This window comes from Apodemus sylvaticus, chromosome 11 (assembly GCF_947179515.1).
Source record: "Apodemus sylvaticus chromosome 11, mApoSyl1.1, whole genome shotgun sequence".
Taxonomy (NCBI): domain Eukaryota; kingdom Metazoa; phylum Chordata; class Mammalia; order Rodentia; family Muridae; genus Apodemus; species Apodemus sylvaticus.
In genome coordinates this window covers 53,724,491-53,868,669 of record NC_067482.1, presented here as the reverse complement: position 1 = coordinate 53,868,669, position 144,179 = coordinate 53,724,491, and the positions used below count along the sequence as shown (strand labels likewise).

General features: G+C 36.1%; 1 non-coding gene across 1 annotated transcript; it reads left to right on the top strand.

Annotated features, from left to right (window-relative positions):
* Positions 1–48,914: 48,914 nt before the first annotated feature.
* On the top strand, positions 48,915–49,042 carry LOC127696913 (small nucleolar RNA SNORA17). The gene has a single exon (XR_007980359.1). It is a non-coding gene; the product is annotated as a small nucleolar RNA SNORA17 (small nucleolar RNA).
* Positions 49,043–144,179: the final 95,137 nt, after the last annotated feature.

Sequence of the window (144,179 nt, the reverse complement as noted above, 5' to 3'; positions counted from 1 at the left end):
CTTTGAAAGGTAGCCTTGTAATATATACTGATGGCTCAAAGACAGGAGTGGGAGCTTATGTTCTTTCTGGCTCGCCGCCAGTAGTTATTTCATTCCCACCTGCATCGCCACAGGTAATTGAGCTGCAAATAGTAATGTGTGTCTTTGAACGGTTTCTTGGTTCCTTCAGTTTGATTTCTGATTCTTTATATGTTGTCAATATTTTAAAACATTTGGAGATTACTGGACAAATAAATTTGAAAAGTACTATTGGGGATTTATTAGGTCAATTACAAGCCATGATTTGGCAAAGAGATCATCCATTTTATGTACAACATATTAGAGCACATACTGGATTGCCAGGACCACTGGCTGAAGGTAATGATTTGGCAGATAGAGCCTCTCGCTCTATTTTTGCGTTTTTTAATTCCACCCCTTTTGATTGTGCTCAAAAGTTTCATTCCAATTTTCATGTAAATTCAAAGACGTTAATGGCTAAATTTAAGATCACTAGGCCAGAAGCCAGGGATATAGTAAAAAGTTGTACCTCCTGTGCCCCTTTACTTCCTCAAGCCTCTTTAGGTGTTAATCCACAAGGCTTGCACCCTTTGCATGTTTGGCAAATGGATGTGACTCATATACCAGAATTCGGAAGATTAAGATTTGTGCATGTTTCTATAGATACTGCCTCTGGTGTAATTTTTGCCTCCCTCTATAGTGGAGAGGCTACTAAACATGTTATTGCTCACTGCCTGGAGGCTTGGAGTGCATGGGATGTGCCCAGTTCTCTGAAAACCAATAACGGTCCAGCATATAGTTCTTCATCCTTTGTTGCCTTCTGCCAAGTTATGGGAATTTCCTTAGTACATGGCTTACCCTATAATCCTCAGAGTCAGGGTATCATCGAACATGCCCATCGCACATTCAAAGAATGTCTTCTTAAACAAAAAGGGGGAATTGGCCAAGGCAGAACCCCTAAAGAACATGTCTTTCTTGTTCTTCTGACTTTGAATTTTTTTCAATTGGATATACAACGGGGCTCTGCTGCTGAGCGTTATGCTTATCCTGATACCACTGAAAAGGGATAAGTGATGTGGAAGGATATTTTGATGGGCAAATGGCATGGCCCTGACCCTGTGTTAATCTGGGTGAGAGGGTCTGTTTGTGTCTTTCCACAGGATCAAAACAAACCACTGTGGATCCCAGAATATATATCCCAGACACTGCTTAAGTTACCAAGAAACAGATAGTAGATTGCCTAGAATTTAGGGTAAAACCAAGGAACTAATTATCTAAAAAACAAATATAGCACAGAATGACTCCTAATGAAATTGCTCTATACTCATAACACAGTGCCTTGAGCAGTCACTACCAGAGAACATTCTTCCTAAAGCAATGGGAACAAATATAGAGCCCCAGAGCCAGACATTATGCAGAAAGTAGGAGATATGGAAGCATTCAGTCCCAAACAAGACTCAGTGTTCACAGAACACTGTAGGAAAAAAGGAATAAAGAGTGTAAGGACCATAGGGGATGAAGGACAGTGTCTTAGTCGGGGTTTCTATTCCTGCACAAACATCATGAACAAGAAGCAAGATGGTGAAGAAAGGGTTAATTCAGCTTAAACCTTCCACATTCCTGTTCATCACCAAAGGATGTCTGGACTGGAACTCAAGCAGGTTAGGAAGCAGGAGCTGATGCAGAGGCCGTGGAGGGATGTTTCTTACTGCCTTGCTTCCCCTAGCTTGCTCAGTCTGCACTCTTATAGAACACAAGACTACCAGACCAGGGATGGCACCACCCACAAGGGGCCCTCCCCCCTTGATCTCTAATTGAGAAAATGCCCCACACATGGATCTCATGGAGACACTTCCCCAACTGAAGCTGCTTTCTTTGTGATAACTCTAGCCTGTGTCAAATTGACACACAAAACCAGCCAGAACAGACAGCAAGGAAAGAAGAACATCTAAATCAATAGGATTGAGGTACAAATTAATTCACAGAGATTGGCCCAGCATGCACTGGGCCTACAAAATCGTCCTCCCCAGATAGGGTCCTAGTTCAGAAAGAGAGGTGGACACCTACAACTATCTATCACCAAGAAGCTACTGCCAATTGATTACCACTTGAAAATAAAAATCTAGTTTTTTTCAATAGATTTTCATTGTTTAAGAGAAACAAACTTCTCTTAAAGGTAGGCTACATGGCCAGCAGTTTATTTTTAATCTTCTAACTTTAATTTATGTATACATATACACATGTTTTGTATACATGTATATATATACACACACACAAACACAAACATTACCATACACACACACACACACACACACACACACACACACACACACACATTATAGCTTTTACCCTATAGGTCCTTTGTGTGCATGTGTATGTGTTTCTGTGTAAGGAAAATTTGTAATTCAAAACGAATTCTTTACTACAAACAAATATTGAATCATTTTATTTACAATTAAAGTGGGCAACAATATGTAGCTATCAAATTAGTGATCATTAAGAACAGAATGTACTACTCTGAAAGTTCTCAAGATGCAAAAATTGGTATGTTTTCAGCGAGAGGGCTAATGTAATAGTACAGGGAGGGGCAACAATGTGAGGGAGAGCAAAGAGCAGGTAGGGACCAGATTTCCATGAATATCAAAGAAAGCATCGGCATGTGGTAATTTTGACCTAGAATCAGTAGACCGAGAAAAAAAAGAGCTATGTTCACAGAGGCACCAAAAACAAATAAAATAATATGTTTTCAATCAAGCAGTTTCCTAGTAATTTTTGATAATTAGTAATGGATCAGACTTCTAGAGTGTTTTCAAAGTTATAACTAGCAGGATCTTGAGAAATTGCTACATATTGTTCATTTTTATTTTAATAGAATATATTAGAAAGGAGTTAATAATTGTCAGAAACATGGAGTATAGTCTTCTTGCAAAAAAAATTATATATAAATATACTTATATATAATATGTGTGTATGATAATTATTTACAGAAAAAAAGCTAATACTAAGAGCATAAATACTGTGGGCCTTTACCACATTTCAATACAGCTTTGGTAATTACTAGTCATATAGATTTATTTCTGTAACTCCTCCCACATATTGAAAACAGCTAATGTCTTTGTCCTACACTTTTTTCGGTAGGTGAAGACCTTAAGTAGATTACATATTGGACTATGAATTGAAATCAGTCACACCCTGGGAGAATGATTTAATTAGGTTTATAGTCCCACTACTATGGATTTCTATTGCATGAATGCTCAAGGACTCTAGTGGAGTTGATGGACCCTTTGTAGCTCAGTCACATTCTGAAATTCAGGAAAGATCCTGTTCTTCCCAAGACTAAAACAATTCTTAGGTATTAAAATCAGAGAGGTTTTTGATATAGCAAATATCTCTTCACAGAGTATTTTGATTTTGCAGTTGTATGATTATGGCCAGGGAGATATGAACAAACTTGTATTCACCCAAAATCGGAGACTGATGACAGATCGAAGATGTATATCATCATATAATGTCCAACTTATGACCTAATGACTTTTATTTGAGGGTCCTTGCAGGATCAAAAATGATGACAATGGCTGCTTCACTAAAACCCATCCCAGCATGAATGACAGCTTGCAAACTGCAGGTAGCTCAACACATTGCAGAGTATTCTTTGTAGATAACTCAGTTTGTCTTATCTCTCTCAGGAAGTTTGTCTTGTCTGTTACTTCAACTTGCCCTGACTAGTCTGGTTGTCTTTTAGGCAGTTGATAAATTCTGAGAATATGTGTACCAGTTCTCAAAACTTGTATATGCTTGGGAAAGAGAAGACCTTGTGACTGCTGTCACGTTCAGTGACTTCCTGAACCTATTTTGAGTTAGGTCTTGATCTTAGGGAACTTCCCTCCATGCCAAAATGTTTCCTTTCTCCTTAGAAAAGCATCCTGAGTTTTTAACCTCGCTTTTTGCATCACATGCCTTAAGGATTTTCCCACTAATATGGAGGAAATTTAATAATAAATAATAAATAAATAATAATAAATTTAAATTATTTTTATTATATATCTTTTAAATATATCACATTTTAAATTATTTTAAATTATTTTAAATCATTTTTTATTAGATATATTCTTTATTTGCTTTTCAAATGTCATTTTCCTAGTTTTCCCACCCCGAATATCTCCTAACCCATCCTCCATCCCCCTGCCCAACAATCTACCCACTCCCACTTCCATGTCATGGCATTCCCCTATACTGGAGCATCTAGCATTCTCAGGACCAAGGGCCTCTCCTTCCTTTGATGTCCAACAATGTGGTCATCCTCTGCTACATATGCATCTGGAGCCATGGGTCCCTCCATGTGTACTCTTTGGTTGGTGGTTTAGTCCCTGGAACTCTTGAGGTACTGGGTGGTTCAAATTATTGTTCCTTCTATGGTGCTGCAAAACCCTTCAGCTCCTAGGGTCCTTTCTCTAGCTCCTCCAGTGGGGATCCTGTGCTTAGTTCAATGGCTGTCTGGGAGTGTGTTAATCACAGAGGGTACTGCTATACAACAATGCATTCTCATATAAGATCTCAAATCAATTTTTTTTGCTATTCCACTAAATCTAAATTTCATCTCAAAGCTACTCTACTGAAGTGTTACCACCACAACTGTGCTTTGTAATCTAATGTTACACGATTCTGAAAATATTTTATTATAAAATTTAGCCTTTGGCAAAATTATATATTCACCACAACATCTAGATGAAATTAATTCAACTGGCCTTGTCTATTTAATTACTGCACATCTTTCCTTAGAATTTTGTAATGTATCAGCTTTGCAATGAAAGCTATTTCTTCCTGTCTTTTAGTCATCCTGTAGAGACTATAATGACTATTACAAATGTGGTAATTTAATTTCTTGTATTCTCTGATAATGAAAAGGGCCAATTTGTATTGAAATTCCCTGCTATCAAAAATAGTCTATTAGGCATTATCAGTATTATTTAATATTTGTCATGTTATAGAGTATTTTTCCTCTTGGTCACATATTTGACTTGATTTTAAATTAATATTATTTGTTAAAAATTTTAACTATTCTATTATAATTCAATAAAAAGAATATCACTTCTACCTTCCCTTTTCTTCCACTAACCCATCCTCCTATGGACCAGTCACTCATTCTATTTTAAACTTATGGCTTCTTTTACATTGATTATTGTGGTTTTACAAACACACTCACACACATACACACACATGCACGCATGCACACTTGCAAACACACACACACAGACACACACACACACACACACACACACACACACACACAGAGAGAGAGAGAGAGAGAGAGAGAGAGAGAGAGAGAGAGAGAGAGAGAGAGAGAGAGAGGGAGATGACAATGTCAATAGTCACATTAATAATACAATGAGGTAAATCTACCTGCATTCAACCCCTAGACAAGATCTATGGGCAGCTACCTATCAAGAGAGGGAAAATTAAAAATAAATTGACTCCAGAGTTGGGATTTCTAATTGGTTATTCAATGAAGAATTGGGTAAATTTGAAGTCATATCCACACAAGCTACAGTAAAAAGGTTTTACCAGTATATTCATATATTTAATATTTTATTGATATATCATTTGAGTATGAGATTACAGTGCTCATCGAATCCAGAAAAGTGGTTTAGATCCCTTGGCTCTGGATTTATAGGCTATTATGAGGTATCTGATATATGTACTGCAAACTCAACTCTTGTCCTCTGAACAAGCATCAACGACTTTTTTTCCTTTTTTTAAAAAATTTTCTATATTCTTTGTTTACATTCCAATGATTTCCCCTTTCCCAGTTCCCCCCTCCCCATATGTCCCATAAGCCTTCTTCTTTCCACCCATTCTCCAATCACCTCACTGCTTTTTCTCTGTCCTGGTACTCCCCTACAATGCTAGATCATATCATCCTAAGCGAGGTAACACAATCACAAAAGAATACACATGGAATACAATCTCTGATAAGTGGATATTAATTAGCAATGACTTTTAATTGCTGAGTCTTCTCTCCTGCTTCAGATCTTAACACCTTCTTTATACAGTTTATGAAACCAGTATATGTCAAAGCACATTCAGTGCCTCTGTATAATTAACTGTTTTCAAATTACTGCACATAATTTATTATATAGTATTTCTTGTATTGTAACACCTTTCTTCATCCAGAATTTAGTGGTGGTCTTCATGCATTTGTGACTTACTAAGTGAAGTAGAATTATATTATTTTAATTTAATAGAATCCTTACAATAACACAGTCCCAGACTTTTGTACTATATTTATTCTATATTTATGTCTTTATTTTATCATTAATCTTTTTTTTTTTTTAGTCAGTCATTATCCCCCTCCAGGTCTGCCCTCTGAGTGTTCCTTACACCACCCCTTCTCCCTGGTCTCCCAGACGATATTCCCACCTTCCCACATCCCCCACACCTAAAATGGTTGATTTCATAACTTTTTGTAATCTATGTCGAAGACTGGCTTATACATCTTTATTTATGTGTTTTCTATGTGGAACATGCTTTGACGTTTCCTTCTTCCATAAAAAAGACTATGTGATGTTTACAATAATTGTAATAAACCTTTTAATGACATTTTATTTGTCCAATCAAATTACACATTTTGGTGAAACAAATTTTTTTTTTTAAAATAAATGTCTTTAAAGCAAACACAATGCCACTGTTGTTTTAATGTGTGTAAATTATTTTATTTCTTTTTCATAAATATACTTATTCTCATAATGTTAGTGATTAGTATCAATCAATTTGTTTGATAGCATTAAAATAGTAAAGTTTTGATAAGTTATTCCATGTACGTGATTTGATAAGAACAAATGTAAATCATTATTCTAGAAACAACCAAAGACAGAGTAGCTATACTAACATTCATAAACAATTTCAGAACTGGATAAAATCTATTTCTCTGAAAGTTTTCCCCTTCAAAGGATTCTTTTCTTTGTATGATAGAGACTTAATACTAATTAGCATTTGACAGTTCTGCACTGAGACTTGGAGTATCAAATATTCACTGAAGTAATTTATAAGGCATTTGATAAGGTGTACTGATGATTAGATGTAGGTTAAGTCCCAGCATAAACTTTCTCAAATTGTTCTAATAAATTCAAATCACTGATTGAAGGGGGATTAAGTATATCTCAAGAAGTATTTTATAATCTTCTGCATAATACAATGGGTAATTTATTCCCTAATCTTACTTTTAAAAGTTATTTTCAACAAAGAAATAACTAAAATATCTATTTCACTTTTATTATTAATTTTCTACTGTGTTATGCTTTATATATAGTTATTTAGAAAACATTAGAACTTATTTATTTTCAATTAAATAAGTAATTTTCAGAGATACTCTTAAAAACTGCTTATGGTCTTAAATGTATTTAACTATATTGGAATTACTTTTTTGGTTGATCTCAGAATATACTTTTAAATTTTATTTATTTATTTATTGTTTATTTATAACAATGGGATTCTACAAGGTAATTTAATTATAAAAAAAAAAAAAACTGGAGTTTAACATCATGAGATTATGTCCTAACTTACTTTTAAATTAGACATGATAGACTCTTTCAAGGTCCACCATTACTAAATTTCCCCATGATAATTTTAATGGAGCTTCTGAATTATTTGATTTCTTTGTGCCACAGTATATTTTCCCCATTATTTTCAATATTTCTGTGTCCATACCTTCTACTAGATCTAACAAAATAGCTGTTGTTTCTGTTTTTGGGAGATTTATTACAAATTGTTACCATCACTATGAGAGGGTTATCCGTAGGCTCAGATTTTCCAAAATGTACTTTAATTATGGTTCTTTAATACTTCAACCTCACATCTAGATCACCAACCATCAGAGTTGTGGGAAAAGGACACAGGGGTTGTGAACATTTTTAGATAGCGTTCTTTGGAGCGATTCTAATCTTTATTTTCAGCAGCTCAGTTCACTGGGCAAACATCAAACAATAATCAGTAACAAGAACTCAATCCAGAATTGAGCCTTGAGCCTCCTCCAATCCACACTAGTCTGAGGGAGGGGCAGCAAGCCACTAAAATACTACCTGAAAATTTTATTAAGCTGATTTAATGGATGAGGGATACTTTTGTTTTGTATATTGGAGGGTAAACTCCTGTCATCCTGACACACTGAAGAAGCAAGGGGCCACACAATAAAATGAAAACACAAACAGAAAATATAATTTTGTAATACTTAGGATAAGATAAGATAAATTTTCCAATATCTGATAATTGATTATGTATATATATATATATATATATATGCATATATATGATATTTTCTTTATTTACATTTCAAATGTTATCCCCTTTCCTGATTTTTGCTCCTCTGAGAAACTCCCTATCCCATCTTCCTCTCCTGATTCTATGAGGGTGTCCCTCTACCCACCCACCCACCCACTTCTGCCTTCCTGCCCTCGATTCCCCTCACAGGCTACATCTATATCAGGGTCCTTTCAGCAAGCATTACTTCGTATCCTCAATAGTGTTGGCATTTTGTGACTGTATATGAGATGAAGCCCCAGGTAGAACAGTCTCTGGATGGCCTTTGCTTCAGTCTCTGCTCTACACTTTGTCTTTGCAATTGCTCCTGTGAGTATTTTGTTCCACTTTATAAGAAGGAGGTAAGCACCCATACTTTGATCTTCCTTCTTCTTGAGTTTCCTATGGTCTGTAAATTGTATCTTGGGTATTCCAAGCTTTTTTGGCTAATATCAACTTATCAGTGAGTGTGTACAATGCGTGTTCTTTTGTGGGTAAGTTCCTGATAAGGAGGAGCCTGACTGCACCTTCTGCTCTCTACAGCATTTTCTTTTTTCTTCTTTCCCTCTGCATTCTGCACATTGCTCTCGTAGTTTTGTTGTTGTTGTTGTTTTGTTTTGTTTTTGGTTTTTGTTTTTGTTTTTGTTTTTTTATGTTACCTATAGTTTCTAAGTTATTCCACTCTGTATTCCCTTCTAATCTTGTTCTCTTCTGACTAAAAACTCCTCAGTTCAGTTCCTCTCTCTCAGCTCAGATCTTCTCACCTCTGTTCCTTTCACCTTAGTTCCTAAGCTCTGGCTCTTCACTTTGTCCTCAGCCCTTAACCATCTATCAGAATACGTGATCATATGTTCCGAAGTTCATCACAAGTTCACACAAAAATTCAAATCATAAATTGAAATAGTAGTTTACAACAGAGAATGTTAAAATGCATATCCATTAGGAGTAATTATCTAAATATCCATCACCTGTCTCAGCTTCCACAGGTTCACTTAAGTTTTAAATCCATAACTAAGTTATAGCGAAGTTTCATACAGATAAATCCAGTCAATATTTTTTTTCCATAGCATTATTTCTTTTTTTTTTAATTTTTTTATTCGATATAATTTATTTACATTTCAAATGACTTCCCCTTTTCTAGCCCCCCCACTCCCCGAAAGTCCCCTAAGCCCCCTTCTCTTCTCCTGTCCTCCCATCCACCCCTTCCCACTTCCCCGTTCTGGTTTTGCTGAATACTGTTTCACTGAGTCTTTCCAGAACCAGGGGCCACTCCTCCTTTCTTCTTGTACCTCATTTGATGTGTGGATTATGTTTTGGGTATTCCAGTTTTCTAGGTTAATATCCACTTATTAGTGAGTGCATATCATGATTCACCTTTTGAGTCTGGGTTACCTCACTGAGTATGATATTCTCTAGCTCCATCCATTTGCCTAAGAATTTCATGAATTCGTTGTTTCTAATGGCTGAATAGTACTCCATTGTGTAGATATACCACATTGTTTGCATCCACTCTTCTGTTGAGGGATACCTGGGTTCTTTCCAGCATCTGGCAATTATAAATAGGGCTGCTATGAACATAGTAGAACATGTATCCTTATTACATGGTGGGGAGTCTTCTGGGTATATGCCCAGGAGTGGTATAGCAGGATCTTCTGGAAGTGAGGTGCCCAGTTTTCGGAGGAACCGCCAGACTGATTTCCAGAGTGGTTGTACCAATTTGCAACCCCACCAGCAGTGGAGAAGTGTTCCTCTTTCTCCACACCCTCTCCAACACCTGCTGTCTCCTGAATTTTTAATCTTAGCCATTCTGACTAGTGTAAGATGAAATCTTAGGGTTGTTTTGATTTGCATTTCCCTAATGACTAATGAAGTTGAGCATTTTTTAAGATGCTTCTCCGCCATCCGAGGTTCTTCAGGTGAGAATTCTTTGTTTAACTCTGTACCCCATTTTTTAATAGGGTTGTTTGGTTTTCTGGAGTCTAACTTCTTGAGTTCTTTATATATATTGGATATTAGCCCTCTATCTGATGTAGGATTGGTGAAGATCTTTTCCCAATTTGTTGGTTGCCGATTTGTCCTCTTGATGGTGTCCTTTGCCTTACAGAAACTTTGTAATTTTATGAGGTCCCATTTGTCAATTCTTGCTCTTAGAGCATACGCTATTGGTGTTCTGTTCAGAAACTTTCTCCCTGTACCGATGTCCTCAAGGGTCTTCCCCAGTTTCTTTTCTATTAACTTCAGAGTGTCTGGCTTTATGTGGAGGTCCTTGATCCATTTGGATTTGAGCTTAGTACAAGGAGACAAGGATGGATCAATTCGCATTCTTCTGCATGCTGACCGCCAGTTGAACCAGCACCATTAGTTGAAAAAGCTATCTTTTTTCCATTGGATGTTTTCAGCCCCTTTGTCGAGGATCAAGTGGCCATAGGTGTGCGGGTTCATTTCTGGATCTTCAATCCTGTTCCATTGATCCTCCTGCCTGTCACTGTACCAATACCATGCAGTTTTTAACACTATTTCTCTGTAGTATTGCTTGAGGTCAGGGATACTGATTCCCCCAGATTTTCTTTTGTTGCTGAGAATAGTTTTAGCTATCCTGGGTTTTTTGTTGTTCCAGATGAATTTGATAATTGCTCTTTCTAACTCTGTGAAGAATTGAGTTGGGATTTTGATGGGTATTGCATTGAATCTGTATAGTGCTTTAGGCAAAATGGCCATTTTAACTATATTGATTCTACCGATCCATGAGCATGGGAGATTTTCCCATTTTTTGAGGTCTTCTTCCATTTCCTTCTTCAGAGTCTTAAAGTTCTTGTCATACAGATCTTTCACATGTTTGGTAAGAGTCACCCCAAGATACTTTATACTGTCTGAGGCTATTGTGAAGGGGGTCATTTCCCTAATTTCTTTCTCATCCTGCTTATCCTTTGAGTATAGGAAGGCCACTGATTTGCTTGAGTTGATTTTATAACCTGCCACTTTGCTGAAGTTGTTTATCAGCTGTAGGAGCTCTCTAGTGGAGTTCTTTGGGTCACTTAGGTAGACGATCATGTCGTCTGCAAATAATGATAGTTTGACTTCTTCCTTTCCAATTTGTATCCCTTTGACCTCCTTATGTTGTCGAGTTGTCCGAGCTAGTACCTCAAGTACAATATTGAAAAGATAAGGAGAAAGGGGGCAGCCTTGTCTGGTCCCTGATTTCAGTGGGATTGCTTCAAGTTTCTCTCCATTTAGTTTGATGCTGGCTACCGGTTTGCTCTATATTGCTTTTACTATGTTTAGGTATGGGCCTTGAATTCCTGTTCTCTCCAAGACTTTAAGCATGAAGGGATGCTGAATTTTGTCAAATGCTTTTTCAGCATCCAATGAAATGACCATGTGGTTTTGTTCTTTGAGTTTGTTTATGTAGTGGATTGTATTGATGGATTTCCGTATATTGAACCCACCCTGCATTCCCCGGGATAAAGCCTACTTGATCATGGTGGATGATCTTTTTGATGTGTTCTTGGATTCGTTTGGCAAGAATTTTATTGAGTATTTTTGCATCGATGTTCATAAGGGAAATTGGTCTGAAGTTCTCTTTCTTTGTTGGATCTTTGTGTGGCTTTGGTATCAGCGTAATTGTGGCTTCGTAGAAGGAATTGGGTAGTGTTCCTTCTGTTTCTATTTTGTGGAATAGTTTGAAGAGTATTGGTGTTAACTCTTCTTTGAAGGTCTGGTAGAATTCTGCACTGAAGCCATCTGGTCCTGTGCTTTTTTTGGTTGGAAGACTTTCTATGACTCCTTCTATTTCTTTAGGCATTATGGGACTGTTTAGATGGTCTAGTTGGTCCTGATTTAATTTTGGTATTTGGTATCTGTAAAGGAAATTGTCCATTTCCTCCAGATTCTCCAGTTGTGTTGAGTACAGGCTCTTGTAGTAGGATCTGATGATTTTTTGGATTTCCTCAGTTTCCGTTGTTGTATCTCCCTTTTCATTTCTAAGTTTGTTAATTTGGATACTTTCTCTGTGCCCTTTGGTCAGTCTGGCTAAGGGTTTATCTATCTTGTTGATTTTCTCAAAGAACCAGCTCCTGGTTTTGTTGATTTTTTGTATGGTTCTCTTTGTTTCTACTTGATTGATTTCGGCCCTGAGTTTGATGATTTCCTGCCTTCTACTCCTCCTGGGCGAAATAGCTTCTTTTTGTTCTAGGGCTTTCAGGTGTGTCATTAAGCTGGTAATGTATGCTCTCTCCATTTTCTTTTTGGAGGCACTCAGGGCTATGAGTTTTCCTCTTAGCACTGCTTTCATTGTGTCCCATAGATTTGGGTATGTTGTGTTTTCATTTTCATTGTGTTCTAAAAAGTCTTTAATTTCTTTCTTTATTTCTTCCTTGACCAAGGTATCATTGAGTAGAGTATTGTTCAGTTTCCACGTGTATGTGGGTTTTCTGTTGTTTCTGTTGCTATTGAAGACCACTTTTACTCCATAGTGATCAGATAGGAGGCATGGGATTAGTTCTATCTTCTTATATTTGTTGAGGTCTGTCTTGTGACCAATTATATGTTCGATTTTGGAGAAGGTACCATGAGGTGCTGAGAAAAAGGTATATTCTTTTGTTTTAGGATAGAATGTTCAATATATATCTGTTAAATCTAATTGGTCCAAAGCTTCAATTAGTTTCATTGTGTCCCTGTTTAGTTTCTGTTTTCCTGATCGGTCCATTGAGGAAAGTGTAGTGTTGAAGTCACCCACAATTATTGTGTTAGGTGCAATGTGTGCTTTGAGTTTTAATAAAGTCTCTTTTACGAAAGAGGGTGCCCTTGCATTTGGGGCATAGATGTTCAGGATTGACAGTTCTTCTTTTTGTATTTTTCCTTTGACCAGCAAGAAGTGTCCCTCAGGGTCTCTTTTGATGACTTTGGGTTGAAAGTCAATTTTGTCTGATATTAAAATGTCTACTCCAGATTGTTTCCTGAGACCATTTGCTTGTAAAATTGTCTTCCAGCCTTTTACTCTAAGGTAGTGTTTGTCTTTGACCCTGAGGTGTGTTTCCTGTAAGCAGCAAAATGTAGGGTCCTGTTTATGTATCCATTCAGTTAGTCTGTGTCTTTTTGGGGGGCATTAAGTCCATTGATGTTAAGAGATTTTAAGGAATAGTGATTGTTACTTCCTATCATTTTTGACGTTATTTTTAAAATTTGAATGCTTAACTTCTTTTGGGTTTGATGAAAGGTTACTATCTTGCTTTTTCCAGGGTGAAGTTTCCCTCCTTGTATTGGTGTTGTCCTCCTATTATCCTTTTTAGCGCCGGGTTTGTGGATAGATATTGGGTAAACTTGGTTTTGTCATGAAATATCTTAGTTTCTCCATCTATGGTGATTGAGAGTTTTGCTGGATATAGTAGTTTTGGTTGGCATTTGTGTTCTCTTAGAGTCTGCATGAGATCTGCCCAGGACCTTCTAGCCTTCATAGTCTCAGGTGAAAAGTCTGCTGTGATTCTGATAGGTCTTCCTTTATATGTTACTTGGCCTTTTTCTCTTACTGCCTTTAGTATTCTTTCTTTGTTTAGAACATTTGGTGTTTTGATTATTATGTGACGGGAAGTATTTCTGTTCTGGTCCAGTCTGTTTGGAGTTCTGTAGGCTTCTTGTATATTCATGGGCATCTCTCTCTTTAGGTTAGGGAAGTTTTCTTCCATAATTTTATTGAAGATATTTGCTGGCCCTTTAAGTTGTAAATCTTTACTCTCATCTATGCCTATAATCCTTAGGTTTGGTCTTCTCATTGTGTCCTGGATTTCCTGGATATTTTAGGTTACAAGCTTTTTGCATTTTGCATTTTCTTTAACTGTTGAGTCCATGGTTTCTATGGAATCTTCAGCATCTGAGATTCTTTCTTCTATCTCTTGTATTCTGTTGTTGATATTTGCATCTCTGTCCTCTGATTTCTTCCCAAGGCTTTCTATCTCCAAAGTTGTCTCCCTTTGAGTTTTCTTAGTTGTTTCTACTTCTGATTTTAGATCCTGGATGGTTTTGCTTAGCTCCTTCACTTGCATGTTTGTGTTTTCCTGTAATTCTTTAAGAGATTTTTGTGTTTCCTCTTTCATGAGGTCAGCCTGTTGACCAAAGTTCTCCTGTATTTCTTTAAGAGATTTTTGTGTTTCGTCTTTCATGACCTCAGCCTGTTGACCAAAGTTCTCCTGTATTTCTTTAAGTGTTTTTTGCATTTCCTCCTTGTTGGATTTTGTATTCTCCTGGATTTCTTTCAATGATTTTTGTGTTTCCCTTGCAAGGGCTTCTAACTTTTGATCCATTTTCTCCTGAATTTCTTTAAGTATGTCCTTCATGTGTTCCGGTACCAGCATCATGACCAGTGATTTTAAATCCAAATTTTGTTTTACTGGTGTGATGGGGTATCCAGGACATGTTGGTAGAGGAGAATTGGGTTCAGATGTTGCCATATTGCCTCCAGTCAATATTTTATCTTCTGTCTTAGCACCTATAATAAATTGTTAGTTCCCTTTTTATGACATTTGGTTAATTGTTTTATAACTTCTTGGAATGTGGTCTGAGTAGGAGAATGTCTGGTTGCCATTTAAGAGCAATTAACCGGTGACACTTGGGAGACTGGCAGAGTTCTCACTGCGGTTTTGACTATCAGAAAAGGATCTAATAGCTGTCCCATTCTAAAAGAGCTTAATAAATAAATTAGATATAATTTTTGGAATTCTTATGGGATCATCATTAAAACTTACGTCATCTATTTGTCTATGTTGCATCACTATTAGACAGTACATCTTTGTGGATTTACAGAGATATGCTCCAAAGGGTTATGCTATTACTTATTGATTATTACATATGTTTAATAACAGGAAAAGCATATTAATAGCAGGAATCTTTCCTAAAATGAGTCCCTTACAGCCTTGGTTAATATGGGCTCATCTGTCACATATTATATAATAGTCTGAAGCAGGCCATTTCAGGAAGATCACCTGCTAGTATATTAGCTTGTCCCATTATGGCTCCTGATACATGAGATATAGCCAGTATCTGATATCATATTTAAGACCAAGGACATGTTGTTAGATAGACCATAGACTTTAGAGAAGAAAGTAAAAGTATATTTGTGCCAAATTTATATGTATTAAATAGATTCTTATTGAATTATTTCTGAATACATAAATTAGTTCAATATTGTTCAGAGAAGTTTGTTTTTGCACTAGATGGAAATTAATTCAGAGAACCATGACTTAGAAAATAAGAGAGAAAATAACCATCCTTAGAAAATAAGAGAGAGTGAAATCCTCAACCTTTCATGGAGCATTTCTTTTATACTCCTCCAACCATTACACAGGACACAGAAACTGAAAGTTTCTAAGGCAGAGTATGTACATGACTACAATACAAAAATATTATTTTCCAAGATAATACCCCATGATCTATCAGTGACTCTGACAGCCTGAATATCTAGATAAGATCAAACATGCTGAAATCCCAGAATAGACCTGATACTATTGGCATGAAGTTTCACTTGTAGCTAAGGAACTCTAGAAAAACACAAAAATATGTTTTTGGTAAATTAATGAAAATATACTTACAATGTTAAATACAATTACAAACAGTAATAAATAAAGGTGATTATAAAATAGCTTCATCACTGTAAATTATTGAGATAAGTTAACATCTTAGATAAAATTTCCAAAGAAAGGCATTCTGCATCTCTTGGAAATATCTGGTCTGGTACAGAAACCGCTTGAAGTGTTTGGCTAGATCTTCTACATTTAATCAACTACACGGACCATATAGATACAATTTTGTTGAATCAGAGATCATTTTATATCCTGTAAGCAAAAGTACTGTGAGCAGTACTTCTGTTAAAAATAATTGCACTGGTACAATTACAGTTACATGGTCATTTTCTGTTTAGGACAAACTAATGTTGCCCATTATTGAAATAGGCTACTCGGAATTTTAAATTGGGATAACACATGTGTCCTGTGATTATTTCTTTTCTGCCTTTAGCCATCCAAGCACAAGTTACATTACATTTTGTTCTTTCAATGTACCTACTAATCCCGTGCTCAAATTTATGGTAAAGTACTCATCAATCAAATAGGCAATGCTTTTAGTCACATTTAAGGTGAAAAACCTGGTTGAGTTTAATCAATATGTGCACATTTTACTCTTGTGTATTTAGCTGTAATCCCTATTCCAGTTCTAATGGCTTACTTCAGAGAGTTTCAGAAGCCTATCACCATTTACACAAACACATCTGAATACTGCTTCCTGTTAACACTCAAAATGCAAAGAAGAATTTGCAAGGACCATCCTGAAGTTTAGCATGCCAATACTGCTGTGGATGCTACTTAGAACTGTCTTCATATAGCAGAACACACAAATGCCTCTGTCAATTGGATTTGCTTAACTATTATTTGCCTTTAGCCAAGGGTATAATGTAAGGAAAATCTTTATCTGAAGGCTCTGGCAAGAGCTTAGGTGTTTATCATTAGAGTGAGGATCAAGCAGACCAGGTGTACTCTTTATTTTAATGAAGCCAAGATTGGGATGGGAGTTCAGAATACAAAATAAAACATTATTTGCTAATGTTGTCCCTTTTCTGAAGTGTAAGCATACAACAGTCTCTAAGCACAAAAATATCTGACCAGAAATAAACTTATTTTGTGTTACGTATTTCCAACAAAATAAACTACTTTATTCTGTAAGTGGTGGAGGAGAGTTGGATGTGCACACAAATGCAGGCATGCATATTTAATGTAAATGGAGGGCTTTACTTAAGATAAAGTAATTGCACTTTTTTTTGAAACATATTGTGCCCCAAACCACAAAGCTAATAGAAAAGTGTCTTACATTTTGCTATAAAAAGATTACAGACATCTAGAAGCAATCTAAGAAAATTGTGTCTTTGCATGCACAATCAGTAGATAGTGGGGTTCTGGAAAGTTACTCTAAAGTTGTTTATCTTCTTCCAGGTACACAATATTTGCCATATGTCAGGATCTCCAAGTACTGGCACACTCCAGTGTTGAGGGTGCAGTGGAAGGTAAGATTAGGTTTTTCAGTGACAGAAAATAATTGCAATTTTGATAAAATAAACTTCTGTGGCATTGACACACACTGTGAAAGAATGATGGAAACCGAAATAGACAAATCCAAAACAAAACAACCCCAAAACAAAAACTAGCAGACAAACCATTTTTAAGTCTGATTTGTGTTGGCCAACTGCTCTTGGCATGGGGTTTGCCCTGGAGTCTGGTTCGTATACATAGACGTACTCCATTGGAGAAAAGTCTTTTATTCTTCCCAGACAATGTCACTTGCAAATAACTTGTCTTAGGAGTGGGACTTTGTGTCTATCTTCCCTTGTCAATGCTAGAATTTTGTCAGCTTTCAATCTGTCAAGTTTTCTACATGCTTTCACTGCCTCTGTGAGTTCATATGCAGATCTGTCCCAAGGTGTGGGGAAAACATTGTTTCTTTGCATTCATCTAACACCTTTGCTTGTTTCACCATTTCTATGTCCTCTTCTTGGACTTGAAGAGTCCAAGAGTTCTACTTGAACTCACCAGACTTGTGGGAGAGGTTTAATAAAGACATCTCTTGTGGGTATGAATCTTCTAAAGCCTCTTAATGTCTCTACATTTTCAAGTTTTAGTTCTCTTTTAATTGTTGCCTACTGGAAAAAGAAGATTTTTTTTTTCATGAGGTGATGTTCCCATTGGAATGCCAGCCTAATATCCTGCATAAATGTATGCCAGAGCTGGGGGGATGGGGCTGGTAGAGTGAGAAAGTTTGACAATTTTCAAAGACAGATAGCATTTACTCAGAGCCTTCCAGGTTCCTAACTTTCAACATTTGGGGCATTTCAATGATTTGTTACTCCTTTCTCATGGATTTGTACTATATAATAAATAAATAAGCACTTCATTATTTTATTATTCTAAGAAATATGAGACTATAGTAGAGGTTTCCCTAGACTTCTCAGGATGAAGGGCCTCTCCTCCCTTTGATGACCAACAAGGCCATCCTTTGCTTGAGCTTCCTTTGGTCTGAGAATTGTATCTTGGGTATTCCAAGCTTCTGGGCTAATATCGCCTTATCAGTGAATATATTCCTTGTGTGTTTTTTTGTGATTAGGTTACCTCTCTCAGGATATTTTCCAGTTCCATCCATTTGTCTAAGAATTTCATGAATTCATTGTTTTTAATAGCTTGTTTTTAATAGTTTTAGTAGTACTCCATTTTGTAAATGTACCACATTTTCTGTATGCATTTCTCTGTTAAAGGACATTTGGGTTCTTTTCAACTTCTGGCTATTATAAATAAGGTTGCTATAAATATAGTGGATTCCTTTGGGATACCTTCTAGAAATGTCCTCACAAATTAGCAGGTTTTTTAAATGTCTTTTATAATATAACTTAAATCCTGCCATCTCACAGATTATAATTTATTATATCTGTATACAAACAATTAGAGGTGCACGTCTTGAAATGTAGCTTAAACCTCATCCATCTGAGCAAAAGATGTTGGATAAATTTGCATACCATTTCCCTGTTTATGGTAACAAAACTATAACTGCCATGGTCTCAGCTACCTCCATGAACTGTTATACAATTATACAGGAACAGGCATGCATGCACACACACATACATATGTACACACACATGTATGTTCACAAGCACACATTGTAACTAACCATTAATACAATATTAATAAACATAGTGGAGCATGTGTCTTAATTACATGTTATAGAACTTCTGTGTATATGTCCAGGAGTGGCATGGTAGTCCTCTGATAGTACAATGTCAAATTATCTGAGGAACCACCAAACTGATTTCCAGAGTGGTTTACCAGCTTCCAATCCCAGCAGCAGTGGAGGAATGTTCCACTTTCTTCACATTGAAGCAAATTGTTATTACCAGAGAATTTTTTGTCTTAGCCATTCTGACTGGTGTGAGGTGGTGTGATTTGCATTTCCCTGATGACTAAGGATGAATGCGAGGACAGGGTAGAGGGAGTGAGTGGGTTGGTGAGTAAGGGGAGAGGAGGATGGGATAGGGTGTTTTTGTAGGGGAAACCAGGAAAGGAGATAGCATTTGAAATGTAAATAAAGAAATTATCTAATAAAAAAATAAAAAATACAAAGGTTTCCCTAACCTTCAAATATAGCTATTAGAGCATTTTCTTCTTCAGCTGAGAATTAAGGATCAATAACTCTAAAAGATGTGTTTTTAATTAGGAAAATATAATTTCTTTAACTATCCATTTAGGTTTAATTTAATTCCCAATTATCAAGATGGGGTTGTAGGCACTATGGAAGCTATTGCTTTCATAAAGTTATAAAGTAATTTTTGGAAGGATAACATATGGAATGATGTGACTTCTTTTGTTACATACTTTGTGGATACTGGTCATAGTGAGGTCCCATAGTAAAAATGTCCCACTGAGGACTTAGTTCATGGGTAGAATAGATACTTTACTGATAGATATATAACCCCACAAACATGATTAAAACTGTTAACCGAACATGAAACTCATCTTCCTGACTTAGACTTTATATTGCCTTTTCACTCCTATAAGAACACTTTTCTCAAAATGCTGACTGGTTACATACTTGATGTGATTTGAGTCTGTTCAGACTCCATCTTATCAAAAAGTGCTTTGAATAAAATAACAGAATTGTACCCGTGATTCACCTTGCTTTATTTTTCATCCCAGTGCTCTTACACTATACTAATAGGCATGTCCTTGCTTATGCAGCTTGTACTCAGCACTTTTCCCTCTTTCTACTAGAATAAAACAATACCCAGATGTTTCCTTCCATTTTTTTTTTTTTTTTTTTTTTTTTTTTTTTTACTATTTGGTCATTTTTTGAATTTCTTTTTAGTTTCTATATTTTTTGTTTACATTCCGAATGCTTTCCTCCAACTTTTATTCTTTGTCTCCACTATCTAGTATTTCTCAGTTAACCCTACACTCAGGTATGATCCAATATCAATTTATAATTAGATATAATTGGTTAATTTGAATAATATGAATTAGAACTATTTTATTGACATGTTTATCTTGTGATATAATTATTCTAAAGATGTGAACTTCACTATAAAATACTATGAATATGCACTTATTACAAATTTCTGTAAACATTTTTTAATTCCTTTACTAAGAAGTACTGACAGATATTTGCTGTGATGAACATTTGGTTTACGCATCTATATGAACATAGATATACAACATGATATTAAATAGTTCTGCCAATATTTTTTAGTGGATATCACAATCCATATAGAATTATTCCATTTTCCACAGTATTTCTTTGTAGTGTGTAATCCTTAAAATAGCTCTAAAGTATACAATTGGATTAATATATTTTACACAAGGCATTATTATAACCCCAGAGAGTTTGCAGACACTTATATAGCTGTGACACAACATATTCAAAAGAACAAACATATCCATCACCCTTAATCTCTCTTTCTTTGATTGTCAACATTCTCATCATTCTATCCTTATCTTCCTCACAGGATTACCAAGTAAGGTACTGTGTACAATATTTTAGTGCTTTCAAGAACACCATGATATTCATATTTTTCTTTTACAGTATTTTTATTGTTTTAATATCTTAGAATGTCATATATACATTTAGTAAAATATGAGCATATCCATCAACACATTCCCTTCTCCAATTATTCTTTATATAGCTCCAAGCCTCTGCCCTCCTAATATCCCTTACGGAGTAGCTATTGGCAGTTGATGACAACTACAGGTGGAAGAATCTTTCTTTTGTTGGGTGTGGCCAATGGTAGGTTTCCAATTCCAGTGGACTATTCCATATGTATCTATCTATCTATCTATCTATCTATCTATCTATCTATCTATCTATCTATACCACTAATTGGATTCAATGGGTTATCAAGTATAGCTTCTATTTATTGTATTTCAGCCATATGATTAGCTTTAATTTATTAATTACTTTGGAGATGATAAGAAGCTTAAACTGTATAATGGCTGATTAATAAAATTCTAGTAACAGATTGTATCCAATTTCTGGTTGAGGTCATTTGAAGTTAAAACTTATGTCCATTGAATCTGAAGCTGCAACAAATAGTTTACTACAGGCTTTAGGATTTCAATCACTTGGGTAAATATAATAAAACAACTATCCTCTCTGCCTCTTACTGGCTCCTGATTATCACTAATCTTCTCCTGGAAACCATAGTATGATGGAACATAATCCAAATGATTTAGCTTGTCCAGAACTTTATCTCAGTCATTGTCTCAGTCTCTGTCTCTGTGTTTCTTTCTTTCATATATGCATAGACACACATTCCTAAAATTATAAAATATGTCTTTAAAATATAAAAGACCATACCAAAATTTCAAAAGTGATATCTTGAGGACATAAGATATTCTTATTCACTCTCTCAGAAAAGTGGTAGCATGTAGATTTTGTTTTCTTAGTTTAATCAGTTCAGAAGTAAGAAAGCAAACAAACTAAAAATGATAGGAGTAGTAGGAATCTGGAAATTTATCATAACATTTATTTAATAAGCAGTCAAATATACTTTTTCTATTTTGTTTTTATTCTTCTTTCATACACTACATGCTAACTGTGGTTTCCCCTCTCTCTTCTCATTCCAGTCCCTCCCACTTCTCTCCTCTCCTGCAAGACATCTACTTTCCTAATTTTTTTTCTCCAGAAAAGGGAAGGCTACACATGGATATCAACCAAACATGGTATATCAACTTTCACTTAGACTGGGCACCTCCCAAAAGCAGGAAAAGGGTCTGAAAATCAGGCAAAAGAGTTGGAGACAGCTCCCATACCACTTTTTAAAGTCCCACAGAATATCAACATAGACAACTGTAACATTTGAACAACATAACAAAACACATGGGACACAATGAAAGTGATGCTAAGAGGAAAGTTCACAACAGTAAGTATTTCATAAGAAACAGAAATACTAGAGAGATCTCATACTAACAACTTAATAGCACACTTGAAACCTATAGAGCAAAAAGAAACAAACATGTCCAAAAGAATGAAATGGCAGGAAATAATAGAAATGAGTGTGGAAATCAATAAAATAGATTGAGAACAATAAACAGAATCAAACAAAGAGTTGGTTCTTTGAGAAAAATCAATAAAATAGGGGCTAAACATTTGAAATGTAAATAAATAAAATATCTAATAAAATAAAGATAGACCAAGGCCTTCTCAAACTAACTAAAAAACAAAGAGAATATACAGATTAACAAACTCATAAAAGAAATGGAGGTATAGCAACAGACACCAAGGATACTAAAGAATCATTATATCATACTTAAAATACCTCTACTCCACAAAACTGAAGAATCTAAAAGAAATGGACAATTTTTCTTGAAATATAATACTTAAGATATTAAATTAGGGTAAGATAAACAATTTAAAAAAGACCTATGTTCCTAAGAAAATAGAATCAGTCATTAAATTTCTCCCAACCAAAGAAAAGAAAAGAAAAGAAAAGAGAAGAGAAGAAAAGAAAAAATAAAAAAGAAATAAAAGCCAAGGGCAGTGGTATTAGTGCAGAATTCTACCAATGTTTCAAAGAAGAGATAATAACAAAAGAGCTCAATTTATTCCACAAAACAGAACAGAAGGAACATAGCCAAATTAGTTTAATAAGGTCACAGTCACCTTAATACACACACCACACAAAGATGCAATAAAGAGAATTTCAGAGCAATATTTCTCATGAAAATAGATGAAAAATATTTAATATGATACTTGTAAACAGAATCCAAGAACACATAAAAAAAAGCATCCGCTATGATCAAGTAGGCTTCATCACAAGAGATGAAAGGGTAGTATAAAATATGAAAATCTGTCTACATAATCCCCATATTAAAATTGAAAGAAAAGAAAATCCCTCATGATCACCTCGTTAGACTCCAATGAATCTTTGACAAAAATCTGACACCCATTCATGATGAATGTCATAGAGAGATCAGGGATACAAGGCACAAAACTAAACACACTAAAGGCAATATACATAAAGCAAATAGACAACATCCCATTAAATGGAGATAAATTCAAAGCAATTCCACTAATACTAGGAATTGAAAAGGCTGTCCACTCTCTTTGTACTTATTCACTATAGTACTTGAGTTTTAGCCAGAACAATAGGACAACTAAAGGAGATCAAGTGGAAAGGAAAAGTCAAGCCATTGCTATTTGCAGAAGATATGATAGCATGTTAAGAAACCCCAAATTCTGCCAGAGAACTCTACAGCTGCCAATCACCTTCAGGGTAAAGGCCACATACAAAAGTCAGTAGCCCCCCTGTATACAAATGAAAAATAGATTTTGAGAAAGAAATCAACACACTTCAAAATAGCTGCAAATGATATAAAATATATTGGTGTGACTCTGATCAAGCAAGTGAAAGACCTGTATGATAAAATCTCAAAATCTTTGAAGAAATAAAATGGAGATTATCAGAAGAAAAAATGTCTCCCATGCCCATAGATCAGTAGGATTAACATGGTAGGAAAGACCATCCTAACAAAAGCAATCTACATGATTCTACTCAGTCACCTTTAAAAGTCTAACACAGTTACAGTTCTTAGCAGATGTTGACTAGATAATACTCCCCTTCACAAGGTAAAATAAAAACTAAGGAAGCTAAAACAATCCTGTACAGTAGAAGAGCTTCCAGAGGTAAGACCATCCCTGATCTCAAGTGCTAATACAGAGGTATAGTTAGAAAGCAAACAAACAAACAAAAACATGGTTTTGGCATAAAAACAGACAGGGTGATTAATGAAATTAAATTAAAGGTCCTTTACATTATAAATGTTTTCAGCTTAAAAAAAAAACAATGGGGTTTTGTTGCCTGTGCCCTGGACTGCTTGCCACCTGACCCTACCTGCCCTTGCAGGTTGGAGTGAGTTGGCACAGAATCAATGACACAGATTCCAAAACAGAATCTGGGAGCAGGTGAGAAACTCCTCAGCAAGCTCTCTGAACACAACTGCAAGCTCCTTTAATACCCTCCATCCATTCCCAGCATTGGTCCCAGGAAAGCAAATCTTCTAAACAGTAATTCCTGATTGGCCAGCTTGGTCTCTCAAGCAGTCTTCAAATAGATCCTTCTACAGAAGATGCCTTTGTAGCTGCAAGGCCCCCAGCATTTATATAGAGGAGGCCCCACTGTCCCTGCTACAGGGTTTAAATACACTTTCATTTGTAACTTATAAAGATAAATTTAAAGACAAATACATGCAATACATTATGACTAAGTTCAACAAGATTACAAGAAAATGTCAAAGTAGATTCATATTTTAAGAACTTATTTCATTATTTATCAGCTGTACAAATAAATGCTGTGCTCCAGTGGAGTTGATACACATTAAATATCACAATCATTTTCATGGGTGTGTGCCCCATTTTCCAGTAAAGTCTTTCAGTAAAGTGTTGAATACCTTGAGAAATATTCAAAAATATATTGGTCTCTTAAGTGCTAAGAACCAAAGGAGGGAAGCAAACATGTTATACAGTGTTCTTTACACCTGAGCTAATTTGCTAGTTCATCCTGATTAAACTTTCCCCAATACTAAATCTCATCTCTGTCACCCTGACATGAAATAGATGATTTTACTCTGTATGTTTACTCATGGAACTCTTGATTGATAAGCCAAAAGATTGATTTAATGAAAAGAATTTAAGGAATCTAAATAAGAGTTTGTGACACTTTTGTTTGCATTTTTATTTGGAGAGTTTTATCTTTGCATATTTGTTTTGTTTGTTTTGAAGAAGAAATTGAATTTAAAGCTTTGTACATGCTTGGCAAGTGTACTGAGATCTATAACTCAAATAATTTAGATTCAAGTGTAACAGAGCTGGATATTAGGTTATCTAGCCTCAAGGCAAATTTCTGAGTCTTTTATTTACTATTAAAGTATCACTGTAATGAGTATTTTGAAAGTAATCAGCCAGGAACTGTTTATTATTTTTGTGCATTCTCATTAAAAGTTAATTACGAAGTGAAAAGATTAAGTTCATAAATTCAATTGTTAGTACATATTTTTCATTATATTATTCTGTAATTTTAAAATATAGTTATTTTACGTTATAATAGTGAAAACATCTCAGTTCATATAATATTTAGATAATTATGTAAATATTAAAGCCTGGTTTCTGATTGGATTGTCATTCTCTTTACACAACACCAAGTTGCAAATATGTAGTTTTAAAATTATAATTATAAAAGAAACAATGTATCTCTGTTGGAAAAGCTAAAACTATGTGCAACCCCTTTTTGAGAAAAAAATTGAATAAATAGTGTTTCCTCTAAACAAAATAAATATTTGGCCTCAGTTATAGAGGCCAAATAAATACAATATACCTTTCTTATTAAAATTTCCATACACATCTCCTTTGAGATTTTCAACTATGTTATCACTTACATATTCAAAGTGTATTTCACAATATTCAAATTTGTATTGTAAAGGAGTTAAAAATTTTACAATGAATTTTGTTGTTGTTTAACTAGACTTTATATCAAAAATTTTCTTTCTTTTTACTTGTGTGGTTTTTCCATCCATTGGAAATGTACTCTATGTATGTGTGTACAGCTACGATGTTTTTCTTTTTTGTGCAGGTGTATTTGGTACGAGGCAAGAGATAACAGTGAGATATCTTCCTCTGTTGTTTCTCCACTTTACTTAAGATTTTATATTAATAGCTTAAAGCATTGGGGCCCAACTTTCAGATTACACCGTTTGGCCGTGGATGCCCAGAAATCCACCTCTCTCATCCTTAACACTGGAGTTATAGTTTCATTTTAAAATTCACTTTACACCCCATTTGCAGCTGCCCTTTTGCTCTCCTCCAAGTCCCACCCTTCCAAGCCCTTTCCCCATCCCTCTCATTTTCATTTCATCCCCTCTCATTTTTATTTCATCCCCTCTCATTTGGGAAAAGGGAACAAAGTAAAGCAGCAAAGTCCAAGTCAAGGACAGCCCTGCTTCAACTGTTAGCGGAACCACATTGAAAACAAACTGCACATCTGCTCCACACATGTAGAAGGCCTAGGTTTAGTGTCTGCATGCAAGATTCTGGCAGGTGAGAGATGAGATGAGAAAAAAATTATAATATGACATAGATTTGATATCACCATGATTTTTTGTGTATTTTATCTAAATACTCTATCAAAAAGTATATATTAATAATAATATATAATAGTAATATATAATATATAATATATCTCTATCTCTATCTCTATCTCTATCTCTATATAAATAATCATATTGTTAACGGTATGGACCAATAATTTATTTGGCCAATGAGTCTACTCCAAATAGATAGATCATGAATTGATGTGTGAGTTTTGCACATTTTTCTCATTTTTATTTGTGATTACATGTGCTATGAGAACTTCACATGTGACTACTGTATTTACATTATTTTAGCCACACTCTGTCCTGCTTATGATTCCTACTGTTTTCTATGACCTCTTACTTTCAGATTCAGGAAATGTTTTTTAGTTTTTGTTATTACTATTACATATATATGAATGTGTATATAAATTCAACCTGTTGATGCTGTTCTTATGTACATGTGATTAGAGATGACCACTTGAGATTGGATAACCTTTCAGAAGATGTCCCTGAAGAAGATTGATTCTACCTCTTTTATCAGCCTTTGCTTCTTGTACCTTTTGTCAAGAAGTCAGAAACTTCTTCTTGTGCCTTTTGTCATGAAATCAGAGATTTCACCTATCCATTGATACCATCTGTTTGTATCAGGATTGGCTCTGAACCCAGTGACGACACATCTAGGCAACAGTGAGCCACGTTTCTAATACAACACCATCAATACTTTATATTGTTTGTGGCTATTGTGAAGGGTGTCATTTCCCTAATTTCTTTCTCAGCCTGCTTATCCTTTGAGTATAGGAAGACTACTGATTTGCTTGAGTTGATTTTATGACCAGCCACTTTACTGAAGTTGTTTATCAATTGTAGGAGTTCTCTGGTGGAGTTTTTTGGGTCACTAAATTATACTACCATTGCATCTACAAATAGTGATAGTTTGACTTCTTCCTTTCCGTTTTTTATCCCTTTGATGTCTTTATGTTATCTAATTGTTCTAGCCAGCACGTCAAGCACTATATTGAAAAAATATGGAGAGAGGGGACAGTCTTGTCTAATCCCTGATTTTAGTGGGCCTTGTGGTCTGGTGTGTCAAATCTGTGATCACAGCTACTCTGGTGCCTGAGACACACAGAATTGTAAATTTAGGACTTGTGCATAATATGCAATGATACAAAATATTCTCATGAAGAATATTCTCAGGAGAGGCTAACATAAAACAATTTTTTTAAGATGCTTTTCCGCCATCCGAAGTTCTTCAGGTGAGAATTCTTTAACTCTGTACCCCATTTTTTAATAGGGTTGTTTGGTTTTATGGAGTCTAACTTCTTGAGTTCTTTATATATATTGGATATTAGCCCTCTATCTGATGTAGGATTGGTGAAGATCTTTTCCCAATTTGTTGGTTGCTGATTTGTCCTCTTGATGGTGTCCTTTGCCTTACAGAAACTTTGTAATTTTATGAGGTCCCATTTGTCAATTCTTGCTCTTAGAGCATACGCTATTGGTGTTCTGTTCAGAAACTTTCTCCCTGTACCGATGTCCTCAAGGGTCTTCCCCAGTTTCTATTCTATTAGCTTCAGAGTGTCTGGCTTTATTTGGAGGTCCTTGATCCATTTGGATTTGAGCTTCGTACAAGGAGACAAGGATGGATCAATTCGCATTCTTCTGCATGCTGACCTCCAGTTGAACCAGCACCATTTGTTGAAAAGGCTATCTTTTTTCCATTGGATGTTTTCAGCCTCTTTGTCGAGGATCAAGTGGCCAAAGGTGTGTGGGTTCATTTCTAGATCTTCAATCCTGCTCCATTGATCCTCCTGCCTGTCACTGTACCAATACCATGCAGTTTTTAACACTATTGCTCTGTAGTATTGGTTGAGGTCAGGGATACTGATTCCCCCAGACTTTCTTTTGTTGCTGAGAATAGTTTTAGCTATCCTGGGTTTTTTGTTATTCCAGATTAATTTGATAATTGCTCTTTCTAACTCTGTGAAGAATTGAGTTGGGATTTTGTTGGGTATTGCATTGAATCTGTATTTTGCTTTTGGCAAAATGGCCATTTTAACTATATTGATTCTACTGATCCATGAGCATGGGAGGTTTTCCCATTTTTTGAGGTCTTATTCCATTTCCTTCTTTAGGGTCTTGAAGTTCTTGTCATACAGATCTTTCACATGTTTGGTAAGAGTCACCCCAAGATACTTTATACTGTTTGTGGCTATTGTGAAGGGGTCATTTCCCTAATTTCTTTCTCAGCCTGCTTATCCTTTGAGTATAGGAAGGCCACTGATTTGCTTGTGTTGATTTTATAACCTGCCACTTTGCTGAAGTTGTTTATCAGCTATAGGAGTTCTCTAGTGGAGTTTTTTGGGTCACTTAGGTAGACTATCATGTCATCTGCAAATAATGATAGTTTGACTTCTACAACCCTGAGATTTCACCTTACACCAGTCAGAATGGCTAAGATTAAAAATTCAGGAGACAACAGGTGTTAGAGAGGGTGTGGAGAAAGAGGAACACTCCTCCACTGCTGGTGGGGTTGCAAATTGGTACAACCACTCTGGAAATCAGTCTGGCGGTTCCTCTGAAAACTGGGCATCTCACTTCCAGAAGATCCTGCTATACCACTCCTGGGCATATACCCAGAGGATTCCCCACCATGTAATAAGGATACATGCTTTACTATGTTCATAGCAGCCCTATTCATAATTGCCAGATGCTGGAAAGAACCCAGGTATCCTTCAACAGAAGAGTGGATGCAAAAAATATGGTATATCTACACAATGGAGTACTATTCAGGCATTAGAAGCAATGAATTCATGAAATTCTTAGGCAAATGGATGGAGCTAGAGAACATCATACTAAGTGAGGTAACCCAGACTCAAAAGGTGAATCATGGTATGCACTCACTAATAAGTGGATATTAACCTAGAAAATTGGAATACCCAAAGCATAATCTACACATCAAATGAAGTACAAGAAGAAAGGAAGAGTGGCCCCTTGTTCTGGAAAGACTTCAGTGAAGCAGTATTCGGCAAAACCAGAATGGGGAAGTGGGAAGGGGTGGGTGGGAGGACAGGGGGAGAGATGGGGGCTTACAGGACTTTCGGGTAGAGGGGCCCTATAAAAGGGGAAATCATTTGAAATGTAAATAAAAAATATTTCGAATAAAAAAAAAAAGCTTCCCCACCACACAGAAACCATCCTGTGTGATGGTGGTGCATTCAGGGGGAGGGGGCGGGGCGAGCTAGCTCCAATAGAATAAAGACCCTGATGTGAGTTACATCAGAAAAAAAAAAACAAAAGAATTTTTTTTGAAATTCTCATGATATAGCCCAGTTATAAGACACTTGCATGACTTGTGTAAGAGAATCTGGGTTCAAACACTTGTTACATAAAACATGAAATAAGACACCATGTGATTAAAATGCATTGAGTCCTTAATTTAAGTGTTAGTGACAAAAAAAATCAGAGATAAAAGGAACACAGAGATCAATAAATTCTCCTTTATTACTTGATATCATGTTTAATAATGCTGAGTTGAATTCTCCTACCTCAATGTCTTCTTACTGGGCATCTCTTTACCTCTTTATTTTTAAAGTCATACTGGAAGACTATTGGGTGACCACTCTTAGAAAAGGATGGCAAATAGCTGTAACAACCTAATACTTCCTGTTAGTCAGGTTAACTGCTTAAGTTCTTCTTCATGTATCTGAAAAAACTGAAAAACAATACATTGAAAAGGGTAACAGATAACACAGATTGAAAATTGCATTTACTTGAGATATTTTAAGTCTCTTTTTCAAAGCAAGAGATATACGGTTACTTCTATGTTATCATGACAAGAATATCGAAACTATAATTTTTCAATCATTTTAAAATTTTTTCTTCTCTTAAAGTGCAAAAAAATGAATATACAGCAAGTAGCTTAGCATGATCAGAAAATACAGGAAAAAAATGTTTGCCTGAATCTTGTGTCATTAACAAAACTCTTTTTAATGTGTCTAACAATGTTGAACCTTATAGAAAATAGTGAATATATAAGGTCTTTCTTGCCTAATTTATTTATTTTACATGAGTATTTATTTTATGTGAGTACTTTTTATATAGTTATATTTATATCTTAAACTTCTTAAAATGAAGCATTATATACAAATTATAGATGAAGCTCATTATTCAGCTAAATGCAAAATCACATCTGACAATATAACCCAGCTCAAAGACTTAAATATATTGACTGTTAATGTGAATCCTGTTGAATCCTTGGTAGATGACATTATGGCATCAACATTATTTTGTCACCACTGAACTTGTTGAGATAAACTTATTTAATATCTCAGAAAACATTGAACATGAAAGAGATGATAGAAGCATCTCATTGGAATAAAATATATAGAAAGGAATAAATGCACCTCAAAGTAAATTTTACTAACATTTATTATTGAGAGAAAATGTGTGCCAGGACCACATTAGTTAAAGTACTGTATGGGCAATCATGACTATGAAGGTGTGGATGTTGTAAAAACAAACTAAAAAAAATACAAAGAAAAAGCTTGACAACATACTGTAAATTAAACCTGCATCAATGAATACAAAAATGTTAGGAAAACAGAAATCACACTCATCTATGAGTAAAAGTGTGGTAAACCTAATTATGTTTCTTATCTTGTAACTCTTAATTTATATTTTTGAAGATCCACAAATCTGAGTATATTGTGACACCATGTTTTTATACTCAGAACTTCACAGAATCTTATACAAAGACATTTTTTAGTGGATAGTGTATTATAACAATCTGGGTGGGCAAGCATGCCTTCATTATTGCTTTGCTAATACATACTTAAAAGCATAAACTGAGTCGTTTATTCTGGATTTATAACAATAGGCAAGTTGAACAGCCAGTATCTAAATATTTTCATTTTATTTTACTTGAAGTTAGATGTTTGTCACAGACAGCCTTTGACATAAATAATAATGAAGAAGATTTTAAGCCATAACCACAATTTAATCTGAGTTACAGTATATACAATTTCAATTAACTTCTGGCATAACACTGCTCTTCCAGTTTTATCTACTTTTTTCACAGTATCTATTAAAGTGTTGTATCAGTGAACATTAAATATTGACACATGCATTTTTCAGCTTAATTCATACAGAAACTGAAAATTCCATTATTAATAATAGCATATTTTGACCTATAAAAATTCACAGTAACAAGTTTATAGTGAATTCTGTTGCCACTGTTGCAAGATATGAAAAGACAAAACATTTACACATGACATTGTGGAGAATATTTTTTACCAAGTCGGAAATATGGAAACACAACAGAGAACATAATGATCTTCTAACCTCAATTTTCTTTCTCAGAAACTCACAGATCTGAGATAATACATGCTACCTCCACAAAGAAACAAACATTTTTTATTACTTTATCCTTTCAAATGTTTGTTTAGATTACAGTGTGATTCAGAAATTCAGGGAAACCTGAATAATTACGAATAATATATCAAACCAGCAATTCTGAACATATTTTATGCATATTTATCATGTAATTTATGTGTCTGAACTGACTGAATTTTAACATGGGAATGAAATGATGCAATTCATTAACATGGACAAATTTCTAGTAATAAAGTTAATAAACAACAATTACTATTCTAAAATACTGCTATGTGTGTTTCTCGATTTGATACTGAATATTATTTTTCAGAATTGTGTAGACAAAATTCTTTGTTTCTAACCCTAATACTTAGAGACAAACATTGAGAACACTGACAAACTATGTCAATGAGATTCTAAAAGTAAATCTTTTGTGAAAACATGAATTTCCTAAACTAAGTCACTAATCATATTTTCATTTAAAAGCCTACGATTTGCCTCTTCAAGTATCAACATATTAGATCATGTGTTATTATTCTTCCTATACTACATTATTAATCACACATTGGTAGAGATCCTAACCTCCTTATAATTATATCTGATCATTTTATTGAACTAAGCGGAGTATTTCTCATACTCGGTTTCTTGACATGATTAGTAAAATATCTTTTAAAATATTTTGCATTATTTGATAATAACTCATTAGCTCCAAATAGTGTTATTTGTATACTTCTCTGTTGGGAGTCAATCTGCCACAGCGTTAATAGCCTACCTGGACCCACAATATTTATCTATCCAGAATTAATTATTTAAGGAGGGGGGTCTCATGATCCCCTTCCTATTCCATCTAGAGTGGCGACTGTATTTGTCTTATGCATGTTTATACAAACAACCCCCAAAATTGTGAGTTCCTGAGTGTGAGGGTACTGTCATACAGAGAAGACATTGGCTTATACTGGGATTCCTGACTTTTGGCTAATGCTGTCCTTTCTGCCCCTCTCCCATAATGTTCTCTGAACCTGGAGAGGGGTGTGGATAGAGATGTCTATTTGTAGTTGGGCTCTCCATATTCTCTAGTTCTCTGAGCTTTGACAATTTGTGAATTTCCTGTTAACCATTAACCACTTCTCTGAGATACATCTATTATTCTGTCTTTTCAGAAAGCTATAAGAATTAACAGGTTTAGAGCTATGAATTTAGAGGACACACCTATTATTTATCAAAGCGATAGTAGTGTGTTTGATTCTGGGGCCTATGAGTTCCTCAATCATGAAATCTTGACCGGAATTGCAGTACTAAATATTTTCTGCTACTTATAGAATGGTAATTATTACCATTCTTTGGGTCCATATGTCATAATTGTTGATGACCTTTCTCATTCATTACTATAAAAGCTACCCAATAACGCTGAAGCTTCCTAGGCAATACTGACTTGTGTACAAGCACAAGAATTCAGAAATAAGCTGGATGTATCATGGAATGCATCTAAACCCAAAATTTGGTAGAATTTTTACTTGATGACAACCCAGGGTATTTGGAAAATGAAAACTTTCGGTGACTGGCCCAGGACACTAAACGAAAAACCAAATAAAAGTAAGATAGACATAAAGATGACTAACACAAATGAATCTCTTAATTTTTTAATGCTCCATTGCAATCAATCATGAATACTAACTTATAAAAGAAAAACCAATGCAATCCAAAAACCACTAGATCCACTTTATTCATTAAAGGCAGAGGAACTTGCTGTCGCCATTCAACATTGGCTAGAAGGACCACGGAAGGATGATTGTTTAATAGCCTGAAACATGGACGAGAATACAATGGAAAGAGTCAAGCATTTTGTGGTTATTCTACTACTCTTTTCTTGTTTGATTGCTTGTTTGGCTGATTTTGTTTGTTTGTTTGTTTGTTTTTGTATTTGAGACAGGCATTCTCTGTGTATATCTGGCTACTCTGAAACTCTCTCTGTAGACACAGCTGGCCTCAAATTCAGAGATTCATCTGCCTTTGCCTCCCAAGTACTGGTAAAAGTGTATGCCATCACTGCATGGCTTATTCTGATATTATGTATTGGTTGGGCATCATTTTTTAAGGTCAATCTCCTAGTTCAGAAAGTTGATCAACTTGATATAGCAAACACTTTAATAATTTGAATAAATATTAAGGTTTCAAATTAATAAACGACTACAGAATTTTAATAGCAAAAAAAAAAAAACAGGAACTTGAATACAGTCAACAAAGTACCACCTGAATGATACAAATGTTTCATTTCAAATATTTCCCTCTGAATTTGCAACTAAGTTATTTATACTTTTGCAAGTTCTCTCAGAGTCCTCAATCCAAATTGTTTCATCAACCCTACAGGTATAATCCACTTGATACTACTGAACTGTTTGAAGGTCACCTAGTTTGCAGCTCCACATTCTTGTTTTCCTTGAACACTATTTGTTCTTTACTGTTAACTATTACATTTCAAATATGATTCCAACTATTTTAAGTAGCTTTTGAATGCATATATTTCTTTGTTTTGTGGACCCACTAAGTTCAAATGAAGTTGTTTGCCTGTGATGGAGTTGATTTTTTTTTTTTTTACTGGAGCTTAGACAACTTATTAGTAGCTACAGGATTGTGAAAAAGGTCAAACTGCTCCCTGGAACCCAACGATAGCTCATAGATCTTCTATGTTCAGTGAAGCCACATGAATCCTCCCACTGCATTCCTGTTGGGCAAGTAAATTCTGCCACTAGACAGAAGAACTGGTAAGGCTGGGCAGGCTCAAAACCCAGGGAATCTCAGAACTGAGCCTGAATGGCAGGAGTGGAGCCAGCTCCCTGCCAAACAACTTGATCTGGTACATGTAACCATGACACTCCACTGAGAGGACCAGGATAATCTGTCACATAGCATCCACTGTGCTCATAGTAGCCCTATTTATAATAGCCAGAAGCTGGAAAGAACCCAGATGCCCCTCAGCGGAGGAATGGATACAGAAAATGTGGTATATATACACAATGGAGTACTATTCAGCCATTAGAAACAATGAATTCATGAAATTCTTAGACAAATGGATGGAACTGAAGAACATCATCCTAAGTGAGGGAACTCAGTCTCAAAAGAACACTCAAGGTATGCACTCACTGATAAGTGGATATTAGCCTAGAAGCTTGGAATACCCAAGACACAATGCACATATCAAATGATGCCCAAGAAGAAGGAAGGAGTGACCTATGGTCCTGGAAAAACTCAGTGCAGCAGTGTCTGGGAATACCAGGACAGGGAAGTGGGAAGGGGTGGGTTAGGGAACAGGGAGAGGGAAGAGGGCTTATGGGACTTCCAGGGAGTGGGGATCCAGGAAAGGGAAAATCACTTGAAATGTAAATAAAGAATATATCGAATTAAAAAAAAAAGAACCTGGAGTTCTCCATGCTAATGTGTTATCTAGATAGGCCCTAAGTGTTCATCCAATCAGTTTCCTTCTTGTACATTCTTTCACAGAAAAGGTATTTAATCCCTGCTTCACCCAGAGTACGATGTATGCATTTACATCTCCCATCAAGTAAAACAATTAGAACAAGCAAGAACCATCTCTTTCATCAAGGACAGAAGGGGGAGGCTTTGCCAAAAGCCATGTCTCTTCCTGCTCACCTTTCAACCAGAAACATACTGGGTCCTGCTCCCTTCCCAGACTCAGTCATCCTCACCACTACTGGCTTGAATTCCCTGAGGGGAACTTCAGACCCTATCCCAACTCCCAGTGATACCCAGTAGCAGCTGAGTACACAGGAAACTGGGAACCACACATTCATCTCAGATTTCAGGTCCCAAGTGGGGAAACACAACCTGGGACCCCTATTATGGACTGTGTTCTGCTCCCCCTGAGGGACTTGCAGGGTGCTTACTCAAGCATCACAGAGGCAGTGCAGACACACAGCCCAATAGTCTCTGAGGGACTTTTGGAAGTAAACCCAGCTGCTTTGAGTTTGAGTGCAATGCCCCTGTCATGTATAAACAACATTGTTCCAGAATAGTCTTTTGCAGCCTCTGGCTTTTACTGTCTTCCTGGTCCCTTTTCAGCTTTGGGTTTTGAGCCTTTGAAAGGAGGTCTGATATTGGGAAATATCATACTATTGCCCATATCTTCATGACAGCCCTTCCCACAATGTGATCAATTACCTAGCAGTGATCTCAAGTTTAAGAAGAGTCACTGCATACTGTGTGTAAGCAAAATATAAGAGAAGTCACAACATATGCAAGAATTTCAATGATCGAAGCCATTTAAGTATTAGACAGTAATATAAAAAGTGAGTAGTGAGAGGTTAAGAGAGAAATATCCACTTTGGAATCTGCATTACTTGACAAATAATAACTAAGGACATTCATTTCAAAGACTTGTCCATTGACATATTTGTTTTCCACCATAAAAACAATTTTAGAAAAGGAACTTGACTTTCGTTTGCTAACTTATGTGCAATCAATCAGCTTAACCTAATGGCACTCCACTCATTCATTCCTGTGGGTGGATCCAGTGAATTGACCCTGCTATAATCCACTTCTTGGGTCATACAATCATCAACTATGTTCACTTGCCTGGAGTAAATGGATGTAGGACTGACAACAAAGTCAATAAGTTTCACTGACCCATTAAACTTGATCTGTTTAGATTCCCTGTAGCATCCAATACTGAGCCCTGTACATCAGTCATTGACAGAGTTACAAACTCTAGCAATTACACAATTATTCGGTGTTAGCATTTGTGATTGCAAAATTCAATCAATAGTTAAGGATATCTTAACTTCCTCCTTCATTGGTATTTCTTATTCATTTGCAGTGCCAATATCTTTCCATGAAAACTTGTAAATATTTTTCTAGAAACCTAATAAATCTTTTTTTTTAATTTAGTAATTTGTAATAAAAATCTAAACTACTGTAAGATCCAGTGTTGATCCAATATTATAAATTTTGAAAAATATTTTGAAATGTGATTTTTCCCTCAGTTTTAAGAATAAGATGTTTGAAATACCTTTATTACTATGTGTTTTTCAATTACAATAAAGTTAACTTAAATATATTTCTCCATGACTTTAAAAAAAAAGAATAAGACCTTTGAAGATCTAGAAAAAAATGCAGTGTTATTTCTGCGTCTTTTCAAAATAACTTTTTATAAAGCATTTAGACTCTTCAAAGCTTATGTTTAATTATATTATTTAGTAATATAATTAATTGTATATATTTATATATGTGTGTTGCATGTATTTGCACGTATGCATATTCCACAGGCTATATGTGGAGGGCAAAACACAACTTTCAGGAACTGATAACTGTCCTCAGCACATGAGTCTGACTGAACTCAGTGTTTCCGGCTTAGCCACATGCACCTTTACCTCTGGAGCCACCACGACAATCAAGGACAGACATAATTCCATATAACTTTTCAGACCATATGAACATCTCTGTATTTCTCTTGACATTATCAATGGTAAATTACTAATTCACTTTTCAACTTTATCTCGTATGAAAGTTCCTTTGAATTTCAAAAAAGCAATACAGTTTATGTAATATTATACAGAATAATTGTATGCATTTGAGAATATCCTCTTTCTGTACCTCTTCCTTAAAAAAGTCATTTTTAAATATTTGAGCTGAAGAATATTTTCCCAGTTGAATACATTTATATTTATTAGTGTTACACAGTAAATACATAATTGCAGATAAATTTGTATCCTGGTGATTAAAAATATTCCAGATCACTCCAAAAGGCAAGAGGTTCTGCACTTTAGTTACATGGACATTTTTCTGCTCTCTTTAACATCAAGTATACTACAAGCCAATTCCTCTCAATTGAGTTTATACTAATATTAATTCCTCTCAAATATAAGAAAATAATGTCAGTATTCCCCGTTATTTTCTCCATGCTTTACTCTTCTGAATAAAATTAATTAAAAATGATATAGAAGTATATAATGACATGTGTAATATAGAAATGTATATAGTACATGTATTGTTTTTTTTAAAAATATGGCATAAATAGCAATCATTAAAGTCCACCAGTGACACTATTATATCTACTTATTTATTTGTTTAGAAATATTGAATATTAACATTATTTCTAGATCGTATTATCTTTATTTTTACCCCCAGAGACAGATGAGATATGAATCAACAATGAATTTCTTGCCCTCTGCTATTAGAATTCAATCCTAGAAGAGAAAAATAAATGGACAGAAGGAAGTATAACATTGAGAAATAGAAACAAGAAAATACATAATGCTAACATACAGATTATATTTATTTTCTAGTGTAGGAGACCACTGGAGTCAGACATGTTGTTCTCTGGCCTGAGCGAGGTCAAGGTGGGGGCAATAGTTACGGAAGTGTTCTGGTCAGTCTGGAACTGTTGCTGCTGACTGTACCCTGAGCTCTAGATGAGACACACTGTGCTGACGTATACTATAGATTAGCACCTCTGCAAGGTCATGTTGTTTTTCTTTACTGGTTGCTTACCACATCCTGTTTTACTTTTTGCTGCCAAATGTTTTACCATATAACGGCTAATGTGAAGCTGCATTATATGAGACTTGATCAGAATTCTGTCTTGTCTCAATTTCTTGTGTCTATTGCCCCCTAGGTCCTCACTCCACCCCTCAGGAATCTCTTCGAGAATCCACAGGTGGTTTCATTCTGGGGCATTTATAGTGTAAAGGCAATGTTAGATATTTAAATTATTATGGCACATTTACCTGCATTACTATACTCTTCAAACACACTTGTTCTTCTTAACTTTTGGAAAGATAATCCCCTCAGGATTATCTTCTATATACCTGTATTATCCACAGAGCTAAGGTGACAAAGCAGCACCCCTCTTACAGGTGTTTATCCATGGAATAAGTGATTGCCAAACTTTCAAGATAATATTTTGATAACAAATATTTTATTCCTTGTTGACTCTGTAGTCGTAATAGATTTTGGTAGAAAAAAAGATGCATATATAATTACGTTTCATCTGTTTTTTTTCATGTTACACATACAACAAAATAAAACACAATAAACGTTCCTGTGTCAATATATTGGCAACAGAATTTATGGTTGTATTATGCACAATGTACTAAACAAGTAGAGGAAAAATATTTTCTTTTGTAAATGTAACGGAAGATGGTTAGCATATTTCTTATGTTTGGTTCTCATGTAACCCTGAAATGTATACAGATGTAATTTGCTTCCCTTTCAAAATGTATAACTGAAACATTGGACTGTATTGTTAACAATATTGTAAAATTCAGGATAGATTATTTTCTTTAGATGTGTGTATGTTTTAAGCTTTTTTATGTTTTTTTCCTTCATTCACACACGTTTATCATTTTATCCCATCCTTGTTGGCCTCAGACTGTAGAAATACTGCCCTATTTGCATGGCAAGTACAAGGTAGAAAGCAAGTAAATTTGAAGAAGGAAATGTGAATCATCTTGTCAGCCTATACCCCGTTCATCAACTGTGTTCTTTTAAAGGTTGTCAACTCATTAATTATTGTAGCCAAATAATGGGTTTCACAGTGACTTTCCTTTGCTAGAATTAGTTCATGTGATTTTAATAGATTACAAGTATGAAAATGTATCCACATACATTAGCATTTTTTAAATATTAGATATTAGTGATTAATTAATATACATATTTAATCAATGTTGTGGTTATTATCACTTCATTGTCTAATATTTATATAGTATCAATTTTAAAAGTCAAGGAAAATGAAGGCTTCTTAGTGCTTCAAAAGGATTATTCAGAGTTTAGCACTGAAATACGTTGTAGACATTTGAATACATGCAAAAAAGTTGGAGTATAGGAATTGAAAATATCTTGTTAAGGATTCTGTTATGTAACTTGTGCCATGAGCTTACTTATTATTCATTCAATCTCCCTTAAGACATTGAATAAATGAGATACTTAAAACAATACAATGTAAAAAGTTCTGCAGTTTATGGAAAACTGAATTGTAGACTTAAATGTGACCTTATCAAAGATTCAGATTTTAAAATGGTGTCAAAATAATTTCCAGACCATAAGTTCTTTGTGAAGAATGGTAGAGAACTCAGGTCAGATTTAGTTGTATTTTTGGAATGAGTATGCTTATTTCAGTTATAAAAGCAGAACGTTAGGGCACAATTATAGCTTCTACTAGGTTTGAGATGGATGTCTGTCATTAAACTTGCTGTGTGTAAGTATGGGTTTTAAAAACAATTCATATCACACCATATCATTAACAGAAGCATGTTGGGTTTATGTCATCATTACATAAAAATCGGACCAAACTTGATCCTTGGCTTTGTTTAGAGCTTACATTTATTTTTATTATCTACTGAAGCATATTTTTCTGTAAGTTTTATATATTCATTGAATGTTTAACCTATAAACAAATTTAGTAGGAGAATAGATTTTATGTGAAAAAGTCAAATTGTATGTAGATTTATTAATTTTAATTTCATTTTTTCAATAGAAAACAGGACTTTGTAGTAATTTAGTGAAATATCATTTTTGGGACCAAATCTAGGCACTCTTATGCTACATAAATTCATACCAAGTAAAGTTAATTAATAATTGCCTTGCAAATTTGTTCTGAAAATTAGATGAGCTCTTTATAAAGCTCCTCATGATAGCAACACATGTGGCAAGGGCTAAGTGAAGTTCGACCTGGAGACTGTGAGGAAGGAGTGCTTTAGACTGATGATGGTGGTTTTTACAAGTAGTGTTGGTGTTTCATGGCTTTTAGAAACACCACTGCAACATATATTCCCAACTTCACAAGACCGTGTCTATTCTTCCTGCCCAAAGTTCCAAAAAGGCTGTGGTCATTAACTTAGAAAACTTCTCTCCTTTTAAACCATTATCCACTATGATCATTCTTGGCTAGGTAGTGTATATATATATATATATATCAGGCAGGCATAACATATATGATTATGTTGATTGATTATTTTGTATTTTGTTATTGTTTTTTATTTGATATATTTTTATTTACATTTCAAATGATTTACCCTTTTCTGGCCCCCCACTCCCCGAAAGTCACATAAGCCCCCTTCCCTCCCCCTGTTCTCCCACCCACCCCTTCCCACTTCCCTGTTCTGGTTTTGCCTTATACTGCTACACTGAGTCTTTCCAGAACCAGGAGCCACTCCTCTGTTCTTCTTGTACCTCATTTGATGTGTGGATTATGTTTTGGGTGTTCCAGTTTTCCAGGCTAATATCCACTTATTAGTGAGTGTATACCGTGATTGATCTTTTGAGACTGGGTTACCTCACTTAGTATGATGTTCTCCAGCTCCATCCATTTGCCTAAGAATTTCATGAATTCATTGTTTCTAATGGCTGAATAGTACTCCATTGTGTATATATACCACATTTTTTGCATGCATTCTTCTGTTGAGGGATACCTGTGTTCTTTCCAGCTTCTGGCTATTATAAATAGGGCTGCTATTAATTAATTAATTAATTAATTAATTAATAATTTTGGTTTTCTAGTTTGTAATATGGGCCTTCTACTCTTTAACTTCCTCACAAACAGAATTTATATGAATTTTAGTTATGATTCTCTAATTAGCTAATCAGTTGTAACTGTAACTTTATAATTTTCATATATGTTTTGGCATAATAAAGCATTTTATGGTATGATATTTTTGGAGCTAATACTTTTTTGTGAAAAATTATTTCTAGCATATAGCTCTCATTCTCCACTCTTTAAACAGGTAACATCCAATAAGTTTTGGTTTTCATAGAAATTGAAAGAAGGAGAAACAGGAGTAAATATCATAGTTTTTAAACCATGCATTTATGTACACAATATTGTCTACTTTTATGATGTCACTACTTCATTACTACCAATATTTTGCCTCTATTCACTCTGTGAACTTTTTTACACATTGATTTATTAATTATGAATATAAGTGAATCAATTGTAATTAGAAATTTCATGTATAAATGCAAAGGATTTTTGTACTTAAACATTAAATATTTCAAAGTTAAAGAAAATATTTTAGAATATGATCTCTAATAAATACTATAGAATATAATTGATCTTTTCTAAAAATTAATGTTCAGTATTTTATATTCCAAAAGATAGCACAATTGGACATTATGTAAGTGATACATTGACTGTGAGAGGAATTTAATTTTTAGCCTGTTTTATATTGTCTCTTACAGATAGGACAATGTATTGAACAAAATGCCACTTATTTTTAATTAACAGTATGGTTTTGAGCAAACCTGTTATAGAAAAAGATTCCCGTTCAAGCTGTGCATGAAGTAGTATTCTCAGAGGGGAATAATAGTGGAGACTCTTAGGCCAGAATTTTTTGTTTTCGTTCATCGTTATAAAAACATGCTTCAGTGACAAATACTCTCATACGACAATAAAAACATAGGATGTCTGAAGTTATCCAGAAGTATATAAGTAAAGTTTCATTTGGAATAAAATTTGTAATATGGACAACTCCCATAGCCCATAGCTTCTGTTCTTTCATCAAAATATGTTTTCAGTACTCTAGAGGTTTTTAATCTCTTTTACAAAGATCCCATAGAGGCTTCCTAGTGCTGATAGCTAGAAATATAATTGGCAAAATGTCTGCAATGCATGGTGCCATCTGGTACTAGTCCCCTGATTATCACACTAAATCCCCATTCTGACAAAATACTGAGGTTGTCCTTGCTCTGCAGTTGTGAAAATATCTACTGACCTGCTGAGATGACTGCACACCTGGGGATAATGGGTGATCTCAACTTGTGCACCGCAATGTGAATGTACTATCGGTATTTATGCTTGGGAAACCAGCAGTCTAAAGGAATGCATATTTCGCACTGAGATTATTCCTTCGTGTGTAGAGTAGCAACTTCCTTTAAGTGTTAACATATGATGGTTGGGAAGGGAGAAACAGGAGAATGATACCAGAAATTTTTTGGAACCTTTGTTTATTAATCACTGTATAAAGTATTTGGCTGTAACGGAAAAGATAACTAGCAGTAAGGCACTCACCTGGCATGCATGAGGACAATTACTTTGATAGCCAGAACCCTCATAAAATGACAGGCATGGTGGCCATGGTTGGGAAATAAGAGGTAGAAGAAGCTCTTGGATTTCTTGGTCAGCAATTCTAGAGTTACTGATGAGGTATGGGTAAATGTAGGATGCTGTGTCAAAAGAAATTGTTAGTGGGGCAGGAAAAATGGCTCCATGGTTAAGAGCATTGGCTGCTTTTCAAAAGTACCCTAGTTCAAAACCTAATCCAGTATGGCAGCTCACAACTGTCTACAATTTCAGATACAGGGGATCCAACACACTCACTTAGGTATACATACAGACAAACCACCAGTCTACATAAAATAAAATGGAATGAAATAAAATAAAATAAGATAAAATAAAAGGGTTAGACGGGGTCCTGAGAATGACACCGGTGGTTGTTTTCAAGATTATACTCACATGTTCACTTTATTACATGTGCATGCAAATTTATACATACACTCACACATGTACATATCCACATTAGAAAAATGGGCATTTTGAATTAGTTTGTGTGACTTTTTGCACAATTGATCTGTTGGCCATAAAAACACATTACAATTGAGTGTCAGTTTCTAAACAAATAATGATATGAGATTTGAATAGCTCTATAGAGACCATATAATTATATATCTATTATTATATATAAACCTTTATATGTTTAAAACAAAAATATTTCAAGTGCTATCAAGCTCCTGCTTCTGTCTCATACCCCAGAGACAGCCTGTCTCCCAGGAGGATTCCCATAACCAGGGACAGAGGTGAGAGCCACACCCTAATACCTGCCCAGCTGGGACTCCCATGGAGACCACTGGAGGCAGAATCTATCCACCCTGCTGGAGACACAACTTCCTTCCAGTATGTAACTCCACAGGCAGTAGACCTGGTGCTCCTGCCCCTCTCCCATGCCACATAGCCTGACTGTAATTCAGGAGGTCTACTTTAGCCAGGGACACAGAAGGCTCCCTATAGGACAGTGAAATGTAACCTCATTCCTGATTGAGCTAAGGCTCAAAACCCTGATGATCCTGAAGAGACAGTTCCTTCACATCCCAGGCACGAGGCCGCAGCCCTCCTTAGATTTGTGGCCATCAGTCCCTAGCCCCTCTATGTGTAAAAGATGTGACCAGAGTTCATGTATACTCAAGACAGATCTCCATTGCAATAAGGTACCTAAAAGCCTGAAGGACGTAGTCAATAAACTCCCCTTCCCAAACAATCCTCCCTACAAAAGGTGTTTAACCTCAGGTACACCCTGAGAAATAGGGTACAGTTTTACTCAACCACTTTCTGCCATGACAATAAATGCCTTAAAACCATGGACTGCCCCTTTTCACTGGGATCCACTGTGGGGAGCCATGGAGAAGTCCTTTGCCTATGAGCCACCATCCAGTCTCCTGTAGAAGGCCTCTGTGTGCTCCCAGTCATGGCCCCCACCAAGCTAAGTCCAATCCAGCTGCTGTCAAGCCAAGGACAATCCTCACTAGACCAGTTGGAACACAGACCACACACTCAGTTCTCAATTCTTCCTAGGTATCCAGAAGTGTCTAGGTATCTGAGACCCTTAGAACCAGCTGACCCTGGACTCCTTGCAGGCCTGGGAATCTTTCAGACAGATCAAACTGTCCTGTGCCTTAGAGAGTGCTTCCCCACCCCTTTAGTGGTGTCCCGGGGGCTCCCTGCAGACCAGCACCTACCCAGCAACATTGCAGAGTAAGCATGGTCAAACTCCCTGTGTCCTGCCTCCCTGAGCAGCTGAGCCCTGTGGCGAAGAGGACGCAGGACACCCACACCCCCACCCCCAACCCTATAGTGCCATATTCTGAGACAGCACTGTCTTGCCTCTTAGGAAGCCTGCTCTAATTCATGTCACAGAGCTCTACATGCCTACAAGGAAAGACAGGCTCCATTTAGAAGCAACCAGGCCAGTTAACACCAGAGATAACCAGACCATGAGAGGCAAGCACAAGAACTTAAGCAACAAAAATCAGTGAAACCTGCCACCATCAGAACCCAAATCTCCCACCATAGTAAGCTCTAGATACATACACACCTGAAAGGCAAGATTCTGACCTAAAATCTCATCACATGAAGATGATAGAGGCCTTTAAAGAGGACATAAATAACTCTCTTAAAGAAATAAATGAGAACACTATGGGCAAATAGGAAGAAGAGACAATAAATCATCTCATTAAATGTTGAAAAAGTTTTTGACAAAATACAACACTGCTTTATGTTAAAAGTCTTTTAAAAGTCAGGAATTAGGGCACATATCTGAACATAATAAAAGTAATATATAGAAACCAGCAGCAATATAAAATTAAATGGAGAGAATGTTGAAGTAATACCACGAAATCAGCAACAAGATAAGGATGCCAACTCTCTCCCTATTTATTCAATATACTACTTTGAGCTATAGCAAGAGCAATTAGACAACAAAAGAAGGTCAAATGGATTCAAACTGGAAGGGAAAAGTCAAGGTATCACTATTTGTGAATAATATGATAGTATACATAAGCATGCCCCAAAATTCTACCATAGAACTGCTACAGCTAACATAAACTTCAGCGAAGTGGATTGATATAAAATTAAATCAAATCAGTAGCCTTCCTCTTTGTAAAGGATAAACAGGCTGAGAAAGAAATTAGAGACCTTTTAAAATATTCACAAATAATATAAAATATCTTGGTGTGATCCAAACAAGTATCACAAGAACTGTATCACAAGAACTTCAAATCCCTGCAGAAATCAAAGAATACCTTAGAAGATGGAGAGATCTCCCATGTTCATGGATGTGTAGGATTAGCGTAGTCAAAATGGCAAATTTACCAAAAGCATCCTACAGATTCACTGAAATCCCCAACAAAATCCGAGCTCAATTCTTCATGGAGATAGAAAGAGCATTTCTCAACTTCATCTGGATTAACAAAAAGCCCAGGATACCTAAAACAATTCTCAACAATAAAACACTTCTGGGGAAATCACTATCTCTGACCTCAAGCTGTACTTCAGAGCAATAGTGATTAAAGTCACATGGTATTGGTGCTCAGACAGACTGGTCTATCAATGGAATGGAATTGAGGACCCAGAAACACACACACACACACACACACACACACACACACACCTATGGACACTTGATCTTTGACAAAGAAGCCAAAATCATACAGCAGGAAAAAAAAAGAAAGCATCTTCAACAAATGGTATATTACAACTACAGTTGGCAAACTAAGGCTGGATTGTAGCATAATTTTGCTTAATATTGTACTCACCATGGATCAAAAAATCATATTATGCTGTGGTTTGCATCTATAACTAATTATTAAAACATAGTTATAAGGTTGAGGGAATTATGTTATTAAACGTTATTGGTATTTATGGTAAAAAATATTAACATAGAATTTTCCAACTACAACTCCTTTTTAAAAAAAGTCCTAAAGCTGGACAATATTTTTTCATTAAATAGATGAATTAAACCATAATTCTTTCTATATTATGCTATCTCCTACTTCAAAGTGCAAAATTGAAGTAAATTTATAGTTGAACTAATAAATAAGAAAGTAATCTGTGCATAAACACACAATGTTCTTTCTTTTGTAAACTCAAGGATGTAATTTATCTGCTAAGTACCAAGATTGATGCTTTCTTACTGTTATCCTTTCTGTGTTAATAAATCGGGACTCAGCAAGCACCTCCAAGTGTTCAATCCTGACCCTACAATTAGCTTTCCACTGACTCTCTTTCCTGATTATCAGCACAAACCCTTACTTTGAGCTATCCCATAATTAGCTAGACAAAAGGTTTCATGTGCTAAAATATCCTGACTGGTTGAACATTTGCTAACCACTCATCTGTCACGTCCCCTGGATGGATCGCATGCCCTTGTTTAGTTAAGAGGACTGTCAGTCCTGCTTCTCATTAAGCTGACATTAATGTGGCCTCCAAAATTTGAGTGTAGCAATTAAAAGTTTTGAGCTCTCTTTAAATGGCATCGAGCTAAATCCTACATGCAGGAATTTGTACAGATCTTCCTTAAAATAAAATTTTAAATGAAAAATAAAGGACAGAGATGATAGAAGCACGGAGAAAAAAATATTCAAAAGTATTTAGTTACAGAAAATAGCAACTGAAAATAAACTTTTTAGGCCTGTCAGTTTAATATCATTTTGTTTCATTTTCCTATATATTCAAAAGATTATCATTTTAATTTAATAGTTATATCCAGTCCTCTTCATTTTTGCTCTCTTGATGTGAATGTAAGAATGATTTTCTGTATTTGTCTTAGTAAATTACACAATCAAACTGTACATTATATAATGACTAAATCTAAGGGTCAATTGAACTTCCATTTTCTGCTAATTTTTTCTTAACTTGGGGATATGGTTTTAAAGCTATCTACATTTACATGTGTTTTGTTTCATACATACAAATAGTATGTTTTTATGAAGTAAATAAAAAGTAAGTTTGTGCTCTGCTAACTCTCCTCGTTATGGGAATTCTTGGCATGATCATTCTTCCAAAAGTGTACATGTACATGCCACTTTTTTCATCAGTTCTTCTCATAAACTATTCACGTTGACCACATGCCTGATAAGCAGTTGAAGAGGTGAGATGTTTATTCTGCCCATAGCCTTGAGGTCAGAGAGGACAGCACAGCTACAAAGTACCAGGAGCAATCTGTAGCTGTGCTCATGGGAACAGGATGGATTAAGAAGCACACAAGGAAATGCAAGTATTTTGTGTGCTTTTACCGTTTGGTTTATATGGGACCAGAACCCATGCTAGATGATACACCTTAAATTATCAGATTTTTTTCTTTCAGTAAGTGGTCCATGGAAAATCACTGAAGCATATATCCATAGGCATAAGCCAAATTTAATCTATTTAAAAATAATGTTCAGTATTTATTTTTTGTTTTCACAGATTTAAAATTTACATGTGATTCCTGTTGTCATTTTCTGTTTTAGTTTGTCTATTGTAAGAAATAATTTATCTATCTACATTTTCTAATCTTTATTTTTTAATATCTCTATAGTAGAGAGGGTGGGTTAGTGAGCAGGAGAAGGGGGATGGTATAGGGGGTTTTGGATGGGAAAAGAGAAAAGGGGATACAATTTAAAATGTAAATGAAGAAAATATCTAATAAAAATAACTTTATCAATATATAATGTCAGAAAAAGGTTTGTAGATAAGTAGAATGTTAATGATTAATTAAGAAAAGAAATAATGAATAATAGCTTCATATAGATGTTAAAATTTTAACAATAATCATTTATAGTCTAGAAGCAATGCACCGAGTTTCAGACCACTGTATGAAACAGACACTTGACATATTTTAATTAAACAGGTTGCCTAATGGATGTTTTTAACCTATTTATTTTGTTAGTAGAGTCCCTTGAATTATGTATTGTAGTTTTCACTTGGTGATCACAGTCTTTAGCTGATATTCATTTGAAAAGCTTTTCCTTTTTCTTTTGATTATTAATGATAGCTTTGATGACCTAGAAATATATATAGTGATCTTATTAAACTGTGGTGTTAGCTTTCACCTTTAAGAGCTTAAAATACTTCATTCAATGACCTCTTGGGCTCTGAAGAGTTTCTATTGAGAAATCTGTTATACAGATGGGCTTAAGATTTTATGTGCCTCAGTACTCTAAAAAGTTTTAGGTGTTCTGTTCTTTCCTTAGTTCTCTGAATATTGTAATTAAATTAGCTAGTCTTTATGACCTAATACTCTGCCTTTTAGTTGAACTATTCAATTATAATAGCTTTCCATTGAGGTATTTCTTTCATTTTCTTGTCCATTTATTTAAAAATTACAATTTTTTTCAGAATTTCTTATTCTTTTTTCTGGAATCCCCTTTTGTATCTTGTTTAGACTGATTTATTTCATTTACTTATTTTTTATTTGTATTAATTCAATTTGACTTTATATCATTGAATGTGCTTATCATTAACACTTTGATTGTCCAGTGGCTTATCTTCATGTAACTCCAGGTTTTGTCAAGTAGCCATCACAGGCCTGTGATTAAAAAAAGAAAAATAGTTAATTAAAAATAGTTCTTCCTAATGTCCCTAGAAGCCACTCAGTGTGGCTGCTGAGTCACATGGCCATCAGTAGGTGACAGAGAGCAGAGAGGTTATGTCTCTACTCAGTTGTATCTATGAACATCTGAATGATTAGTAAGCTAACTTTTCCCTGCAAAACTAAATCAAGTGCTGTGTTGGTCTAGATGAGTGCTCAGGGTAGAGAGGAGTTGTAGGTGAGACAAGCACCTCCTGGGGCCTCATGACCTATGAGGAGTAAACCTAAGACAGAGAACTCCTACATAGGGTCACAAAGCCAGGCCATGAATGAAGGAAACCCAAGACAACGACCAGTCCAGTGCCCTAGGGCCAGAACAGGGAGCTAGCCCGAGATCAACAGCAGTCCCATGCCATTCAGACGTGGGGTCAGTGGGGAAAGACCATGACTGAGGTCACTCCTACCTGGTGCCATAATGCATGGGTGAGGCATAGCACTCCTGACACCAAATCTGATAAAGCCCCAAACATTCAGAGAAGACTCCAGGTGCCATTAAGAGGAACAAATAAGTAGTGGAGAAATGGAAGAGAAAGAGAAACAGAAACACGTAGAAGCAATGAACAAAGGAAGAATTGGATACACAAGTGGAGCCAGGAACAGCCTGATATGAGTAGCTAGTGAAGCCTCTTTGGACCATTTTGGGGTCTGGGCCTGTGCTATCACAGGGAGCCATAGCTTGCTCTGTGGCCCTCAGCAGCAGGGGTTTGTTACCACAAAAGGTCAGGGCTGCTGCCCAGGGACATGTTGATGTCTGAGGGCTGTGAAGAAGAAGCCCCACCTCTAGGGCCATGAGAGCAGGAGAGCTGACCCTGCCCACTGTAGTACCCAGGAAAGTGGGCCTGCATATCACCCAGGTAGCTCAGTAGAGCTGACCCTAGTATTGAGAGTTGCAGGGTAGGGGTGTGAGTGTGCTGGCCTACAACTTGCCCGCAGTGCAATGACACAGGCAACGGAGAGAGGCCCTCTTCCACCTTAGACCCTTGCCACCTACAACATGGTTAGTGGGGCTGTGGGGCGGGGCAAGAGTAGGCTCTGGGATAATGAGATCGCAACAGTTATTCCTGCTCCTCACCTACAGCAGGACTCAGATGAGCAAGTGCTGCACCTCTCCTGGAAAGCACAGTAGACCTGGACAGTTGGCATGACCCATAAGCCAGCCTAAAGTATATGAGAGATGGAGAGCTTGTTCTGATCCTTGCTGGTCATGGCATTTGTGGGCCAACTGGTCAGAGCAGGACAGGAGAGCTCACCCAGAGGTATGGCTGTAGAACTGGCAGGTGGACCAGTTCAGATAACAGGCCAAGATCAAGGGCTGTGAGTTTTCCCACCCCAGCATCTACCTCATCTATAATCTGCTGGAATGCTTGAAGTGACCAGACCTGCAAATCCAAAACCATAGGATCTGCAAGACAGAACACAATAACAAGATTTCTAACAGGAGTTCCAATGAGGTCCAGTGTAAATAGTGTAGCAGAAACAAGAAGCCTTGTAGGAGACCAATGAATCTTTCCAACACACATTGTAATAAAAGAAAAATGGGCAAAAGTTATATCATTTTGGGAGACATTGTGATACACTGTAGCATCCACAATGAGAACTTTTCCCCTATAGGGGAGGAGGAGATAAAATAGGATGAGCTATATGATGTGATATTCACACACACACACACAAACACACACACACACACACAAACACACACACACATAATAATGATGATAATGATGATGATGATGATGATGATGATGATGATAGGTTAAAAAGAAATAGCTCCTCCTTCAAGGTCAAGTTTAAAGAGGTAAATGTAGTGCAAATTTTGTATAGGATATTTTATTTCTTTATATTTTAAATGTTATTGTCTTTCCTAATTTCCCCCCCAGAATCCCCATACCCCTCCTCCTGCTTCTATGAGGGTGTGCCCCACCCAACCATCCACTGCCACCACTCTGTCCTCCCATTCCCTTACACTGGGGCATTGAGTCCTCTTCTCCCATTGATGCCCCACAGGCCATCCTCTGCTACGTATATGGCTGGAGTCGTGGGTCCCTCTATGTGTACTCCTTTGTTGATGGTTTTTAGACACTGGGAGCTCTGGTTGGTTGATAATTTTATTCTCCTTATGGAGTTGCAAACCCGTTCAGCTCCTTTAGTCCTTTCTCTAACTCCTCCATACACTGAGGACCATGTGATCAGTTAAATGGTTGGTTGAGAGCATCCATCTCTGTACATGGCAGGCTTTAGCAAAGACTCTCAGGAGACATTTATATCAGGCTCCTGTAAGCTTGCACTTCTTAGCATCCACAATAGTGTCTGCAAGTGGTGACTGTATATGGGATGGATCCCCAGGTGGGGCAGTCTCTGGATTGCTTTTCCTTCAGTCTCTAGTCTCTGTTCCACACTTTGTCTCTGTATTTGCTCCCTTGAATATTTTGTTAAACTTTCTAAGAAGGATTGAAGCACCCACACTTTGGTTTTCCTTCTTCCTGAGATTTGTAAGGTATGTGAATTGTATATTGTCTATTCTTGAGCTTTTTGGCTAATATCCACTTATCAGTGAGTGCATACCATGTGTGCTTATACTCTAAGATTAAGAATTTGCAAATGGGACCTCATAAAATTGCAAAGCTTCTGTAAAGCAAAGGGCACTGTCAGTAGGACAAAACAGCAACCAACAGATTGAAAAGATCTTTACCAATCCTATATCTGATAGAGGTCTAATATCCAATATATACAAAGGACTCAAGAAGTTAGACTCCAGACAATCAAATAACCCTATTTAAAATGGGGTATAGAGCTAAACAAAAACTTCTCAACTCAGAAATAACAAATGGCTAAGGAGCACCTAAAGAAATGTTATCCTTAGTCATCAGGGAAATGCAAATCAGTTATTCTACCTCACACTCAGAATGGCCAAGATCAAAAACTGAGGTGACAGCAGATGCTGGTGATGATGTGAAGAAAGAGGAATACTCCTTTGATGGTGGGTTTGCAAGCTGTTATAACCACTGTGGAAATCAGGCTGGCAGTTTCTCAGAATATTGGACATAGTACTACTTGAGAACCCAGCTGTACTACTCCTGGGCATATATCCAAATGATGACCCAAAATATAACAAGGACACATGCTCCACTATGTTCATAGCAGCATTATTTATAATAGCCAGAAGCTAGAAAGAACCCAGATGGCCTTCAACAGAGGACTGAAAAGAGAAAATGTGGTACATTTAGACAATGGAGTACTACTCAGCTATTAAAAACAATGAGTTCATGAAATTCCTTGGCAAATGGATGGAACTAGAAGATATCATCCTGAGAAAGATAGACCAATTACAAATATAGTCGTATTAAATTAGTTGACACTCAGCACAACAATGGAGAATAAAAGCAAAATACTTCTTCAAGTTCTTTCAGAGAAAGAAGGAAATCAATAAATAAAAGAGGTGAAGTGAATGCCATATCTACTGAGAGTATTAAAAGATACAGAATAAATGAGTTTAATTAGACAATATACGTGTCTCTATGGATGAGATCATGAGCCAGAGAGATTTCCCAGTTAAGGCAACACATTTCCTGATAGGAATGTTTATATGTTTTCCTTTTCTTTTCTTTTTTTCTTTTGTAAGGGGAAAGAAAAGCACTCTATTATACACACACACACACACATACACACACACACACACGGATTTTAAAAACTGTATCAGAATCAAATTTAGATCTCAAAGAAGAAAGGGTTCTGAATCTGCCAGTCAGATACTCACTTGCATTCAAGGGGTGCAAATCACTTGCTTTGGGTTAGATGAAAATTTTCTCTATCTCTCTTCCTCTTCCTTTCCCTGTACCACTTTTTCTCCCTCCTATCCTCAGTCTCTGGTGCAGTGTTGATGTGCAGGTGTGTTTTGATATCTGTGAGGTTATCCACTGAGCACAGATACTAAGAACTCATTCTGACATAGATGCAGACACAGAAGCTAGCTGTGTGTGGCCAGTTTTCTGGTTTCTAGGTTCAGTCTTTCTCTGTACTAGCACTAGACTGGCCTGTAATCAGTCTTTATGTAATCACCCACATAGGTGAAGACATAAAGTCTGTTCTATGTTGTCACATGCATGGGCACAGGGCTAGAGCCTGTTTCTGCACTGTAGCTTGTCTGAGCACACAGCTCATTGCTGACTACATTGAAATAATAGACAGTTTCTTATTATTAATGCCTCTAGCTTCTTCCTGCCTTTAGCTTCTTGCCACTGTTTCTTTAAGCTCCTGTAAAACCACAAAGTCTATTCCACCTTTCACATGAAACTATTTGAAATTTTGACAATCAGTTTTCATCTCTTTCATAAGTTCATTTTGAGATATTTTTCAAATAGTAGAAAATATTTCTTAATGCTACAATTTGAGGGGTTTTTAACATACTTTCTACATTCTGGGTAAAAAACTAAAAAGTGTAAGGCAAGTTGTAATTTGGTGATGAATAAAGTAATTGCAGCATCATACAAAGACAAATCCAACATGTACAAAGTAGTAAAAAAAAAAATTCATCCTTTACAGTGATGTTAAGAACTTTCAACAATTCATTACCCCAAATTTATCATGTGCTCACATTGCAAGACCAATAAAATTAATAATGGCTCTCCTACATGTTGTGGTATATTTATAGCTATTAAAATTATATATATATTTTAAAATATTTTTATTATGATAACAATTAGAAGTTAGATACGGTCACAAATATGTAATTCTTGCAGAGTCCCATATATATTTATATATCATTGTTATTAATACAAACTTGGTAGACTTTATAAAAATGTAAAATAACAGTGAATAATATAACATGTAGCTTTTGACTTTTTAATAAATAATTCTGGAACTTATGCTAAGAATAATTTCCAAGACTAGAATCGGGCATGTTGAAACAATTTGTTTATAAAAGTATATATAACAAATAATGTAATATTTTTGCCTTTTCAGTGTTTGCTTATGTATTTGATTACACATTTCCTAATTATCAGAAGAGAAGAGAAAAGATAAGATTAGAGATTTAAGTGTTTGCAAGTGCGGTCAGTTAGTTGGGAAGGAACCTGGAAACCTTTGTCAGATTTTGATTTTTTTCAACATTTATTTTTAATTTTATTTTGGCAAAGACTTTCTAAGGCATTTTTATCCTATAGAGGTAGATGCTTCATATAAAGTCTAATCTCTATTTTTTGAAATTTTTGTTAATTTCAACTGGTTGACAACAGAAATATGTGGCCAATCATAATGCCCTTAACTAATTAGTGTATTCTTCACAAGTGCCTTATCCATTCTGAATACTAAAAACATTTAGTCATTTAAAATTTCTTTTCTATTTACTTTGAAGAAGATTTTTGTATCACTTTTGTTTTTAATTTTGTGTTGGGGGTGGGGCTGTGAACATGAGTGCATATGTTTTTAGAGGCCAATGACATCAGATGCCCCGAGTGCTAGAATTACAGTTAGTTGTTAAATGGGATTTCAGGGTACCTGACTCAGGTACTTTAGAAGAGTAACAGGACCTCTTAAACACTGAACCATCTTTCTTGTCCCAAAACCTTATATATCATTTAAATAGTAAGCAACTGGTTTAAAATGTTAGGAAAGCAATTTCTTAACAGTCTTCTCACAGGGAAATCACTATTAAACCTACTAGGTATAGTCTCAGATTCACAAGAGTTTCATCTCAAATCACAATGATAATTGTGGTCCAAGAAAATATACTATAGATAGATTTGAGGGCATTATATAAATAAGAAATGCAGGTTAATCAGGAATTTTGAAACTTTCACTTTTCAAACCTGATCTGAGATATTGTTGCTTGTTTGATTGCTTGCTTCACAATAATATATAATAGCTATTATAATTCTAATTGAGTTTAAATGTGGTACAGAGCTAAACAAAGAATTTTCACCTGTAGAAATTCAGATGGTTGAGAAGCACCTTAAGAAATGTTCAACATCATTAGTCATTAGGGAAATGCAAATCAAAACAACCCTGAGATTTCACCTCACACCACTCAGAATGGCTAAGGTTAAAAACTCAGGAGATAGCAGGTGTTGGCAAGGATTTGGAGAAAGACAAATACTCCTCCACTGCTGTTGGGATTGTAAGATGGTACAGCTACTCTGGAAATCAGTCTGGCAGTTCCTCAGAAAAATGGGCATGACACTTCCAGAGGACCCTGCTATGCCACTCCTGGGCATATACCCAGAGGATTCCCCAGCATGCAATAAGGACACATGTTCTACTATGGTCATAGCAGCCTTATTTATAATAGCCAGAAGCTGGAAAGAACCCACATGTCCCTCAATGGAGGAATGGATATAGAAAATGTGGTATATTTATACGATGAATACTGCTCAGCAATTAAAAACAATGAATTCATGAAATTCTTAGGCAAATGGTTGGAACTGGAAAATATCATCCTAAGTAATGTAACCCAATCACAAAAGAATACACATGGAATGCAATCACTGATAAGTGGATATTAATTAGCCCAGAAGCTCTGAATACTCAAGACACAATTAGCATATCAAATGATTCCCATGAAGAAGGAAGGAGAGGGCCCTAGTTCTGGAAAGGCTTGATCCAGCATCCTAGGGGAGTACCAGAACAGAGAAATGGGAGGGGGTGATTGGGGAATTGGTGGAGAGAAGAGGGCTTATGGGACATATGGGGAGGAGAGAACCGGGAAAGGGAAAAGCATTTGGAATGTAAACAAAGAATATAGAAAATAAAAAAAAATAATTATAATTGTGGTCTAGAATTCCAATACAGTATTATTCTACATACATATAACACTGAAAATATTGTTACCAATATTTCTCTGGAAGATAATGATAATTAATTAAATCTCTTTACCACAACAATTCTCTTGTAATTTTGGAGATATCTGTCTTCTTTGACTTTATTTGCAAAGTAATTTTGCTACCTTGAAGAATCTCTTCAATACCCCATCCTAAACGTCCGAGATGGAGCCTTTGTAATCTTGTAAAAATCTATCGGTTTTAGGCAATAAATTTCAGGATTTAAGTGGTCTATAAATACAGTGCTAATTATAAAACACTCAGGGTATGGTGCACTGAATGACATTATGATTTTTGATAAGTTTTATACATTACACATATCTCAGATCCTGGGTGGTACTCGTGAAGATGATAAAATACTATGCCCTGGATTAAGCTGCATTAAGTACAAAAGACATAGGATTAAGACCTGGCAGATTACACATAAGTATCAAGCTTAGCATTCTGAAGAACGATTCTCTGGTTATGAATAGCCTTTAATTTCATCTTTAATTTTACATTAGTTATTTTGGGTAGAAGTTCACAGCAATCCACAGAATTTAAGAAGATTTCTATTCTAACTGTAAGTGGTGAATCAAGAACATTAAAAACATCCCAAAACTGAATTGTGCAGAGGGTGAAAGAATTGGGGAAAGGACCACTAATCACATATTATAATCATATCTGATGACACAGTAATCTCAGCATTTAAAAACCTAAAATGATGAAGATCAGAGGTACTGTAGGTATTAACATGTGAAAACCAGTCAATAAAGACATGTTATTTTAAGGATTCAGATATTGCCAATGGACTATTACGAAGTAGTTTTCATAACACTACTACATTATACTTAGAAACAAGCTTATCTTATAAGGAAAACTAGAATTTACTTTGATTTATCAAAATGAAGAATGAACTTTAAATTATAACCATATCTTCTCATGAAACTAGGAAATTCATATTCATAGTAACATAGTCAGTACAAAATGGATGATTTACTACTCCCCACAAAATCACCAGATAATTTTACATTATTATATAAATATATTACACTATAAAATATTTTGCTGGAAATTTTCTTCTTGTTGTTGTTAAAAAGAAATAGCATCACTAAATAATTTACTCTGTGAGACAATTTATCCTGCAGAAGGAAATATTTTTAAAATGTTGAAAGACTTGTATCACGTTATTTGAAATTTGAATCCGATTTTGACAACTGACAGTTTTGATAAAACATGCTGTGTTTTAAAATTTACTTTTAAGAAGTGGACATGTGGTTTATTTTATTTAAAAAGAACTAATGCCAGTTATCATTACTCTGATGCACCAAATATTCTGTAAAACACTCATTAAATGAAGCCAAAATAAAATGTTTCCTGTTAGTCATCATAAAGAAAAATATTAGGTGATTACTGATAATAACATTAATTTCTCTGAACTTATAATATTAAAAAATATGAAATGTATAAGAATATATATTATTTGGCAATATATATGTGTATATGTATATGTACACACACACACACACACACACAAACACACATATACACACTTGGTACAGCTGACTAAAATGCTTGCATTCACATATTCCTTCCTGTTTCCTTTAGTATAAACACACTCTGAAGAAAAAAAAAGATATTTCTATTGTCTCTTTTTTATTATTTTTATTGAAAGGAATGTCTCCCATTGTGCAAGAAACAAAATATAAGTAGACCTACTTCCTTGAGGAAAAAATTTTTTTCTGATTTAAGATTTAAATCATGTGTACTTATTAATTAATTTTTAACTTAATTTGCTTTGTGAAACCATTGTCTAAATAAAGTCCATATGGTCATAGTTTTCGTTGAGTATACCTATTAATGTAAACAGCAGACATCAGTAAACAATGTATGTGTACCTTCTTTCTTGTATTCGACTGTAGCTATTATCATATTTACTGATGTAGATCAGGAAGTCTACATGCTCCATGCTGGCTATGTTTTGTCAATGGAGTAAATGGAAAATAAGATTTGCTCAATTATTTTTCATGGCTACTTTAAATCAGAATGTCCACGACAGACATGTGATATATACACCTTACTCCCAAAAGAATGAATTATTTCAAAGCATGCAGACTCATAATTAAGTGGTAATGTTCACATATGCCTATAAATATATAATGAGAAACTTGATTTTATTATACTCAAGGGTCCTTGATTTATTTATAATAAGTTAAATTCTCATTGTTGACTTGTAAACTAAAGGCAGTGCTTTGAGGGAATATTTATTGTTGTCAAATGATATGCACTTTTATATTATTTTCATACGACTTCATATATGGATGAGTCCAGTATCTTGTTATAGTATTCTCTCCATTCTCCAAAATTCTCTTCAATTGACTAAATTATGAAATACAAAATCTCAAATTTATGTGAGATGTTTCTAGTAATATATATGTACCCATATATGTACATACATATATGTAGGTTTTTGGGTTTTTTTGTTTTTTTGTTTTTTGTTTTTTGTTTTTTTGGGTTTTGTTTTTTTGTTTTTTTTTGTTTTTTTGTTTTTTTTTTGTTTTTTTTTGTTTGTTTGGTTTTTTTTTTTTTTTTTTTTTTTTTTTGTGAGACAGGCTTTCTCTCTGTAGCCCTGGATGTCCTGGAACTCACTTTGTAGACCAGGATGGCCTCTAACTCAGAAATCTGCCTGCCTCTGCCTCCCAAGTGCTGGGATTACAGGCATGTGCCACCAACGCCCAGCACATATATGTGTTTATGCACACATATACATATGTACAAATACATGCATACATACCTATGTAAACACAGATATATGCATGCATAATAAATATAAGCACATTCACACATATACATATATTACACACAGAGAGATTCATACCAATTATTTTCTGAAAACCTCTTTCTTTTCTTTCTTTTTTTTTGGCTCCTTTTTTATTGGATATTTTCTTTATTTACCATTCAAATGTTTCCACCTTTCCATATTTCCCCTTAGGAAACTCCTATCCTATCCCTCTGCCTCTATGAGAGTGCTCTACATCCACCTACTCCTGTCTTCCCTAGATGGCATTCCCCTAAACTGGGGCATAGAACACCCTCAGGCCCAAGGGCCTCTCCTCCCACTGATGTCCAACAAGTACATCTTCTGCCACATATGCAGCCAGAGCCATGCATCCCTGCATGTGTACTCTGGTTGGTAGTCCAGTCCTAGGAGCTCTGCGGGCTCTGGTCAGTTGACACTGTTGCTTCCTCCTTGGGGCTGCAAATACCCTCAGCTTCTTTAGTCCCTTCTACAACTCCTCCATCCAGGAATGCAGTCCAATGGTTGACCGTGAACATCCTCCTCTGTATTTGTCAGCCTCTGGAAAAGCCTTTAAGGAGACAGCAGTGACAGGCTTCTGTCAGCAAGCACTTCCCAGAATCCGATAGCATCAGCGTTTGTTGGCTTTATATGGGATGGATGCCCAGGTAGGACAGTCCATGAATGGCTTTTCCTTCAGTCTCTGCTCCACACTTTTCATATTTCCTCCTGTGAGTATTTTATCCACCCTTCATTTGAATGCATCTTACTCAAGCATCCACATTTTGAATTGAATCTTGGATATTCAGATCCTTTGGACTAATATCCATGTATCAGTGAGTACATACTGAGTGTCTTCTTTTGTGACTTGAGTTACCTCACTCAGGATGATATTTTCAAGTTCTAGCCATTTGCCTGAGAATTTAATAAAGTCACTGTTTTTTATAGCTGAGTAGTACTCCATTGTGTACCACATTATTTGTATTCATTCCTCTGTTGAGGGACATCTGGTTTCTTTCAAGCTTCTGGCTAGTATAAATAAGGCTGCTATGAACATAGTGGAACATGTTTACTTATTACATGTTGGAACATCTTCTGGGTACATGCCCAGGAGTGGTTTAGCTGGGTCCTTGGTAACACTATGTCCAATTTTCTAAGCAACCATCAGACAGATTTCCTGAGTGGTTGTATCAGCTTGCAATCCCACCAGCAATGGAGGAATGTTCATATTTTTCCACATCCTTGCCAGCATCTGCTGTTACCTGAGATTTTTTTATCTTAGACATTCTGACTGGTGTGAGATTGCTCAGGGTTGTTTTGATTTGCATTTCCCTGATGACTAAGGATGTTGAACATTTCTTTAGGCACTTCTCAGCCATTCAAGTTTCCTCAGTTGAGAATTCTCTTTTTAGCTCTATTACTCATCTTTAAATAGGGATTTTTGGACTCTGGAGTCTAACTTCTTGAGTTCTTTGGATATATTATATATTAGCCCTCTATTGGATGTAAGATTGGTAAAGCTCTTTTCCTAATCTGTGGGTTGCCATTTTGTCCTATTGACAGTGCCCTTTCACTTACAGAATCTTTGCAATTTTATGAGGTCCCATTTGTTGATATTTGATCTTAGAGCATAAGTCATTGGGGTTCTGTTCAGGAACTTTTCCTCCTGTGCCCATGGGTTCAAGACTTTTCCCCACTTTCTATTCTATTAGATTCAGTGTATCTGGTTTTATTTGGAGGTTTTCAATTGTCTATGAATGCACCAAATGATGTGATACTTATTGTGGCTTAGAATATTCCTTTGCTGTTTACCGAGAGAAATAGTCTGTAGTCCATGTCTATGACCATGAAATCCAGATTAGATTTTTGGACTATTTTTTCCTCATCTCACCTCTGTCAGATTTTGTGTAGAGTTTAATGATTGTGGCTGGTTCCAAAGCCTAAATTAATGTTTGAGGCCTGATCAGCTCACAAGGTACAAAAGAGAAAGATCCAAGAAAACAGGAAACTTACAGGTACACAGATATTAGAAAGAATCACAGCAAATAAATATTTTTTTATTTCAGTGTGAATGTCAACAAAAATATTCAATGTATGATCTAAAACTGATAATGCATGCCTTTATTTTCAGCACTTGGTTGTCAGAGGCAGGTGGATCCCTGTGAGTTCCAGAATTCATAGCCAGACTACATAGAGAAGCCCTATCACAAAAAATTACTTAGAATAATATTTTATTTATTATATCTTTGGTGGTATATAGTTTTGAAGTGGTGAGGTTATTGTGTTTTGGCAGTATTTTACAGTATTACATTAAATCATCCTTTATTACAATGAGAAATCTGTAAAATTAGATAAAAAGATTTATGATTAAATATGAGCAAATGTAGTCATTACCTAACCTTATATCAATATTAGTGTTGGGCATCACAAAATACATATACAAACATAATGACTTTTGTATTGACTTCTGATAATTCTGATAAACTTTTTGTTTCAGAGGATTGTGCTCCATGAATGCTCAGAATAACAGAGTAGAAAAGGAAAACGTTGTGCATTTCAAAATCATCAATGATTCTTATATTGCCTATGAATCCTGAATATCTAAAATTAAAACTAATCTTGGGAGAAAAAGATCAATAAATATATGTCTATTTAATGCCTCATATAAACAGTATAAATGATGGTGAGTGTAAGCTTAACATCCTGACTTCACTAAATGATAGTTTTATCCACAGAGGGAAATTTCATTCAGATCAATACAAACATGATTGTCATGATTGTCAGAGTGTCTCTACCTTCCTTGAAATGAACTCCAGAGTTGTCAAGGTTATTGACTTTAGCTGGTGAACACTACAAACTTGGATAGCCTTTTTCTGGTCCAACTTTCTTGGAAGTGAATAACCCTAAGTTCTCATCAGATACACTTTGCTGTAAAATAAGAGAAACTCAAAATTAAAATGATAGAAAATGTTTACCAGTTTTTTTATTGTCCATCACCACATTTTAACTAGTACTAAGGGAGGTTTTAAAGTGTTATTATTTAACAATTATTTAAAGTCTTATTATTAATAAACAAATAACAAAAAGGACAAAAGTGAAATTTTTATTTCTAATTAATTGCCCTATACTACTAGGATTGCTAAATTTTATAGTTTTTCATTAATTATTTTATTTATTTTCATCCCAAAAGTTGCTCCCCTTCCAGTCCCTACTCTCCAAGTTCTCTTTCTTCCCACTTCCCTACTTTCTCTCACCTCTAGTTCCCTAGTTCCTAGTTCTCTACTTCCTTTCACCTCTGAGAGAGTATTCATTGAAATGCACACCTCTTCCCTAGGGCATGAAGTCTTTACAAAATTAGGTACATCCTCTCCCACTGAAGCCAGACAAAAGCAGTCCTCTGCTACATATGTGCAGGAATCATTGTATGTTCTTTGGTTGGTAGCTCAGTCTCTGGAAGTTCCCAAGATTCCAGGTTAGCTAGCATTGTTGGTATTTCTTTGGGGCTAACATCAATTTCAGTTCCTTTAAACCTTGCCCTTACTCTTCAAAAGATTTTAGATTCCAGAGAATCAAATAACCCTATTAAAACTGTGGTGCATTGCTAAACAAAGACTTTTCAACTGAGGAATCTCGAATGGCCAAGAAGCACCTAAGGAAAAGTTTAACATGATTAGTCATCAGCGAAATGCAAATCAAAACATCCCTGAGATTCCACCTCACACCTGTCAGAATGGCAGGTGACTGCAGATGCTGGAGAGGATGTAGAGAAAGAGGAACACTCCTCCATTATTGATGGGAATGCAAGCTGGTACAACTACACTGGAAATCAGTCTGGCAGTTCCTTAGAAAATTGGGCATCGTATTACCCGAGGACCCAGCTATGCCACTCTTGGGCATATACACAGAAGATTCTCCAATATATAACAAGTACACATGCTCCACTATGTTCATAGCAGCCTTATTGAGAATAGCCAGAAACTTTAAAGAATCCAGATGTCCTTCAACAGAGGAATGGATACAGTAAATGTGGTACATTTATACAATGGAGTTTTATTCAGCTATTAAAAACAATAACTACATGTAATTCTTAGGCAAATGGATGCAACATGAAATACCATCCTGAGTGAGGTAACATAATCACAAAAGGACACAACAGGGTATGTACTCACTGATAATTGGATATTATCCCCAAAGCTCTGAACACCCAGGATACAATTTACAGACCACATAAAGCTCAAGAAAAAGGAAGACCAAAGTGCGGGTTCTTCAGTCCTTCTTAGAAGGGGGAACAAAATACCCATGAGAACAAATATAGTGACAAAGTGTAGAGCAGAGACTGAAGGAAAGGCAATCCAGAGACTGTCCCACTTGTGGATCTATCCCATATAGTCACTAAATCTTGACACAATTGTGGATGCCAATAAATGCTTGCTGGAAGGAGCATGATGGAGCTGTCTCCTGAGAGTCCCTGCTAGAGTCTTACAAATACAGAGGAGGATGCTTGAGGCCAACCATTGGACTGAGCATGGGGTCTCCAGTGGAGGAGTTAAAGAAAGGTAGGAAGGAGATGAAGGGGTTTCAACCCCACAGGAAGAACAAGAATATCAAACAACCAGACTCCCCAGTGCCCCCAGGAACTAAGCCACCAACCAAGGAGTACACATAGCTTCAGCTGCAGTAGCAGAGGACTGCCTTGTCAGGCACCAATGGAAGGAGAGTTCCTTTGGTCCTATGAAGGCTAGATAGATGGTGGGAGTGGGTGGGTGGAGTAGCTCCCTCATAGAAGCAGGAGAAATGGATGTGGTAGGGGGGTGTCCAGGAGGAGGGAAACTGGAAAAGGGGATGGCATTTGAAATGTAAATAAAGAAATATCCAATATTTTGTAAAGAACAAAAGTAGACTGGAAAAAAATAAGCCTGGTACAGCTTCAGCACTGGCTGGAGTCATGTTAAGAGAGAGAGAGAGAGAGAGAGAGAGAGAGAGAGAGAGAGAGAGAGAGAGAGAGAGAGAGAGAGAGAGAGGAGAGGAGACAGAGAGACAGAGAGACAGAGAGACAGAGAGAGAGAGAGAGAGAGGAGTAATGTCCATCTTCCTTAGTTAACATCAGGAAAATGAAAACCTAATAACACTGAGATTCCACCTTACACCAATTTTATAGATTTTTTTGTAAAGATCATCCATTTTTTGTACAAATATTTAATTTAAAAAAATCAAAAGGACTGTCATTGGTCTCATTACATAAATATACACATGATAAGAAAATATTTTGTTTCAAATAAAGTTGAATAGACAAAAACTTCTATTTTGCTATTTAACAGAATTATCACTATTTTTGTTTCTGTGTTAGGATGTGATATACCTTTCAACATTCATTTCTCACATTAAAACAAAATACCCTGGTATTCAAAACAATTACTACATAAACAGCTCAATGCCTTGATTTTTCCAAATGTCTATGACACTAGTTTATCTAAGGCTACATATATAGATTGTTCATGAATTATTCCATCCATGTATGCAATTTTCACTAATAAAGCAAACCTGGATTTACTTTCCCATTTTCTAATATCTGAGAAAAGTTTTCAAATCATTCACAGATATCTTTATTTGTTGATGAATACACAAATATACAGAGTTCAGGGTAAAATGTTCTTATTTTATTTTTTCTCAATGAAGAATGGTGAAAGCTTGATCCAGCATTGTAGGGGAGTACCAGGACAGACAAAAGGGAGGGGCGTTATTGGAGAATGGGTGGAGAGAAGAGGGCTTATGGGTCATAGGGGGAGGGGGGAACCAGGAAAGGGGAAAGCATTTAGAATGTAAACAACGAATATAGAAAATAAAATAAAATAAATAAAAAATAAAAACAACAACAACAAAAAAGAATGGTGAAAAGAGGCACATGAGACTTGTGGTCCAAAAATATAATAACTAAGATATTACCATTCCATAGGGACATAGTTTTCTACTATGTTCATAGTAACCATATTTGTGATAGCCTGAAGCTGGAAACAACCCAGATGTCCCACAGCAGAAGGATGAATACAGAAAATGTTGTTCATATACCCAATGGAATCTTACTCAACTAATAAGAATGAGGACATCCTAAGATTTGTAGGCAAATGAATCAAACTAGGAAATATCATTGTGAGTGAGGTAACTCAGACCCAAAAGGACATTTATGGTGTCTACTCACTAATAAGTGGATATTACACACACACACACACACACACACACACACACACACACAAGTACAGAATACCCAAGAAACAGACCACAGAACTCAAAAAGGTCAACAAGCTGAAGTGCCCAAGTGAGGACACCTCAGTACTACTTCAGAGAAGAAATCAATCACAAGTGGAGTTGGAGGGAGGGAACTGGTAGGAAAAGTGAATGGGTGGAGTGGGGCGGGCTGGGGGCAAGGAGAAGGGAACCTGATCTGGTATTGGGTGATGGAAAAGAACTGAAATCCTGAAGCCCAGCAGAAAGGATGGAAACAGGCAAAATCAGGAGATAGGAGGTTGCAGGTACCCTTCACAATGCACCAGAGACCTGGAAGGTCACAGACTCTCAGGACTAAAAGGGAGAGGCCTTAGATAAAATGCCAGACTGTAGGGAGAGGGGACTTTTAGAGCATAGCTCCAGCAGAAAGACAGGGGGATCAAATGAGGGAGAGCAGGGCCATCCCACAGTCACAACTCTGACCCATAATTGCTCCTGTCTGAAAGAATTACAGGGATAGAAATGGAGAGGAGCCTGTGGAAAAGAAGGTCCAGCAACAGGCCCAAAGAGGAATCCAGTTCACGGGGAGGCCCCAGGCCTGAGACTATTACTGAGGCTATGGAGTGCTCACAAAAAGGGACCAAATATGATAGTATTCCAGAAGACCCAACAAGCAGCTGAAAGAGTCAGATGTAGATATTTTCATCCAACAAATGGACAGAAGCTGCTGACCCCTCTTGTTGAATTAGGAAAAGTTTGAAAGAAGCTGAGGAGAAGGGAAACCCTGTAGGAGGACCAGCAGTCTCAATTGATCTGGATCCTGAGATCTTTCAAACACTTGGACCACCAAACAGGCAGCATACACCAGCTGATATGAAGCCCGCAACACACATACAGCAGAGGACTGCAGGTTCTTTGTTCATTCAGAGATGATGCACCGAACCCTCAAGGGACTGGAGGCCACAAAGTGTTTAGAGGTCAGGTGGGGTGGGGGGTAGGGCGTGGGAACTTTCACGTGGAGACAGTAGGGTGGAGAGAGGGTATGGGATGTGGAACAGCAGGAGAGTGGATAGGGTGGGGGGATAAAATCTGGAGTATAAAAATTATTTGATTAATTAAAGGTTATTATCTCAAAAAGGATAATTGTCAAGGTAGGCTCAGCAATTATGCCATATCTCCTCACTTAAATTGTTTATCTTCTTAAAACTAAAGTGAATAAACAAGGATTTTAAAGAAAAAAAGTATAAATTTTATAGAAGAAACCAATGTTAAAGGGGATTTAAAAAGTCAGAAAACTTATTATGACATCTCTTTTAACCTTTGACAATCCTAAGGAAAAAATTGGACACAAAATTTGGCTGCTTGTTTCCATCTATTATTGTTTGTTGTTTCTATGTAATCAAGTTCAACTTGTGTTCCAAAAATGTTAGGATTAGAAGTTGCATATTTTAATCAGGTAATGTGGGAATGATAAGCCTAATAAACATGACTCTATCAAGTAATAGACTTGCCCTAAATATAATGCAGTTTGAGTTTATAAATAATTACATCAAAAAATTGTATCACTTTGGATTGTAATGATCCATAATTTTATGACAGAGTTATTCTTAAGGTAAAGTACAAATTCCACAGAATTTTTACAATTTTCATTTAAATAAAAAATAATCCTATTGTTAGCATAAAATACTTCAATTGGGAACAGTATGTGTTACGTTCCTAGAAAAGAAATAAAAATGTAAGCTTGTACTCTCAGACAGTCTATTGTCTGTGAACATTGACAAGAACGCTTCAAGAGGGAAGCAAGGAAAAGATCTTACTAGCCTTGACCGTCTGGGTCACGAAAAATCTATTTCAATAATGCTGGATAGGGAAGGAGTGGGAAGGCACTTAAAATTACAAAATAGAAAGAAATGAGATGTATTTGAAGCTCTAAATGATACAGACTCCACATTTTAAGAAAGGTCAATTCAGTAGCATTCTTGGTAAGTTGCAGGGAAAACAAATTCTTTTGTGATGATGGATTATATAAGTATATCCTTTCAGATGAGAGGGTATCAGGAAGGCCTACTCATATAAAGTAAGGAAGACTCACTTTAACAAATTTTCCTCTGTCCTCTGATACTCAATATGGTCATAGAGGTCTTTGAATGGCATTTAAAAATAATCATCTAGAATTATTTGTAAAATGAAATTCCTAATAGCTAGATAGGCAAATAATTTCAGCTTTGTGCTATTCTTTGTAATTAGACAAAAATGGAGTGATCACAAATGACAAATACTCACTTTATTGAACAACTCAGGAACAGAGACTAGTCCATTATTTCATAATAATAAATTTTATGAATTATCAACAAACTAAACGACAATACAGGAGGAAAATCAAATTTGTGAAAACTATTTTAAAAATATAGAAGTGTAGACCTTTACTATGGTGGCACTGAGATTATTTGAAATGTGTATTTGGCAAGGCTATGTGTAAACATCAGTTAAATGGAAATAAATCTTTAGTAATATGTTTTAATGTGTTATTTTTAGTATCTTATATTTTTAAAAACCAGATGATTATATCATTTCCCTTCCCTATTTCTTCCTTGAAACCCTACCATATACTTCCCTTTACTCTCTTTGGCACTTGTGGCATCTTTTTTAAATTAATTTTTGATATATGACTTTATGTATATACATATGTGTTTCTAGATCAAACCTGTTGAGTTTGTACAGTGTTACTTATATTGGGCTTTCAGGGCTGTGCATTTGTTGTTGGATAACCAATTGTAGTGCTCTTCCTTGATTAGACTATTTCCCCACTCAACATACCTCTGTATCTTAAAAAAAGGAATGGATGAGAACTCTTGGTATTTCCTAGTTCTATTAGTCTATTGATGTAGTTATTTTTAATCATGTTTATATATTAATGTTTGTTAGAATGTATGGGTATAGCCTAATAGAAGACACAGTTTTATACCAAATATCCTAAATCTCTGGCTCTTACACTTCTTTACATCTCTATTCAATGTTCCTGAGCCTTATTTGTAGGAGCTTGTTGTTGTTGTTGTTGTTGTTGTTGTTTTAATGTGTCTGTGGGGATTGGGATTCATAATTCTTAATGTTGATTGACTGAGTTTTCTGTAATGATCTCGCTCCATTATTATGAAAACATTCCTTGATGAGAGGTAATCTCTAAACTTGCCTTTCTCCAGAAAGAAAATGCTTACAGTGTAGTTAATGACTATTGTGGTTTAGGAAAGTAGCAGTGGTATGTTTTCCTCCATGATATATAATGTCAGTAGTTTGGGTAATTGGCTATGATGCTAGAGACAGATATGTTTCCCCTTTTGTTGAGTGAGTCTTAATTCAAACTAAAGAGCTTCTGATTACCACATAAGTGTGCATGACACTACTGCATCCTTCCAGTTATTGTGTTGTGGTTCATAGATGTCACAACTAGGTAGGAATTTTGGTGACCTCACTCACTTGGAGGCATTCATCATACCTTCTGGTAGCATGAAAGCTACTCCTTATGGAGGATGAATTCAGGCCATTTCCAGCTGAGAGCCTTCTGAACCTGTGTATAAAGAGCTTAGTGTTCCAGCCATAGGGATTTGCTTTTACCTTGGTGGGAGTTGGGAATTAAGGGGAAAAGCAATACCCTGAATACTTTAGATGTCTCAGTGACAATCCTGATCCACCATTTAGGCTTCTCATACCTGTTGTTGCTAGTGTTGTTGTTAGACTGGCTTTGGCTTTAGAGAGACTGTTTTCTGCACAGATGAGAAAATTTTATTTAAATTGTATGTATATTTATATACAGCTATGAGTATGATTTTTAAGGTAGATACTTGATAGTATGATTTCTTATGGCTTTTTGAGACATACTTAGAATTAACTTATCCCGCTCTCCCTTTTGTTTCTATCTCCCTTCTCATTCCTAAGAGAACCCGATCTTTTCCTCATTTCTACAATCAGAGCACATTTTAAAGTAAATAAAAAAAATCTAATTCATACAAGATGTTGAGGCAAAACATTATCAGGGTAAAGAGAAAATCCTTAGAGCAACAGAACCCATTTACAAACCACACTCATAATCCAGGATTGATATCCAGAATATATGAGACATTCTAGAACATGAGGAAAATATGTAATATAATTTTAAATGGAAAAGAAAACAATTCAAGAAAAAGACAAGATATGGCACACATATCTGTGACATAAATATATAGTATTTCTGTTATTAAGAAAGTAGAAATAAAGACTAGAATGCAGTCTTCCTTCCTTGCTAAGCAAGGTATTTTAAAATATAAAAATAAAGAGACCATAGGATATAAGTACTAGAGTGTATGAAGAGAAAAAAGAATGTTGCAGTGGCCATGGAGGTATAAATCAGTATACTCTGTGGACAACAATAGTGATGTTTCTATCTTTACTAGAATAAGATTGTAATGAATAGGGAAATAGCAACGAGATCAAGAATTCTAGTTCCAGGTATATCTGAGGTGAAGGGAATCTGCATGTTAAAGAATCACATTTACTCCTAGGACTCATTGCAGTCCTAGTCATACTAGCCAAGGAGTGAAAACACCTATCTGTCCATCAACAAAGAAATGATAAACAAAACATGGCCCATGGATGAACTAGGATTTAAATCTGCCTTAATAAAGATAAAATCTCATGTATTTCATTGCCATGTGAGGCAAAAAAGAAAAGTGGCACATTGTCTCATTTATAGGGAGTCACTGTTACCTTACAGAGATATAATGCATGTGATGGTTATGTGGGATTGAAGATTTACACCAGAGAGATGCAGACAGGCTGGTTAATGTGTATTTAGTGGATTGAATAAAATTTTCTTCTGTTCTACTGCAGTGTAGAACAATTGTAACTAATGTTTTTTTACTTTGTGTTTATAGTTTATTTAAAGCATTTTAAATATTGTTATAATAAATAATAAAGATCTGGAGTAGATCTCTTACATTGATGTAAATGACTCTTAATATATATACACATATATATTGTATATATATATACAAAACATTACATAGTGCTCATGTACATATGATTTTAATTTTTTGATATGTTCATTGAAATCACTTGATCTTAAATGAATACAAACTAGAAGATGTAGATGTTAAAAGTAGCACAAAATGATACTGTCAGAAGAAATATATGAACCTCCAGCTTTTTGTAGATATCAGATTAATATATAAAGTAGTAATAAATATTCCCATCATGTTATATAATTAAAACCATAAATCCTTAAGCATTTTAAAATTCTCTACAGTTATACTACTTTTAAGACTATAACATTTTAAGCAAGGCTGTGACATACAAGGGTAATTACAATTGTAAATTGATAGCAGTATATAGTAATTAGTGGGGTAAAACAGCAGACCCTAGGAATTGTGCTTGACAGATCAGTCTGATTCATTGAACAGCAATGTATATTGGGAAAATGGTGACTGTTACTCTGAATATTGAGAAATCATTGAAAATATGGTTTGCAGGTGACAGTGGAGGGTGTATTGCCTATGTGATCAGGGATTCAAGAGTGTCTTGAAACAATAATGCAAGCTCTATCTAGAATAGTTGGCTCACTCAGGTGTCCCGAATTTGGAAAACAACAGGAAGCACACCACATTTTAATAACAACATACTTGGTTCCTGTTGTTAATTGGATGCAACTGTTTTGGTAATTATAGTATATCTGGGACCTTCTGAAACCCTAAAAGGAAGGTGAGATAATCCAGAGAAGAGATCCAGTTTAAAGGATAATCATTGAGTGGACTCCTGAGTATAGTCAGCACTTAGAAATGGGTTCAACATACTTCAGAGAACAGGCTAAGATGAGCGAACCCTGCTCCCATCAAAATATTAACATAGATTATATGTTTAAACAATAGGGTAGGTTTAGCAGAAAAAAACATGATGCTATACAGAAAGAAATGGCAAAAAAATTGAATGCTTTTATTCTACTCATTTCTTTTTAAATCTTACCAGATTCAAGTATAAAGTTTCATATTCCAATAAACATGGTGACACTCATTTCTGCTTATTTAAGTATTTAGAAAATCATGACAAAAATTCAAGGAGAATAAATAAAACTTTTTATTTCAGCTCTGAATATTTTAATTTCTTTCTGATTCTCTTGACCTTTTTTGATACATGGATGACTAATTTATCAAGAAAAATATGATTTCTCCATTTTCACTATTTTAAGAAAACTTTCTTGATTGATTCTGTTTTGTGAACTAGAAAATCAAAGAAGTGAGTCTCATAGAAAATTACTTTAAGAATGAAAATGAAATCAGCAAATGTCAATGTGGCAAAAAAAAGTGGTCAGTCATCATTGTTAAAAGACTAAATGTTCTTAATTATTGTATATCTCAAAAGGAAGGTCTTGAGTCGAAACATAAAGGGAATGGTTGGAATTCCGAAATTTGTGGAAAAAATGCAAAGCTTGATAGAAAAGTGGCCACATAAGCAAAAATAATTTAGCTTTCTAAGATTTAATAATCTTGAGGCATCATAGAAACCACTTTCAATATAAAATAGACTTTATGTAACAAGTACAATGCCATGTTAAGTACAGAAAAATGATGTTTATAATACAAAGACTGTACTAGTGGTAATTTAAGAATGTGGTGTGGCATCAGTAAGCTGTAATAAATAGGACAGACAATGTACAATGGTAATCCTGTTGAGCAATGCCTCAATGCCACCTCCATGCCATGTACTAATCTCAGGTTTTGCTACATTCTTTCTTTTACATTTTTACCTTACTTATTCCTGATAAAAATCACTTTCTTCTGTTTTTTTTTTTTTTGCCTCTTTCAGTATATTTTCCAGTTTCTGATTTATTATTTTAGGTGTATAAGTATTTCACCTTTATGTTTCTATGAGCATAATATCCATGCCTGATGCCTTCAGAGTTCACATGAGGTCAATGGATCTAATTAGAGCTACAGATGGTTGTGAGACATCATGAGGTACTAAGAAGCAAAGCCCAGTTTTCTGAAAAAGGGACAAATATTCACATTTGATAATTTAACTCTCCTACTCAGATAGGCATTTTGTTATAAGAACACCAAACTCACTTTCAGTCACAGCTTCTCTAAGGTAGTAAAGGACACTCATTTCCACTGATGCTTTTGCCTCCTGTGTTGGTGGCTCTAACCCCAGGTCTGCCCTCCACTGTGTCTTCTGCATCTTCTGTAGTTCCTCCTTCCTTTGTTGACCTTCTTCTGCTCTTTACAATGTTTGTATCAACACCAATTCTGTTTTCCATGGGACATTTTATTGAGTACAGATAACACTCCTATAAGTTCTTCATTTCAAAATATATTGTCATCAAGGCTTTGCTGACAAATTTTATAATTTTAACATTCAGAAATAGAAGACAAAATATCAAATATTCAAGGTCACCTTCTACAACATAGTTTCAGGCCAACTAAATGGGATTCAGACTAAAAAAATTAAAAAAGTACATCAAACAAACAAACAAAACAAGAATTTTAAATATAAGTATCTCTGTATTACTGAACACAGGAATTTTATTTCATTGCCATCTTCCCTAGGTCATACAGCTTAATAACTATTTATAGGGTTTTAGTTTTAAATTAAATTCAATAAGTAGTGTTACAAGGATATAAGGCACACAGCTGTATGTGTATCTATATTATTTACTATGAAGGGCAGACATAAGAGGGGTTTGAATAAAGTCTAGCAGCTCTGTAAGATGTTCCTGGGACTCTAGCAGCCTATAGTGTCTGGTGAGACATGTAGTCTCTTGGGTTGCATAACCATTGGATCCTAAGCCTTTCCATCTTAAGAGAGCCATCATTAGATTCATCAAACAACAGTCTTTTAATGTCATCACATTCCAGAGACTTTTTCAGGCCTTGTCATACTTGGGAACCTTTTATTCCAGATCCTTTAGGGAATAACTCACAGTGAGAATTTTAAATATATATTTACTAATGATAGATAGATAGATAGATAGATAGATAGATAGATAGATAGACAGACAGACAGACAGACAGATAGATAGATAGATAGATAGATAGATAGATAGATAGATAGATAAAAAGGAGGAGTTTGGTTAATGTTTTATGATGAGGATGAATTCTTTATGAGTATCTCACTATGTCTGCACATGATTTTGGTTTCCTTATGTTTTTGTTGTTGTTGTGGTTGGTTTGGTTTTTTTATTTTCATTTCTTTTGGGGGATCAGATTTTTTATTCAGAAAAGTCAAGGGTTTTACTTCTTCCTCATCTTTTTCTTATCATTTCTTTTCAAATGATACCCAATTTTTTTGTAACAATAGCACACTTTTTAATGTTTTGAGAGATTAAAAGAAAGATCATGGCTTGTTTAGTCTCAAAAGACACTCTATAGTGTCAGAAACAAAGGACACTAGATGAAATATTACTACATCAATCTAAAATATTATGGTTCATCACAGAAGAGGAAGAACGACTTGATTAAACTCTAACCTAGTAGTAAGGTCACAGACCATCAGTATAGTAACTAGCAGAAAATGTTTTCTCTATTGGAACTGAAAAATTATTCAGCAGATTTTAGATACAAATATAGGGGATAAAGGAAATCTGAGCCATTGATATGTGACTAAATAATTTTATTCATTTATTAATTATCTTATCAAAATGAATTATTTTGCTTATTTTCAATTTTGTGGTAAAAGAAAAATACAGGACTTCTTCATGTACAGTGTACTTAGTAAGCAAACTACAAAGCTCATGAAAAATATTATTATGAAAAACAGAGGTTTATTTTATCAATACATTTTTATTAATAAATGTTTTTTAACAGATATTAATTTATATTTTAATTGACAAATGTTAATTCTGTAATCTGGGTTAAAGATGAACTTTAGGTACAGCAGACTAGAAAATGTCAGCATTGTCTAATTAATCCATTATTCTCTGAATCTGTATTTTAGTTCAAATTGTCTTCAGCTTAGCAGATATGACAGCTAAAATGAAGACAATTGATTTTACATTTTAAAATCTAAATACAATTGAAGTTTCTGGGGAAATCTGATGGATGGAAAGAAATTATTACTGGTATCACATGTGTAAAATTTAAGTGTGAAGAAGGATAGTTTTGTAGCATGGTGATAAGCTGCTTTGAGATTGCTCCCAGTGCATATTTATGTAATAATAAATCACAGAAGAGGAAAATCAATGAAATACATTATTTGATTATAAACTTCAAAAAGTTTAAAGAGTGAGAAAATATTAGAGTTACATAGATGATAAAATTTATATATAATTTGCATAAAAGTTCTGAAATTTAAATGAAATCTCATTGTGATAATCATATATATACTTCTAAGACTATCATGTGCAGAATTTTCAGGACAGTATTATCTTTACATATTTCAGAGCAAATATAAGTAATTAGTGTTTATTTATTCTGATCTCAAATTATATTCTCCCAAATAGAGATTTGTCTGTTGATTTATATGGTTATCTCCTTTTGTGTTTGGAAGACACTGTTAAGGCTCAGGGAAAAGCCAGGACTCAATATGTCTTTTATTCATTCTGTCCTTTTTTCAAAACTTGGTCTCAAAAATATTCATTCTGAGATACTTTTCGTGGTTTTTCAAGACTGTCACTCCTTGTATTTGCTTCAAAACATATCTAAGTATATTACACAGAGATGACATTATCATATCACAAAATATTCATACTAAAATCAATTCATCAAAAGTGGTTCATAATGATGTTTTTGAAGAATGCGCATCGATCCATTCTTATCTCCTTGTACCAAGCTCAACTCCAAATGGATCAAGGACCTCCACATAAAACCTGACACACTGAAACTAATCAAAAAGAAACTGGGGAAGACCCTGGAGGACATGGGCACAGGGGAAAAGTTCCTGAATAGAACACCAATAGCTTATGCTCTAAGATCAAGAATTGACAAATGGGACCTCATAAAACTACAAAGTTTCTGTAAGGCAAAGGACACCATCAAAAGGACAAAACTTCATCCAACAGACTGGGAAAGGATCGTCACCAACCCTAAATCCGACAGAGGGCTAATATCTAATATATACAAAGAACTCAAGAAAGTAGAACCCAGAGAACCAAATAACCCATTAAAAAGTGGGATATGGAGCTAAACAAAGAATTTTCACATGAAGAACTCCGGAGAGCTGAGAAACACCTTAAGAAATGTTCAACATCATTAATCATTAGGGAAATGCAAATCAAAACAACCCTGAGATTTCACCTCACACCAGTCAGAATGGTTAAGGTAAAAAACTCAGGAGACAGCAGGTGTTGGCGAGGATGTGGAGAAAGAGGAACACTCCTCCACTGCTGGTGGGATTGCAAGATGGTGTAACCACTTTGGAAATCAGTCTGGTGGTTCCTCAGAAAACTGGGCATGTCACTTCCTGAGGACCCTGTTATACCACTACTGGGCATATATCCAGAGGATTCTTCAGCATGCAATAAGGACACATGCTCCACTATGTTCATAGCAGCCCTATTTGTAGTACCCAGAAGCTGGAAAGAACCCAGGTGTCCTTCAACGGAGGAATGGATACAAAAAATGTGGTATATTTACACAATGGAGTACTATTCAGCCATTAGAAACAATGAATTCATGAAATTCTTAGACAAATGGATGGAGCTGGAGAACATCATACTAAGTGAGTTAACCCAGTCTCAAAAGATCAATCATGGTATGCACTCACTGATAAGTGGATATTAACCTAGAAACTTTGAATACCCAGGACATAATCCACAAATTAAATGATGTCCAAAAAGAATGGAGGAGTGGCCCCTGGTTCTGGAAAGACTCAGTGCAAGAGTATAGGGGAATTCCAGAACAGGGAAGTGGGAAGTGGTGGATGGAAGAATAGGGGGACAGAAGAGGCCTTATGGGACTTGTGGGGACTGGGGACCCAGAAAAGGGGGAATCATTTGCAATGTAAATAAAAAAAAGAAAAAAAGAAAGAATACCAACACTTGCCAAAAAAAAAAAAAAAGATTAGCTTTCATGAATGTGCATGTTTTGCCAGAATGCATGTATGTGCCAGTTATATACGTGGTGATCCAAGAGGCCAGAAGAGATACTTCTATCAGTTTCCAAGTTTTTCTACATCATTCTTGTCCATTATTACTTTAATATTCTTTCCTTATATTTTCTTTATTCTGGGCGGATGAGACATCTTATACTTAGCATTGCATCAGTGTTATCATATCTCACTTTCTGTCTTTCTTGAGCTTGTTGTTGTATCATTATTCACATCTTTAATGTATTAAATATTTTTTAGAGATCTCATTTTTATATTATAAAAATAGTTGATATTGTTTGCATGATTTTGTTTTGTTAATTGTGACATGGACTACATAGTTACTTCTCTGTCTCTTTTTAAAACTATCCCAAAAATGCTTTTGAATGTGTAATACAAGGCAATTTATTTACCAATTTTACAAAGATTTTTATGTATTAATTTTCTTGTCTATCATCTATCTATCTATCTATCTATCTATCTATCTATCTATCTATCTATATATCTATCTATCTACCAAACATCTATTGTGTCTCTATATCTATATATGCATTTTAATACATATATGTATTATAAATATATGCATGTACTTATTTATTTATTTATTATGTTTATGTGTATGTGATTCTTTGTGCACATGCTTCTACAGGATAGAGGAAAGTATCAGGTTCCCTGGACTTATGGTGACTTTTAGCCTTACAATATAGGTTCTAGCAACTGATCCCAATTCTCCACAACTGCAAAAATCCATCTTAACTGCTAAGGCATCTCTCTTGCCCTAAAGTTCTGATTTTGAATCCTTTAGCAGAAAATCCGTTCTTGAAAATTACATCCTACATGCTGCACTTATTTAAAAAGGATGCCAGTTAGTTCTCTGAGATGTCTGAGTTAGTACCTGATTCCCTAAGGAATACATTCTAAGGGAAAGTAAAAAACAAAAATCTTAGGCTATGGGTAACTGAAGAAAACACAGATGAAGACACAATAAATAAGCTAGAGGATGATGAGAGTTTCCTACTGCTGACATCACTGTAAGGAGGCACTACCTCATACAATAACAGAAGCCCATATATTAACAAAGATGCCTGATAATATATTGTATAAGTCATTGACAAGGTCTTAGTATTCATTGTACTGCTCAAAGGAAACAGTTCATTTGTCAATCCATACATCTTGTAGGACTAAACTTTCTTATATCATTATGTGAAGTAATTATTGCAATTATAGTTCCTGTAAAAGGTAAACCACAGTCTCAATGATATATACAGTATGATTTACTCATATAAATTATCAAACACATGGCCTATATTCCTTAAATGAGAGGATTATTATATATCAGAATGTAATTTCCACATTTTCCAGAAAAACTAGCATTATTATTCTTCAAAGTAAACACACTAAGGCGTTGCCTATGTGTATGGTAGTTACCTCCCTACCCAGATACAAATCACATAATCAGCTTCATAAAAATGGAACCCTTATTATTTCTGGATGGCCTCACAAATGTGACAGTAGATCTAGTGAGTAGCTGGTCACATAGTTTTAACTAATAAGGATGAAAATGGGGTAAAAGTTTGCTGGACTTATCACTGTGGAATAGATATATTTTGATAAAAAATTAGAAATAATTATTTATATAAATCATATAGGTTAATGATATTGGAAACATTTCATAAATCAGGTAGATCTTGCCATTAAATTACACATTGAGAATTCAGGCTAAAAGCCAGCAAGCCAATCAGTTAATTCAATTTTTACATACACCACATTTGGAAAGAAATATTGTTCTGTTCTGCCGCATGTGAAGAATTGCCATTTTACAAACATGCACAGACACAGACAAATGTATAAATATATACAAGGCATAAGAATGTAATGATAATTGGAGACAGGATTCAAAAAATAGGTTTTTATGTTTAGTTTAAAACTATCAATCTGGGGGCTGGAGAGATGGCTCAGTGGTTAAGAGCACCAACTGCTCTTCCAAAGGTCCTGAGTTCAATTCCCAGCAACCACATGGTGGCTCACAACCATCCGTAATGGGATCTGTTGGCCTCTTCTGGAGTGTCTGAGGACAGATCCAGTGTACTTACATATAATAAATAAATAAATCTTAAAAAAAAAAACTATCAACCTGTATATTTTAACCTGTCACTAATACTTTGGCAACTTCAGTTATAGAAGTTACTTAATTATTTTAAGTTAACTTTTCTTCAATTATTCATCTTTTGTGGGATCCAGGTATATCAAATTTGAAGTGCATTTTTTTATTCTGCATTGAATAATAAAGTATAAAAATTAATATTAAATTATAATAAATGAATAAAATCAGTAGTCTAGTAGGATAAGCTCATCTATATGTCTTGCCCCATTTTTGCCCTCAGGAAGATATCTCAGGACAAATGAAAATGGTGCATTACATGGCAACAGGTACTTGCAAACATAGTGAGGATACAGATTCTAAACATTAGAATTATGTAGTTGTCTAGTTAAGACCAATAATTTTACATGACTTTTAAAGGCCATAAACATTGTTGAGTTGGAATATAGAATGAAATGTGGTCACAGAGACTATGAGAAAGTTGAAAGTCAGATAGTTCTCTCATATGAAAAATACTGTAAGAAACTCAGTAGTGTTCTGGAGAAAAGATTATCCCATTTTTAAGCTAGGAGGAAAATATGGTGTTTATTTAATGTCCTCAGAAGCAAAGCACAGCCAGAAACCTTGATAGTGTTGATATCAGCTTCATTCCTAGCACTTCTCCAAAAGGATTGCAGCTTGATTTCTGTCTTGGGGACTATAGGAAGACCAAGCCGAGACACCTTTTAATTTTACTACAGATGAAAACAACTCTGAAATAAGTGTTTTTTGTTTGTTTCCTTTGTTTTGTTTTGTTTGTTTGATTGATTTGTATATACTACCTGTGGGAATATGTTTTGGAAACAACAGAAAACTAAGACTACTGTGAAATAGGAAAGCATCATGAACTTGCTGAGTCAAGTCTTAGTTCTTTTAAGAAATTTTGCATATCCACAGATGGTTCAGCAAGGTCATTTCTTATATATATCAAAAATATTTCAAATTCTATGTTTTTGTATTAAATATACATTTTTTTATATTACATGCCTGAAAGAACGAGAAAAATAAAAATTTTCGTGGTGGTGGGGGCCTGTCCTTCATATAGTTGATTTGAACAATAAGAAATCCATTCAACAATTTAACCTACTCCAAGTAGTTCTACTTTGCAATCATTATTTAAAATAAGCAATTATTTTCTGCTCCAATGACACCATTTTAGCAAGTTTCTAGAATTCATAATCATAGGTTTTTTATTTTGTAGGTAAATAGTCCTTTAGTAAGTCATTTTACATTAAGTCAAAATGTATAATATTTAAAACATCTAATGAGATAAAAAATGAGTAATCCTGATTAATATCCACAGTTGAAATGCCAGGGATGGGTAATTGATATCTTTCCCCCAAATGAACCTTGATAGCATCCTCAGGCACTATTAAAGCTCACCAGGAATGAGGATTGTTTTGTCCTCCGGCAAAAGTGTGCAGTGTCTTCATCAAGAGAGTCCTACTATGTATGTACTTATGTTGGGTAAGTAAAAGATAGTACAAACAATCTGTGTTCTTATGAAGACATCTGGAGCCCCTCTGGGCAGTAACTTTTAGGGAAATATCCTGTTCAGTGATATTTTTACTAAATAATTCATGTCTTCTGGCAATGGCATTGTTTTCTTATGTAGAGTCTCTCTGTTACTACTCACTGTTCATTTGCTTGTTTGTTTTTTGTTTGTTTGTTGTGTAAGTTGGTATTGAACCTACTCCCTAATAAGCAGGACTAAAGTGCTATACAACTGATTTTATGTCCAACCTCCTTAATGCTCTCTTTTTCAGTTTGAGATGCTGCCTTGCTAAGTTGTTTATGCTGACCTTGAATATGCCCTGTGGTCCAGGTAAACCTTGATCTCAAGGTCCCTCACTCATCTTTCCTGGTATCTGTATATACAGCTCAGTCTAGCTTAATATATTTTAATATTTGTTGAATTATTGCCAAGGAATTTAATTTTCCAAGAAAGTATTTGTATAAGAATATGTTTTATGTGGAGTCAAAAGTATAAGTAATTTCAATTTATTTACTTGTTTTAAATGTATAAAGTGCTCTACGTCATTTGATCTTTGATTATATAATGTAAACACCTCATCATTGCCAAATATCCTACTCTATGAAGAATAAAATGGAATAAAAATATCTGAGTAAAACTGGAAGTGACTCATTAATTTTAAATATATTTAAGAGGAAAAAGATGTAACCATTTTTAATATGAATAGATGTACTATAAAAATAGAACAGAATACTGGAACAAAACTTTAAGTGGAGAGGGAGGCAGGATATTGGTTGAAAGACAAAATAGGAAATGGATTAAGGAAAACTAAAACCTTATAATAATGATGTATGAAAGCCTACTATTTTGCATCTTATTTGAAAATATAATATAAAGAAAAGTGAGTATAAACAGAGTTATCACACATGGATGAACAATGCTACTACCTGAACATACAGGTTATTGAACAGAAAACATAGTAAAAAGCAAGTAAATTCCCTAAGTATTACATAGTTGTTTAATGTAGCTCCAGGAACACCTAGAACAAAATAGTCCTTCGCCATTATCCTTTATTTCCAACAATGACTATATAGTAAGTATCTTTTGTTGAGCCACACTGATATTCTCTCCCTGTCTGATGTTTTTCACAGTGCTGCAATGTACTATGCAAACTGCTGGGGAGAAAAGGCATTAGTTGTATTATCCATCAATGGATCTTACAAACTACAACACTGACTTGCTTGGTGAACTATGCCCATTGATGAACTACTGGCATGATTATTATGAGCAACCAACTTCTTTATGATTGGATTGAGGCCTGATATTGTATTTCTTTCCTGAAACTGACAACTCTGGATGGAAAAAGATACAACTACAGAGGTCATTGGCTTTATTAATAGTAGCAAACTACTAATATTTTGCTAAAAGATCTTGATATTAAACTACATTCTGAATTGCACTTATTAACCATAGATACATACTGTATTCACTTTTGATCAGAAAGAAATTTATTTTTGAAGTGGACAATCATTACCACAGAGATTCAAAACAGATCAGAATTCTGAGATTAAGTGTGTGTGTACTCACTAATTGAAGGGAAACCTATGAATTTCCCATCTCTTCTATTGAAGAATACCAAAAAAGAAGGGGGAAATAGAATGGTAGATGGAGCAGCAGATAAGAAAACCTTCTTCCTGGTCATAATATGGCAGGTACATATATGATCTCATAGCATCTATGATCATCTTCTACACATGAAATATTACAGAAAAAGCAGTTTTAAAACTTCACTTTGGATAGGGGGACTGTACCTCCTGTACCAACTGTACCTCCAATTGAGGAGCTATTGACACCTGATGAATTGCTGAGAGAAGAAGAGTCAAATTTGTTTGGGGAGTGTTCCCTGGTAAGTTGGCCATGTTCCAATGGTTAGTCTTACAGTGATGAATTTACAAGTTAAAATATTAAAAGGTAAAGGAGAGTATTAAGTCAGGAGAAAGATGTGTTATGGGAGAGTCCAGGGAGATAGGTAGAGATGGGAGTAGGTATGGTAGAAATGCATTGCATACATGTGTAGAATTATCAAAGGACAAACTTAAAATATTATTTAAAAAGAAGTTAAAATTTGAAGGCTACATAATGAGACATAGGCTGGAAGATAATGGTTTGCCCTCAAACAAAATTTCAAGCACCTTTTGGCAGCATGAAGCACTAAAACAAATGATTTCTTGAAACACAAGACATAACCATTGGTTACTCAGCTATTGAGAACCAATGATGTTGAATTAAATGAAACTTCACAAAGGCAATCTGTAATTTGGGAAAGCTCACAAAAAAAAGGGCCAAGTCTTAACTTTAGAGTTTATGTCCCTTGCCAGCTAATTATCACTCCTAAGTGGGGTGAAGTAACATTTAATCTGTCTTGTAAATAATTTCTTAGGCAAGAAATTCATACTACAGAAATAAATAATGAAATTGCAGCAGATTACTATTTTGTACATGCAAATGTCTGAGTATACTAACGAATATGTAAACAATGGAAAATATAAAATAAATAACCATTTTTAGTGGTAATAGTATGAGATATATTTATATACACAGGAGAATAAACACATACATGTAAGCCTTTATATTTGTGTTATAGTTAATTTTATTTAGCTTATATATATATATATATATATATATATATATATATATATATATATATATATATAAAACTAAAAGGAACAAATGGTTAATTAAGTAATATAATACTAATATTTTAGACAAGGATACTATGCAACAAAATAAGAACAAGCTGTTTTTTCCATAAATTATTTACAATGTATGAAACGAAATGGATACTTTTGTTATGAGTATCCATTTGATTACATTTTTGACTGTACTTTTTTAATTATGACCTATAATATGAAAGATTTTTTATTAGATCCCTGCTTTCAATTAAATGAGGTATATACATTACTCTAATAAATGCAAAGACCTTTCAAAATGCTTAATATCAAAAGGTAGATAATAATGTTAAACCTTGCTTATACCACTCCAGTATGGATTTCTTTAATATCTTGACATAATGAAAGAATCAATAAATATAATCGATAAAGCACATATCTGTGATGCAAGAAAATACCTAAGCATCCTGTGAAGCTTTTTTATTTTTTCATGAAGTACTCTATTATGCTTTCCATAAAGTACGAAATGGCATTAGAACTAAAATAAGTGTAGCTAATACCCATTAGTTTCAACCTAGTTTCACAGAGTATTTAGAAGTTGTCCCAGTTAAATCATTCAAAACATAAATCCTGCTAGGACAGCGGAGTTTTGTCCCTAAGGGCCCTTTTTTATAATTGCAGAGCCATCAGATTTTTTAAGTCACATGGAAAGTCAATATGGAATCTCCAGGGAAACCAACTCATCTCCAACTTTTCTGTTTTTCTATTACTATGTTCACCTCATTTCAACTCTCATTCAAATTTCAACAATTCCAACAGTAGGTTTATTTCAGAGACTCTTGACATACATTTTTACCTGGTAGAAGAATCATACACCCTTGGGGATCATAACAGAAATGCCCCACTTAAAAACAATGTGCTGAAGTGCATCTACAAATGGAGTCTATGTATTCAGGAGCACAAGTCTATAATTTTCCTCAAATGAAGCATGGCCTTTGATCATAGTTATATCTTGTATCAAAGTCATATGCAATTATAAAAATTCTGGAAAAAAGGCAGAAACTCAAACAGCTGTTCTCATCAGACAGGCAAAAAATGGCAACCAAACAACATTTTTCTGTAACTAGACTTCACTGAAAGCTATATTACAGCAACCAAGAATGTTTACTAAATAAATAAAGAAAGACAGAACAAAAGAATCTCAAATGTATATAAATACATTTAAAATAATACCCTTTAGAATTATCTTACAATGATAAGGAAAAAGGAGTATTTGAGAAAAAATGGTAACATTTTATTAGAGGATTCTGTAAAAAATGAATAGAAAATGAGTTGTTTTTTTATGGAGTAAATTTATGTTACAGTAGTTCTGTTAGACTAAAAAACTAATATGTGCCAAATTATAACATATGAACATTTTAAAAAGTAGTATGTGGCAAAACATAAAAAATGATTATTTCCTCAGTATGCCACTAAAGAACATGGCTAATAGTATACCTGTGTCATTTTTAAAAATGTAAGTTTCTACCTTGAGTATTGAATTCAGTTGCTGATCAAATTTGTAGTTTTTTTTCAAAAATTATATAAAAAGGAAAAGAAGAATGGGAAAAATTAATTAATCAAATTCAATCTAAATCATGATAGCTTTAAAAACCGACATTTGTACAAAATAATAATGGAAATTTGCAAAAAAAATGAGAAAAACCCTACAATTAGGAAATACTATTAGATATTCAGATTGAATTCAAGCCACACCAGATTCCTGAGTTTGCTTGCCTGTGACTACCATCTCCATAGGCACTTTTTCTCATTGGGATTGGCCAGATCAATAATAACTGTGTGTGTGTGTGTGTGTGTGTGTGTGTGTGTGTGTGTGTTGTCTCTATTAAGCAATAAAAAGACATATACTATTACATTGGATTAGAAGTCAATATCTAGCATTTACCTAGTTTTAAGTAATGCACATTGCAATCAATGAGAAGCAACAATGTAGGGCTAAATGATAGAAACTAAATATTCACTGCAAGAAAAACAACCAGAAGACATGATCATACATGTGACAAATATATTTCAATACCAGTTAGAAGAGAAAATGAAATCACAAGTCTCCTATCACTTATCTCTAAGAGAAATTACAATTCTAAATATTTGCTGACAAGTTACCCTCAATTTCAGGAAACAAACACCAGCAGATTAAAAAATGAAACCTAAAATAGTGAGAGTAGATTATTTCAATAGCCTACTCTTACCAATAGATCAGTCATTTGGACAAAATTAATTAAATGTACATTAGAATTATCAAAATTATTCAAAGATATATTGAATCCAATGGAAGTAACAGGTACAGAATATCCCAATCCTTCAGTGAAGTAAATATATATATGAAATGTAAATATATATATTTACAGTGAAGTAAATATATATATTTACATTTCAGTAGACATTTCACCGTATTAGGAATTACACAGTTGTCAGCAAGTATAGGAAAACTGAAATTGCATTCTTCGCTCAATCTTATAATATGGAATCAGGCTAGATCACCACAAAAATAGAAAGTAAAGAAAGGACTCAGAAACTAAACCGTGCCCTAGTAAGAGATAATTTAATCATGAAAAGAGAAGGAAAGAGGTATAGAAAGAAAAAAACAAAAGAAATAAATAAAGGAAGGAAGAAAGAATGGAATTAAATGAAAATTAAGCCAAAAATTAAGGCCAATCTAAAAATGGAAGTTTTTGGCTTGTAGTGTATATTTAAAAATATAAGAGATCTCTAATTAACAACATAAATGTTCAATTGAAGCCCTTAGAAGAACAAGAAAATAACAACTCACCAAACAGTATGTGGGAAGGCACAATTTAAATTAAGACTCAAATAAATAAAATAGAATGGGCATAAATTACAAAAAAAAAAAGTATATAAGCATAGGACAATATTGATTGAGTTGTTTGAAAAAGAGAACCAGATTGCAAACTATTGGGGGTAAATTAACAAAAAAAAAAAAGATAAAGAAGTTTTAAATTACTAAAATCAGAAATGAAGATTAAGACATTACAAAGGATACAAATAATAACATCAAAGGGACACATTTTAAAACTTTTAATTTTTAAAATATGTAAAAGAACACTAAGATTCCACCTCACACCAGTCAGAATGGCCAAGATCAAAAACTCAGGGCATAGCAAATGCTGGAGAGGATGTGGAGAAAGAAGAATATTCCTCCATTGCTGGTGAGATTGCAAGCTGGCAAAACCACTTTAGAAATCAGTTTGGAGATTCCTCAAAAACTGGACATAGTACTACCTGAGGACCAAGCTCTCCCACTCTTTGGGATATACCTAGAAGATGCTCCAACATGTAATAAGGACCTATGCTCTACTATGTTCATAGCAACCTTATTTATAGTAGCCAGACACTGGAAAGAACCCAGATGTCCCTCAACAGATGAATGGATACAGAAAATTGAAATTTTTAGGCAAATGGATGGAGCTATAAATTATTATCCTGAGTGAAGTAACCCAATCACAAAAGAACATATATTGCATGCAATCACTGATAAGTGGATATTAGCCCAAAAGCTTAGAATAACCAAGATACAACTCATAGGCCACATGAAGCTCATGAGGAAGGAAAACCAATGTGTGGATACTTTGACCCTTATTGGAAAGTCTATCAAAATATGTATGTTAGTCAATTGCCTGTACATATTGGTTGGCTCACAGCCAACCAATAGACTGAGAATAGGGTCCCCAATGGAGTAGCAAAAGATAGGACCCAAGTTGCTTAAAAGGTTTGCAGCTCTGCAGGAGGAACAATAATATGTACCAACTAGTACCTGCAGAGTTCCCAGGGATTAAAGCACCAACCAAAGAGTGGACATGGAGGGTCCCACGGTTCCAGCTACATATGTAGCAGAAGATGACCATTTCAGACATCAATAAGAGGACAGGCCACTGGCCTTATGAAGTCTTGATTCCCTAGAATAGGGGAATGCAAGTCAGGAATTTGGGGGAGGGTGACCAATGGGGGGGGATGGGATTGGGGTTTTTGGTGGGGTAACGTGGAAAGGGGTTAACATTTGAAATGTAAACAAAGCAAATATCTAATAAAAAACGAATATTTTTGAGACTCATGAACCATGAAACTCAAACAAAAATAAATAAATGACCATTAGTAGGCACATAACCACTAATGAGATAGAAGCAGTAACAAAAAAATGTATGTATATTACTGTAGGGCTAAGGATATGCTTTAGTCGTAAACAGCATATCCTACACAGTCTCCAGAAGAAAAAGGTACTGTTCTTATCACCTAAATGGAGGCTCACAACCAGTAGAGCATCTATATTAGGGAATCCAACTCATTTTCTTATCAGGAGGAGCTGTATGCATGTTATAAATAAACATATGTACAAGCAATTGACTAATATAAATAATAAATAAAAATGAATAATAAAAAATGACCCAGTTAAAAATAGTTCAGAAAAGGACAGATTCACTGCAACATCTTATTAGAACATAAAAGAATTAACACTAAGAATACTTAAATTATTTTATAAAAGTAGAAAATAAAGAAAGGGTTTCATATCAAAAAATATCCTGATTATCAAAAGCAGATGAAGACACGGTTGCAAAACAATATTATAGACTTTCCTTTCTGATAAGTGTGGATGTAAAAACATCCAATAAGATATAGAAACCTGAATTCAAACTCGTATCTAAAAGGCAGCTTATCACCAAAAACTTGGGTTCATTTCAGAGATTCAGGATGGTTAAATATCTATAAATCTGTAAATAATACGCATTAGGTAAAATGAAACAAGGGCAAAAATCACATGAAAATTACAATAGACACAGAAAAGAGCTTTGACAAAATCTACTTCTCACAGTAAAAGTCACAAGAAGGCTAGGGAGGATGGAGTATTATATCAATATAATAAACCTATAACCAACATACTAAATTAATCAAAAAATAGTAATATTAGGAGTGAGAGAAAGATTTCCAGTCACTCTACTCTTACTCAATACAGCACTTAAAACCTTAGATATTTTTCTGTCGGATGTGACGGACCTGTGCCACATGTGGCACAGAGAGGACCCTACTTCCTGATACTCTCTAGAGAACCTATAGGAGCAGAGCATTCAGTAAGAATCAATGCACACCACCTAGAGTCCCGGAACTGCTCCGCTCTGGGACTCACCACACAGCAACCTCCAGATTACCACTCCCCTTCTACACCTTCTACCCCTCACTCCTCCCCAGTAACCGCCCCTTTCCAGATGTGGAAGAACTGCCCCACATCTGGCATGGAGAGGGTCCTACTTCCTGCTACTATCTAGAGAACCAACAGGATCAGGGCATTCGAGAATTGCCAGCAGCAGGTCATTTTAGAACTGGCAGCAGCAGGGCATTAGAACAGGCAGAAGCTGGGTATTTGAGAACCAGCATCAAGATGGCATTAGCAGCAGATCACTTGAGAACTAGGAGCCTGCAGGGACTTCGACTCTTGCCAAGACTGCCAGAGGGGAAAGCCCATCACCTGATACTTCCTGGAGAATCAGCTGTTTGCAGGGTATTGGACAGAAAGAGAATCGCGGGAGTACAGAAACACAGGCCTGCGGGACAGAGAAGCTAGAGACAGCAAGACCAGCTAACATCAGAGATAACAAGATGGCCAAAGGCAAACGCAAGATCATTACCAACAGAAACCAAGGCAACGTGGCACCATCAGAACCCAGTTCTCCCACAACAGCAAATACTGCATACTCCATCACATCAGAAAAGCAAAAATTAGATTTAAAATCACCTCTCATATTCCTGATGGAGGACTTCAAGAAGGACATTAATAACTCCCTTAAAGAAATACAGGAGAACATGGGTCAACACCTAGAAGCACAAAAATCCCTTAAAGAAATATAAGAGAATATGGATCAAAAGGTAGAAGGCCTTTAAGAGGAAATGCAAAAATCTCTTAAAGAAATACTGGAGAACATGGGTCAACAGGTAGAAGCCCTTAAAGAGGCAATACAAAACTCCCATAGGGAATTATGGGAGAACCTGGGTCAACATGCAGAAGCCCTTAAAGAGGAATCACAAAAATCCCTAAAAGAAACACAGGAGAGCATGGGTTAACAGGTAGTGAGAGACCCCCAACTCAAAAATGTAAAGGTTTTTAGGCCCCTAACAAATAAGCCTCTGATGTCAAGTACACCCTGACTTCGGGAAATAGCTGAAATTTGCTTAACTGATCCTGAGATGCCCTGTTTCAGGAACTAGCTGACCAAAAAGAAAGTCTGAATGACTTGCCTTGTGACTATCTTTACAATGTTTAACCCCAAGGATGTTTGTTCCAGATAATCTCTAACCCTCTTTAAGGCATAAACTATTGCCTGACTTCCTCATTCTATACTTCCCCATTCCATGCATAATTTGTCCTCCACCCTTTGCCTGGTGAATTGTGTCCTCCACCCATTGCCTTGTGAATTCTTTTCTTTTTCCTCCACCCCGTGCCTTGTGATTTTTCCCTTTTAATACCCCTGACTCCAGTTACTAGGGGTCAATCTCCTCTAGCCCTGGGTGGTTAAGAGATGACCCTAGTGCACTGGTTTCTTCTGAATAAACCTCATGCGTTTGCATCAATAATGGTATCCTGTGAATTCCTTGGGTGTCCTTTCATCCCGAGATTTGAGTGAGGGTCTCCCCTCATAGGGGGTCTTTCAGTAGAAACCCTTAAAGAGGAAACACAAAAGTTTCTTAAAGAATTTCAGGGAAAAAAAAAGAAAAAACAAGCAAAGGAACTGAACAAAACTATCCAGGATCTAAAACTGGAAATATAATCAATAAAGAAATCACAAAGTGAGACATTTCTGAAGATAGAAACCCTTGGAAAGAATTCGGTAGTCACAGATGCAAACATCAACAACAGAATACATTAAAAAAAAATCTCAGAAAAACGGAAACAGACACAGAAAACAGAAAACAGAAAGAATCTCAGATGCTGAAGATTTCATAGAAAACATTGGCTAAATAGTCAAAGAAAATGCAAAATGCAAAAAGCTTGTAACCCAAAACATCCAGGAAATCCAGGAAATAATGAGAAGACCAAACCTAAATTTTATATGTATAGAAGAAAGTGAGGATTTACATCTTAAAGGGCCAGTTAATATCTTCAACAAAATTATAGAAAACTTTCCTAACCTAAAGAAAAAGATGCCCATGAACATACAAGAAGCCTACAGAACTCCAAACAGATTGGACCAGAGCAGAAATTTTCCCGTCACATAATAATCAAAACACCAAATGTACTAAACAAAGAGAGAATATTAAAAGCAGTGAGACAAAAAGGTCAAGTAACATATAAAAGCAGACCTATCAGAATTACACCAGACTTCTCATCAGAGACTGTGAAAGCCAGAAGAGCCTGGGCAGATATCATACAGACCCTAAGAGAACATCAATGTCAGCCCAGACTACTATACCCAGCAAAAATTTTAATTACCATAGACAGAGAAGCCAAGATATTCCATGACAAAGCAAATTTACTCAATATCTTTCCACAAATTCAGCTCTGCAAAGGACAATGGGTGGAAAATACCAACACAAGGCAGGAAACCACACAGTAGAAAAATCAATAAGGTAATCTTTCAACAAACATAATAGAGGATAGCTACACAACCAGAATTTCACCTTTAACTAAGAAGATAACAGTAAGAAGCAATCACTTTTTCTTAATATCTCTTAATATCAGTGGTCTCAATTCCCCTATAAAAAGATATAGACTAACAGACTGAATATGTAAACAGGACCCAATGTTTTCCTGAGTATAAGAAACCCACCTCAGTGACAAAGGCAGTCACTATTTAAGAGTCAAAGGTTGGAAAATAATTTTGCAAGCAAATAGTCCCCAGAAAGACTCTGGAGTAGCCATTCTTATATCGGATAAAGTTGACTTTCAACCAAAAGTTGTCAAAAAAGATAAGGAGGGATAGCTCATACTGGTCAAAGGAAAAGTTTATCAAGAAGAACTCTCAATTCTAAACATATATGCTCCGAACACAAAGGCACCCACATTCATAAAAGAAATGTAAATAAAGCTCAAAAATCACATTGTACCCCCACACAGTAAGAGTGGGAGACTTCCACACCCCACTGTCAAAAATGGACAAATCATGGAATCAGAAACTAAACAGAGATACAGTGAAATGAACTGAAGTTGTGGACCAAATGGATCTAACAGATAATTATAGAACATTCTACCCTAAAGCAAAAGAATAAACCTCAGCACCTCATGGTACCTTCTCCAAAACTGACCATATAATTGGCCACAAAATGGTCCTCAACAGATACAGGAATATGGAAATTAATCCATGTATTTTATCATATCTTTACTGCCTAAGGCTCATCTTAAGCTCAAAGAAAAAGCAATGGAAAATACACATACACATGGACTTTGAACAATGCTCTTCTCAACGATAGCTTGTTGAAGGAAGAAACAAAGAAAGAAATTAGAGACTTTTTTAGATTTTAATGAAAATGAAGACACCTCATACCATAATATATGGGACACAATGAAAGCAGGGCTAAGAGGAAAACTCATAGCTCTGAATGCCTCCAAAAAGAGAATGAAGAGAGTTTACATTAAGAGCTTGACAGTGCACTTGAAAGCTCTATAATAAAAGGAACCAAATACCCTCAAGAGGAGTAGATAGCAGGAAATAATCAAACTTAGGGCTGAAATCAACAAAACAGAAACAAAAAGAACTATACAAAGAATCAACAAAGCAAGGAGCTGGTTCTTTGAAAAAATCAACAAGATAGATAAACCCTTAGCCAGACTAAACAGAGGGCACAGAGACAGTATCCAAATTAATAAAATCAGAAATGAAAAGTGAAACACAGCAATGGAGAGTGTGGAAATTAACAAAATTATCAGATCCTACTACAATAATTTATACTCAACAAAGTTTGAAAACCTTGATAAAATGGAAAACTTTCTAGATATATACCAGGTGACAACTTTAAAACAGGATCAGATAAACTATCTAAATAGTCCCATAATCCCTGAGGAAATAGAAGCAGTCATTAATAGTCTCCCATCAAAAAAAAAAAAAAAAAAAAAAAAAAGAACAGGACCACATGGATTATTTAGCAGGGAATTCTATCAGATCTTCAAAGAAGAGTTAACACAGATACTCTTCACACTTTCCCATGAAATAGAAACTCAAGGAACACTACCCAACTCATTCTATGAAGCCACATTAATGCTTATACCTAAACCAAACAAAGACCAAACAAGGAAGGAAAACTTCAGACCAATCTCCCTCGTGAACATTAATGCAAAAATACTGAACAAAATCCTGGCTAACTGAATCCAAGAATGCATCAAAACTCTAATTCACCATGATCAGGTAGGCTTCATCCCAGGGATGCAGGGATGGTTCAATATACTGAAATCCATCAATCACTCCACTACATAAACAAACTAAAGGGAAAAAAAAAACCACACATGGTCATTTCATTAGATGCTGAAAAGGCTTTTGACAAAATCCAGCATCCCTTCATGATAAAAGTCTTGTAGAGATCAGGAATCCAAGGTCCACACTTAAACATAGTAAAAGCAATATACTGCAAACAAGTAGCCAACATCAAACTAAAGGGAGAGAAATTTGAAGCAATCCCACTAAAATCAGGGACCAGAAAATGCTGCCCATTCTCTCCCTATCTATTCAATATAGTAATTGAAGTTCTAGACAGGGCAATCAGGTAGCAAAAGAAGGTCAAAGGTGTACAAATTGGAAAGGAAGAAATCAAAATATCACTCTTTGCAGATGATATGACAGTATCCTTAAGTGACCCCAAGACTTCCCAGTGAACTCCTAAAGCTGAGAAACAACTTCAGCAAAGTGGCTAGATATAAAATTAACTCAAGCAAATCAGTAGCCTTCCTCTACTCAAAGGATAAACAAGATGAGAAAGAAATTAGGGAAATGACACCCTTTACAATAGTTCCAAATAATATTTGATACCTAGGTGTGACTCTAACGAAGCAATTGAAAGATCTATATGACAAGAACTTCATGCCTCTGAAGAAAAAAATCGAAGGTCTCAGAAGATGGAAAGATCGCCCATGTTCATGGATTGGCAGGATCAATATTGTAAAAATGGCCATCTTGCAAGTAATCTACAGATTCATTGCAATCCCCACCAAAATCCCTAATCAATTCTTCATAGATCTAGAAAGAACAATTCTCAAATTCATCTGGAAAAACAAAAAACCCAGAATAGCAAAAACTATTCTCCACAACAAAAGATCTTCTGGGGGAATCACCATGTCTGACCTCAAACTCTACTACAGGCAATAGTGATAAAAAATGTTTGGTATTGCTATGCAGACAGGCAGGAAGATCAATGGCATAGAATTGAAGACCCAGAAAAGAACCCACACATGTAAGGTCACTTGATATTTGACAAAGGAGCCAAAAATATCCAGTGGAAAAAAGACAGCATTTTTAACAAATGGTGCTGGATCAACTAGAGGTCTGCATGCAGAAAAATGCAAATCGACCCATTCTTATCTCCTTGTACAAAGTTCAAGTCCAAGTGGATCAAGGATCTACACATAAAACCAGACACACTGAAGCTTATAGAGGAGAAAGTGGAGACAAATCTTGATCACATGGGCACAGGGGAAAAGTTCTTGAACAGAACACCAAGGGCTTATGCTCTAAGAACAAGAATTAACAAATGGCACCTCATAAAATTGCAAGGCTTCTGTAAGGCTAAGGACAAGGTCAATAGGACAAAATGGCTATCAAAAAATTGGGAAAAGATCTTTACTAACCCTACATCTATAGAGGGCTAATATCCAATGTCTACAAAGAACTCAGGAAGTTAGTCTTCAGAGAATCAAATAACCATATTTAAAAATGGGGTACAGAGCTAAACAGAGATTTCTCAACAGAGGAAAGTTGAATGGCTCTAAAGCATCTAAAAAAATATTCAGCATCCTTAGTTTTCAGAAAAATGCAAATCAAAACATCAATGAGATTCCACCTCAACCCGGTCAGAATGCCTAAGATGAAAAACTCAGGGGACAGCAGTTGTTGGAGAGGATATGGGGAAAAAGGAACAGTTCTCCATTGTTGATGGGACTGCAAGCTGGTAAAACCATTCTAGAAATCAATTTGGTGATTCCTTAGAAAATTAGACATAGTACTACCTGCAGACCCAGCTATTCCACTCCTGTGCATGTATCCAGAAAATGCTCCTACATATATTAAGACACATGCTCCTCTATGTTCATAGCTGCCTTATTTATAATAGCCAGAAGCTGGAAAGAACCAAGATGTCCCTCAACAGAGGAATGGATATAGAAACTGTGGTATATATACACAATGGAGTATTATTCTGCTATTAAAAACAATGAACTCATGAAATTCTTAGGCAAATGAATGGAAATAGAAAGTGTCATCCCGAGAAAGGTAACCCAATCACAAAAGAACACACATGGTATGTACTTACTAATAAATGGATGTTAGCCCAAAAGCTCAAAATAAACAAGTTACTATTCACCCAACACAGGAAGCTCAAGAAGGACTTAAGTGAGGGTACTTTGGTTCCTCTGAGAAAGTGAAGAAAATACTCACAGGAGCAATAAGGGAGACAATGTGTGGAGCAGAGACTGAAGTAAAGGTCACCCAGAAACTGCTCTACCTGAGGATTCCTCCTATAAACAGTCACCCAATCCTGATACTATGACAAGAAGTATCCACCAAAAGGAACATGCCATGGCTGTCTTCAGAGAGGCCCTGCTAGAGCCTTACAAATACAGAGTCAGAAACTAGCAACCAACTATTGGATTTGGCATGGAGTCTCCAATGGAGGAGCTGGAGGGTGGTCTGGAGAAGCTGAAGGGGTTTACATCCCCATGGAAAGAACAATGACTTCAGCCACCCAGATGCCCAAAGACTCTCAGGGACTGAACCATCAACCAAGGAGTACGCATGGTTCCAGCCAAAAATGTGGCAGAGGAAGGCCTTGTTGGGCATCAGTGGGAGGAGTGGTCCTTGGTCAGGTAAAGGCTCAATAGAGGCCCCAACTAAGGGAAACCAAGGGGGTATGTAGGAGTGTGTCAGGTGGAGGGGAATACGTGTGGAGGCAGGGGATGGGAGGAGGGGTTGGGGGTCTTTGGGGATGGGCGAAATCTGGAAAGATTTTACCATTGGCAATGTAAATGAAGATGATATTCAATAAAAAAAAACTTAGATAGATGAAGCAATAAGGCATATAAAGAAAAGTAAACAACTATTCTTATTTGTAGATGATATGATTCCACATTTGAAATTCAAAGACTCCCCCCTCAAACTTTTACAGCAAATTAATAGTTTCAGCAAAGTGACAGGATAAAAAATACATAAATCTAATAGTTTTCTTATATATAAATGAAAACACACTGAACAGGACATCAGGGAAAACTCCATTCAAAATAGCCACACACATATACCAATGAAAGAATACAATATAGAAACCTGGAAATTGATTTAAACAAGAAAGGTAAGACCCATAACAAAAAATAATAAAATACTGAAGAATAAAACACCACCAGTATAATAAAACTATCCATCATATTAAAAGCAATTTACAGAGTCAGTGAGATTCTAATCAATACGCTATGACCTTTCTTCACAGACATAGAACAGATAATCTCAAAATTTATGTGAAACCCCAGAAGACCAAGAAGAGGTAAATCAAACTTGAAAAAAAAAATATAGCATGGAGGTATCAGCATACTTGCTTTCATGTTTTACTACAAAGACATACTAATAAAAACAGCATGTAGCTTTAACAAGAACAGAATATAACAGTATGCACCAAAGTAATACAACTGAGGACCTGGCCACAACAGCATGATATTTTATAGCATGGCTCCCTGATATTTTATAGTAATGACAACAGAATGTCCCTAAAAATTAGATTTGTAGAACAAGATATCACCACACAGAATGAAAAAAAATCAAAAGTAATTAGTGATAATGCATCAAGGACCTCAACATAAAACCCAAAAGTCTGAAAGTGCTAGAAGGAAAGGTAGAGAGTCCATTCAACTTTCAAGGTTCTGATTAAGAATGCAGAGGTTTCAGATTGTCTTTTCCAGGCACCATATGAGTGCCTTTCTCATCAGGCCCTACTGGCATCTTGTTTGATGACCAAGAGTTCAGTAGAGCTATTTAAATTCAGGGACTTTTTAATGCTTTTGAGTTTTTATTTCTGGAGCAGAATAGCTTCCTAGATGTTAGAATATTAGCTCAGAGGAAATTGATATATGCACTCACTAATAAGTGGATATTAACCTAGAAAACTGGCATACCCAAAACATAACCCACACATCAAATGAGGTACAAGAAGAAAGGAGGAGTGGCCCCTTGTTCTGGAAAGACTCAGTGAAGCAGTAATCGGCAAAACCAGAACGGGGAAGTGGGAAGGGGTGGGTGGGAGGACAGGGGAAGAGAAAGGGGCTTATGGGACTTTCGGGGAGTGGGGGGCTAGAAAAGGGGAAATCATTTGAAATGTAAATAAAAATTATATCAAATAAAAAATTCTTTATCAAAATTTGATTTATACATATTATGTTTAAACCAAAGAAATTAAATAATCAAATTCCAGTTATAAAAACAAGTAAAACTCCTCCTCAAATAAAATGAGGAAAAAGCCCCAGTTAAAATATGACAAAAGGCAATATCCTGGGAGTAAGCAAAAACGTTATCAATATTGATAATCACTTTCTTTCCTGGAGGTACAACAAAATGATGTATTTATAATAATCTCTAGCCCACTTCTCAATGTTTAAATATAAGCCACAAATTTCTGTTGAATGCAAAAATTTCTTCTATGTGTCATGAAAGACTTTGTGAAGAATTCAATCATACTATGAATATTATGTTTAAATGACAAAGCAGTGTGAAATAAAACTGTGAACCATGTGTAAATGTTTGTGCCTATGACAGTTTTCTATATAATGAAAAAAAGCATCAATTCATGGAGTTGACATGTCTATGGAGTCACATGCATATAACAATGGTAGACCAATAACAAATTTAAATCTGAGCCTGTTGCTCAGACATTGAAAGTTAACGTAAGTAAGTGTGTGAGTCAATGGGTTTGATCTCCAGAAAAATCAAATCAAAATAGAGAACAAATAAATAAGACAGAAAACAAATAAAAATTACAAGAAAAGTTGTAATGCTGTCGGTTAAGATAAAAGAAAAATGTGTAAGGCATCCAGCAGTCCAGCTGCTGTGTGCTCTTACCCACAGGGAAGGCCATTAAGATGTCTAAGTGTTTAGTGGAGAACTGGGAGAGAAAAAGAAGAGAAAGAAAAAAAGAGTTAGGGTACAATGAGGAAAGGAGGAACTGAAGACACAAGGATGGAGAGGAATAGCTTGATGTGAGTAGCTGCCCAGCCTCCTATGGTTGTGATGTGATGTCCCTACAGTGCTGTCACTGAAAGACATGTCTGGTTCTATGGCCATGTTTGTATTGATGACCATGGTTGATATAAAGACCATGTGGATATCCCTGACCTGGAGGGCCACCAGGAGCCATGCTGATGTCCAAGGGTTGTAAAGAAATGGCCCAGTCCCTTACCAGTTGTGCCATTCTGTGTAGAACTAACAGCAGCTGCAACATTCAGGAGAGCATCTCCTGCACTACTTCTGGGACCCTGGCCCTGGTGGCATGTGTGAAGATGAGTCAGGCCACCCACATGAGAGTGTGAGAATGGGGGTGTGGGCACAAGAGAAATGCCCATGCCTATCCCATCAACACTTTCTGAACTCAAGGAAATAAAAACTTGGGTGTTAGCCCTGTTCTCTTACTAGTTGCAGCATTAAATGAGCTGGAGAGCTCTTTCTAGTGGTGTAGGAGAGAATTGACAAGCTGTCCAACTCAGCTACCACCAAGGTCCAGATCCAGAGATTTATCACTCCCCAAGACCTACCTTATCTCTGAACTGCTATGGGCAGACCTGTATATCAAAAGCTGCAGGGTCTCTTTGTCGAAGGGCAAAAAAAGGATATCAAAGAGGAGTCTTGGTAAGGAACCAGTATTGATAACCAGTATTGAGCCAAAAGCCTCAAACCAGACCAATGCCCCATTGCAATGAACATATACAAGTAAAGATTTGTGAACAAATTGATATACTCTATTATATACCTTGATACACAGCAGATTCTGACAAGATTCATTTATTATTATTCCTTTTTTATTTTTATTTTCTTTTGGTAAGAGATTGCTAGAGTGGAGAGTGGATACCAAGAAATGGAAAGATGAAAGGATTTAGTATGCATGATCTGAAATTCACAAAAAAATAAGATATTTAAAAAAACATTAAAAGAAAACCAACAATTCAATCTATAGAGCCTAAAGATTTCATACTTACATAGAAGATAATGCAGTGAATAAACAGAATAAATTAGTTACAATGGAAGTAATAGCAAATCATAACTGGAGTACTGGGTAAAAATTTCATCTATCACATGATAACAAGGAATGCTATAGAATATTTTAAATGAGAAAAACAAGCCAGTTGGATAGAAATCTGAATTTTGCCCATTTGAAGTGGGAATGGATTTTAACAATACACACAGGAGACATATGAAGTAACACAAAAGTTATATTTTAAAAAGGGGGAACTATTTTCTTTATACATTAGTGTCAATGTTTATTGCTAATATTCACACTTAGGATACTATGATTGAACAACATTTCTGTAGTATGAACTGCAAAAATATTTAATTATTAATGAATATGTAGTATTAAAATGCAGTCATCACATTAACAATGTAGAGAGTAGGAGACAAGCACAGTGATTGACATGACTTACTGAGAGAATCCATTTACTTAGATAGGCTTGTCATAATATATTTGATATTTTGGTCAGAATGAATAATGAAAAATGCAAAGTTCAAAATATAGTCTGTGGATATAACATGCTTAAATCAAATACTGTTAGTTTAACTTGGATTTTTACAATTGACTTATTTTTAAGCATCCCCTTTGATAATATACAGGTATAATATTTATAATATTGTTTGGAGAAATAATATTTTATTGTTTTGGAGACTTTACCACAGAAACCAGAATTGGCCAGGTAAAATGGATGAAACAACCAAAGCCAATTAATGCATATAAGTATATAAATATTCTTGCTAAATGTTCACTCTTCAAGTATCAAGTTAATTTGTCATAAAGGTGTAGCACTATGATCTAAATGTGAATACCTCTAAACTTACAATAGGAATTTGAGGAATTTTTAATTGCACAAAAGATCCCTAATGCTTCTCTAAAAATGTGACATTCCTAAATTTGTTCAAAGATTAGAATCTAGCTATATATTATTGAAGAATAACTTTGTCATTAAACAACTAAAATGAAATTCTCATTTTTTCTTTTTTCTTTTTTAATTTAATTTAATCGTTTTTTACAGGCCAGATTTTACCCCTCTCCCAGTCTACACTCAGACTGTTCCACATCCCAACACCCCTCCCTCTGTATCCATAAAGATGTCCCCATCTCCCCTGCTTCCAACCCCACCAGAACTCCAAAATTGCTGGAAGCTGGAAGAAGCTGGAAGAAGCTGGAAGAATCTGGAAGGAAGCTGGAAATTCTCATTTATATTTAGTACAATATGTCTTATTTCACGTACAACATTCTGTAATAATTTTATGACATGTACATATAAAGTTGGGACATTTCATCCTTTCAAACCATTTCTTACCTCTTACCCTCTTGCATAGAAACACTGTTTACTTCCTAATTTGCCACTTATTTTTAAACAATACATTTAGTTTTGTATGCTCTTATGAACATGAATACAAGTTATTTACCTAAATATAGCAGGTAATCAGTGGGCATACGACTGAAGAATATCTCACCTCTGTACTTATTTTCTTTGAATGTTTTCTCACCACAGGAACTGTTCCATATATATATATACGATAAATTGTGTCCAGAAAAGAACATATCTTAAGCAAACCATTTACATTGCCTGCAAACATTGTCATCTCTCTCCTTTTCCCTGAACCTAATCCCTCAGTTTCTTCACTAGCACTGAAACAGAACACCAGCCGCAGACTTCCTTTCTCTCTGCTCCATTTTCTGTGCATCCTACTAACTATCCCCTAATGATCATCCTTCCCCAATTCATGATTTATATCTCAGACCCCAACTCCAGTATGCATTCCCTGCTTAATCACTATGTATTCATGCCAGAAAACCAGATAGGCTGAAAACAGACCTCATCACCTTCCTCTGTTCCTTCAGTTTCAATACCCCAGGTTTCATCCCCAGAACTTCAAGAAACCTCCTTGGCAGGTGTCCCTGTGTCTTTTCTCCTATTTCTGTAGGTCACACAGATCATCGCCTTCTAACAAGAAGTCAACAAACAGCCATCATATTCTCCAAAAAGTCAGAGAGGAAACTTAGGGACAAACCATCCAACAAGTCCAGAGATCAGCACCAAGATGTAGACCTATACAAAAACCAGATGTCTAAGAGCCCTGAATACTCAAGACACAATTAACATATCAAATGATTCCCAAGAAAAAGGAAGGAGAAGGCCCTAGTCCTAGAAAGGCTTGATCCAGCATTGTAGGGGAGTATCAGGACAGAGAAATGGGAGGGGGTGATTGGGGAATGGGCAGAGGGAAGAGGGCTTATGAAATTTATGGGGAGGGGGTAACTGGAAAAGGGGAAATCATTTGGAATGTAAACAAAGAATATAGAAAAAAAAAAGGAAAAACCACAGTAATTAACAGCCAGGGTAGTATCACCCTACTAGAGCCCACCTATCCTACCACAGCAGGTCTGGAGTATGTCAACATAAATGAAGAACAACAAAACAAATTATATGAAGATGGTGGAGGTACACACAGAGGAAATAAATAAATTTCCTAAAGAAATCCAAGAAAACACAAGAGCATAATTATCCTAAAGAAAACAGAAAACAAAGGGTTGAAAAACTAACAGAATAGTTCCAGACCTAAAAAATGAAATAGGCTGAATATTGAAAATAAAAATGGAGTTAATTCTGGATTACCTCATTAAAAAATAGCAAAAAACATGAGCAGAAAGTATAGCGGCATTCTTCATCAATAGAATATTAGTAAGAGATAGAGACTCTAGGCACTTATGATACTATAAGAGAAATAGATATGTCAGTCAAAGAAAATGTTATATCTAGGAATTCTTAACAAGAAGCATCCAGGAAATCAAGAACACTACTAAAAAACCAAAATTAAGAATAATAGGTATCAAGGATCAAAGTGAAGTCAGGAAGCCTGGTGGGGGAGCTGGCGCAAGGACCGAACGAGCATGTTGATTGCAGCCCCATAAGTAGAACAGCATTGGCAGGCAGTGCTTCCAGGGAAGAAACCACCAGCCAAGGAGTGTACCTGGAGGGACCAATGGCCCCAGATACATATGTAGCAAAAATGGCCTTGCCTGATATCAATGGAAGGGGAGGCCCTTTTTCCAGTGGAGGTTTGATGCGCCAACATAGGGGGATGCTGGAGCAGTGAGGCGTGAGAAGGTTGATAGGTAGGGGAACACCATCATAGAGGCAAAGGGCATGGGGAAGAGGATTGTTGGAGGATGGGGCTTATGGAAGGATGAATGGAAAGTGGAACATCATTTGAGATGTAAAAGAATGGAATGATCAATAAATAAAAACGGAACAAGAAATCTAGCCCCAAAGACAAGAAAAGTATCATGAATAAAACCATAGAAAAGGTTCCCAAACTAAAGAAGGGCATACATATAAAAGTTCAAGAAACACACATAACAGCAAATAGAATAAACCAGAAGTAAGTCCTCTTGCCACATTAGTAATCAAAACACTAAACATACAGTAGAGAGAATATTAAAAACTACAAAGAATAAATACTAAGTAACATACAAAGACAGACCGATTAGAATCACACCTAATTCTAAATGGAAATGGTGAAAGTCAGAAGGGCTGTGAGAGAGTACAGAAACCTCAAAGAGACAACTAATGCCAGAACAGACTATATCCAACACTTTCTATCACCGTACATGGAGAAAATTAGATATTTCATGAAAAAGTCAAATTTAAACAGTATCTGTCTATAAATCCATTGTAAGGAAAGTGCTACAACTCGCAGGACATAAATAATCTCACAACAGCAATACCAAAAGAATGGCATTAAACACACACACACACACACACACTACCACCAACAGGATCAAAAGCAAATATTTTTATTAAACAATATTAGTCATTGATGCCCCTTAATATCAATGGTCTCAATTCCCAAATAAAAAGACATGGAATAGCAGAATTAATGTGAAAAAAGAGGAATTAGTGAAAGGACTGACAGAGCTGAGGGGGTTTGCAAATCCATAGAGGGAGCAACAGTATCAACTAGCGAGACCCCTGGAGCTCCCAGAGATCAGACCACCAACCAAAGAGTATACATGAAGAAAACCAGTACTCCAGCCTTATGTGATACAGAGGATGGCCCTATCTGACATCAGTGGGAAGAACAGCCCATGGGCCTGAGGAGGATTCAATGCCCCAGTGTAGGGGAATACCAGGGCAGGAAAGCAGGGGTGAGTGGGTAGGTGGGGAAGCACCCTCATAGAGGCAGTGGGGATAGGATAGGGGTTTTCCAGAGGGGAAACCTGGAAAGGGGATAACATTTGAAATGTAAATAAATTATCCAATAAAAGAGAAAAAGAAAGATTCTATCCTTCTGCATCCAAAAAACTTACCTCAACACCCTAGATGGAGAAAACAAGATGTTCCATGACAAAAGCAAATTCACACAATATCTTTCCAGTAATTCATCCCTACAAAGAATAATAGATGAAAAACACCAAAACAAGGAGGGAAACTGCACTTTAGAAAAAGCAAGAAAGTAATCTTTTAACAAACCCAAATGAAGATAACCAAACAAATATAATTCCACCTCTAACAATGAAAATAACAGGAAGTAACAATCTCTTCTCCTTAATATCTTTTACCATCAATGGACTCAATTGCTCAATAAAAAGACATAGACAAATAGACTGGATAAGGAAACAGAACCCAGTGCCTTGCTGCATATGAAAAATGCACTTCAGTGACAAAGACAGACACTACCTCAGAGTAAAAGAGTGGAAAATTTTTTCCAAGCATATATTCCCAAGAAACAAGCTGGGGTAGTCATTCTAATATAGAATAAAATTGACTTTCAGCCAAAAGTTAATAAAAAAAAATGAAAGGAAGGACACTTCAAACTCATCAAAGGAAAAATCTACCATAATGAACTCTTTATCCTTAACATCTTTGCTCCAAATGTGAGGTCACCTACATTCATAAAAGAAACTTTACTAAAGCTCAAAGCACACATAACATTTGACACAATAATAGTAGAAGACTTCAATATGCTCTTCTGGACAAATCATGGAATCAGAAACTAAACAGAGACACATTCAAATTAACAGAAGTTATGAACCAAATGAACTTAACATATTTAAAGCACATTTCTCCCTTAAATAAAAGAATATACCTCCTTCTCAGCACCTCATGGTACCTTCTCCAAATTGAACATCTAATTGGTCACAAAACAGGTCCCAGCAGATACAAGAAGATTGAAATCATCCCATGCATCTTATCAAATCACCAGGGACTAAACCTAGTCTTCAATAACAACAAAAACAGCAGAAATTCCACATACACATGGAAGTTGAACAATCCTTTACTCAATAACAACTTGGTCAAAGAAGTAAAGAAAGAAATTGAAGACTTTTTATAATGTAATGAAATTGAAGATGCATCATGACAAAACTCATGGGAAACAATAACAGAAGTGCTAAGAGGAAAACTCATAGCTCTAAGTGCCTCCAAAAAGAAACCGGAGAGAGTATACACTAGCCGCTTGATAGCACACCTGAAGCTCTAAAATAAAAAGAAGCAAATATATCCAACAGGAGTAGACAGCAGGAAATAATCCAAAAGGGCAGAAATCAACTAAATAGAAACAAAAACAACAACAACAACAACAACAACAACAACAAAAACTATACAAGGAAGCAACAAAACCAGGAGCTAGTTCCTTGAGAAAAATCAACAATATAGATAAACCCTTAGTCAAACTAACAAGAGGGCATAAAGACAGTGTTCAAATAAACAAAATTAGAAACAAAAAGGGAGATATAACAATGAAAACCAAGGAAATTTAAAAAATTGTCAAATCCTACTACAAAATTAGAAAATCTGGATAAATCAATTTTCTGATGAACCTCCAGAGTGATTATGAGAGTAGTTGTTCTGGATAAAATGGACAAACTGAAAGTAGGGTCCTTTCCTGAGAGCAATATCCATACTACACATTGAATATGGAGAACTCAATTCCTACATGGACCGTTTCCCTCTGCAGGCCTCTGAATGATATATATGTATATATATGTATATATATATATATATATATATATATATATATATATATACATGTATATATATAATATATTATCCAAGACTTAAAAGTTTTGACCTACCTTCTTGTCCACAACATATGATAGGGCATTGGTGGTGTAGAAACTGTTGACGTATCCAACTAATGCCTGATTTGACTTGAGTCCTGCAATATAAGAAGAAATTCATACATGACATCACCTGGGTATCCAAAAAACCATACTCTAAATATTCCAGATACCTAAGGTAAAACTAAACAAAGTAAAAAAATGCCACTGTGTGCTTCCTTATCTCTCATATTTCATAAAGAAGTAAACATTGCAATCACTCATTATTGAAAAGGCTTTAAGAAAACAAAAGCAGAAGAAAAACAAATCTAACAGCAATTTTCGACAAAAAATAAAGAGACAGTATAATATATCAATACAAGTTTAGTTTTTATAGAGAATAAAACATTACTTAAAATTCAGTGTTGAGCTATTTGGCTATCCTTTAGATAAAATGATAGTTTAGTAAATACTCTAAAAATATCAAATATATCTATTTGATGTAAATGATGTGTTTCCATTAGCTATACCATGTAAAAACAAGTGTAGAAAAGTACAGGCTCAGAAAGCCAATTAAGCCAATATATTTATAAATGCCACACAACAAAGAGTCAAAATGAGCAACATATAAAGTTTGAGAAAAGAAATATATGAGAAGAAATGATGATTTCAGTGACTAGTGGCAATATTCTGTCTGGAAACAGTGTTTAGTGCAGTAACAATTAGTTTGAGGTATAAAATATTGTGTAAATGTATTCACTTGCACTTACAAACAGGAAAACACATTATTTCAGATTGATTTCTTCCTTGTCATTTAACAGAAAGAAAATAGTGTCCCCTTTGAGTAGGAGCTCATTCATTTTAGTAATAGCTTTAATGATAGTTAATCATGATAATAACAGAGGCTGATGTAACCACTCATGATTAGCTCAGGCTTTTTTTGTGTATATTTAAAGGGGGGGAAAACACAGTTTTCCAGATACTTCAATTCTTTCTGCTCTATTTCCTCCAGTATTTTAAATTACATCACTTAACATACAGACTCAGGCATATTTTTTCTCTCAACCAGCATACCAAAGGATACAGGATTACAAGGTGACTCATACACTTTTGAGTATTTAAAAAAGATGTGGCTTTTTTTTAAAAAGATGTGAATGGTAACATTTCATACACTCACAAAAGACTTTTCATCCAATACATGTAAGCCTCAAACTATATGAAGGATATTAATTAGAAAAGTGAGATAATTGGTATCTTAGTCAGGGTTTCTATTCCTGCACAAAACACCATGACCAAGAAGCAAAGGGTTTATTGCTGTTAATCCCCAAAGGAAGTCAGGACTAGAACTCAAGCGGGTCAGGAAGCAGGAGCTAACTCAGAGGCCTTGGAGGAATGTTACTTACTGCCTTGCTTCCTCTGGCTTGCTCAGCCTGCAGTGTGATAGAAACTAAGACTACCAGTCCAATGATGCAACCACCCACAGTGGGCCCTCCCACAGCTGAAAAATGCCCCACAGCTTGATCTCACGGAGGCATTTCCTTACCTGAAATTCCTTTCTCTGTGATAACTCCAGCCTGTGTCAAGTTGACACACAAAACCAGCTAGTCCAAATGGCTAAAATATTGGGGAGTCACAAATTACTGGGTCTAAGTATATATTTGCTATTTGTCAATCTTTGTTATCATTCAGTGAAACCACAAATAAATGACTTTAAACAACAGTATCTCAAAACCTATCAATACCCACAATGATGAAATAAAACTACTAGAACTTGAACCATTAATGACAATCTAATATCTAGAAGCTGATTCCATATGAACTAGCACAGAGTAATGCAGGCTTTATAAAGACTTAGCTTTGTGATGCTAACCACTGAACAGTATTTTATGGTTTTTTCATCACAAAATACTCTAATTAAAGGTATTAGAAACCTGATACATCTTACAAGTAATGGAGTTTATATTGACTAGCTTTGTATTTTCCTCTTTCATTTTATTAATGTTGAAATGGAAATTGGACTAGTCTTCTGTTCTTGAGTATAATCAGTGACAAGGTACTTATGCTTTTAAAATATTTCTGTATATTAAACCACAAAAGAAAAGTTTAAAGCACGTAGTTTGCCTTCCTTATGAATGATAAGAAAAGTACCAAGTCTGCAGTAAAAATAATTTCATTTTTACTCTATTCTATGTGGTAGAAATATATCACACATGTATGTAATATGTTACACAAGGAGATGCAAAGGTACCAAAAATGTAAAACTAAAAAAAAAAAAAAAAGGTTGAGTTGAGAATATACCCTCTGATATTTGTAATACCTTAAATTTTTTATAATGTGACATTATGATATTAATATTTGTCCTGGTTTTTAAATAAAACTGCACGAAAATTATAGGATAATTACAATACTCTCTTTAGATATTTAACAAATGATTGCAGTTGAAGGAGTTTTGAAAATCTTGAGAAAAAAATATAGTTAAAGTAAAGGATGCTTCTAGTTTTTCATCACAGATTTAAACAAATCTATGGCAACTTTAACTTTATTTCTGTTTTTACACTTTTCAGATGTTCAGCCAATACATTAATTTCACTTTCAACCATGCAATTAGCTATGTAACATACAAGAAGATACTGGAAATATGCATACTGGTAAACACAGTATTTTTCTTTCTATTAATTAAAACATTAGCATCTGTACATTAACTGCAAATGGATGAAAGATGTTTAATGATGGTTATATACATCTTTAAAGAATTCTTATGCAAATAATGGGGAATACATTCTTTATTTATTTTATTGAATATAGACTTTTTTCTTTTGTTTTATTCGATATATTTTTTATTTACAATTGAAATGATTTCCCCTTTTCTATCCCCCCATTCCCCATAAGTCCCGCAAGCCCCCTTCTCTCTCCCTGTCCTCCCACCCACCCCTTCCTACTTCCCTGTTCTGGTTTTGCCGAATACTGCTTCACTGAGTCTTTCCAGAACAAGGGGCCACTCTTCCTTTCTTTTTGTACCTCATTTGATGTGTGGATTATGTTTTGGGTATTCCAGTTTTCTAGGACAATATCCACTTATTAGTGAGTGCATACCGTGATTCACCCTTTGAGTCTGGGTTACCTCACTTAGTATGATGTTCTCTAGCTCCATCCATTTGCCTAAGAATTTCATGAATTCATTGTTTCTAATGGCTGAATAGTACTCCATTGTGTAGATATACCACATTTTTTTTGCATCCACTCTTCTGATGAGGGATACCTGGGTTCTTTCTAGCATCAGGCAATTATAAATAGGGCTGCTATGAACATAGTAGAGCATGTATCCTTATTACATGGTGGGGAATCCTCTGGGTATATGCCCAGGAGTGGTATAGCAGGATCTTCTGGAAGTGAGGTGCCCAGTTTTCGGGGGAACCGCCAGACTGCTTTCCAGAGTGGTTGTACCAATTTGCAACCCACCAGCAGTGGAGGAGTGTTCCTCTTTCTCCACACCCTCTCCAACACCTGCTGTCTCCTGAATTTTTAATCTTAGCCATTCTGACTGGTGTAAGGTGAAATCTCAGGGTTGTTTTGATTTGCATTTCCCTAATGACTAATGAATTTGAGCATTTTTTAAGATGCTTCTTTGCCTTACAGAAACTTTGTAATTTTATGAGGTCCCATTTGTCAATTCTTGATCTTAGAGCATACGCTATTGTTGTTCTGTTCCGAAACTTTCTCCCTGTACCGATGTCCTCAAGGGTCTTCCCCAGTTTCTTTTCTATTAGCTTCAGAGTGTCTGGCTTTATGTGGAGGTGCTTGATCCATTTGGATTTGAGCTTAGTACAAGGAGACAGGGATGGATCAATTCGCATTCTTCTGCATGCTGACCTCCAGTTGAACCAGCACCATTTGTTGAAAAGGCTATCTTTTTTCCATTGGATGTTTTCAGCTCCTTGGTCGAGGATCAAGTGGCCATAGGTGTGTGGGTTCATTTCTGGATCTTCAATCCTGTTCCATTGATCCTCCTGCCTGTCACTGTACCAATACCATGCAGTTTTTAACACTATTGCTCTGTAGTATTGCTTGAGGTCAGGGATACTGATTCCCCCAGAATTTCTTTTGTTGCTGAGAATAGTTTTAGTTATCCTGGGTTTTTTGTTATTCCAGATGAATTTGATAATTGCTCTTTCTTACTCTGTGAAGAATTGAGTTGGGATTTTGATGGGTATTCCATTGAATCTGTATGTTGCTTTTGGCAAAATGGCCATTTTAACTATATTGATTCTACCGATCCATGAGCATGGGAGGTTTTCCCATTTTTTGAGGTCTTCTTCCATTTCCTTCTTCAGAGTCTTGAAGTTCTTGTCATACAGATCTTTCACATGTTTTGTAAGAGTAACCCCAAGATACTTTATACTGTTTTTGGCTATTGTGAACGGGTTCATTTCCCTAATTTCTTTCTCTGCCTTCTTATCCTTTGAGTATAGGAAGGCCACTGATTTGCTTGAGTTGATTTTATAACCTGCCACTTTGCTGAGGGTGTTTATCAGCTGTAGGATTTCTCTAGTGGAGTTTTTTGGGTCACTTAGGTAGAATATCATGTCATCTGCAAATAATGATAGTTTGACTTCTTCCTTTCCAATTTGTATCCCTTTGACCTCCTTATGTTTTCGAATTGCCCAAGCTAGTAGCTCAAGTACAATATTTAAAAATAAGGAGAGAGGGGGCAGCCCTGTCTAGTCCCTGACTAGTTATCAGTGGGATTGCTTCAAGTTTCTCTCCATTTAGTTTGATGCTGGCTACCGGTTTGCTGTATATTGCTTTTACTATGTTTAGGTATCGGCCTTGAATTCCTGTTCTCTCCAAGACTTTAAGCATGGAAGGATGCTGAATTTTGTCAAATGCTTTTTCAGCATCCAATGAAATGACCATGTGGTTTTTTTCTTTGAGTTTGTTTATGTAGTGGATTGCATTGATGGATTTCCATATATTGAACCAACCCTGCATTCCCAGGATAAAGCCTACTTGGTCATGGTGGATGATCGTTTTGATGTGTTCTTGGATTCGGTTGGCAAGAATTTTATTGAGTATTTTTGCATCGATGTTCATAAGGGAGATTGGTCTGAAGTTCTCTTTCTTTGTTGGATCTTTGTGTGGTTTTGGTATCAGCGTAATTGTGGCTTCGTAGAAGGAATTGGGTAGTGTTCCTTCTGTTTCTATTTTGTGGAATAGTTTGAAGAGTATTGGTGTTAGGTCTTCTTTCAAGGTCTGATAGAATTCTGCACTGAAACCATCTGGTCCTGTGCTTTTTTTGGTTGGAAGACTTTCTATGACTCCTTCTATTTCTTTAGGCCTTATGGGACTGTTTAGATGATCTATTCGGTCCTGATTTAATTTTGGTATTTGGTATCTGTCAAGGAAATTGTCCATTTACTCCAGATTTTCCAGTTGTGTTGAGTACAGGCTCTTGCAGTAGGATCTGATGATTTTTTGGATTTCCTCAGTTTCTGTTGTTATATCTCCCTTTTCATTTCTAAGTTTGTTAATTTGGATACTTTCTCTGTGCCCTTTGGTCAGTCTGGCTAAGGGTTTATCTATCTTGTTGATTTTCTCAAAGAACCAGCTCCTGGTTTTGTTGATTCTTTGTATGGTTCTCTTTGTTTCTACTTGATTGATTTCAGCCCTGAGTTTGATGATTTCCTGCCTTCTACTCCTCCTGGGTGAAATAGCTTTTTTTTTGTTCTAGGGCTTTCAGGTGTGTCATTAAGCTGCTAGTATATGCTCTCTCCATTTTCTTTTTGGAGGCACTCAGGGCTATGTGTTTTCCTCTTAGCACTGCTTTCATTGTGTCCCATACATTTGGGTATGTTGTGTCTTCATTTTCATTGTGTTCTAAAAAGTCTTTAATTTCTTTCTTTATTTCTTCCTTGACCAAGGTATCATTGAGGAGAGTATTGTTCAGTTTCCACGTGTATGTGGGTTTTCTGTTCTTTTTGTTGCTATTGAAGACCACTTTTACTCCATAGTGATCTGATAGGAGGCATGGGATTAGTTCAATCTTCTTATATTTGTTGAGGTCTGTCTTGTGACCAATTATATGGTCGATTTTGGAGAAGGTACCATGAGGTGCTGAAAAAAACATATATTCTTTTGCTTTAGGATAGAATGTTCTATATATATATATATGTTAAATCTAATTGGTCCAAAGCTTCAATTAGTTTCCTTGTGTCCCTGTTTAGTTTCTGTATTCCTGATCGGTCCATTGAGGAAAGTGCAGTGTTGAAGTCACCCACAATTATTGTGTTAGGTACAATGTGTGCTTTGAGCTTTCATGAAGTTTCTTTTACGAAAGAGGGTGCTCTTGCATTTGGAGCATAGATGTTCAGGATTGAGAGTTCTTCTTGTATTTTTCCTTTGACCAGCAAGAAATGTCCCTTAGAGTCTCTTTTGATGACTTTGGTTTGAAAGTCAATTTTATCTGACATTAGAATGGCTACTCCAGCTTGTTTCCTGAGACCATTTGCTTGTAAAATTGTCTTCCAGCCTCTTACTCTAAGGTAGTGTTTGTCTTTGACCCTTAGGTGTGTTTCCTGTAAGCAGCAAAATGTAGGGTCCTATTTACGTATCCAGTCAGTCTATGTCTTTTTACTGGGGCATTGAGCCCATTGATGTTAAGAGATATTAAGGAATAGTGATTGTTACTTCCTGTCATTTTTGACGTTATTTTTTTAAATTTGATTGGTTAACTTCTTTTGGGTTTGATGAAAGGTTACTAATTTGCTTTCTCCAGGGTGAAGTTTCCGTCCTTGTATTGGTGTTTTCCTCCTATTATCCTTTGTAGGGCTGGGTTTGTGGATAGACATTGGGTAAACTTGGTTTTGTCATGGAATATCTTAGTTTCTCCATCTACGGTGATTGAGAGTTTTGCTGGATATAATAGTTTTGGCTGGCATTTGTGTTCTCTTAGAGTCTGCATGAGATCTGCCCAGGATCTTCTAGCCTTCATAGTCTCAGGTGAAAAGTCTGCTGTGATTCTGATAGGTCTTCCTTTATATGTTACTTGGCCTTTTTCTCTTACTGCCTTTAATATTCTTTCTTTGTTTAGTACCTTTGGTGTTTTGATTATTATGTGACGGGAAGTATTTCTGTTCTGGTCCAGTCTGTTTGGAGTTCTGTAGGTTTCTTGTATATTCATGGGCATCTCTCTCTTTAGGTTAGGGAAGTTTTCTTCCATAATTTTATTGAAGATATTTCTGGCCCTTTAAGTTGTAAATCTTCACTCTCATCTATCCTTAGGTTTGGTCTTCTCATTGTGTCCTGGATTTCCTGGATATTTTAGGTTACAAGCTTTTTGCAGTTTGCAATTTCTTTAACTGTTGAGTTCATGGTTTCTATGGTATCTTCAGCATCTGAGATTCTTTCTTCTATCTCTTGTATTCTGTTGTTGATATTTACATCTATGTCCTCTGATTTCTTCCCAAGGCTTTCTATCTCCAAAGTTGTCTCCCTTTGAGTTTTTTTTAGTTGTTTCTACTTCTGATTTTAGATCCTGGATGGTTTTGCTTAGCTCCTTCACTTGCTTGTTTGTGCTTTCCTGTAATTCTTTAAGAGATTTTTGTGTTTCCTCTTTCATGACCTCAGCCTGTTGACCAAAGTTCTCCTGTATTTCTTTAAGTGTTTTTTCCATTTCCTCATTGTTGGCTTTTGTATTCTCCCGGATTTCTTTCAATGATTTTTGTGTTTCCCTTGCAAGGACTTCTAACTTTTGATCCATTTTCTACTGAATTTCTTTAAGTATATCCTTCATGTGTTCCTGTACCAGCATCATGACCAGTGATTTTAAATCCAAATCTTGTTTTACTGGTGTGATGGGGTATCCAGGACATGTTGGTAGAGGAGAATTGGGTTCAGATGTTGCCATATTGCCTTGATTTCTGTTAGTGACGTTCCTGTGTTTGCCTTTTGCAATCTAGTTCTCACTGGTGTTACTTGGTCTTGTCAGTGCAGGACTCACCAGAGCAAGCTGCCCCTTCCCAGTTGGCCTCTGGTCCACAGCTTACCTCCCGCACTGCCTGTAGACAGGGTGCTGCTGCCCAGGCTGTTCAGATCCCGAAGCAGGCACCCAAAGGCTTCAGCTTTGGCCCGCTGGATTCACTGGAGCACACCAACTTCTCCCAGCTGGCCGCCTGGAAGCCCCTCTAGCCTCTTGCAGGACCTGGGGATGTGGTGCCACTGCCCAGGCTGATCTGGAACCGGAAGCAGAGAGAGTTGAGCTGAGGGCTCCAGCCTGAGGCCTTGCCCCAGATTGTGTCTGTGGACACAATAGAGGGAAGCCCCTCTAGCCTCTTGCAGGACCTGGAGATGTGGTGTTGCCACCCAGGCTGATCCGGATCCAGAAGTGGAGAGGTCTGAGTGCTACCGCCAGAGGCCTCTGTATTGGAGTCTAAGTTCTGTGCCACAGGAGCAAGCTGTGCTGTGAGTTCCCAGACTGCCTCTGGGTGCATACCAGGTCTCCAGCACTTCCTGGAGATCTAGTGAGGTAGCCCGGGCTGTTCAGATCCCAAAGCAGGCACCTCAAGGCTCCTGCTGGGGCCTGCTGGATTCACTGGAGCACACCGACTTCTCCCTGCTGGCCTCCGTAATCCCCTCTTGCCTCTTGCAGGACCTGGAGATGTGGTGTTGCTGCACAGGCTGATCTGGATCCAGAAGCGGAGAGGTCTGAGGGCTACCGCCAGAGGCTTCTGGACTGGAGCCTAAGCTCTGTGCCACAGGAGCAAGCTGGCCACCATTATTCTTGATGGTCCCACTCACACTGAATCAATAGTATCTCATGTCGCGATTTCAGACCTTCCCTGAGGTCCCCTCACTACAGCCAACAGCAGAGCTCAGAGCAGTACACAGAGAATCATTCAAGCTGCACAGCAAGGATGAATTTCCCCACTGGCAGGAAGGGCAGGAATTCCTCCTGCAGGAGCGGCTTCTCCCTGTGCTGCTCAGCAGCTTCAGGAACTTTCTGGTGAATGAATATAGACTTTTTTATGTTTATTATGTCCTGATTAAGGTTTCCCATCTTCTACTCCTCTATGTTCCTCTCCATCTCACCTCCTATGCAGAACCAATCCCTGTCTCTCTCAAAAGACAAGCAGGTTTCAAAGGGACAATAAGAAAATGTAATTGAATAAGATAAAAAAGAAAACAGTATGTCTTATGACAAAACTAATAGAAAGACAAGAGCTTAAGAAAAGGCAGAAGAAATGATATAGAAACAGAGATCTATTTGTGCAGAATGTATACATATTCTTAATCTCTGCCAATTAGAAAATTTTGCACAGATTTTTTTTTAAAAAATTCAAACTATTTTGGCATAATTATAAAAATACATTGAAAATGTACCCCTGACAGAAATGGCTGGGAATGTACAATCAGGAAATCTCAATAATATGGCTGCCTACACATGTTCTGAGCAATGACAACACCAACAGTCATATTAGTATCAAAGGTAAAAATCTCATGGTAATCCACATGAAGGAATACACACAGCTAAGAACTGTTGAGACAGGGAAAATTAGTCTTCACTATGTCAGCTGTCTCCAGCGTTTCTGCCATATGTCTAAGTGGTAAAGGTGTTAACAGGAAAATTTATAATAAAGAAGGCATTTGACATGTGATTTTGTTCCTTCTTATCCTTTGTGTAAGGACATTTTACATAGTAATATTTATTAAGAAGTTTTGCTGAAATTTTCAAGTTTATGTCTTCTGCTAAATTGATTCTCTCTGACATAAATGAGAAGAAAATGTTCTTAATTCTCCTCTAAATCTTTCAGAATATTCTCACTTTAATTCGGAGCGTCATCAACCTTTCAGAGCTTTCTCTATTGGTTTTAACTACCTCATATTATTTTATGTGCCTATCAAATGTATTTATCATCTGGATCAATTTCTGTGTAGCCTCCCTGTCTTCTGTCAATTATTAACTGAAACTTTTGTTGTCTTGTTTGGCTGAGTAAAAGAATTGCCCCTCCATATTTGATTTTTAGCTTAACTGTTCCTTACTGCTTATTACTTAAAAATATCATGTAATTAATGTGCAATAGTACCTCCTAAGCATATAGACTATAACAGCTACTTATACAGTCAGACTCTGTTCTATTTTAATTCACTGTTTATTATACACATAAATTCTTCTGGCATGTTTTCTACATTTTTCACCTTTCTCATTATATTTTGTGACATTTTTATGAATTTTTTCATTATTTTTGTGACTTATATTATGAAAATACATATTGCATACAAAAGAACATTTAATGCCATAGAAACATAGCCATCCCATAGAAACAAGAGAAATCAAAAACATACTTTGCTCAAAAATATATTTTGCATTTTTCATAAGATTGTAGAGTAGAGTTAGGTCTAAATGACCCTATGAAAGCTGAGGGGCACAGTAAGAAATAATAGACTCTATTATAAAGAAGGTATTTAAGACCACTGGAAATTCCCTAAGGAAATTATCCAAAAGATAGCATTTATGGAGAAATAAATAGATAAAGTAAACACTGCAATAGCCATATGATTGTTTTGGTGATTGAAGGGAGGTAGAAACTGCATCTCAAATGGAATTTGGAAACTGTAGTATGGCCTTCTTTTTTCTTTTCTTTTCTTTTCTTCTTTCCTTTTATCTTCTTCTACATGTCTTGGTGGATAGTGGTCATCTTCATCAAAAGGAAAGAACTACTGTTTGAAACAGTTATCCAGTAGGTCTGAGGTTAGGAAGCAATTACTGGTCAGGGGCCTGAGCTCAGTCTGCCTTAACCTCAGGATGATAAAATGCTTTAGAGAGAGTTCCTGGACATTAGGAATTGTACCATGATAAACAGAGAAGTGTTTGCTCTGTGAGCTAGATATAGCTTTAGAGATGCAGATTTAATAGATTTCCCCCTCCATATTAAGGAGCTGGCTCTAAAACCTGAGAGTTCAGTAGCTTTGGGTCAGTGACCAATGGGTAGATAAATGCCTTAGATTATATATCTCATGAGAAATATGTCTGTCAAATCTTAGAACCCAAAATTCCTAGGGATTGTGTAACATTTACAGATGCAACCACAAAGAGTATGAACCATCAGTTTGAAACTTAATAAATTCCCAGGTTTATACTTGTTTCTTCCTGTCCTAAAAAAAATTTGGAGATAATGACCACCCAAAACACTCACAAACAAAGGTATAAAAATATGGAATTGGAGAATCCTAGAATATCTTTTAAGATATGTAGAACAAAAATATAAGTGCACCATTGTGGCCAGGTTAAGCCTAGTTTCTACTCAAAACAGAAAAGTAAAACATGAAGGCAGAGCTGGTGGTCTATGGGTTCTTGTCTAATACAATTTCAGCAAGAGACCAACAGTGGTAAACAGTTCAGAAGTCTGTGCACTGCTATGTTCAGTAACTCAAGAGAAAGATGATTTGGCACTTCTGTTTTTGACCACTTCTTCCCCAACACCAGTATTTATACCTATGTTATGAGCAGTATACTTACTTTCCTTAAGTTTTAATAGTTTTCAGTATTTCATTTTACACTTCATTTATTTAATTTACTTTATTTAATTTTCTTTATTTGGTAATTAATTGGAGTAAATTTTAAATAATTCACCAGGTATAAGATTATCTTATAACATTTTAATGAATATTTAGTTGTGGTTAACCTTCAGAACACCTCTCTTTCTCATTTTTCTTGTTCTCTCATTTCTATCACCCCCATTATTCTCTACAATTTTCATATCACTTATGAACTACTACCAACTCTGTTCTACAATGCCTATATTTTTTTCTATGTACTCCTTTCTAGGTTCTTGGGCACAAAACAAGACCATTGTTTTACACATAAAAATATATACATACATATATATATATATATATATATACGTATTTGTGTTTTTGTATATATGTGTGTGTGTATGCCTGTGTATATAATTCATATATATGTATATAACCATATACACATATATACATATACAAATACATATATACTCATAAGTATATAATCACATATATGTATATATATATATATATATGTGCATATACATGAAATATAAATTTATAAGATAATTACATATAATTGCATATCTCATTGCTATATGTAATTATATTTATATAATACATGTTACTATATATTATACATATGTGTACTAATGATAGATGTTTATTTATTATATATTTTGTTGAAATGTATGTTGTATTATATTATAATTTAATAACTTAATATGTAATGAAGTTTACCTTTGGCTGGTTTTATTGCTTGGCAGTTTTATTTATCTAAGTCAAAGATCAGTGTGTGCACACCTTAGTTATTTATTATATCACATTACTTATATGTTTATAAGCATACATGTGTGTAAAGTATATGCTTGAGATTAGGACTAATATAAAACAGGGAACAGGTAATATATATCTATGTATCTTCCTAAGCATGAATTACTTTAACTTAAAATTTTATTTTTCTAGAAATTTCCTTATTTAACTTTTTATTGTTTTCGTAACACATTTACCTGCTTTTATATGTCACATTTTTAAAATGCATACATCTATGAATAATTGTCTTAACCTATGATTTCCTTCAACTTTCAAATCATAAATAGTTGAACATGAACTATTTCTGGTGCCATTGTTCTGCCTTTCATGTCTTTTTCTTTCTGACTGACAGGTTGTACTTATGTTTTGGGCCACCCCTAGTTTTTCTTGTCTTTATTTCAGCAACATTCTTATTTCTTGTGAGTCCAACAGTGTAGAAGCAAGATGTGATACATTAGCAGAGCAAACAGTTTAATAAGTTTAAGAATAGCTTAATAAGAATAAGTTAGGACACAGGAACTCGCCCTTTAAAGACAGAGCAAACATAGCTGAGCCTCTAAGTTTCTTCTCGTTCTGATTTTGCTTCCCTAGTACCTCCCAAGATTAGGTACATCTGAAAAAAGAATATTATGTAGTTTTTCTCTGAATCTCATTTCTTCAGAAAATCGATTGCCACCCTTAGATATTTAATAGTAAAAACTATTTATAAGTGTTAAATGAAACTAAAGTTGTGAAGCTCTCAAGCTCAGTACTCTGCAAATTTCTGGAGTATGTTTGAAAAGGAGTTGCAAGAGCACACAATCACCAGCTATTGTTCTTTATCTCTGTTTTGGGGGCCCTAAACTGGCTTATAAGAATTGGAAGCAAAGCACTGTTTTAATTTTACAGCTGTTAGTCAATGACATCTGTCATCTTACATCCTAATTATTAGGACACTGGGACAGCACAGCTGGAGAGACCTCTACCACCTATTTTTTTTTCTATTTATATGTGCTTCTCAGTCAGTTTCTTCCAGAGTTAACTTTCTGCCTAATATTATTATCTGCAAAAGAAGAGATAATATCTATAGTGGAAGGATACTTGATAAGCAATATTAGTTTTACCTGCAAGTGAATAATTTTATTATAGGAATATAGTGAAATAATTAATGATATGAATATAATCTATACAATATAAGTATATATTCTATACATGCATGAATTATCTGGTTGTTTTGAACCAAAAAATGGCAATTTAAAATTGTGCATGACCCATAACAAACATTTTTTCCTTTTAGATCTTCATTTCTATTGCATAAAATGTTTGCTGGATAATAGAGTAAAATACTTTTCTTTTTATTCACTTTTAAATACTTTTCACTTTTACTTATTTTTATTCGATATATATTTTATTTACATTTCAAATGATTTCTCCTTTTCTGCCCTCCCCTCCTCCCTGAAAGTCTCATAAACCCACTTCCCTTGCCTTGTTCTCCCAGCCACCCCTTCCCACTTCCCTATTCTGGTTTTGCCCTATACTGCTGCACTGAGTCTTTCCAGAACCAGGGGCCACTCCTCCATTCTTGTACCTCATTTGATGTGTGGAATTTGTTTTTGGTATTACAATTTTCTAGGCTATTATCCATGTATTAGTGAGTGCATACCATGATTGATCTTTTGAGACTGGGTTACCTCACTTAGTATGATGTTCTCCAGCTCCATCCATTTGTCATGAATTCATTGTTTCCAATGGCTGAAGAGTACTCCATTGTGTATATATACCACATTTTTTGCATCCATTCTTCTGTTGAGGGATACCTGGTTTCTTTCCAGCTTCTGGCTATTATAAATAGGGCTGCTATGAACATAGTGGAGCACGTATCCTTACTACATGCTGGTCAATCCTCTGGGTATATGCCCAGGAGTGGTAGAGCAGGATCCTCCGGAAGTGAGGTGCACAGGTTTCTGAGGAAACACCAGACAGATTTCCAGATTGGTTGTACCAAATTTGCAATACCACCAGCAGTGGAGGAGTGTTCCTCTGTCTCCACATCCTCGCCAACACCTGCTGTCTCCTGAATTTTTAATCTTAGCCATTCTGACTGGTGTAAGGTGAAAATTTCTTGGTTGTTTTGATTTGCATTTTCCTAATGACTAATGAAGTTGAGCAATTTGTTAAGATGCTTCTCAGCCATCCGAAGTTCTTCAGGTAAAAATTCTTTGTTTAGCTCTGTACCCCATTTTTTAATAGGATTATTTGGTTTTCTTGGGTCTAACCTCTAGATTTCTTTGTATATATTGGATATTAGCCCTCTATCTGATGTAGGGTTGGTGAAGATCTTTTCCCAATTTGTTGGTTGCCGATTTGTCCTTTTGATGGTGTCCTTTGCCTTACAGAAACTTTGTAATTTTATGAGGTACCATTTGTCATTTCTTGAACTTAGAGCATACGCTTTTGGTATTCTGTTCAGGAACTTTTCCCCTTTACCAATATCCTCAAGGGTTTTCTCCAGTTTCTTTTCTATTAGATTCAGAGTGTTTGGCTTGATGTGGAAGTCCTTGATCCATGTTTAGATGAGCTTAGTACAAGGAGATAAGGATGGATCAATTTGCATTCTTCTGCATTCTGACCTCCAGTTGAACCAGCACCATTTGTTGAAAAGGCTATCTTTTTTCCATTGGATGTTTTCAGCTCCTTTGTTGAGGATCAAGTGGCCATAGGTGTGTGGGTTCATTTCTGGATCTTCAGTCCTATTCCATTGATCTGCCTGCCTGTCACTGTACAAATACCATGCAGTTTTTAACGCTATTGCTGTATAGTATTGCTTGAGGCCAGGGATACTGATTCCCCCAGAAGTTCATTTGCTGTTGAGAATAGTTTTAGCTATCCTGGATTTTTTGTTATTCCAGATGAATTTGAAAATTGCTCTTTCTAACTCTATGAAGAACTGAGTTGGGTTTTGATGGGTATTGCATTGAAAGTGTCTATTGCTTTTCGCAAAATGGACACTTTAACTATATGAATCCTGCCGATCCAAGAGCATGGGAGATTTTTCCGTTTTTGAGGTTCCATTTCCTTCTTCAGAGTCTTGAAGTTCTTGTCATACAGATCTTTCACATGTTTGGTAAGAGTCATCCTAAGGTATTTTATACTGTTTGTGGATATTGTGAAAGGTGCCATTCCCCTACTTTCATTTTCAGCCTGCTTATCCTTTGAGTATAGGAAGGCCACTGATTTGCTTCAGTTGATTTTATAACCTGCCACTTTGCTGAAGTTATTTATCAGCTGTAGGAGTTCTCTAGTGGAGTTTTTTGGCTCACTTAGGTAGACAATCATATCAACTGCAAATAATGATAGTTTGACTTCTTCCTTTCCAATTTGTATCCCTTTGACCACCTTATGTTGTCGAATTGCCCGAGCTAGTACCTCAAGTACAGTATTGAAAAGATAAGGAGAAAGGGGGCAGCCCTGTCTAGTCCCTGATTTTAGTGGGATTGCTTCAAGTTTCTCTCCATTTAGTTTGATGCTGGCTGCCTGTTTGCTGTATATTGCTTTTACTATGTTTAGATATGGGCCTTGAATTCCTGTTCTTTCCAAGACTTTAAGCATGAAAGGATGCTGAATTTTGTCAAATGCTTTTTCAGCATCCAATGAAATGACCATGTGTTTTTTTTTTCTTTGAGTTTGTTTATATAGTGGATTGCATTGATGGATTTCCTTATATTGAACTAACCCTGCATCCCTGGGATAAAGCCTACTTGATCATGGTAGATGATCATTTTTATGTGTTCTTGGATTTGGTTGGCAAGAATTTTATTGAGTATTTTTGCATCGATGTTCATAAGGAAAATTTGTCTGAAGTTTCTTTGTTGGATCTTTGTGTGATTTGGGTATCAGGGTATTTGTGGCTTCATAATAGGAGTTGGGTAGTGTTCCCTCTGTTTCTATTTTGTGGAATAGTTTGAAGAGTATTGGTGTTAGGTCTTCTTTCAAGGTCTGATAGAATTCTGCACTATAACCATCTGGTCCTGTGCTTTTTTTAGTTGGAAGACTTTCTATGACCCCTTCTATTTCTTTAGGGCTTATGGGATTGTTTAGATGATCTATTTGGTCCTGATTTAATTTTGGTATTTGGTATCTGTCTAGAAAATTGTCCATTTCCTCCAGATTCTCCAGTTGTGTTGAGTATAGGCTTTTGTGGTAGGATCTGATGATTTTTTTGAATTTCCTCAGTTTCTGTTGTAATATCTCCCTTTTCATTTCTAATTTTGTTAAGTTGGATACTTTCTCTGTGCCCTTTTGTCAGTCTTGCTAAGGGTGTATCTATCTTGTTGATTTTCTCAAAGAACCAGCTCCTGGATTCATTGACTCTTTGTATGGTTCTCTTTGTTTCCATTTGATTGATTTCAGCCATGAGTTTGATGATTTCCTGTCTTCTCCTCCTGGGTGAATTAGCTTCTTTTTGTTCCAGAGCTTTCACATGTGGCATTAAGCTGCTAGTGTATGCACTCTCCATTTTCTTTTTGGAGGCATTCAGGGCTATGAGTTTTCCTTTTAGCATTGCTTTCATTGTGTCCCAAAGATTTGGGTATGTTATGCCTTCATTTTCATTAAATTCTAAAATGTCTCTGATTTCTTTTTTTATCTATTCTTTGGCTAAGGTGTCATTGAGTAGAGTATTGTTCAGCCTCCATGTGTTTGTGGGCTTTCTGTTGTTTTTATTGCTATTGAAGACCACTCTTATTCCATAGTGAACTGATAGGAGGTATGGGATTAGTTCTATCTCCTTATATTTGTTGAGGTCTGTCGGGTGACCAATTATATGGTTGATTTTGGATAAGTTACCATGAGGTGCTGAGAAAAAGGTAAATTCTTTTGCTTTAGGGTGAAAAGTTCTATAAATATCAGGCAAATTCAATTGGTCCAAATCTTCCATTAGTTTTACTGTGTCTCTGGTTAGTTTCTGTTTTTCTTATCTGTCCATTGAGGAAAGTGGTGTGTTGAAGTCCCCCACAATTATTTTGTTAGGTGCAATGTGTGCTTTGAGCTTTAGTAAAGTTTCTTTTACAAATGTGGGTGCCCTTGTATTTGGAGCATAGATGTTCAGAATTGAAAGTTCTTCTTGGTGGATTTTTCCTTTGACCAGTAAGAAGTGTCCTTCCGTGTCTTTTTTCATGACTTCAGATTGAAAGTCAATTTTATCTGATAATAGAATGGCTACTCTAGCTCATTTCCTGAGACCATTAACTTGTAAAATTGTATTCCAGCCTTTTACTCTAAGGTAGTTTTTGTCTTTGACACTGAGATGTGTTTCCTGTATGCAGCAAAATGTAGGGTCCTGTTTCCTTATCCAGTCTGTTAGTCTATGTCTTTTTATTGGGGAATTGAGTCCATTGATGTTAAGAGATATTAAGGAATAGTGATTATTACTTCCTGTTATTTTTGATGTTATTTTTATATTTGAGTGGTTATCTTCTTCTGGGTTTGATGAAAGAAAGTTACTATCTTCCTTTTTCCTGGGGGTAGTTTCCTTCCTTGTATTTGAGTTTTCCTCCTATTATTCTTTGCAGAGCTGGCTTTGTGGAAAGATACTGTGTAAATTTCATTTTGTCATGGAATATGTTGATTGAGAGTTTTATTGGGTATAGTAGTGTTGGCTGACATTTGTGTTCTCTTAGGGTCTGCATGATATCTACCCAGGATCTTCTAGCTTTCATGGTCTCTGGTGAGAAGTCTGGTGTGATTCTGATAGGTCTTCCTTTATATGTTACTTGGCCTATTTCTCTTACTACCTTTAATATTCTTTCTTTGTTTAGTATATTTGGGGTTTTGATTATTATTTGATGGAAGGTATTTCTGCTCAGGTCCAGTCTGTTTGGAATTCTGTAGGCTTCTTGTATATTCATGGGCATCTCTCTCTTTAAGTTAGGGAAGTTTTCTTCCATAATTTTGTTGAAGATATTTGCTGGCTCTTTCAGTTGTAAATTTTCACTCTCATCTATACCTATAATCCTTAGGTTTGGTCTTCTCATTGTGTCCTGGATTTCCTGGATGTTCTGGGATACAAGCTTTTTGCATTTTTCATTTTCTTTGACTGTTGAATCAATGTTTCTATGGTATCTTCGGCATCTGAGATTCTTTCTTCCTTCTCTTATATTCTGTTGTTGATATTTGCATCTATGGCCCCTGATTTCTTCCCAAGGTTTTCTATCTCCAAAGTTGTCTCCCTTTGTGATTTCTTAGTTGTTTCTACTTCTGGTTTTAGATCCAGGATGTTTTTGCTCAGTTCCTTGATTTATTTGTTTGTGTTTTCCTTTAATTCTTTAAGAAATTTTTGTGTTTCCTCTTTCATTACTTCTGAAGTACTTTCATTACTTCATTTGACTCACTTTTTCCTGCCTTTCTTTAAGTTTTTAAGTTTTTTTTTTTCCGTTTCTTCTTTATTGGCTTCTCTCTCTTGAGCCTTATTCTCCTGAATTTCTTTAAGTGATTTTTGTGTTTCGATTATATGGGTTTCTAGCTTATTCACGTTCCCCTGTATGTCTTTAAGAGATTCATTTATGTCCTTTTTGTGTTCTTCTAGCAGCATCATGACCAGTGATTTTGAATCCAAATCTTGTTTTTCTGGTGTGTTGGCATATCTAGGACTTGCTGATGTTGGAGAGTTTGGTTCAGCAGCTGCCATATTGCATAGATTTCTATTGTGCTCCCTGAAATTGCTGGGAGAGTCTGCCGGACTAACAACCCCCTGGCCGGTTTGGCACACAGATGGCCCACCAGACAGCCCAGGGCCTGGGTGTAGTCCAACACCTTTTGGGCTTAGACCCCTGTGATGTTGGACTAGGGCTATGACTGTTTGATGGCTTTGCCTTCTAGAACTCTCTGGCATCTGGTAGCCAAAATGGCAGCAGTGTGTGCACCAGGATAGACTGCTGGGCTGACAACTTCCTGTCTGGGTTGGCACACTGATGGCCCCCCAAAAGCCCGGGGCCTGGGTGCAGGCCAAAGCCTGTCGGGCTTAGATCCCAGTGTTGTTGGCCTTGGGTTATGTTTGCATACCTCAGGCTGCCAGTTCTCTCTGTTGTCTGAGAGCCAAGATGGTGGAGAGTCTCTAGTAACTGACTGGTGGGAGGCAGAGTTCTGATGTTGCTTCAGTGCAGTGAAAGGTGCTGTTACTCCACCGCAGCTTGTAGCCAGGCTGGCCAGCGATGGTCAGTGGTAGCTGGCACAGGGCCTGCCAGGACCCTGTTGCCTTGGTTCCACTACTGATGGCCCTTCCTCTGGATGAGCTGCTGCTGCTGCTGCTGCCACTACTGTCCGAGTAAGATAATTTTCAATGTCAAGGTATTTTCTTTATATAGATCAATGCATTAAAGATTTGGTAGAAATCATTTATTAAGTATGCTGTCAGGGAAAACCTATACTGGTCTCAGAAAATTAATAATCCAATAGTTGCATTTAGAAGGGCAAATAAATGTTTCCTACAGTATTACAGAGTCATCTTTTATACTGTTATCATAGTGCCCTATAAATACTATTGGTCTTAAAAATATGAGCTTGATTTATAATTTAGTAAGCAATGACTAGAACAGTTTGTTTCTGAAAGTTTAGACCAAGCTGACAAAGGATTATAAATGGATATATTTCTGGATGTCAACTGGACTGTACCCCTGGTGAGAATAACAACTATTTAAATAGATTTGTTATAGATATCAGCATATTCCCAGGAAGACTTTCTTATTTCCTTTTCTTGTATAGAAGCAGATAATCTTGTGATTTTTTATTTGGTATATTTTTTATTTTTATTTGATATATCATATTTTTATTTGATATGTCATTTTTTATTTTTTTATTTGATATATCATTATTTCAAATGATTTCCCCTTTTCTGGCTCCCCACTCCCCAAAAGTCCCATAAGCCCTCTTCCTTCCCCCTGTTCCCCCATCCACTCCTTCCCACTTCCCTGTTCTGGTATTGCCCTATACTGCTGCACTGAGCCTTTCCAGTGATTTTGAAAACAAATTATTACTCAAAGGATAAGCAGGCTGAGAAAGAAATTAGGGAAATGACGCCCTTCACAATAGCCACAAACAGTATAAAGTATCTTGGGGTGACTCTTACCAAACATGTGAAAGATCTGTATGACAAGAACTTCAAGACTCTGAAGAAGGAAATGGAAGAAGACCTCAAAAAATGGGAAAACCTCCCATGCTCATGGATCGGTAGAATCAATATAGTTAAAATGGCCATTTTGCCTAAAGCACTATACAGATTCAATGCAATACCCATCAAAATCCCAACTCAATTCTTCACAGAGTTAGAAAGAGCAATTATCAAATTCATCTGGAACAACAAAAAACCCAGGATAGCTAAAACTATTCTCAGCAACAAAAGGAAATCTGGGGGAATCAGTATCCCTGACCTCAAGCAATACTACAGAGCAATAGTGCTAAAAACTGCATGGTATTGGTACAGTGACAGGCAGGAGGATCAATGGAACAGGATTGAAGATCCAGAAATGAACCCACACACCTATGGCCACTTGATTCTCGACAAAGAGGCTGAAAACATCCAATGGAAAAAAGATAGCCTTTTCAACAAATGGTGCTGGTTCAACTGGAGGTCAGCATGCAGAAGAATGCGAATTGATCCATCCTTGTCTCCTTGTACTAAGCTCAAATCCAAATGGATCAAGGACCTCCACATAAAGCCAGACACTCTGAAGCTAATAGAAAAAAAACTGGGGAAGACCCTTGAGGACATCGGTACAGGGAGAAAGTTTCTGAACAGAACACCAATAGCGTATGCTCTAAGAGCAAGAATTGACAAATGGGACCTCATAAAATTACAAAGTTTCTGTAAGGCAAAGGACACCATCAAGAGGACAAATCGGCAACCAACAAATTGGGAAAAGATCTTCACCAATCCTACATCAGACAGAGGGCTAATATCCAATATATATAAAGAACTCAAGAAGTTAGACTCCAGAAAACCAAACAACCCTATTAAAAAATGGGGTACAGAGTTAAACAAAGAATTCTCACCTGAAGAACTTCGGATGGCAGAGAAGCATCTTAAAAAATGCTCAACTTCATTAGTCATTAGGGAAATGCAAATCAAAACAACCCTAAGATTTCATCTTACACCAGTCAGAATGGCTAAGATTAAAAATTCAGGAGACAGCAGGTGTTGGAGAGGGTGTGGAGAAAGAGGAACACTCCTCCACTGCTGGTGGGGTTGCAAATTGGTACAACCACTCTGGAAATCAGTCTGGCGGTTCCTCCGAAAACTGGGCACCTTACTTCCAGAAGATCCTGCTATACCACTCCTGGGCATATACCCAGAAGACTCCCCACCATGTAATAAGGATACATGTTCTACTATGTTCATAGCAGCCCTATTTGTAATTGCCAGATGCTGGAAAGAACCCAGGTATCCCTCAACAGAAGAGTGGATGCAAAAAATGTGGTATATCTACACAATGGAGTACTATTCAGCCATTAGAAACAATGAATTCATGAAATTCTTAGGCAAATGGATGGAGCTAGAGAATATCATACTAAGTGAGGTAACCCAGACTCAAAAGGTGAATCATGGTATGCACTCACTAATAAGTGGATATTAACCTAGAAAACTGGAATACCCAAAACATAATCCACACATCAAATGAGGTACAAGACGAAAGGAGGAGTGGCCCCTGGTTCTGGAAAGACTCAGTGAAACAGTATTCAGCAAAACCAGAACGGGGAAGTGGGAAGGGGTGGGTGGGAGGACAGGGGAAGAGAAGGGGGCTTCGGGACTTTGGGGAGTGGGGGGGCTAGAAGAGGGGAAATCATTTGAAATGTAAATAAATTATATCGAATAATAAAAAAAAATTAAAAAAAAAAAAGAAAACAAATTATAATATTTCTTGTTAAAATTTAACAACATTAAATTAGAATTCCAAACCCTGGCTCTCATAATCTTTCAACCTTTACTTCCTCATAGATTCCTATGCATCAATGAAGGTATTTGATAAAGACATATCATTTAGTACTGTTTGCCTGACAGTGTTTCCATCTGCTCACATTGTTTGGATCTTAGTCTCTGTATTAAGACTTCTGCAAGAAGTTTCTCGGATGAGAGTTGAATCTCATTTAGACTCAACAGAACTGATACACACATATGACCTCAGAGAGTATAATAATATGTACAAGATCTGCCCAGGTTCAAATCACACAAGACTGCAGCCAGGAGAAGAGAAAAAGGATATGAAATCCTACCCATAGTAAAGAAACCGTTTGCATTATAACTTACTGAGAAAAGGAAAATCTGTTTTCTCCAATGGCATATTGCTGGGTAAATCAATCAAACTCCACTGAAGATGTATTCCTAGAAGTACTTGTCCAACACAAAATGTGTCCTTGTTGTTGTTGTTTTTTTTTGTTGTTGTTTTTGTGTGAACCTTTTATTTTGTATTTTTCTGTTGTTGGTTATTTTGTTGTTGTTTTGGGTTTTTTGTTTGTTTGTTTTGCTTTTTAGCTTTGCCTCTCATTTTGAGATAAAATTTAAAAAAAAGGTAAATCTGGCTAAGTAAGGAAAAAGGAGGGAGATGTGAGAAGTTATAAAGTTATGGGAAGGTAAAAATTTGATCAAATTTATTGCATAGAATTAAGGAAAAATCATGAATCAAATTAAAAACAGAATCTTCAACTCAATAAATAATAGCATGACTAGGGATTAATAAGGAAATATTTTCCAACATGATAACAGTTGTGTTTCCATGTTGTTTCCCCAGTAATCAATCACACCTCATATGTAAGGCAGGCCTAGAAATAAATGACAATACTTTCTTCTTCCCTTTTAGGATAAAATACTACTACACTTTACCTTCGATTTTGTAAAGTTTTATTGTCAGGCAAACAATTTTTCTCACTTTTCTCCATAAAATAATATTATCATATAACCTAGGAACTTGGAGAATCTATTCAACATGTAGAAGTTTTATGATCCGATCCATTCTTTGGAGAAGAAATATCAGAATGAAAATTATATGTTGCAGTTACATAGGCACCCAATTATCATTTCAAAATCCATCATACTTACTTTTTTTTACTTCATTCCTAGACTTGGGTACTGATGCCAACTTATATCATTAAAACCAGAAAGATGAATTAAATGAATCTCAAAGGTAGTGCACTGTGTTCAACTCACCAAAAACACATTCATCAAATCAGGATAAAATATAATTTATCAGCTATAAATTCTAGTCTCCAACAATTAATTATATTTTACAACACTGAATTCAATGTAGAACTATTAATGTTTATCCTCCTGACCTTTTCATTTCTGTTTCCTCCTAAAATCTACTCTCTATCCCTCCTTCTCTCTCTCTCTTTTTCTTCTCCCTCTCTAACTTCTTCCTTCTGACTCTGAAATATTCCCCTCCAGTTTTCTTTATTATATATATATTTATTACTATACCAGTAATAAATTTATTAATATACCAGTGTATATTATTCTATCTCTTACCCATTTCATCTCAGCTTATAAACTTGATCTGGCTGAAATCCAGCTGAACTAAATTTCTTCCTGCACCCTTGTCAGCTGAATCACTTTACTGTACCTTTTTATTTTTAAATATGTAACTTAATACAACTGTACAAAGGCTAATAAAAGACTAAGAAATTCAGAGACTTTCTGTATGTAATAAATTGTCTCTATTATTAAATATTGAGCTCATATGACTCCTAATATATATATGTATATATATACATATATACATTTTTCATATCTATATATATATTTTATACATACATACATATTTTATACATACATAAGACAAAATACAATTTGATTATATTTGCATGTATATATATATATATGTGTGTGTGTGTATGCACACACACACACACACACACACACAAATACAGTATTGTCCAAAGACAATATCTTAAGTGCTATATGCCTTTTGTTAAACACATAGCCAGTCTTGGTTCTATACCTCTGATGTACATTTTTGGGAAATATTTTTCCCATAACTAATATTTCTTCATGGTAAATGCTTGGGAAAGAATGGATCCATTTCCCCACATTTTTGCTTTTATATACCATGTAATAATGGTCAAGTCTTCATATTTTATGAGTCTCAAGGTTATGATCATTTCAATGAATTTCTACAAAACTGAACTCAAAGGTAAAATTCTACATTCTATATTAGGAAGTATGTTCCTTTGAACTTTATAGTTCAGGCTATTTTCTATATCTGATTGTTGTCCATTTTGCAATTTTACTGAACTTTATTTGCACGAGTGTGTGTGTGTGTGTGTATGTCCAGAGGAAAACTTCCTGGAGTTAGTCCTTTCTTCTCCAATGTGATCACCAGTAGTCACACTCAGGACTTTAGGCTTGCTGGCAAGTGCCTACTTACTGAGTCATTTTGCTAGTCCCAATGGTGATTTATAATGCTAAAGTAATTGGTTATCTTTAGGGAGTAAAACAGGATCTCTCTTTCCACTAAATAGTTTCAAAGTTAAGTTACTAGAGGTTGGTAAACTCTGATACGGGAGAATTGCTTCACAGAATCCATGTTGGGCAGGAGTGTCAAACATAGGAGGAAACAGAGATGTGATGTAAGTGCTGTTCCAATGACAAGATATGCCTGTGGGCAAGCTGGACCCCAAACTTGTACTTTGCTCTTAGGAAGCAATTCAGATGACTTTGCCTTAACTTGAGATTTTCTTCTTGTCTATGAAATAACTTTGTGATTTAGCAGTAATTCTGTAACAACCCAGTCCACTTGGCAGTAACTGCATGTCTGTCCATGTCTAAACCTTTTAAAATTTACATAAGCCAGAAAAGATCACCAGGGTTTTCATGGATTACCCTTTTTGTAAATATTTCCCAAAGCATAATCATGCCCCCACATTTGCATGGTTTCTACCCTCTGACTGCAGACTGTACTTCATACTCTTTCATGATTTTCCAAGTAGCTATGAAATAAATGAGGAAAGCAAGTGGACACTAAGTTCAGATGGAGACCGCTGAGTTCAGAGGGTAACACCACACTGGCAACAGTTAAGCGAATTGTAACATAGCTGGCAGGAAAGGCAAACACAGCCAAGTCAGAACCTTTATCAAATCAGAATGGACAAGAAGTGTGATGATTTGAGGGTATCATATCCAGATGTTCATTTAAAACACAGGTAAAGGTGGTAGGAAATCTGAAACCCCTATGGTCAGTTACAACCTTTGCAGAATAGGACCCTCAACTTAACTCAGCTGCTCTCTGAGTGACCTCAGTGCTCATGGGGCTTTTGGTGAATGCAAATCATGAGAGGTGTGTGATCATGGCAAATCCCACCATCTACCAGCATTAAAGGAGAACTGCCAGGAGATTGCATATTCATGAACTAAGGAGCCTTGTTATAGTTCCTCTCCACACTCTGATGTGACTGATAAGGAGTGACTGTAGTAGAACAGTCACTCTGACTGACCCACTATTCACAGTCTTACTGTGGACAGTACTTCCAAGCACAGTCAGGAATACCAGATCTGCCATCTGCAACATCTTCCTGCCCTGGTGCCCATCCAGGTCTTGTGCTTTGTTCATGGGAACATGACAAAACTGTCATCTTGAGAATTTACTTTTCTGCTCCTAATGCCACACACTCAGAAGGAATCCAGCCAGCAGTGAGAACATATTGCCTTGGAGGAATCAAAGTGTGAACACCAGGCTAGAAAAACAGGAGGAAAAATACAGGGTAGAAAACAAAACAAGAGGCACTTGTTTGTGATTCGATTTTATAGTGAGATGTAAGCAAAGGATGAAAGAGGGAGATGGAGAGTGCCTGAAGCCAGAGCTCAGGAAGGGGGATGGAGAGTGACTAGAGCCAGAGCTCAGAGGTAGTGTGTGCGTGCCCTGAATGGCCAAGGCCATGTGTTCAATCCTCAGTACTCTACAAACAGGCAAGGTGTGAACTCCTGTAACCCAAGAACTCAGAGGCAGAGACAAGTGGATTGATCATCCTGAGTTTGAGGCCAACCCAGTCTACACAGAAAGTTCTAGGCCATCCTGGGTGAGAAAAAGACCCTGTCAGAAAGTGAATTAAAAAAATAAGTTTATATTCATATATATATATATATATATATATATATATATATATATATATATATATATATATATATATTATATAATTTATTGTATAATTGTTCAATTAATATTGAACTATATTCTATCTCACATATATTTATATTTCATATATTTGAATATATTACATAAAAAGTTCATATAAGATATATATATGTAATCAGAATATGAATATGCATATATATGTATAAATATGCATATATATTTGTGGGGTGGCTTGATACACTTTCCCTAGAGCTACAAATATAGTATCAATCATTAGAAAATTCAGTTACCTTCATTACCTGCCATAAACTGTTGGTAAAACCTTATTACACACTTTGGTTTTAAGACATTGAACTGACTAAAAATCTTGCTCCCTGATGGCTAGTTTCCATGGTGCTACCGAACCTGCTGAGGGAGAAACAACTTCAATAATCTTTTTAAAGGACAGATGTCATTTACTACAACAGTGACTTTCAGGGTTGATCTGGGCCCTGGTGCAACAGTAGCAAAATTCTTAAGGAGTGACAAACCCCTCTTCATTAGATTTGACATTTGCTCCACAGGATGGAATTCATGCTTGATGCCATGTTTATTATGGTCCAAATACATGTCAAGAGAACTCTTCTCTCCTGTATAAAATTTATTGATTTTGTTTTGTTTTTTAAAGTATTTTTTTTAGAGTTTTTTGACAATAACATTATTTGTCTTTTTCCAGGGGCAGACTCTTGGCTAGTCTGCTCCGTTGGAGACTCCACCTCCTGATCCATCCTAAAGAAGAACCTGTTGCACTCAACGGGTTAGAAACACCGTCCCCCACCTCTGGAGTGCCAGAGCTGCTGCTTGGAGCCCAGTAGCCTGGACACATCAGCCACCAAAATCCTCTGCCCTCCTGAACACCACTCCCCTTACTTCCCTTCTGCCCCTTCTGCCTTCTGGTCCTTTCTGCTGGGGCTGAATCTTGACTGGTCTGCTCCAATCAAGAAACCATCTCCTGATCCATCCTAAAGAACCCACTGCAATCAGAGCAATTGAGAACTCACTATATTCAGAGCAGTCAACCCAACAGCCTGAAGGCCTTCCAGGAGATTTACTGTAGCCAGGGCAACAGATCAGCATCCTCTCTGCCCCTGTGAAGAGGCCCCACCTCCCACCCTGTCTGAAGGGCCCACAGGTGGTCTGCTACATCCAGGGCTGAAGGTCTACCAGGAAACCTGAAGCAACCCAGGGTCAAATGAGGCAGACTCCAGACAATCACCCAGACCAACAAACACTGGGGATATCTAGACAGCAAATGGCAAGCGCAAGAACTTAAGCAACAGAAGCCAATATACATGGGCTTCATTACAACCCAGTTTTCCCAGCACACCAAGCCCTGAATATAAGAACACACCTGAAAATCAGGAAGCTGGCCTAAAATCCTATATCATGAAGATATTAGAGTCCTTTAAGGAGGATATCAATAACTCACTCAAATAAGTACAGATAAACAGGTGAAGGAATTGAATAAAGTGATCCAAGACCTAAAGTGGAAGTAAAAAACAATGAAGAAAACCAAAATAGAAGCAAATCTGGAAACGGAAAACCTAGGAAAGAGGTCAGGAATTACAGATGCAAGTATTGCCAACAGAATACAAGAGATAGAAGAGAGAATCTCAGGTGTAGAAGATACCATAGAAAAGATGGACACAACAGTCAAAGAAAATGCAAAATGCAAAAAGCATGTAACCCAAAACATCCAGGAATTCCAGGACACAATTAGAAGAACAAACCTAAGGATTATAGGTATAGAAGAGAGTAAAGATTCCCAATTTAAAGGGCCAGTAAATATCTTCTACAAAATTATAGAAGAAAACTTCTCTAAACTAAAGAAAGAGATACCTATGAACATACAAGAGACCTACAGAAATCCAAATAGATTGGACCAGAACAGAAATTCCCCACATCACAAAATAATTAAAACACCAAATGCACTAAAAAAAGAAAGAATATTAAAAGCAGTAAGGGAAAAAGATCAAGTAACATCTAAAGGCAGACCTATGAGAATTACAGCAGATTTCTCAAAAGAAACTATGACAGATAGAAGATCCTCTGTAGATGCCATACAGACCATAGAGAAGATTAATGCCAGCCCAGGCTACTATACCCAACAAAACTCTCAATTACCATAGATCATAAATGGAGAAAACAAGACATTCCATGACAAAACCAAATTTACACATTATCTTTCCTAATAGGTGGAAAATAAAAACAGAAGGAGGGAAACTACACCTTAGAAAAAGCATGAAGATAATGTTTCAACAAACCCAAAAGAAGATAACCACACAAACATAATTCTACCTTTAACAACAAAAATAACAGGAAGTAACAATCACTTTTCCTTAATATCTCTTAACACCAATGGACTCGAATCCCCAATTAAAAGACACTGACTAACAGAATGGATACATAAACAAGACCCAACATTTTGCTTCATGGAAGAAACCCACCTCAGTAGCAAAGATAGTCATTACCTCGGAGTAGGAGGTCAAAGGCTAGAAAACAATTCCAAGCAAATGGTCCCAGGAAACAAGCTGGAGCAGCCATTCTTATATCACATAAACTCAACTTTTACCCAAAGGTAATCAAAAAAGATTGGAAATGACACTTCATACTGGTCAAAGGAAAAAAATCTACCAAGATGAACTCTCAATTCTCAACATCTATCACCTATGCTCCAAATGCAAGGGCAAACACATTCATAAAAGAAACTTTATTGAAGCTCAAAGTATGCATTGTGCCCTACACAATTATTGTGGTGACTTCAATATCCCACTCTCAGAATGTACAGATCATAGAAACAGAAACTAAACAGAGACACAGTTAAAATAACAGAGGTTATGAACCAAATGGATTTAACAGAGATCTATAGAAAATTTCATCTTAAAGCAAAAGAATATACCTTCTTCTCAGCATCTCATAATACCTTCTCCAAAACTGACCATGAAATTGGTCACAAAACAGGCCTCAACAGATACAGAAATATTGACATAATTTCCTGTACCCTATCAAATCACCACAGTCTAAAGCTGGTCTTAAGTTACAACAAAAACAACAGAAAACAGACATAAACATGGAATCTGAACAATGCTCTCTCAATGATAACTTGGTTAATGAAGAAATAAAGAAAGAAATTAAAGGCTTTTTAGAATTTAATGTAAATGAAAACACATCATACCAAAACTTATGGGACACAATGGAAGCAGTGCTAAGAGGAAAACTCATAGCTCTAAGTCCCTCCAAAAAGAAACTGGAAAGAGCTCCTTTCACAAATAGCAAGTGACCATAGGTGTTTGGGTTCATTTCTGGGTCTTCCATTCTATTCCATTGATCTTCCTGCCTGTCTCAGTGCCATTACCATCAGTTTTAAAACTATTGTTCTGTAGTAGAGCTTGAGGTCAAGGATGGTGATTCCCCCAGAAGTTCTTAGGTTGTTAAGAATAGTTTTCTCTATCCTATGTTTCTTGTTCTTCTAAATGCATTTGCAGATAGCTCTTTCTAGCTCTATGAAGAATTGATTCAGGATTTTGATGGGGATTGCATTGAATCTGTAGATTGCTTTAGGCAAGATGGCCAGTTTTACTATATTAATCTTGCCAATCCATGAACATGGGAGATCTTTCCATCTTCTGAGATCTTCAATTTCTTTCTTCAAAGGCTTGAAATTCTTGTCATACAAATATTTCACTTCCTTGGTTAGAGTCACAACAAGATACTATATATTGTTACTGACTGTTGTGAAGGGTGTCTTTTCCCTAATTTCTCAGCTTGTTTATCGTTTGAGTAGAGGAAGGCTACTGATTTGTTTGAGTTAATTTTATATCTAACCACTTTGCTGAAGTTGTTTACCACCTTTAGGATTTCTGTGGTGGAATTTTTGGGGTTACATAAGTATATGATCATATCATCTACAAATAGTGATATTTTGACTTCTTCCTTTCCAATTTATATCACTTTGTATAGATAAACTCAATGTAGCCAGAAATTTCTGGACAAGATCCAGTCAATTGAAATTTTCAGAAGAGTAAAAAGTGAATCTGAAATCCAGCTGTAACTGAGGAGGTACTTATAATTAATTGCTAAAAAATGAAGATTTACTTTCTTTTAGGACTGAAGCCTATGGGATGTTGCCTATAACCCAGGTGAATACCTCACATCTATGCACTTATAAGAAGCACTAATTATATTTTGTGAATTTCAAAACAAGCAAGGAAAAAGAACATGAATTTGAGGAAGATACAGTGGTGTAGGCTCTTGTAGAAGGTGAGTGAGATGGTGGGAGAGGGGGAGATATGAGCAATATACAAAGTATATATTTAACTAAAATTTCAAGAGATAAATATCAAAAATAAAGGAATGTGGCAGCAAATGGGATTTTTATAAATGTTTTAAATTCTTGAGAAACCATTGTTTTCAGATATTTTATATTTTGCTCTTTCTTAAGCACTCTACTTTTGCTATAAGCTGAATCACGCATATTATAATGTTACAAATTAGACACTCTAAAACCATAAGTATAAACCAAATAAATATCACACAATGGACTTCAGGGATAGAAAACATATAATACAAATATTCTGCTGTCTTTAAGAATGACAAAGAGTACAAGGAGACAAGGATGGATCAATTCTCATTCTTCTGCATGCTGACCTCCAGTTGAACCAGCACCATTTGTTGAAAAGGCTATCTTTTTTCCATTGGATGTTTTCAGCCTCTTTGTCGAGGATCAAGTGGCCATAGGTGTGTGGGTTCATTTCTGGATCTTCAATCCTGTTCCATTGATCCTCCTGCCTGTCACTGTACCAATACCATGCAGTTTTTAACACTATTGCTCTGTAGTATTGCTTGAGGTCAGGGATACTGATTCCCCCAGATTTTCTTTTGTTGCTGAGAATAGTTTTAGCTATCCTGGGTTTTTTGTTGTTCCAGATGAATTTGATAATTGCTCTTTCTAACTCTGTGAAGAATTGAGTTGGGATTTTGATGGGTATTGCATTGAATCTGTATAGTGCTTTAGGCAAAATGGCCATTTTAACTATATTGATTCTACCGATCCATGAGCATGGGAGGTTTTCCCATTTTTTGAGGTCTTCTTCCATTTCCTTCTTCAGAGTCTTGAAGTTCTTGTCATACAGATCTTTCGCATGTTTGGTAAGAGTCACCCCAAGATACTTTATACTGTTTGTGGATATTGTGAAGGGGGTCATTTCCCTAATTTCTTTCTCAGCCTGCTTATCCTTTGAGTATAGGAAGGCCACTGATTTGCTTGAGTTGATTTTATAACCTGCCACTTTGCTGAAGTTGTTTATCAGCTGTAGGAGCTCTCTAGTGGAGTTCTTTGGGTCACTTAGGTAGACGATCATGTCGTCTGCAAATAATGATAGTTTGACTTCCTCCTTTCCAATTTGTATCCCTTTGACCTCCTTATGTTGTCGAATTGCCCGAGCTAGTACCTCAAGTACAATATTGAAAAGATAAGGAGAAAGGGGGCAGCCTTGTCTGGTCCCTGATTTCAGTGGGATTGCTTCAAGTTTCTCTCCGTTTAGTTTGATGCTGGCTACCTTGTCTCCTTGTACTAAGCTCAAATCCAAATGGATCAAGGACCTCCACATAAAGCCAGACACTCTGAAGCTAATAGAAAAGAAACTGGGGAAGACCCTTGAGGACATCGGTACAGGGAGAAAGTTTCTGAACAGAACACCAATAGCGTATGCTCTAAGAGCAAGCTATTGACAAATGGGACCTCATAAGGTTACAGAGTTTCTGTAAGGCAAAGGACACCATCAAGAGGACAGATCGGCAACCAACAAATTGGAAAAAGATCTTCACCAATCTTACATCAGATAGAGGGCTAATATCCAATATATATAAAGAACTCAAGAAGTTAGACTCCAGAAAACCGAACAACCCTATTAAAAAATGGGGTACAGAGTTAAACAAAGAATTCTCACCTGAAGAACTTCGGATGGTGGAGAAGCATCTTAAAAAATGCTCAACTTCATTAGTCATTAGGGAAATGCAAATCAAAACAACCCTAAGATTTCATCTTACACCAGTCAGAATGGCTAAGATTAAAAATTCAGGAGACAGCAGGTGTTGGAGAGGGTGCGGAGAAAGAGGAACACTCCTCCACTGCTGGTGGGGTTGCAAATTGGTACAACCACTCTGGAAAGCAGTCTGGCGGTTCCTCCGAAAACTGGGCACCTCACTTCCAGAAGATCCTGCTATACCACTCCTGGGCATATACCCAGAGGATTCCCCACCATGTAATAAGGATACATGCTCTACTATGTTCATAGCAGCCCTATTTATAATTGCCAGATGCTGGAAAGAACCCAGGTATCCCTCAACAGAAGAGTGGATGCAAAAAATGTGGTATATCTACACAATGGAGTACTATTCAGCCATTAGAAACAATGAATTCATGAAATTCTTAGGCAAATGGATGGAGCTAGAGAACATCATACTAAGTGAGGTAACCCAGACTCAAAAGGTGAATCATGGTATGCACTCACTAATAAGTGGTTATTAACGTAGAAAACTGGAATACCCAAAACATAATCCACACATCAAATGAGATACAAGAAGAAAGCAGGAGTGGTCCCTGGTTCTGGAAAGACTCAGTGAAACAGTATTTGGCAAAACCAGAACGGGGAACTGGGAAGGGGTGGGAGGGAGGACAGGGGAAGAGAAGGGGGCTTACGGGACTTTCGGGGCGTGGGGGGGGGCTAGAAAAGGGGAAATCATTTGAAATGTAAATAAATTATATCGAATAAAAAAAAAAGAATGACAAAGAGTTCAGTACTTAAACACTGAAATATTATGGGGAATGCCAAATCTTTCAGTAGATTTAAAATGTTTATGGCTCTTATTTTTGGTTGTGAGCCTAGCCTTTAATGGCTGAGCCATCTCTCCAGCCCACCATCAACCAAAGAGTATACATGGAGGGACCAATGGTACCAGCTGCATATGTAGCAGAGGATGGCCTTGTGGGACATCAATGAGAGGAGAGGCCTTTGGTTCTGTGAAGGCTCAATGCCCGAGTGTAGGGGAATGTGAGGGTGGGGAGGCAAGAGTAGGTGGGTAAGTGAGCAGGAGGAGGACAGATGGGATAGGGGATTTTTGGAAGGGAAACAAGGAAAGGGGATAACATTTGAAATGTGAATAAAGAAAATATCTAATTATAAATAAAAAGCATATCCCACAAAGCATCTAATTGTTATATGTGGATAAATTAAAGTTCCAGCTTATTTGGGAATTCTAGCAGCTCTTTTTCTGTATAATGAATGGATTCATTATTAAATATGTTGGCCTTTTGATTTGTAGGGCACTTGTCTTATTGGAAGTATAATGCATAAGAATAATTCACTTAGCAAATTAAACAAGTAAGAATAGAAAAAATTAGTTCAAATTTATTGAAGGTCAGGAATATAGACCTGGACTTGGTAGATTTCCTAGTGTAAATGCATGAGATATACAACAACACTACGATCAAAAATGTCTACTAAAGCACACATAAAACACATCAGTACTAAACCTTTGCCCTGACACAGTAGCATGACAGATCTGTATTCATTTCATAAACTGAGTTACAGTACATTTGAAACTCCCTTAATACAAGCAAATATCCTATTTGTCAAAAATGGTAATCTCAGCTTGGCGGTGGTGGCACAGGCCTGTAATCCCAGTGTTCTGGGAGGCAGAGGCAGGTGGATTTCTGAGTTCGAGGCCAGCCTGGTCTACAGAGTGAGTTCCAGGACAGCCAGGGCTATACAGAGAAACCCTGTCTCAAAAAAAAAACAAATAAAAAAAAAGATAATGGTAATCTCTACAATACTGGCAAATCTGCAAGATGAATTTTTTTTTATTCGATATAAGATTTTATTTACATTTCAAATGATTTCCCCTTTTCTAGCCCCCCACTCCCTGAAAGTCGCATAAGCCCCTTTCTCTTCCCCTGTCCTCCCACCCACCCCTTACCAATTCCCCGTTCTGGTTTTGCCAAATACTGCTTCAATGAGTCTTTCCAGAACAAGGGGCTACTCCTCTTTTCTTCTTGTACCTCATATGATGTGTGGGTTATGTTTTGGGTATTCCAGTTTTCTAGGTTAATATCCACTTATTAGTGAGTGCATACCATGATTCACCTTTTGAATCTGGGTTACCTCACTTAGTATGATGTTCTCTAGCTCAATCCATTTGCCTAAGAATTTCATGAATTCATTGTTTCTAATGGCTGAATAGTACTCCATTGTGTAGATATACCACATTTTTTTGCATCCACTCTTCTGTTGAGGGATACCTGGGTTCTTTCCAGCATCTGGCAATTATAAATAGGGCTGCTATGAACATAGTAGAGCATGTATCTTTATTACATGGTGGGGAATCCTCTGGGTATATGCCCAGGAGTGGTATAGCATGATCTTCTGGAAATGAGGTGCCCAGTTTTTGGAGGAACCGCCAGACTGATATACAGAGTGGTTGTAGTGGAGGAGTGTTCCTCTTTCTCCACACCCTCTCCAACACCTGCTGTCTCCCGAATTTTTAATCTTAGCCATTCTGACTGGTGTAAGGTGAAATCTCAGGGTTGTTTTGATTTGCATTTCCCTAATGACTAATGAAGTTGAGAATTTTTTAAGATGCTTCTCCGCCATCCGAAGTTCTTCAGGTGAGAATTCTTTGTTTAACTCTGTACCCCATTTTTAATAGGGTTGTTTGGTTTTCTGGAGTCTAACTTTTTGAGTTCTTTATATATATTGGATATTAGCCCTCTATCTGATGTAGGATTAGTGAAGATCTTTTCCCAATTTGTTGGTTGCCGATTTGTCTTCTTGATGGTGTCCTTTGCCTTACAGAAACTTTGTAATTTTATGAGTTCCCATTTGTCAATTCTTGATCCTAGAGCTTAGATCTTGATTCTGTTCATAAACTTTCTCCCTGTACCGATGTCCTCAAGGGTCTTCCCCAGTTTCTTTTCTATTAGCTTCAGAGTGTCTGGCTTTATGTGGAGGTCCTTGATCCATTTGGATTTGAGCTTAGTACAAGGAGACAAGGATGGATCAATTCTCATTCTTCTGCATGCTGACCTCCAGTTGAACCAGCACCATTTGTTGAAAAGGCTATCTTTTTTCCATTGGATGTTTTCAGCCTCTTTGTGGAGGATCAAGTGGCCATAGGTGTGTGGGTTCATTTCTGGATCTTCAATCCTGTTCCACTGATCCTCCTGACTGTCACTGTACCAATACCATGCAGTTTACAACAATATTGCTCTGTAGTATTGCTTGATGTCAGGGATACTGATTCCCCCAGACTTTCTTTTGTTGCTGAGAATAGTTTTAGCTATCCCGTGTTTTTTGTTGTTCCAGATGAATTTGATAATTGCTCTTTCTAACTCTGTGAAGAATTAAGTTGGGAATTTGATGGGTATTGCATTGAATCTGTATATTGCTTTTGGCAAAATGGCCATTTTAACTATATTGATTCTACCGATCCATGAGCATGGGAGGTTTTCCCATTTTTTGATGTCTTCTTCTATTTCCTTCTTCAGAGTCTTGAAGTTCTTGTCATACAGATATTTCACATGTTTGGTAAGAGTCACCCCAAGATACTTTATACTGTTTGTGGCTATTGTGAAGGGGGTCATTTCCCTAATTTCTTTCTCAGACTGCTTATCCTTTGAGTATAGGAAGGCCACTGATTTGCTTGAGTTGATTTTATAACCTGCCAATTTGCTGAAGTTGTAGGAGATCTCTAGTGGAGTTTTTTGGGTCACTTAGGTAGACTATCATGTTGTCTGCAAATAATAATAGTTTGACTTCTTCCTTTCCGATTTGTATCCCTTTGACCTCCTTATGTTGTCGAATTGCCCGAGCTAGTACCTCAAGTACAATATTGAAAAGATAAGGAGAAAGGGGGCAGCCTTGTCTAGTCCCTGATTTCAGTGGGATTGCTTCAAGTTTCTCTCCATTTAGTGTGATGCTGGCTACCGGTTTGTTGTATATTGCTTTTACTATGTTTATGTATGGGCCTTGAATTCCTGTTCTTTCCAAGACTTTAAGCATGAAAGGATGCTGAATTTTGTCAAATGCTTTTTCAGCATCCAATGAAATGACCATGTGGTTTTTTTCTTTGAGTTTGTTTATGTAGTGGATTGCATTGATGGAGTTCCATATATTGAACCAACCCTGCATTCCCGGGATAAAGCCTACTTGATCATGGTGGATGATCGTTTTGATGTGTTCTTGGATTCGGTTGGCAAGAATTTTATTGAGTATTTTTGCATCGATGTTCATAAGGAAAATTGGTCTGAAGTTCTCTTTCTTTGTTGGATCTTTGTGTGGTTTTGGTATCAGCATAATTGTGGCTTCATGGAAGGAATTGGGTAGTGTTCCTTCTGTTTCTATTTTGTGGAATAGTTTGAAGAGTATTGGTGTTAACTCTTCTTTGAAGGTCTGATAGAATTCTGCACTGAAACCATCTGGTCCTGTGCTTTTTTTGGTTGGAAGACTTTCTATGACTCCTATTTCTTTAGGCTTTATGGGACTGTTTAGATGGTCTAGTTGATCCTGATTTAATTTTGGTATTTGGTATCTGTCAAGGAAATTATCCATTTCCTCCAGTTTCTCCAGTTGTGTTGAGTATAGGCTCTTGTAGTAGGATCTGATGATTTTTTGGATTTCCTCAGTTTCTGTTGTTATATCTGCCTTTTCATTTCTAAGTTTGTTAATTTGGATACTTTCTCTGTGCCCTTTGGTCAGTCTGGCTAAGGGTTTATCTATCTTGTTGATTTTCTCAAAGAACCAGCTCATGGTTTTGTTGATTCTTTGTATGGTTCTCTTTGTTTCTCCTTGACTGATTGATTTCAGCCCTGAGTTTGATGATTTCCTGCCTTCTACTCCTCCTGGGTGAAATAGCTTCCAGGGCTTTCAGGTGTGTCATTAAGCTGGTAATGTATGCTCTCTCCATTTTCTTTTTGGAGGCACTCAGGACTATGAGTTTTCCTCTTAGCACTGCTTTCATTGTGTCCCACAGATTTGGGTATGTTTTGTCTTCATTTTCATTGTGTTCTAAAAAGTCTTTAATTTCTTTCTTTATTTCTTACTTGACCAAGGTATCATTGAGTAGAATATTGTTCAGTTTCCACGTGTATGTGGGTTTTCTGTTGTTTTTGTTGCTATTGAAGACCACTTTTACTCCATAGTGATCTGATAGGAGGCATGGGATTAGTTCAATCTTCTTATATTTGTTGAGGTCTGTCTTGTGACCAATTATATGGTCGATTTTGGAGAAGGTACCATGAGGTGCTGAGAAAAAGGTATATTCTTTTGCTTTAGGATAGAATGTTCTATATATATCTGTTAAATCTAATTGGTCCAAAGCTTCAATTAGTTTCATCTTGTCCCTGTTTAGTTTCTGTTTTCCTGATCGGTCCATTGAGGAAAGTGCAGTGTTGAAGTCACCCACAATTATTGTGTTAGGTGCAATGTGTGCTTTGAGCTTTAATAAAGTTTCTTTTATGAAAGAGGGTGCCCTTGCATTGGAGCATAGATGTTCAGGATTGAGAGTTCTTCTTGTTGTATTTTTCCTTTGACCAGCAAGAAGTGTCCCTCAGAGTCTCTTTTGATGACTTTTGGTTGAAAGTCAATTTTACCTGATATTAAAATGGCTACTCCAGCTTGTTTCCTGAGACCATTTGCTTGTAAAATTGTCTTCCAGCCTTTTACTCTAAGGTAGTGTTTGTCTTTGACCCTGAGGTGTGTTTCCTGTAAGCAGTAAATGTAGGGTCCTGTTTATGTATCCAGTCAGTTAGTCTGTGTCCATTGATGTTAATAGATATTAATGAATAGTGATTGTTACTACCTATCATTTTTGACGTTATTTTTTAAATTTGATTGCTTAGCATCTTTTGGGTTTGATGAAAGGTTACTATCTTGCTTTTTCCAGGGTGAAGTTTCCCTCCTTGTATTGGTGTTTTCCTCCTATTATCCCTTGTTGGGCTGGATTTGTGGATAGATATTGGGTAAACTTGGTTTTGTCATGAAATATCTTAGTTTCTCGATCTATGGTGATTGAGAGTTTTGCTGGATATGGTAGTTTTGGCTGGCATTTGTGTTCTCTTAGAGTCTGCATGAGATCTGCCTAGGACCTTCTAGCCTTCATAGTTTCAGGTGAAAAGTCTGCTGTGATTCTCATAGGTCTTCCTTTATATGCTACTTGGCCTTTTTCTCTTACTGCCTTTAATATTCTTTCTTTGTTTAGAACATTTGGTGTTTTGATTATTATGTGACGGGAAGTATTTCTGTTCTCGTCCAGTCTGTTTGGAGTTATGTAGGCTTCTTGTATATTCATGGGCATCTCTCTCTTTAAGATAGGGAAGTTTTCTTCCATAATTTTATTGAAGATATTTGCTGGCCCTTTAAGTTGTAAATATTCACTCTCATCTATGCCTATAAGGTTTGGTCTTCTCATTGTGTCCTGGATTTCCTGGATATTTTGGGTTACAAGCTTTTGCATTTTGCATTTTCTTTAACTGTTGAGTCCATGGTTTCTATGGAATCTTCAGCATCTGAGATTCTTTCTTCTATCTCTTGTATTCTGTTGTTGATATTTGCATCTCTGTCCCCTGATTTCTTCCCAAGGCTTTCTATCTCCAAAGTTGTCTCCCTTTGAGTTTTCTTAGTTGTTTCTACTTCTGATTTTAGATCCTGGATGATTTGCTTAGCTCCTTCACTTGCTTGTTTGTGCTTTCCTGTAATTCTTTAAGAAATTTTTGTGTTTCCTCTTTCATGACCTCAGCCTGTTGACCAAAGTTCTCCTGTATTTCTTTAAGTGATTTTTGTGTTTCCTCATTGTTGGCTTTTGTATTCTCCTGGATTTCTTTCAATGATTGTTGTGTTTCCCTTGCAAGGGCTTCTAACTTTTGATGCATTTTCTCCTGAATTTCTTTAAGTATGTCCTTCATGTGTTCCTGTACCAGCATCATGACCAGTGATTTTAAATCCAAATCTTGTTTTACTGGTGTGATGGGGTATCCAGGACATGCTGGTAGAGAAGAATTGGGTTCAGATGTTGCCATATTGCCTTGATTTCTGTTAGTGACGTTCCTGCGTTTGCCTTTTGCCATCTAGTTCTCACTGGTGTTAGTTTGTCTTGTCAGTGCTGGACTCACCAGTGCAAGCTGCCCCTTCCCAGGTGGCCTCTGGTACACAGCTTACCTCCTGCACTGCCTGGAGACAGGGTGCTGTTGCCCAGCTGTTCAGATTCTGAAGCAGACACCCGAAGGCTCCCGCTGGTGCCCGCTGGATTCACTGGAGCACCCCGACTTCTCCCAGCTGGCCGCCCAGAAGCCCCTCCTGCCTCTAGCAGGACCTGGAGAGGACCTGGGTGTTGCCGCCCAGGCTGATCTGGATCGGGACGCAGAGAGAGTTGAGCTGAGGGCTCCAGCTAGAGGCCTCAGGACTGGGACCCAAGCTTTGGGCAGCAGGAGCAAGCTGTGCTGCGAGCTCCCAGACTGCCTCTGGGTGCACACTGGGTCTCCCGCACTTCCTGGAGACCAAGCACTGTGGCCCTGGTCATTCAGATCCCAAAGCAGGCACCCAAAGGCTCCAGCTGGGGCCCACTGGATTCACTGGAGCACACTGTCTTCTCCCCGCTGGCCTCCCGGAAGCCCCTCTGGCCTCTTGCATGACCTGGAGATGTGGTTTTGTTGCCCAGGCTGATCTGGATCCGGAAGTGGAGAGAGTTGAGCTGAGGGCTCCTGCCAGAGGCCTCAGGACTGGGACCCAAGCTCTGGGCCGCAGGAGCAAGCCGCACTGTGAGCTCCCAGACTGCTCTGGGTGCACGCTGGGTCTCCCACACTTCCTGGAGACCGAGCGCTGTAGCCCTGGCCGTTCAGATCCCAAAGCAGGCACCCGAAGGCTCCTGCTGGGGCCTGTTGGATTCACTGGAGCACACTGACTTCTCCCCGCTGGCCTGCTGATGTGTTCTTGGGTGCCCTTGTAGCTCTAGTGTGCTTTGCCCCAGATTGTGTCTGTGAACCAGATGGAGCCCGTGTGAACCCCCAGGGAGCGCAGATGGTGTATGCTGCAGGGACCTCACCCGCGTGCTGATCACTCCGATGGGCAGCTGATCCCCCAACCGG